A 121,896-nucleotide genomic window follows, 5' to 3' on the forward strand; every position below is an offset into this window, starting at 1 on the left:
AGGAAGCATCGAGTTCCTCACGAGTAAAGATAACATCTATTGCTTAGTAGCGTGATGCAGGAGGAACACGCTGGGAAATAAAGGTAGCCATTGAATTCGCAGTTGTCCTGCAGTTGTCAGCTGCTACACGAATCTGGTGACGGTATTGATGTAGAGCTAACCCATCGAAGGGCTGTCTGCTGTGGAAGCTGTGGAATGAGGGTCACGGGCTTTTGCGGATGCAGACTGGCAAGAGGACTTTCTGCGCTGCTCCGCCAGCGTGTCCATTCGTCGCTTGATTTTTCTCTTCGTCCGTATGTAAGGTCTTCCTGCAGAGCGCTGAATAGCACGTAGGTGGCCGCATTCTACATCAGTCAGTGCGCATTCTGGTTGACGTAAGGTAGCGTCTAGCAGCCTTCATTGCAATTGCTATAATGTCTTCAACAAACTAGAAGTGAGGCTTCTGGCATCCCTCTTCCAAATGTCTTTTAATGCCTCCAATAGATGTGCGCGTGTTTAGCTTCGAATCTTGAAATAGGTGGGCATGTGGTCACTCCCATCGGACTGCACATCGCAAACACGCAGGTGCAGATACCGCGAAACTAGCGTCAGGTCCAGGCAACTGCTGTAGGAGCTGCCTCGCAGGCGCATCGGACTACCGTCGTTCATTATGTAACGTTCATTATCTCAGGCAAATAAGGAAAGATTCCTTCGTCTGGCTTTGATTGTACCCACAACCTTCCCAGGAGTAGGTGGTGGGTACTGAATTCGCGGCTAGTGATCCAAGGAGCCTGGGTTGTTTCCATGATGGCCTTCAGCCTCTTGCAGTCCAGTTGAGAGGAGGGGAGACATACACAGCAATCAGTGTGAGCTCTATATAGGGTCCCTTCTTTTACGATCAAACACGCGTACTGATTGTCATTGTGGGGGTAACTGGGAGTAAATGTACGTCATGTCGGTGGGGATGTAGACCAGAACTTTTCTGCGCTGCCCACATGTGGGGGCGAAGATGGGCTCGTACCCAGAAAGCCTGATGGCTTGGGATACGTTAGGCATACAGGTTACCAGTATTGGGTAGTAGGTGTTGAAACATATTGCCGAAACTTGAGATTCGTGACTTCACGCCTCTCGCGTTCCCCTGTAAGAGAGGAGGGCCTGACTTTGTCATCAAACGTGATAGGGTGGCCAGCCATTGTGCTCGAAAGAGCTTAAAGCGCTGGACCCAGGTACCACTTAAGTACCTGGAATGTCCTGTCCTAGAAATTCCAGTCCAGTACCATTAAGATGCTGCGAGCGGTTGAATTTTACAGCGCCTGTAGAAGAGGGCAAATAGCTTGACTTACTTTTAAGGATCACGATGGCTGCGTGATAGCCCCCCCATGTAACTGCAATTTAGCTCGACGATGGAAGCTTACGCTGACGAGGCTCAGCAGGACATAGCAGCGGCAGCGCTTGCCAGCATCCGCACAGGACGAGGTCTGACAATCCGTGTAAATAGTGGACAGACAACACACACTTCGACGTTGTTGCACGGTAGGGGGTTGGAAAGAGCTGCCGTGGGCGTGGCGGTGTGGCTGCTTTGGACAGACAACACACACTTCGACGTTGTTGCACGGTAGGGGGTTGGAAAGAGCTGCCGTGGGCGTGGCGGTGTGGCTGCTTTAACAGCAGTCTTTCTGGAATTCCTTTTGCGGCGAGACCACCTTTTCCGAATAGTCACAGGATCTTCGCGGTGTACAGAGTTGTCGCGAATAATTTGCTTTACGACGGCGCGCTCACATTTTATACACAGGCAATCATTAGCGACGCGTCATGAGGCCCGTTGAAGTTAGAACACCTAAGAACATGTGCATTACAGCACTCGACGCTGTGAGCACCCGCACAACGGGAGCACTCTTTTCAGTTGCCGCTGACCCCGCTAACAGGCTGCACATTACGAGCAGACAGCAGGGCATCTCAGGTTTATTCGGACCTTCCGCCGCATTCAAGACGAGTATTAATGGTCCCGACTTTCTTCTGATGTCCCCCGTTACGGGAAAACCTGTCGTGATTGCCAACGACGAAAGACGCCTCCCACCCAACCAGCAATATCCATGAGCATTACTAAACACCCATCAATATCCAGCAGATCGGCCTGCTTGCCCCCTCCCCGAATTCAACACCTGTAAATAAGTGGATCACCGTAGAGACCGACGACCGACTACCTAAACCGCTACGCCGAGGCAAAAGCCCTGCCGATTGGAACATCAGCAAAAGTCGTCCAACATTACGTGCATCCTACTGCGACACGGCGTACCCGAAATGCTCATCACGGATAGAGGAACGTCGTTCATGGCGGAGCTGACACGAGCTATCTTGCGCTAAACTCAAACTCTTAGCACTCTTAGTAATGTCCTGGTTAACATCACGGATAGAAGAAGCACACTCCAGTGGGCTGCCTAGAGCCCAGCTTAGAAGCGGCTCCGAGCGAGAAACAGGCGCGAATATAGTCCGACGTAACGCAAGCGAGCGCGCGCGCGCTCTGCGTTGGTAAAAACAGCTCCGTCTATAGCTCGACGCACTGCAGCGGCCAACGTGACCGGCGGCTGCCAGCGTGCCCCGACAAGCCCGACGCAGATTTGGCTCCTACCTCAATTGTGCTCCGGCGCCGCCGGCCGCGTCGACCCACAATTCATCGCGCGGAGAAAAATGGAGGATGCCAGTGCGAGCGGAGTGAGTGGCGCGAGCTGCCTAAATATTGAAATTGCGACGGATATCGTTGTGGGACGGTTTATCGAAGCCATCAAACAACACCCTTGTGTATACGACACCAAACGGCTGGGTTTCAGAGACCATCAGCGCAAGGAGAATGCTTGGGAACAGATACGGCGATGAACCGGACTCTCCACGGGTAAGTTGTCCCCGACTGCTGTGCTCGGCTTCATTTTTACCCTTCTCAGCCGAAGCATTCCACTTGCTCCATGTACCGTAATGTTTGTTCGGTTTTTCCCGTTCCTCCTTTTCGTTAGTTGAAGAATGCCACAAGTTGTGGGATAAGCCCCGCGACCGCTACACCCGGGAGCTAAAAGCCATCGAGCTCGCAACGAGGAGCGGCAGCGCCTACGTTGCGAGACAGACATGGCAGTTTCTCAAAGCAATAAGTTTCTACAAGAACTGTGGTCGTCCAAAATAGTGAGTGTCTTTGATTTGTTTTGGAGTGTTTGTTTTAGCGGATCGACGTACGCGGCATTACGAGTGTCAAACGCGTTCAATGCACGGCATGAACTGGGTGCAACGTTCACGCACAGGGTGTTCACTGAGCCGCCTCCGTTATTTTTTTTTTACCGTGATTTTTACATTCTGTGCGGGGACGCATCTTGATAAGACTGAGCATCCTTCGTTAGTTCATGATGTTCTTACCATGGCTTTCCCCGTCTGCGAGACAAGATTTAGTATCAGTTCTTTTTTTCATAAAACTACCTATGAACTGCTGCAGTTTATCTCGTTAGCAAGGCTTCAGGAGAAGACCCTGGAGCAGCCTGTAGAATATTGCTGGTGTTCTTGAAATGTTTCACGGCTTTCGTGCGGCTATAAAATCAGGCGACCCAATCCGTAACAAAATGAGATTAACTTTTTACCAACTTCACAATGTACAGCAATATCAAACATGCAATAAAAAGTTGGCTGGTGGTCATACATCTGTAACAAAAATTCTGTGGATTCTTATGCATCCACTTGTGCGTTGGCGTTGTGTTTTAGCGTTTGTGGTCTCATGGGTTTGACTGAAGCTGCATTCTTAGAACTCGCGTATATTTTGTTTTAGGCTTGTATGCGTGTTGGCTTTTTGTCGTTTTGTGATGTTGTGGCTTTGCTGTTTGTGCTGAGGGTGCGTTGAGGGCTGGGAACGGTTAGTGGGCAGCCCCCTGCCTAGGATATAGGTCGTGGGTGTAGCTCCTGCTTTTGAAACGTAGAAGATTTGCTCACCGAAACTTCCCGACTGCATCAGCTTCACTGCCACCCAAGGAACACACTAAGGCAAAAAAAATCTCTAGGACTCCCTTGGCTTTAAAGATGGCGCCGTGTCCTATATATGGGACACCAGCGCTTAGTGGCTGCAAGAACAAAAAAAAAAAGAGTTTGGCGTTACCCTTTAATATCAAGATTTTACAAAAATTCAAATATTGAAAACAAACATGCTGCTTGCCTTGAGGTGTAATTAATACTGGACATTAATTAATGCGTGTGAAAAGTTTTGAAACAGTTCACTGTGCTTGATTTGCACAGGTGGCTGTTCCACTTTTCACTCTGGGATGTTGGCTTTCCTTGGAATCCTTACAACTTGCATCGCTTTAAGTCTTCGGCCATGAGCGGCCAGTGCCCAACTTGATCGTATCTTGCGCCGTGCACTAGTCGCTGGGCCGTGCGAGTTTGCCTTTTGAGTGGCTGCAGGGAAGAGGAGGATGGTCTTCCAAGTTTCCGTGGCAGATCAGCGGAATCAGCTTTTGCTAGAATTTACATGACAAAGTCAATGCGAGGAAATCCATCTTTTATCTTCTTAGCTCTTGAAATTCAGAGCCACGCGTGTACTGGAGCCATGAGTTAGTCACGGAGAGGTTTAAAATGTGTGATAACTGGCAGTGTCCATTTACGGCTGGGAATGAACGTTTGGTACAGGCTTGTCAGAAAGTCTGTCTTGTCAACGCCTTCCATACTTCGGTTGTACTCGCGGAGAACTGCAGTACGTTTCACATTTACGTATTTCCCATCTGGTGTACTCCATTGAGACACTTCATCCTCATCAATTCAAACGAAATTTCAGGCTAGGGTCACCGCCCTGCTGTCAAGCCATCTCGTGATGATTTTCTGCTCGCTGCTTACCATGCAGTCAGAGGACCCTCTTCCCTCTTTTTTTCATATGGCCTTCTGGCCTCAGCAGGTATTTCTCGGTCCTCTTTGATCGGATTATTCCAGCAGCGTATATAGTCTTCTTATGAAGCACCCGCAAAACTGGCAAAGATGTAAAATAATTGTCAAAAAAGCACTATGCATTATTCGCCTTGCAAGATGGACAAATGCTCTGGTCGCTCCAAAGTCCTTGTCTACTGGAATAAGTTCAGTGCTTGAATCTTGATAAACGAGGAAGTCGTAGATAATCCCCGAGAAGCCGCACAACATGAAAACTTTCACTCCCCACGTATTTGGTTTCCGTTTGATGTATTGGTTTGTCTAGCTGTCCTTTAAATGGAATGATTTGTTCATCGATGCAAAGATCCTCTTCCAAAGAGAGGTTTAGACATCTTTCACGAAATGTCTCCAAAACTCTTCTGACCTTCCAGATAGGATCATTGCTGGTGTCGTCTCCATTCACGCCAACAATGTGCAAGCAGTTTCTGAGCTTCTTGAACCGGTTTCATGACATTTTTCAGAGTCGAGAAAAGCTCAGTTTTGAGCGACGGCTTCCAGTACATGCGCAGCCGTGGCTAGCAAAAGGCACCCGTACCTAAATGCAGTGAAACCAGGTTTTTGATTTCTTCGTTTGTCACAACGGATTTTCCCTCTTGATAAACAGAATACGTTTGTTTCCTCGGCAAAATCAGCAAAAACAATCTTCGGCAGGTGCCGAGAAAAATAGCATACGGGGCCGGTAGACCATCAAGATGATTCTCATTCTCGTCACCAGATGATTGAGGGTGATACGTGGCTGCTAGCTTATCGAAAGCTCTCCTGCACCACGGCCTGTCCTCCGGTGTTGCTTTGTCAACTTCATCATCGCTGGAGGAAGCCGAGAGCTCACATCCACGTTGTCGTCAGCGTCTTCGGCAATTTACTCGCTGGCAATAAAACAAATAAAAGAAATTTAAATATCAATAAACAAAATAATAAATTAAACTACAAAACACGAAAAACATTTAAGAAGACAGACCACGTGGTCCAGAAGACGCGCAGAATCGCGGTTTTGCACGAAAGAACCACAAGAAAACGCGGCGGCGGGGCGCGGAGCCAGGCCACGTGCGACAAAGGGCGCACAAAATGGCGCCCAGTGCGGCGCGCTTGCGTTAAAATGGCCAGCCCGCCCTCCCCGGCCGCTCGCAAGAGGAACACGAAGAGTGGAACAGCCGTCAAAGAAAAAAGAGGAGAACGGAGAAACGGGTGAGAGACTCGCCGGAGGAATAGAGCAAAGAGCGCAGCAGCCGCGAAAGAAAAAAAAGAGGAGAAGGGAAAAGAGAGAACGAAGAGAGCGGTTCTGGGACGCCAGCTAGGAAATTGCCGTAGCAGCAATGCCGTGGATGGAGCGAAACGGATCAGGCGACGCAGAAAAAGGCGCGAACAGAATGCAAACTGCCCGGTCGTTCTACGCGTGCTCCGAAATGAGCGGTTAGCAGAGCGCGGCGTCTGTAGGCTCCGGCGGGCACGGCGCAACCGGCGTAGCGCGAATGAATGCGAGCGACGCTCGCCCGCGCGCTGAACACGTCGGACTACAAACGTATATAGTTCCAAACGAAGCGCTGCCTGACGCCGTTCTGTCGACCCGCTGCGCTCCGCCAGCCAGCCTTGAGGAGGCACGGCGCCCCACTGGCGGCCGGACACCTGCTTCGCGATAGGCGCCGACGCTCTTTCCTTTTCTCTCTTCCTCTCGACACACTGGAAGACTTTTTTTGTTGTTGTTTTACTGGGAACTCGGCGGTCACCAAGGCAACCTCTGCCCGGGCTCAGCTCCGTTTCTCAAGTTCACGCGAGCGCATGAATACACTTCGGGTGCCGTAGCGACGCTGCGGGTAGTTGCACGAAAGCTGACCCGGCTGTGCTTAAGACTTTGTCAAGCATGGCAATACTAACGCGCCGTTTTATTGCTGGCTGTTCTTTGTGTTCCTATCTTGACACCAAAATGGTAGTGTGTGGCACGTAGAATTTCTAGAGAAAGCGAGACTAGGCGACGCTGTGGGACCGTCGTCGTGTCGGCCAACAAAACTGGGTGTATTGTGAACAGCTGTCTACAGCACAGACGCGCTTATGAGTGTTTTTAACAGCGATGCTGTTTAAGCCGGCGGTTGCTTCGTAAGCAGCGATGGCTGTGTTCGCAGTAATGAGGTCACCCACGGACGCCTGACGCCCCCTGCCGGAGCAAACGGCAACTAATACGAAAAAACAGCCGCCCTCGGGGGCGTTGCGTAACCACGTGGTATAATAAAAGGACCTGCGCTCATCGCTCAGGTCTCTCCTCAATTCCACGTACGTACTAATCTGGCGCCGGACGAGATAGCTACCGTCTCTCCGACGAAGATGCAAGGGGGCAGCGGAAAAAGGATATATCTCCCGAAGAAGAGGAACTGCGGCGCGAAAGCCGGCGTGCCGCTTCTGGAGAACGGATGCGACCACTTCGGTTAAAACTAGAATATCGAGCAAGTGAAGCGGCGCCGAAACGTCATAGTTGCAGAAGGTCCCGAGATAGAGGTCGCCTTAACGAGCAAAGTCGTGTGCGGAACCAGACGCGTCGTCAAAACGCGTCGTGTACGCAGTAAGATGCGTCAACATTGTCAAGTCAGGCAGGTGCAGCATGATCGAGTTCCCATTGACCTAGAAAGGAGCGATGGCTCATTGAGCACATGATGAACAGCTTTGGTATGCAGTGCTACTTACATAGAGGGGTTGCGTTACCCACTACCGTTCGAGGAACGTGTATAAACATCATGAGGCTAGTGTGTTTGATTTCACTTTCAAGAACGTACCTGTATGCTTGCAGGAGTCAAAGCGCGTTCATAGAAAACTGCTTCTGGGAGCCACATGTACCAGTGAAAGTCAACGCTTCTATTTCGCAGAAAGCCGCGCTCAGGTTTCGTAATCTGCCGGGATCTAGGTTTGCCACCTCTGCGCATGCACGAAACCGAGCGACGTCACGCACGGCGCAGCCGGCCGCCTTCGCCGCCGCTGACTCCGTCGCTTGACCCTTCGCCGCCGCCGCCGCTTCTCCTCTTCGCCACCGTTTCTCCTTTAGCCGCAGCCGTGCGCAGTGCACATTTGAAAGGAGGGGTATATAAGGCGAGCTTGCCCATAGAACAGGCGCAGACACTCGCCATGGAAGGAGAAGAAAAAGCAACAGTCGGACGGCGCAGAAACACCGATCCAGAAGTGGCAGTTTGGGAGTTGGCTGAAAAGCAGCGAATGCTTTTTCGCTTCCAGATATCCAGGCTTAACCTTGGCTAAGCCACAGCCAATTTTTTTTCGTGTGTTTGATTTCACTTTCAAGCATGTACCTGTATGCTTGCAGGAGTCAAAGCTATTCATAGAAAACTGCTTCTGGGAGCTACATATGGCAGTGAAAGTCAACGCTTCTATTTCGCGGAAAGCCGCGCTAAGGTTTCGTTGTCTGCAGGGATGGCCAACTGTATGCGCGACAAGTGGAGAGCGTTCTGAAAGCAACAAGCACACAGGGGAACGTGTTACTGCGTTTTCATCATCGCGCAAGAGAAGACAATTGTTACTTCTACTATTGTTATATATAGAATATCAGGGAACGCCGCTGGCTTCTCGCCTCCACTCCTCTTTATTTACTCTACACTTTTGCACTTACAGCAAGGTGTTCGTGCGTTTCTGGGCTATGCGCGTTGAAAGCTTGCCCGTGCCGTTCCGATATGCGATGTTGGTGCGTGGGCATGTGGTTTTAATGCAACCATACGTCTTAGCAAGCCGCGATAGTGAGCTCACACCACATAAACATATTCTTTCAGTGCGTGATCATACCTTTTTGAATATGTCACCGATAAGGTCAGATAAATCAAGGCGCAAAAATTTGTGCTTGTGGCGCATTTTGGCAAAGTGAGCAAGCGATATTTTTCTACTACCTACAGTCACATCGCCTCTAAAGAAGCTGCAGTAATCGAAATTTTGGTCATAACTTGGTCCATACCTCGTCGTAATTCACTTACTGATGATATTATATTTTATGTGCGTTTTAGTCTTCACGTTGCTGCGCTAGGAGAGGCTTTGTCTGTTTATTCTCGACAGCGAGAACTCCGTCGTTCAGATGCTCAGCACAGATGACTGTTTTGAACATGAAACGTTTTGTGATGTGGCCGTGAGCTATGTGGGACATCCGGGTCGAGCGGTAGCACTTTCGAGTATGTGTTACCTTTGTTCACATAGTCCAGGTGAGCTTTGAGCACGTGCAGTCTCGTATTAGCCGTGGGGAAGGTGAACTACCCGCCACTTTTATTAATGCAACACATTTTTTGCTCATATGTACATAGATCTGATCGAAAGCAAGGCTAAACTTACCCTATAATAGATATAAGCTTTCCCTACCATGGGGAAAATCACCTAAAGGGTGTCCCAGTAGTTTCTTTTTTTGTGCAAAAGCTATTGGAGCTAAAATTCAGCACAATACACGAAAAGAAAGCAGAATGAATGCTCTTCTTAGACACACAATTTTTAACAACGAGTTCTGGCTTGGAACACAAAAATTTATTTGGCCAAAAATGACAATTTTGAAAAAAATTTAACAAAACTCGTAAATATACACTTGTACCTGGGTGACATATACAAACATATACTAACTGGGTGACATTCCACTGGCCACCACCAGTAAAGAAAATTAAAGATCTCAGTTGAAATGTAGTCTTCTTTAAAAGGATAACTAGAAGCCCTACAGTTGGGCATGTCATGCAGGAACGCAGTTCCTGGTGGGAAAGCACAAAGGAACGTTACAAGTTTTGCAGAACACTCTTGTTTTCTGCTGGATTTTGGCCTCATTATAACATTTCTTGCAGGTTTTGTACGTTTGCATTTTTTTCTGGCTGGTGCTGAATGCTTTGAGGTATTGGTGGAGCCCCAACTCTTGGTACATCTTCACTCAAGTTCGAGAAGCTGCTTCACTAGTTCATTTCTGAATGCCAGCTGATCATAGCGGGCGATTCTGGCAAGCTCTGCGATCTCGGGATGCATCCGCCTATGTTCTTGAAAAATTATTGAATTGTTTACACAAGCTATGTCTAAGCAGTGAAAAAATAGTCTTCCACCACCGCACGCACTTTTGGAGAACATTCTAAGATGCAATCAACTGGTCAGATTTTCGAGCCCGAGCATGCCCACGTTGTAGGCGTCTATAAGGTGTGGTTTTTTTATTGAAATCTGCTGCCATCTGCTGTCTTTTTTTCCCTTCTTTTGGCAAGGACATGCTTGTTTGCCGTGTGCGCGGTTGACATCATGTGGACGATTCGTCGATCTTTCCACTGAAGGTAGAGAACTTCCTTGTCCCGGAGCCAGCGCACATCACCTCGCTTCGCCTTTCTTTCACAGCTGGTTTCTTTTAATTCCTTCGGAAATCCCCGGCGGTCTTTTCGGGTTGTGCCACAAGCTAGTGTCGCCCTTTCAAGCAAGCTCCGAAATAGGTTGGTCGATGTGTAAAAATTATCCATATAAATACAGTAGCCCTGGTCCAGATAGTGACCGCACAGGGGGGTTACAACATCATACGCTAAGTGTGGGCCCTTGACCTTTCACGCTTGCCTCTTTAAACTATGAACTGTACGGTGTAGCCCGTTCGTGAGTGCGAGAACCGATAATTTGTATCCCCATTTGGTAAACTTATCTCGAATGTGTCGCCGAAATCCGGAGCGCCCTTTCGATTTTACCCTTCTTTCATCAACTGACAGTTCGCGGTGTGGTTGAAGAAAACTGTAACCGCGTCAGTGTTATCGTTGTTCTCGACTATGGTAGGAACAGCCTGTCTTTCGTTCTCTGCTACCTTTTCTTGATCTTCCTTCGGCACCTGCACGCCCATGTTGTTCAAATCTTGGCAGTAGGCAAGTAACTCAGCGGTGGTTGCGTCACTTGTGTATCTGCTCTTCACCTCCATGATTCTTTCGCGGTTCTCGTCTAAGAGCCTCTCAAACGCGTTGCCGTCCAGAATGTCGATCTCTTTCCTAAACGGAAGATAGAGCATAACGTGTTCTCTCGTATCTTAGAGTCGTCCGGCCCATCGACTTCCTATATGGCGCGGTTGGAGCGTTCAAGGAGATATGTGAGACAGTTACTGCGTATTCTCTTTCCTCAAAAACCAATCAATTTTACGAAGGAACGCCTTCGTCCGTTCGGTGCAACGCCTTGCCCGTTGGACAAGTTGGTGGTTTCACGGCTCAGCGAGCAGCCAGGCTGACCTCGCGAAGCGGCTGCCATAGTGTAGTTTTCGCTACAAAAGCTTACACACTTACAAAAGGCCCGTTATACATGGACAAAATAATGCATGCAGCACTGCATGCACATACTGTTTGTGGCTTTTATGGTTAGCTATATATCCTGACTGGTAATGTTCCATGTTATTAGCTCCGAAACTAAGAACTCCACTTTGTATTCACCGGCATTACCGACTTAACAGTGCAATTTAATGATATGTAAAGCTTCGGTAGGAATATTATGCTTCAATGTGCTGTCGCTTGTAATTTTTAAGCAAACCCCTCAGTGTAGAAACACTTTCCTTCTTTTTAAACTGCTGACATACTTCTGGACATCGTGGGTGCAGCCATATAAAAATGGTTTAATGCTGCATTTGAATTTTTATCTCTGTTGTAAGAATGTGCACGCAATCTCATAGAACACTCCCCAAGTTCACAGCGAAATGTTACTGGTGTCGCAGGTGCACACGTATGGGAGTGCATTTGGGATAGGAGGCACTGTAGGCTTCAGTAAATATATATAATGAGTGCATGATAAAGGTAGTTGCAGGAGATGGCACAGTTTATTTCAGGTAGTCCTTGGAGCAAAGGTGGACGTGGACAGTGTTTTACAACAGGCTTCTAATATGTGGAAAGCACAAATCCGCAAAGTCAAAAAGAAAAATAAAGAGGCTTATTGAATAAAGCGGTTCATCTGGCTATAGAATAATGGTAAATATACTAAATTAACAAAAAGAAGAAAAAAATGAAAAAGAAATCCTGGAAAGAACATCTCAGACGCTTGCTGAAACACACATTAGAAAAACTCTTAAAGCGGTATCATGCAAAAATCGCATATGGAACAGAATAAAACTAAGCACCATCCAGCTGTTGTTGATACCTCAGACAGCACGAACGTGAAGAAATAAGTATTCGAGGAATACTGTCTTTCTATACCGCAGTGCGCCTTATAGCTGAACGGTTAATGTGTACCTCTGACAACCACATAGACACACACAATCAATGCAACTCTGCTGTCTAATACGATATCATATTTATTTGTAAATGAAAACTCTGGCAGTTTGTTCTGTGGCAGTTTGTTTTCCTCAGAACAGCAGAGACTTGAGTGTGCCACCTATGTTTGCATCTTCTTTCAGTTAAAATACTTGCATATGAAGGGAAGAAAAACAGTTTGTGTGTAGGTACTAGGTGTCTCGCTGAGGCGTCAGCTGGTCGCTGCTTATCCGAACTGCACCAGAAAGTTCGTTTTATGTTTTATGGGGTTTAACGTCCCAAAGCGACTAAGGCTATGAGAGACGCCGTAGTGGAGGGCTCCGGAAATTTCGGCCACCTGGGGTTCTTTAACGTGCACTGACATCGCACAGTACACGGGCCTCTAGAATTTCTCCTCCAAAGAAATTCTAGCCGCCGCGGCCGGGATCGAAGCCGCGTCTTTTGGGCCAGCAGCCGAGCACCATAGCCAGCACCAGAAAGTGAATCAGCTGTTCCATGAGGATGTTGCGCACGAGAAACACAAAGCACCTCTGAAGCTGCTATTGCTGCAATTTGAGAAGACAAAATACAAATGAGCACAATTACGTCTACAGCGCAGCAGGGGATCGTCATGACAAAAACAACGGGCATTAATTAACTCTTTCCCTACCGCATCGTTAGCCCACTAACAATGAATGCATGCGCCGAATTCAGACCGCTGTGCCAGTTGTCTTATTTCCTAACAACTAAAGTTTCGTTTTCAATGACGTTGTTTTTTTTACCACGAGGCGGCTATTTTTAAACACGCTCTAAAGACCAGGGAGCGTCTGTGTCGAATGCGAGAATGGTCGCCTCCGCAGCAAGCGCATCGCGCGCACCAAAACGTCGCAAGTCTCGCGACGCCGCTTTGTACGAGATTGATTGATTTTATTGACGACACAAGTAGCAGTGGGTCGGAAGATGCTGCATTTTCGTCATTATGTAGTTCTGGCAGCGATGATGACGCAAACCGGCCTAGAACATCGGCAGCTTCGCTCCGGTTAGTTTCGGTTTGCTTCGTGTGGCCCGTTTTCCGTGTCTCCCCATTTTCTCCGGATGTATTTTTTCTGTTGCCGGTGTCACGTATGTAGTCCCCAGGGTGTCCACGTCATTTGGTCAAGATTCATTGCCTCCTGCGCAGCAGAGAGTGACGTTCTGCCCAAGAAAAGCACCAGGCATTCACTTTGGCTTGACGCTCCGCAGCGGACCTCGTCGACTGCTCCGGGATATTGATGTTTCCGCGTCTTTTTTACTGCGGAAGTGATTGGAAAGATATGTGAAAACACCGACAAATACGCCTGGGGCATTATCCTAGAGAAGCCAACCTACAGTGAAGCGGATGGGTCCAGGAAAGAGGTCACCCCAGCAGAGATGACGACGTTCATTGGTCTCCTCCTCAACATGGGGATTGTTGAATTACCGCGGCTCCATCTTTATTGGCACACATCAAGACTTCTTGCTGGAATGGTTCCACCACAGCTCATGCCCCGAAAGCGTTTCCGGCTCTGTTGGGAATGCTGCACGTGTCCGACCCTGATTTGGAAATCGCATCAAAATTGGACAGATTCGTGGCTGCCGCAGCACATCGATGAACGATCGGCCAGTTTTCTTCAACCACACCGCGAACTGTCAGTTGATGAAAGAAGGGTAAAATCGAAAGGGCGCTCCGGATTTCGGCGACACATTCGAGATAAGTTTACCAAATGGGGATACAAATTATCGGTTCTCGCACTCACGAACGGGCTACACCGTACAGTTCATAGTTTAAAGAGGCAAGCGTGAAAGGTCAAGGGCCCACACTTAGCGTATGATGTTGTAACCCCCCTGTGCGATCACTATCTGGACCAGGGCTACTGTATTTATATGGATAATTTTTACACATCGACCAACCTATTTCGGAGCTTGCTTGAAAGGGCGACACTAGCTTGTGGCACAACCCGAAAAGACCGCCGGGGATTTCCGAAGGAATTAAAAGAAACCAGCTGTGAAAGAAAGGCGAAGCGAGGTGATGTGCGCTGGCTCCGGGACAAGGAAGTTCTCTACCTTCAGTGGAAAGATCGACGCATCGTCCACATGATGTCAACCGCGCACACGGCAAACAAGCATGTCCTTGCCAAAAGAAGGGAAAAAAAGACAGCAGATGGCAGCAGATTTCAATAAAAAAACCACACCTTATAGACGCCTACAACGTGGGCATGCTCGGGCTCGAAAATCTGACCAGTTGATTGCATCTTAGAATGTTCTCCAAAAGTGCGTGCGGTGGTGGAAGACTATTTTTTCACTGCTTAGACATAGCTTGTGTAAACAATTCAATAATTTTTCAAGAACATAGGCGGATGCATCCCGAGATCGCAGAGCTTGCCAGAATCGCCCGCTATGATCAGCTGGCATTCAGAAATGAACTAGTGAAGCAGCTTCTCGAACTTGAGTGAAGATGTACCAAGAGTTGGGGCTCCACCAATACCTCAAAGCATTCAGCACCAGCCAGAAAAAAATGCAAACGTACAAAACCTGCAAGAAATGTTATAATGAGGCCAAAATCCAGCAGAAAACAAGAGTGTTCTGCAAAACTTGTAACGTTCCTTTGTGCTTTCCCACCAGGAACTGCGTTCCTGCATGACATGCCCAACTGTAGGGCTTCTAGTTATCCTTTTAAAGAAGACTACATTTCAACTGAGATCTTTAATTTTCTTTACTGGTGGTGGCCAGTGGAATGTCACCCAGTTAGTATATGTTTGTATATGTCACCCAGGTACAAGTGTATATTTACGAGTTTTGTTAAATTTTTTTCAAAATTGTCATTTTTGGCCAAATAAATTTTTGTGTTCCAAGCCAGAACTCGTTGTTAAAAATTGTGTGTCTAAGAAGAGCATTCATTCTGCTTTCTTTTCGTGTATTGTGCTGAATTTTAGCTCCAATAGCTTTTGCACAAAAAAAGAAACTACTGGGACACCCTTTAGGTGATTTTCCCCATGGTAGGGAACTCCTTAACGCTGTGCCGTGAAAACAGCTGAGCGCACACCGGAACCACTAAAGAGAGTGCACAATGCACAGTCATCCTCAGGATGTAAGCACACATTTTAAGCGCAGCGGACCGCACGCAAAGTGTGACCTTCCGCCGCTTCAGCGTCAAGCCTCCTTGCGCGGAGATCTTTAAAATGCACCCTAAATGAAAAATGAAATATATAATAAGGAATTAATGCAGGAAAATGCACGGCCCTGCCAAATGGCTCGAGTTGAGCCACAATCGGTGCCACGTGCAGAAAAAGGAGTTTTTTAAGGGATCGGAGAAGCAGATGAAAGAGCAGCTGATGAAGATTTGTTTTTGTCCAAGTTGTAATCCCCTGCTTCTTCGCCTTTTGGCAAAGCGGGGTATCTCTGAATAAAAAAAAAACAGTGCCCTCGGTTTGACACCCCGACATCGAGAGGAAGGGGAAGTGCATCGGTGTATGTTTGTTGTTCAGCGAGCTTGTGCGTGTTTCCGACAATGTATATTCCGTATTCAATGTTGGTGTGTGTGTAATGCATTTTCATTTAGTGTATCTTTGTTTTATTTTCTAGATTGGAGGAAGTACATGTTGCATATGTGACTTTAGTTCTTGTTTCGGTTTAGTGGATCATCTTTTGTCTTGTCTTTGTAGATGTGTAGTTTTTAATTGGCTATAAGTGTCCAGGGATTTAACTGTATACATATACCGCCGTCCTCGTTTAACAAAGTGTCTTTGGTCTGTAGTCTACCGCTGGACCTGGAGCCTCGTCGTGATCTCCATCGGGGGTCCATCGCTCCCACCTCATGTCTTCTTCTTCCTCTTAAAACATGGCCACCACACATCCGCTAGCAACGTTTTCGTCGACACGCGCCTAATGTTCTTTGTTTTCTCCTTCAGTCGCATCAATGTATTGCAGCCCTCCTGCATTGTTTGCATTTTTTAGTCGCTACTTAATCGTCATTCGCAGTTTTATATTGCTCTTAATTTTAACGACTTATTAGTGGGAATTAGCGACTTCATATTCGAATCATCCCTCAGCGTAGGTATCTTTCAACAAATGCACTCACCGCAGTAGAAGAGATAGAAGAAGTGAGGAAATACCGCCGGACGACACGTATGTTCCTTCTCTTAGCATTTTAGTATTGTTGCCAATGCGGTCGCTACACATGTGCATGCCAATGGCCAAGGATATTTCCTGGCACTGGCATATTTGTTTAAAGGTTATGGCTGCTGATGTATTTAAGCTCTTTTAGTCTATAGGAGTTACTTACCAAGCCTGCAGTGGGGAATGCCGGACGGAGTTCTGCTCAAAGTTTTATTTAATAGAGTGAAATGTCTGCCAGTCGCCTCTGGCCAATGCAATCGGAGATAGTAGTTTACATATCATCTAGATTTCTTTTTTAATTGCCCACACAGTTCAGTTTTCCCTGTCACTCCATCTCTTTGATCCATCAGCGGACATTCTCAAAGCAACTTTTAATGACGCTGCGATCGGAGTTCCCATCGCATTCGGCTTCCCAGTGGCTGAGAGCAGGACCACAATCCGCTTCGTGTTGCCGACATTCTTATGATTTTGACTTTCCTGCTCCTCTTTTCCAACTCCCCTACTCGGCTTTAAGCGCTCTTCGATTAGTTTCATGTGGAACGACCACCGAGGCCTACGACGTAGTCGGTGCCGTTGTCACTGTGCCGTAACCCGTGGGGTACTTGCTTCTGCTCAGGCCAACACCAATAGCATTCGGTGGCTTACCGTAATTTCCAGCTCACGATCATTGTTGCTCACGCCGCACAAAAGACAGGACGAAAGACGACGGTATGACACGAACATCTTTAAACCCGGTCTGTGTTGTGCTGCAAACAAAAATGAACACATACCAACTAGCCCAAATTTCTAAAAACGTCAAACTTTGATGGTAAAAGATGCAGCCGCTTCTGTCGTGGAGTGCTTTCTCACATATTCCAATGCTGACAGTCAGAGTTCAGCTCTTTTACTCCGAATGTGTGAAAATGTACTGATGTGGGCATATTATTCCTAGTATGTTTTCTTTTTGTTGCTCAACCTTAGCCTCAACGCACATGCTAACAGTAGTTAGGCAGCATTGCTCCCTTCAAGCTTAGTCATGTCTCTTTCCTCCGGCGTGCACATTTTGCTAGGAGCCCCGCCCTTTCCCTTCTATAGCTGTCGTCTCTTCAAACATAGACGAGGTTTCTCCTGTCCGTTACGCCGAGCTTGCATCTATGCTCAAAATCATTAAGGTAAAACCTCGTAAACAGACCTCGACAGATGCCATAGAAATTCAAATATCACATCACTTGTTGAGAATAGATTCCTCAACGTTAAAGCTTTTCAGTTTACATAAGCGCACCCCCAGAAAACATCTACGGACGGAAGTCGATTCCCCCACAATCCCAGTCGAGAACCGCGGCGAGTTCCTTGACGTTATTTATGGAAGAAAAAAGCAGAGTTCTGTCCCATCATGCAGCTGACATACGATAGCCAGCGAAGAGGCCGCTGTGTTTTGCGTGCGTAGCGAAATTTACGCAAGGCAAAATGTTGAGTTAGGAAACTGTATGTGACAGGCTTTTTGTAAGCACTTCCGAAAATTACTAAAAATATAGCATAAATATAGACGCCGTGGATTTCAGTTGCCTAATAAGCAGTAACAATTACTTAGTCCTCTGTTTGCTAATAATTTCGATTTAGGAAAATCAGGTGGTTAGGCGACTGTCCACTTCGAGCGGACGGAATAGACAAAAACATATTCCTTTTTGGAACGAAGAGTAAGTTCTCTTAAGCCCTGCAGCACGAGGAATTCCGGCACATTTTGCGCACCAGGCCGAAACTGGGAGCATGAGGAGCACAGCAATGCCAGTGCAAACGCAACGTCCGCTGCGGATGTGTTCTGGCGTCTATGGCACCAAATCCGAACTTTATGCGCTATTCCACTACGTAATCAACGTTATTTCGCTGTGTCAAGAGGTGCAACAAGGACAGCTATCGCCAATTATGTGGCTCCTGTTTTGAGGGCAACGAACTAGTATAAGGTATATGCCCTGGTAGCTTAAATCAGGTACTTCGAATCACGCCACCACCTTACGGTGCGTTTGCAATTACCTTCCTGCGTGGCTCATGCGATCAGTTTAGGCTTTGTGCCCAATTAAACACTGGATTTCCGCGCAGTGCAGTTCCTTAGAAATTACATTTGTTTCCTTTCACATGCTCCTTTGCCTTCATCTTCTCCGAGGTTTTGAACTCGCCATTGGAATTATGCTCCAGTGTACTATTTAAATAAAAATTATTTAGTAAATATTTGCTTCTGATGTAGCTGAACTTCTTTAATTTTTCAGCAACTGACTATCAGCACAGCTGATAGTTTTTATTTTAAACTTTTTTTCTATTGCAGCTTCTCTGCATTAGGAATTTGGAAATTGTTCGCTAAAGGATCCGGTATTCAGAGACCGCAGAATTCACACGACGCCTGCAGTGACTGGTTGGTGCCTTACGCTTTCAGTTTGAGTTCATAGATCCTTTTAGACACTTTAAATTCATGCGCTTAATATGAGAAGGAGGACCCCGGGGTCAAAAAATGATGGGGAGTGCGTATCATTGAATTCAGCTTATAGTAGTAGTTAAAAGGAAAATAACTAAACCGTACCAGAATGCTAGAATAAATCAAATAAAAATTGTTATGAAGCGCATACTAAAAAGCTGAACAATATAATGTTACCAATTAACACGGAAAAAGTTAACAAAATTCGCCAATTTTACACAGATTATTGCCGAACTGAGAAAATAAACAGCTATATTCATCCATATAGAGTGAACCAACTGAAAGCGAACAGAGACAACAGAACAGAATAAACAAACAACACGGGCGCTCTTCGCAATTGAAGCATGCAATTACGAAACTAAATTGGGCTCAAAAAGGAAACCGTGATAAGTTCTTGCAGAGAAAAAAAACGGCAAGGAATGTAAAACAAAACGGTTTTACGTAAACCCTTGCAGACACCGTCGCATGCTGTCCACGTCTTACTTCTTCCTCGTCTTAGTACGAATAATGATAGGATTTATTTCCGTCAAAGCGGTAGGGGCTTGAACAAAAGTGAAAAATAGTTCACTTGACGAGGTTCAAGCCCCTCTTTACAAGGCATACAACGGTTGCGCAACGTAGTGATTAATTATCCAAACACACTCAACACACACAAAAAAAAATGAATGTGCAAAGCCACTGCACTAACTGAAGCAAAATAGCAAAATAAGAATATTGCATTTTCATGTCGGAAGATAGCATAGGCACAATACATATATAAAAGTAGGAAAAAAAAAAATACATCATCATTATACAATTCTTAGTGAAGGTACCATCTCTATTATGACGAAAAAAAAGTCTTCAACATTGACATGCTAATATTTTCTAAATGGATGTTATGACTGTGAAGATAGTTAAGTAACGATGGAAGGGAATACTCTAACATTTGACGGCTAAAATTTGTACGCAAAAAAGGAACCTTCCAAATTTCTGGAGACCGAGACGTCAACCTGCCTTCTCTTAATTTTAAGTTTGCTATGGATAGAATAAGAGCCTCCTCGCTATGAAGATCTTGCTTATATCTTCTGGCCAAGGTGAAATAATAAAGGCTATGTATGGAAAGTATTTTGAATTTCGTGAAAAGGCTTCTGGTGTGTGTATTTGCCTCCACACCTGCGATTAGTCGAACGGCTTTCTTTTGTAGAATTTGAATTTGATTTAAGTTTGTAAATGTAGTGTTACCCCAAACAAGAAAACAGTAGTTCACATTAGACATAAATAACGCATTAAACAAATGAAGTTTAACAGCAGGAGGTAAGAAATTTTTGAATTTAGCTAGTATACCCACAGTCCTTGAAATTCGAGAAACGACGTTATTTACATGCACATCCCAGAGCATATGTTTATGAAAATATACACCAAGAGTTTTAATAGTATCGACAAGTTCTATTGCTGTGTGACCAATAGATAAATTGATACTTTTTGTAAATGTAGACTGTCTTGGGGTGAAAATTACTGCCTTTGTTTTTTTCCCATTTAGTTGTAATGAATTTAACGAGCTCCATAAACTTAAGTCCTTGAGAGTTCTGTTCATGTCTCTTTCTAGGCAATCATAACTTTGACTACAAAACAACAAGGTTGCATCATCTGCATATATGATAAACTTGGCATCCGAGGTGATATTTATGATATCATTAATGTAAAAATTAAATAGTAAGGGTCCTAGGATGCTTCCTTGAGGTACACCTGTCAAAACTCTTTTATAGGTCGATAAATGTTTGCCTATTGCTACACATTGGTTTCGATTTTGCAAATATGATGTCATTAATGATAATGAGATTCCCCGTATCCCATATAATTCCAATTTCTTTAATAGTGTTAGGTGATTGAGACTGTCGAATGCCTTAGAAAAGTCAATGTAGAGGCCCGCTGCAATTTTCCTATCCTCAAATGCTTTCAGGATTATTTCTTTTTGTGTTAAAAGTGCCAGTTCTGCAGATCTCCCCTTACGGAATCCAAACTGGGATGCACTGATAAGATCATATTTATTTGCAAATTTTGTTATTCTCAAGTGTATTATTTTTTCTAAGCCTTTAGAAAACACCGGCAAAATCGAAATGGGCCGGTAATTATGGAATGAATTTTTGTCACCTGATTTAAATATTGCTATAACTTTGGATATTTGCATTCTCTCCGGGAAGATACCGGTTGAGAGGGCAAGATTGTAGATATGTGTAAGCTGCGGTAATATTAAGTCAAGAACATTTTTGACAGGAATTATTTGAATATTGTCAATGTCAGTAGCATGGCTATTTCTTAGCGATAAGAACACTGTGCTGAGTTCGCTCTCACTTGTTGGTTCTAAGAAAAGTGTGTTTGAGTTTCTACTCACACCAATTTGAGCTTCAGGATAATAAGAACTTGAAACTAAATTACAAAAAAAGTGGTTAAATGCTTCGGCTAGATCCTTATCACGCAGAATTTCGTTGTTCACTGTTATCTCACTGAGGTCTCTGTTGGTGGGAAAACGATTTAATAATACATTTATTTTGTTCCACATTAGTTCCGGTTTCTTGCTGCTACCGAGTTCAAATACATTATGCAAGTAATTACGCTTTTGATTTCTTAGTAAAGCATTTGTTCTGTTTCTATGTTTCTTAAACTTATTCCAGTCACTTGGATCACGTGTGGTTAGGAAATGTTTAAATAGTTTGTCCTTCTTTTTTATCATATTAATGCATTCTTTCGTGATCCAAGGCTTGCGAGACTTCTTAGCTTTTTTAATCTGGACGAAAGGGAAAGATTGAGTATACGCAAGCGCAAAGAGGTTGATAAACTCGTTATAGGCGTCATTGGCAGAGTTTAATCTATAAACGTTATCCCAGCTTGTCTCCATTATATTCTTCCTGAAGTTATTTAATGTTCGTTCATTGATGTTTTGCTTTACGCAACAGCCTTCGGCTTCCGCATCAGAGTGTGGTAACGGCAGTTTCGTGAACATGAATATGGGTAGGTGATCACTTAAGGTTGCAGCGCACACGCCGGCGGAAGTCTCATGAGTAGGTAAATTTGTAATGAAGAGGTCTATTAATGTATTTGTACTTATTGTAATGCGGGTTGCTGTTTCTATTAAATTGCTGAAACCATTTGAAGAGAGTATAGTTTGCAATTGACGTTGAGCTGTTGACTGACTTAAAAGATCAATATTGAAGTCACCTCCTAAATAGAGCGTTAGACCATTTTCGTTTGTAAACCATAGCAGCCTTTCCAGGTTAGCAAAAAAGCTTTCTATATTGCCATCAGGTGGGCGATAAACGACCACGAAAAGATGTTTGCAGCTGATAGCCGCTAGACATTCAGTGTGTTCGCTGATAAAAGAGAACTCTTCCAGTAAATCGCAATTTAAATTCTTCTTCACATTTAACAATATGCCACCACCTCGCTTTTTATGTCTGTTTAAAAAAAAGGTGTTATAGCTTTTGTCCGTCATGACGTCACCATCGCAGGAATACCAAGTCTCCGTCAACATGAGGACATCGAAACTAAAGGAAAAACTGTTTAGAAGAATTTGCAACTGATCTTCCTTGTTTACTGCAGATCTTATATTTAAATGGAAGCACTTAAGGGAATTTATCTGTTCAGAAACAAAAATGTTATTGATATCCCACGGTAGTAGCGCCATTCTTGACAAAAAAAAAATGAAACGGTACAATTAGTTCAGTGCGGATTTAGGCAATCAACTGAACGTCACGCTCACTTCGTACATTGATAACGTTAGCTGTTTCATCTTTTCGAGCGAAAATCTTGCCATCCCTGGTCCACACGAACTTCCATTGGCATTCCTTCTTTTTTGCTACAGTCATTCCCAACAGTCGTTTCATTGCAGGACATAAATGCTCATTAATGTAAATGGGTGTGCTGACGCATTCTTCTTCGAGGTCTTTCATGGAAACACGCGTTTTCCGTGCTTTTAGAAGCAAGGCATCTCTCTTGGATCTGTTCTTGAATTGAACAATAATGTTCTCTGACGACTCATTGCGAGTTTTCACCCTGTGACACACTTCAATGTCCTCTTGTGCCACGGGTTCATTCAGGACATTTCCAATTTTACTAACAACCTGTATCAGGTCCTCACTCTCAACCTTTTCAACTCCCTTGATTTCAACGTTGCGGTTTCTTGCATATTGCTCACTGGCAGTGATTCTAGTTTCATGCTCTTCTAGTTGCCTTTTTGTCTTTCTACACTCGTCTGCAAGTGCTTCATTTGCCTCCTTTAGTGCTTCGTTTTCCTTTTTGAGCTGCTCGTTGTTACGTTTAGCAGTCTCGTACTCTTGGTTAATAAAGTCTAGGCTATCCTTGAGTTCCCTCATTTCATGCCTTAGATCACGTTCGATCTTGCTTTTAAACTCTTTCATTTCCCTTTTTATTTCCTCTTTGAACTCATCCCATGCTTTGGTTGACATAATGCAGCAGTTGCAAAATCAATAGGAAACACAAGAAATGCACTGTTGGCAGCAGCAAGGCAGAATAAAGAGAAGAATGTGTGAAGTACAAAGCTCTAACCTGCAGCAACAAGTAAAATGTGCTTAGGTGCTGTCCGTCGCCGCCCGCTGCTGCCAAGTGGTTCCAGTCAGGGACTGTGCCGAACTTTTATAGCGTCGGAATCCTCCTAGCGGTAGATGCTGCCGGGGGGCGGTGGCCTGGTAGAGCCGCTTTGTAGTTCCGCCAGCGCCGGTTTCCTGTCCACGTGTAGATCAGCGGAGAGCGGTCAGACTGTGCTGATTTCGTGGCTTATCTGCAGCAACAAGTAAAATGTGCTTAGGTGCTGTCCGTCGCCGCCCGCTGCTGCCAAGTGGTTCCAGTCAGGGACTGTGCCGAACTTTTATAGCGTCGGAATCCTCCTAGCGGTAGATGCTGCCGGGGGGCGGTGGCCTGGTAGAGCCGCTTTGTAGTTCCGCCAGCGCCGGTTTCCTGTCCACGTGTAGATCAGCGGAGAGCGGTCAGACTGTGCTGATTTCGTGGCTTATCTGCAGCAACAAGTAAAATGTGCTTAGGTGCTGTCCGTCGCCGCCCGCTGCTGCCAAGTCAATGGTTTGCAGATGTAAATGATGTTAATTCTTACTTTGTGGAAAGCTTTAATGATGCCTCTTTGGAACCTGACTTCGATGTCGGGAAAATATAATTGTATTTGTTACGTCGGGCGCACACCGTTTACAACTGTTCCAATAAGCTACTCTTCGGTCGGAATAATTATAACAGGATAAGGAACTTTCAGGCGCATGGTAATGAAGCGCCAAAGGAAACCGATAAATGACAGCGGTGTTGCACGTCTTCAGCCGATTTTTGCTTTATTCCGCTGTCAGTCCTACGCTCGTGGCCCGGATTTTTTTTTAAACATACATTTTGGCAATGTATTGCAAAGTGATGTGCTGAAGATTTAACTCTAAGCTCCTGGTATTGGTCCCAAGAAGCAAGCAATCTTGTCCTTTGTCTCGAAAATGTCTGACCGCGGGTCCACATGGCAGGAGCCTCTCACTGTGCTTGCCACCAAAGCTCTAATAGGCTCGGGATTGTTCCTTGTTTTCGCGACTTGCGTGCAGGTGCAATGCCCGACGAAGAGAAAAACCTCGTGGGTTCAGCACCCGCCACGCCTGGGTCTACGTCGGCCCAGGCCCAAGCGCCACCTGCACCCAGCCGCTCGCGGGAACATACGACCGAAAGCTCGCGCTCGGGATCATCTGGCAGTTACACCAGGAGGGCATCCGTGTACCGAGAGTGAGGAATTCGCTTAGCACTTTTCTCTCATTGTCACCAGCCCCTCACTCCGCCAGAGTAGAACCTTGCTTAGCTTGCCAAGTCCTAATTCGAGAACTTCTCTGCGCATTTTTGGCCATACCAGACTACTCCCATGAGCGAAGCAACAGTTCCCTCATGAGTCTGAGGTCACGACACAGCTCAAAGGCACTGACTCATGACTCACTGGCTCACAGCTCGCACACAAGTAATGTGTTCATTCAGGTGCTGCGATCTCGTACTAGCCACCTTTCATATACAACCTACACAATATGAAGGGTGCGGGGTTCCACCCTTGCCGTGCGCATGGTTTTCTTTCGAAATATAAGCTTCGTTATGCAAAAAAGGGGCTGACGATTATGTAGACATACAACCACTCGATATCTCCTTTGTTCATTACCCATCAAATAGTAGGGTCGACCCGATAATGTTTGCATGCAGCGATCGGCTTGTTTCTTGGCTTTGTTGGCAACAGGCGGCGAACTCAGTCGGATCAGACTGAACTGCGACTGCCGATAACTAACGACAAGTTTCTCGGTACCACCTGAAGTGAACCGTGAACCATTGATTTGTGAGCGGTGCGGTTCTTCGAGCTGTGTCTTCGTCTGAAAGCCTTATATTCCAAAGAATTGGCCTTCAGTACATCAATATCAATGCTTTCGTGCTAAAAAAGAGAGGCATGTAGCTTAACGATGCAACCGTCCCATGTTGTTTGCAAGCAGCACCGCGTAATGCATCGTTTCCAAATAGTTGCATAGCTGGGAACCTGTTGTAACAAATTCTGTTCGAAAGACTGCAGTGTGAAAGATCTGGCCTTTTGTGGTGGCCGAGGAATATGAAATGCATGTAGTGCGTTATGCCCTTGCAGGGGCTACCATGTCATATTAAGTGCATACGCGCATTCCGGCGAGTTTAAAACTTGGTGCGAGTTTTTAAGCCCGACGTTATCCGCAGTACTTATCACGAAATTGCATACCCACAGTTTAATAAAGCGAACTTCCTTGAGCTGGCCCTTTTGGCAGCATGCATGCGGGCTTTCCATTGAAACATCACATTATTTTTAGACCTTTCAATGTAAATACAGCGTCTGAGCTATTAAATTAGGTTTGCCTTGTAACATCACTCGCGGTTTATATTGCAGTGAAGCTGTTCTACCTGCTCTCCTGCGGATAATCCAGAAGAAGTTAGGAAAACGCTTGTAAGTGACTGCTTCCTGTATACCAGTTTGTTCCGTAACAAATGCATGTTTGAACCAAACTGGAGTTGAGCCAATAAAGGGAGTATGCCATTAAACCCGATTTCGAAAATCTTCGGAGTGCCTTCGAGCCACGCCTATTTGCTAGAAAAGGAAAAAGTTACTTTACGAGCACAAAGCAAACACAAAGCTCTGTACGGGTGTACGAAAGCAGCATCTATTCCACGGCGTCCCGATAATGAGAATAGAAAGTTGTCATAAAGGAAACTTCCTGGAATAAGCCATTCACTGCGCTTAAAGTGGCAGGATATATTTAACACATCCGGTTGGTAATAGTAATTTTATCTTTTCCGTGCATTAATTCTACCCCGTACATATCAGCGCATGAATGCTAGAAAGGTACAGGATGAAACTGAGAGTCGCAAACGTAAAAACTAGAACTTCAATAAACTAGTACGGAAAAGGTGAAATAGATTCATGCATTGCAACATCAATCGCTGGGATTCCAAAGGAATCCGTTAGTTACTTGCCGTCCATTGTGTTACGTATATTATTGTCTACATCATGGGCCGCTAATAAACAAATATATTTTCAGCAGACCATGGCTCTATAGAAGCCAAATTACCGCACAAGTCAGCCGGTTCTTTTGCGAATTGTCATCTTTTCAGCCAGGAAACACGTGACATTGTCATCTTTGTCGCCCTGGTCACTTTGGCCGCCATCTATCTCATCGTCTCTTCCAAGCTCATTCTGGACTATTTGGAGATTCCAGGTGAGGGCGCCTTTTACTTTTTTTCAAAGCGCTGAGTACCTACTCGGTAATTTTTCTTGGCCGTCCAGTTACGCATACAACGTAACAGTCACTGTACTCTGCAGTTCCGAAATTCGCAGCACATAATTGCTGCCAAGAACTTATGCAGTTGTCTTGGTACTTGTCACCTGGGGTCGGAAGTACTGGAATTTCTTCTGTACCCATAGTTTTTAACGCAAATGATTACAGCTGTTATCTTCAGCACTTTAAACCTAACGCCGCCTCGGTACAACGACGGAATTACCTCCGACATTGGGAACAAAACGAATGCCTAAATCAACATATATCCGTTACAATAGCTTTTATGTGCCAGACAAAAAACGTTTCTTCCAGCCGGATTCGAACACAAGCTGGCGCGGAGCTAGTTGCGCGGTTCTCGAACGCCCTTGTCCATTTTGTCAGCACTTCGTGGCATAAACCTAGATTTTTATACTGGGATCAGACTCGCAAGATCATTATTAGCGACAACAATGATACGTTGCAAGTTTTGGGAACGCTTCTAGTCACTGCAGTGATGAACATCATACTGAGGTTCTTATAAAGTAAAGGGGGAAGGATGAGAAAAGTGGGGAATTACGCAGGCCTATATCTGTCTACAACTGTAGGGCGGTCGGAAACGGGGCCGCGTATGGGGTTTCAATAGAACAGAGGAGAAGAGGCGGGTGGTCAGTCGTCCTCACTGCTACCGAAAAGAAGGGGAGTGGATGCATCGTTCGCACCGATGCACAGCCGGAGATGCGCTCAGGAATCTGCGCACGCAGACGCTGAAGGGAGCGCGCACCGCACACGCACGAACTCACGAACGCTTCCGCACAGAACGCAAGGAGCGAGCTCACAGTGAACAGCGCATAGAGTTACGGCGCCCACACACAGCCGTTGGGCACAGAGCAGGCTGGCATAGAGCGCGCGAATGCAGGAGAAAGCGGCGTTGAAGCTGGCTGGCTCTGAAAGCTGCGTATACGAGTAGAAGCTACACGGGTTGCGCCCGCTGGGCGGCACGCGCAAGAACTAGAGTAGCGGGGCTAAGGAGATGGTTTTGCAGTGCCCGCCTAAAGCCGCGATCTAAGTCGACTCGCCCTTGAGTCGATGAGGAGCAGTTTGAGGGCACGAGCAAGTTTTCAGGACGGGCCCTGTGGGTATAGTGCCTCTATTGAGCTAGCCCAGAGAAAAGCCAGTTTGCGGTAGCCCTCCGGAAGTGGAAATCGCTGCTGTGGGCTGGTACGACACTCACACAGAGCTTGTTGCATTGTCTCTGCATCCCCGCAAGATGCGCATGAGACACTAGTGTCACCGCGTAGGCGATTTGCGCGGTCGTTCGTCCACACACACCAATGCGAAGGCATTGTGTCAAGAAGGAATTGTGGTGCCAGGTCGAGGGGAGCGGTTTCGTCGAGCTGTGAGGAGGAGGGGTAGTGAACTCTGCATGCCTTGGAGACGCCGAGTTCGGGAGCAACGCAATCAGCTACCGCTGATTCAGCTGCGGAGATGTCTGAATGAACATTGCCGACACTTATAGCATTCACACAAAGGGGAGAGGGATAAATATAGAGGTATGCGAATATTCGAAAGCTTCAAATGGCAAATCGAATATATTACTCTATTCCCTGAGCGAATAAAATAGAGGATGTTCAAGATAATTCGAAATGGATCCATTAAGCATCTCAGTTCTGGAACAGATTTTTGATAATTCTCACGATATTCGAATGGGGGAGTCGTGGTTCTCCACGACGACTGCTTCAAAAGTACGCTCCACTCCGACGTTGCAGAACATGATCCCGCAATTGGCATGTGCGGTAAGGTGGGTCCAGCTCTCCGAGCAGTTCCATTCATGTGGTGGCCTTTATATTGTTCATGGATGGCCTCCAAGATTAGGCGCCCTGGCAATGCTCAGGCATGTTTAGCAAACCGTTCCGTGTCGCCCGGGCTCAGAGGCCGTGGTTCAAACGTAGCTCTCGCTCCTCTCATTTACTGATGTTCAGCGCGATTTTACTGCCATTGTAACGACATGCCGGTCTTAGAGGTAATTAGTTATAGTTGCGTTGTGCAGCCCCTAGTCGTGAACACTGCTGTGGCTTGTGACAGCTATTAGTACAACTCCATGTGATATACCTCCTCACCGCAGCTCTGCCGCTAGCTTCACACGACTATTCATCTCGTAGGAATATTCTTAAAAATACTCTATTTCATTCTGCTCTATACACTATAGTAATCATATACGACTCGATTGTGAAAAAGCACTGTTCGCAAACCTTCCTCCGGTTCCATCCTCTGTGCGTTGCATGCTTGAGCTGCTAGTTTGTCACTGAGCAGTAAAAGTGCTATAGACGGCTGCTAGAGATTCACAATTCTAGAGGCACCAATGTTATTCAGTATCTGGAATGCCGTGCTACTTGGGCAGTGCAGCAGACAAGAGCTCATCTGATTGGCTACAGTAGAAATACGCGGCCGCGTGTAATCAGGCAAGTATGGCCCCAGGTGGCTGTGCTAGAAAGCGGGTAAACGGCACTGTAAACTACCTGGCCGATAGAGGTTCGAATGCGGCCAGACACACCTGCGCGCTGCCCTAAAATGTGCAGCTGTGGTCCTCTGAAGCATTTCATGCTGGCAGCTACTCTTGGCAGCGAGACAGACCGCAACTTTTTCATGCCGCATTTTTCACCAGCGGATAGGAGGAATTGTCCACTACCATGCGGGGTTGCACTACATGCGATATACCAGAACCGTACGTAAATTACGACGGCATTCACAAAGCTCCGCTTCCAAACGGCAATGTGTGGCAAGTGCACCTAACAGCGGCGGGTGCTTTCATTATGCATTTAGAAAAACAAGAGAACAGGTTGGCTCTTGCGTACTCGGCAGGCGAGACACGATATCCTTGTTAGATGTGCACGAACCACTAAAAAGCTTGTACGCGAAGAGGCATTAGTGAAATCGCATTTGCACTCCAGGCAATTCATACACTTCGTAACTGAACAGTGCAGTGTGACGTTTCTTGTGCATTCACGGAAGGGCATCTTGAATGAACTGATGCCAGTTGAGCCCTCCTGAAAGCTAATTTCGTACTCGCCGTTCATGCCTAGCAGTGTTTTGTAATATAAATGAGAACAAATCGTTTCAGCTAGATATGTAAAACTGAGGTAGATGCATACTGAGCCAGTTACTTTCCCAAAGGAGCCCAACTTATTAGAGCAGCAGGCATGTTCCAAGTTCCCTACCAAAATGTGATGATTTAAATTCACTGCGATACGAACAATAAAAGTGTTTTAAATATTGCTGCTACGCTTGCAATCATAAAAAAATCAGCACGTGTCCGTTACTGGGAATCTAATGATCGGAACATCAGTCATTGACATCGTCCATTCCTTCAAAAGTCTTGGGGTCATATTCGAGGAGCATTTATCTTGGAATTCACATGTCGACATGGTGGCTAACAAAATTGCCAAAGTAGTTGGAGTACTAACCAAATTACGTTCCTTTTTTTACCGCGCAGAATAAAATTAGTTATTTATAACTCACTCATCCTTTCGCACATTAGCTATTGCCATCTGATTTGGGGGACTACCACTGCCACTAACATGAACAAGCTATTGTTGCTCCAGAAAAAGTCAGTGCGCGTCATTTCGGACTCCTCATATGATGCTCATACAGAACCCCTCTTTGAAAATCTGAAAATCCGTCCAGTTCACTTTCTGTATAATGACACATTACTCAACCGATACTTTAAAACAAGAAACCAAGGAAATAATTTTATTGCAACATTATCGAACCTCATGAGAAATGATAATGTTTATGAAACACGTCACCATGAAACCTGGCACATTCCATCAGTGCGTACCAACTATGGAACTCAGTCGTTGCGCGTGAGATTGCCGTCCCTATTGAATATTCGCAATCCATAAAAAAAAAAATTCAGTTAGCTAAAAGCAAACCTAGAAGAAAGTCTACGTCTTTTCCTACATATTTTAAACTTTGATCAACGTGTCACTTTCTCTTGTTTTTCCTAACGTTCTTATTGCTCGCTTTGTTACCCTGTACTCACCAGTGCTTTCGTGCTTTCGTCCTCTGTTTGTTTTGCTTAGCTATTATTCATGTATCTGCCTTGTATCATTACCGAGAATGTTTTTACTAGTACATTGTGAACTGTTCGTCTTATTAATAACAGAATTGTTCATTTAGTTTTCAGTCATGACTTTTTTATGTTCTGAATTACAAATTTGCAACTGACGATGCCAAATATCATTTCTATATGTCCGTACGCACATGAATTGTTAAGGGGCACAGACCCCGTCAAGCTGTCTTCTTCAGCTTTTTGTCTGTGCTCCAGACCTCTGTAAAGATGTCGAATAAAGATGAATGAATGAATGAATGAATGAATGTGTGCGCATTTGGTATTAGTGTCCTACCTAGTGGACTGTTTAGCAGAAGCACATGCCGTGACACAAATGCAGGTTGTTGTTTTTTTTCATTGATCAAAAGATTTACACATTAAGGTGCAAACTTTGCATTGCATTGGCATACGTGTGCTAAAGCCACTTGATAGAATTCGCTGTCGATCAGGTTAAAGAAATGCCTACGTCCACCTCCCCCACATCGCTTTCCAGCTTCCATGAAAGGAAGCACTGACTGCCATAAAAACATTGACTGCCATGTTGTATTCGCAGGGCGAGTTTGTCTGCGGCTGCGTTCCAGAACTGTTGTTTTCTTCTATAGCCTACCGAGCGGGAAACACGTCCCTTAGACTGCTAGCGGCCGATTAATATCGTACCAGCGCGATGAAAGAAGGTCTGCCCGAACGTTGAAGTAGTACATTGCGCCGGGGCGAGCCGAGGCTCGGGTACGAGTTGATACAAAATGGATGCCGACTACCGGGGCATGGCGGAAGTTGAAACCGGAAAAGAAAAACGTGGGTGCGGAAAGAAGGCAGCGACGTTGTTTAATAATCAGGGATAGTCAAAAAAGCATCAGCAACCATGTGTATGTAGCATACGATGCCTTATCCTTAACCAGCGTATGCCTTAACCTAGGCATACGCTGGCTGTTCTTTGTTCACATGTATTTTTTTTATTAATCTTCACTTTTGTTGTAACCGCTGGCTTCACGATTTCGAACTACCCTGCAGACCGTGGAGGTATCCTTGAAAAGCTGGTTTCAGAGATTGTTTCATTGCAAACTTAATTGCTTACTCTTTGGGCCCTACCAAAGAAGGTGCATTTGTAGTTACCATGAGACGGTTTGCGCACCGCGAGAAAACCTTGAACTGATTTTAGCTCTTTCGCGCTGTCGTGCAACGCGCATAACATCCACTCGACTGGTTTCACACTTCGTCTTTATTTTTTAGCGCATATGAAATGATCTATGCCAATTTGCTACTTTGAGCGGAACTCTTCTTTTTTTGCACCACTCTCCGTTTCACACAGAACTAATTTTTTTGCTGTACGTACAGTCGGTGACAAAAGTCTCTGGACCACGTGTTCCTCAAACGAAACCGATAACTCTGCTATTAGCTGACTGCTGGAGACCACGCTTATGCAGATAAAAGTCAAAATTTTCTCCTTTCTTCTCGACAAGTGTGGTCTGTAGCCGCCGCCTAATAGTACAGCTATCGGCTTCGTTTGAGGAACACGTGGTCCAGAGACTTTCGTCCCCGACTGTACACAGTTTTATACGGCGCAGCCGTTAATACCTCTAAACACGAATACACCTATATGGGAGTAAAAAAGGGTGTAAAGTTATCCTCTAGCACACACCCTTCACAAGGGAGTGCGCTAGAGGATAACTTTACTCCCTTTTTTACTCCCTTCTGTTTGAGTGTAGGAGCGTTCCCTGAGCCGCCGCCTAAGTGAAGCCCATTGTAGTGCTTCTTCCTTGCTTTGGCTTGGTGTCCCAGTAGATCAGCGCCAATCAAAGGCAATCCAATAGAGGGAGACAAGAGAAGCAAGAGAAAAAAAAAGAAAGAAGGAGAAGAGAAAGAAGACGAACAAAGGAAAGAAAATGAAGAGACGCCGTCGGGGAGAAAGGAATGTACAGCTGCAGCCAAAATATTACGGGGTTTCAAATGTCTCATGTCTTCAGTAGATAAGCTATTGTCGTTTATTGGGTTCATGCGAGAGCGCAACAGCAGCATGTGCTGCGATATGGTCTTCATAACTTTCGTTAAGTAAGGTGTGACAAGAGTTTGATCGCCGAAGCGTGCTCTCTAATATCATGGGTCGGGCACAATATGATGGCTCTCGCTTAATGCTTTTAGCTAAGCCGTAGCTTAGTTTAGTCACGTACTTATTTTGCATTATTTTCTTTCCCGTTCGCAAAACCACGAGTTTATGGCAGATTTTGCTTCGTCTTCTAGCAGTAGGCGTATCTTTAGGCATCTTACTGGGTATTGTAGGCCCCGTTCTCTTTTTTCAAGCAGAGTGGGACCAACATTTTCTGATCCCTGGCTAGAAGTGAACGTGCCTTAAATAGGAAAAAACGTAGCGAACCAAGACCCTTGGGGCTCAGCGGGACTGCATGCGGCGGTGGCAGAGCGACTAGGGGCGCCGCAGTGACCAGGCCCAGCTTGTGATTGGGCATTCCCACCTCTTGTAGTTTTCGTAACAGTTTACGTCACAGGCAAGTGAGACAGAGAATGAACATTTATTATGCAAAAGGAGAGCGGAGCGGATTAAAGGTGGGGTCCTCAGTCCAGTATTCTAGTGGCTTCCGGCGACGCTTTGGCGAAACCAAAATGAAAAAATTGGAAAAGACGTCCCTAAAAGTTGCTGTAAGATTGCTCATCATGTTACGCGCCGAGCAGAGTAAACCGAAAGGGTTACTTGTATTGCTTACTATGATATCCCGCGTTCGATCGTCTACTCTCATGTCTTTCTTCTGATCTCTAAGGGGCAATGAGCTATAACGGAGGAAGAACTGCCCTAAGAAAAATTTTTGTCTGGGAAGATAGTTGTGCACATTGCAGCAAAACAAACTTTCTCGGTTTTGGTTCAAGGACCTCTCTACAAATGAATAGACCCTCTGGTGGCATTATGTTAACTTGCCTCTGTAGCTGGAGAGAAAAATTTACCACGTGACTAAACACACACTTTTGTTCTCCCCTTAGGAGCCAAGGATCTGTCAAACGTGACTGCTGGTGGTAAGGTCTATCTTCGTATATGCGGCGTGCGTCTATTCTGAGAAAGTCGTTACTTCATGTATTTTTAAACCACCCGGCACTGGCATTTTCGATAGCCCAAATATTTCGAGCAAAGTGTCTTATACGGTTTTTTTATTGGCAAACCTAATAGCATCACGGAGCAATAAATTCATGCTGCACAAAATAACAAATTCCTTTCGTTTACGCTGGCGCATTGTGTGTTCGATATAAAAATCTTGCGAGGGCACGAAGGACAGCAGTTATAAAGAAATACAAGTCCGGCAAAATCCATCGCTTTTCGTTATAGCGCATGCGCTCCCGTGTACAATGGAGATCGGAAAGGAGCGGTCCCTGAAGGAGATAGGAATCACATGTCCAAAACAGATCGATACATTCCATTTGATTAATTGTTCTGCAGTAAACGGATGAGAACATTGTACTACAAAGACATGAAATTGCGCTCAAACTTTTCCTTGGGACATGGATGAAATGCCTATATGAAGTGTTTTGAAATCTCTACCCCCTTTTGTGAAAGTGTTAAATAAACTGAGCAATGACTGCGTTCTCCGGCTACGCCACTCGTACTCTCGAAGTTTGAGTGTTTCGCTCCACACTTCGAGATTACGGAGAAGCAAGTGCAGCAAGTTCAAAGAACTAAACTGGCGCTAACGAAGCAAGCTGCTACTCTTGAAAATAGATTTAATGAGAGTTGTGGTAACGCAAAATTCGTATTACGTGCTACAAGTCAATGTGGTATGAGCGTCGAGTGGAACGCAATTAGGCCGCTGAAATGACAGCACAGAAAGATAAAATTTATATGAGACGGAATATTCTTTACTGCAATTAATTTCTGCTTGATGGCCCGAAGTCTGTTGCGTGCAATTGTTAATATTGTCACCGACAAACACAGCTGAAAAGCGGGAAGCACAGCGTTTCCTAGGACAAAGCCCGCCGAACCGCCGAGCTCATGCAGAACGAAGACGACGCTCGGCCACGCGCTGGGAGCCAAGGTTCGGCCACCAGGTGGCGCCGGCAGAGTGCCAGCAGTGTGGCATTGCCCCCCTCTTTCAAGAGGCATCGACCCGATGCCGCACGGGCGGAAAGTGAACGGCGCGAGTGTCTGCGTGAAAAGGGGCTAACAGGAGTAATAAGGCTTCAGTCGCGCCACGTGGACTACTCGGACGTCAGTTGTCGTGAGGACCGGACAGTTCCTTGAGGGAGCACCGTGTAGGTCACCGCGCTTAGGCGGCGTAACACCTGGTAGGGACAAAAGTAACGGCGAAGAAGCTTCTCAGAGCGCCCGCGCAAGCGGATCGGGCTCCACACCCAGACTTGGTCACCGGGTGTGTAAATCACTTCCCTGCGGCGGAGGTTGTAACGCACGGCGTCGCGTTGCTGTTGGTGCCGGATTCGCTGTCGAGCAACATGGCGAGCGGCTTCGGCGTCACGAGGAAATTGGTTCGCTACGAAAGAAGAGGGTGCAGGATCCGGAAGCAGCACGGCGTCCAGCATGGCCAAGGCTTCGCGACGGTGCACCAAATGGAACGGAGTGAAGCGTGTCGTTTCGTGTAGAGCAGTGTTGTAAGCGAACGTAATATAAGGTAGCATCCGGTCGCAGTTCCCATGGTCATCGTATACATACATCGAAATCATGTCGGCAATTGTCTTGTTAAGCCGCTCAGTCAGTCCGTTCGTTTGCGGATGGTAAGCTGTAGTCCTTCGATGGCTGGTGCCACTGAGTCGAAGTACCTCGCTCGTAAGTGCCGACGTGAACGCGGTGCCCCTGTCAGTTAATACGACTGTAGGGGCTCCGTGACGAAGCACAATGTTGTGAATGAAGAAATGTGCAACTTCGGCTGCGGTACCACGGGGAAGGGCCTTGGTCTCACAGTAGCGGCTAAGATAGTCAGTGGCAACAGCAATACAGGGTCTGTTCTGGAAGTAGTAGGACTGGTTTTTTCCTGGGCGAACAGGCGGACGAGAGGTGGTCTGCGCGTGCAGGATCGTTGAAGGGGGATATTGGGAATGCTGGGGAAAATCGGCAGTCGGCTCTCGGCCGTTGAAGAGAGGAGGTCGCTTCTACTGTGAACCCCTGTCGAAACGTCTCGTCACGCAGAATCATCGAGCGTTTACTCGATCAGCGATACGCGATCAAATTTTGAGTAAATCTTGGTAAAACGGGCAAAGAGACTCACAACATGATTAAGGAAGCCTACGGTGACGCTTCCATGGGTAGATCAGGTGGATTTTGAGTGGCACAAGCTGTTCCGAGAAGGTAAGGAAAGAGTGGAGGAAGACGACCGTTCCAGACGCCTTTCGACCAGCAAGACCAACGAAAATGTGTATCGAGTGAAACATTTACCTAACAGTGATCGTAGAATCAATATCAGAATGATTGCTGATGACTTTAGCATTCCTCAAACCCAAGTTTTTGAGATTGTGACAGAAAACTTGTACATGAGGAAAGCGTGGGCGAAGTTGGTGCCGGGAGTGTTGTCAGAGGAGGAAAAGGCCAACCGGTAGGATCATCTTCATCATGTGAATGAGGACCCCGATTTTTTGCCCAGCACAAGGCAGCAACGCTTCCTCAGACCCCTTACAGCCTCGACTTGGCCCCGCCAGACTTTTTTCTATTCCCGAGAATAAAATCGACGCTCAAGGGGGAACATCACGGATCGGCAGAGGTGGTTCAACAGGCCGTGACGAGGGAGCTAAACAGCATTCCGGTCCAGGCGTTCCTGGAGGCGTACGAAAACTGTAAAACTCATTGGCAGCGGCGTGTAGGTGCGGAAGGGTGTACCTTGAAAAATTGTAATCGTTTGTACTATTCTCTTGAATAAATTTTGTTTAAAATAATGAGTTCTACTACTTTCAGAACAGACCATGTATACCGGTTACCCATGGAAGACGCTGGAAATGGGCTGAGTAAGTCCATGCCGACCTGTTGAAATGGGAGGCACGGGGGATCAATCGGCTGCAGGAGCCCGGCTGGTTTAGTCGGCGGCGTCTTCCGGCGCTGGCACTCACGACAGCTTCGGACGTAGCGGTGGACAACCGCAGCAAGCCTGGGCCAGTAGTGCTTGTGACGTATGCGCGCCAACGTGCGGGAAAACCCGAGCTGGCCCGAAGGAAGGTCGTCGTGGCACGCACGCAGAACTTCGTCACGAAGCGCTGTAGGTACGGCAAGCAGATAGGCAGTGTCCGCTGGGCCGTAATTCTTTTTATAGAGGACACCATCGCGCAAGCAAAACGATGACAGCCCGCGCTTGAAGATTCGAGGAGGAGATGGAGCGGTTCCTTCGAGATAATCGATGAGAGGAAGCCGTTCGGCGTCGGCCCTCTGTTGGCGGGCAAGGGTGGACGCGGTGACAGCACCGAGAAAAGCGGAATCGTCGTTGGACTCGCCTGTGGGGCAGGGAATAGGAGCGCGGGATAGACAGTCAGCATCGCTGTGTTTCTGGCCGGACTTGTACACGATGGTGACATAAAATTCTTGTAGCCGAAGGCTCCATCGAGCAAGCCGCCCCGAGGGATCTTTCAGATTCGCCAGACAACACAGTGAATGATGATCGCTCACAACACGAAATGGGCGGCCATACAGGTACGGACGAAATTTCGTAATGGCCCACAGCACAGCCAGACATTCCTTCTCCGTGGTGAAATAGTTGACTTCGGAACGGGACAAAGTGCGACTGGCGTAAGCAATCACGCGTTCTAGACCATCCTGCCACTGAACAAGGACCGCACCCAGACCAACGTTACTGGCATCAGTATATAGTTCCGTGTCGGCTTCCTCGTCGAATTGGCCAAGCACAGGCGTACATTGGAGACGGGACTTGAGTTCCGTGAAGGCTCTTTCCTGGTCCTGCCCCCATAAGAAGGGTTCAGCGTCTTTCGTCAGGCTGGTCAGAGGCTCAGCTAGCTTGGAGAAATTATGAACGAACCGGCGATAGTACGCGCAGAGGCCCAAGAAACGACGTAGGCTCCGTTTGTCTGTGGGCTTGGGGAAGGCAGCTACGGCGGCCGTCTTTTCGGGGTCTGGACTAACGCCTCGAGCGCTGACAATCGAGCGCTGACCAAGAAACTTCAGCTGATGAAACGCGAAGTGACATTTCTCTGGCTTAAGAGAGAGACCAGCGGAACATGTGGCCTCGAAAACAGCACGCAAACGTTTCAGGTGCTCATCGAACGTGTCGGAGAAGATCACGACATCGTCGAGATATACGAGGCACGACTGCCACTTCAGTCCAGATAGCACGGTGTCCATCATTCGTTGGAATGTGGCAGGGGCCGAGCACAAGCCAAAAGGGAGCACCTTGAACTCGTATAAACCGTCAGGGGTAATAAAGGCGGTCTTCGCTCGGTCGCGTTCGTCGACCTCTATTTGCCAATACCCACTACGGAGGTCAAGAGACGAAAAATAGGTGGCATGGCGCAGGCGGTCTAGAGAGTCATCAATGTGTGGCAGAGGGTACACATCCTTTTTCGTGACGTTACTGAGGCGCCTGTAATCCACGCAGAACCTGAGGGTGCCATCTTTCTTCGTGACGAGGACAACAGGTGATGCCCAGGGGCTCGTCGACGGTTGTATGACGTCGTCCTGGAGCATTTGTGTAACTTGGCGGCGGATGGCGTCACGTTTTTTTGAAGATACCCGATAAGGGCGCTGACATATTGGTCTTTGGTCGGCAGCAACGATAATTCGGTGCTTTGTAAGCGGCGTCTGTCGCACCTTGGAAGTTGACGCAAAAAAATCGTGCAAGGAATAGATGAGGTTTTCTACGCAGCGTTTCTGACTGGCCAAGAGGTGCGGGTTGACGTTGGTCGGGATGGCTGTAGCTGTCGCCTCGTCGTGGTCTGACGTCGTGGACAAAGAGCACTGCCTGGTATACTCTCCGAGGTCGTCAAAATAAGCGACGACCTCTGTTTTCGTGAGATGTTGCGGTTCACGGGTAAAGTTCGTAACTAAGATGTCGGTGCGACCGTTGGTAAGGTCTACTAGGCCTCGAGCTACACAAACTTGCCGAGCGAGTAGCAGCGACATGTTCGCTTCAGCGATGCCAAGGGTGCCGATGCTGCCATTACACTCGACTGTGACGAACTTGCTGGCTCGCGGAGGGATCGTTACATGGTCGTCACATAGGCGCAACATTACTCTGCAGGGCTCGCTGTGGGTGTCAACGGCTCGCTGCGCGGAAAGATACCATAAGTTCCCGAAGGCCGATGACCGCACCATACTCTTGAACAAAATCCATGCCCAGAATGAGGTCTTTAGAACAGTCACGTAAGACGGCAAAGGCGCCAGTGAAAGTAAGACCTCAGATCTGGATGCGGCAGGTGCAGGCGCCGATCGGCGTCACTGCGTGGCCACTGGCGGTGCGAATCACGGGTCCACACCAAGGCGTCAGAACCTTACGGAGAGTCGTGGCGAGTTGACTGCTCATCACAGAAAAATCAGCGCCGGTATCGACGAGTGCGGTCACTTGATAATTGTCGGCGGTTACAAAAATGTCAGATGAAAACTAATCGTTCGCAGCACGTCGGTGAGGTCGTCGGAGAGGTCGTCGGATCGGGTCGCCACCCCCCGGGCAGTCGCGTCGAATCGTCGGGTGGAGGCTGTTGACTCTGTACAGTGGCGGCGGCCCTACCCCCGGAGGACGCCGTCTTCAGTTTTCCCGGCTAGGGGACGTGCGTCTGAACTGACCAGAGGTTGAGGGCCGACTGGGGGAAGTAAAGCGCCTCGGGGATGGCGATCGCGATTGGCGCTGCAGCGAGGCCGTCGGGGGCAGCACGTGAGCGGCGAGGTACTCGTCGATGTCCTGCGGCCTTTCACCATAGCGAGGTCGAGGCGCGTCGGGCGGGAATCCTATCAAACCCATACGCTGGTACGGGCAATGCCGCAGAATATGGCCAGGCTCCCCGCAGTGCTAGCAGAGCGGGCGATCGTTGGGCGTGCGCCACACGTGCGCTTTGCTGATAGGAGGGCGCAGGTTCTGCTGCTGCTCGACGAGACGCAGGTAACGGTGGCATGGTCGAGGTCCGGCAACGGGGCGAAACTCTCGCGGCATGGGGGCAGGTCGGCGCAGGGCATCGCTGTAGGACATGACGTGTGGCTCCGGCAGGGGTGCTGGTGGTGGCTGCACCGCTCGCTGGATTTCGTCACGGATGACGTCCCCTGTAGAAGGTTTGCTTGCCGACGGAGCATCCATGCGGAGGTGTCGCAGTTCTTCGCGGACAATGCTCCGTACAAGCTCTCGCAGTGCCTCATCCCCGGGGCCTGGCAAGGGCGCGAAGTATTGAGTGGCCGCTACATTTGCCTGACGGCCGTATTGGGCGTTCCGTTCCAGCAACGAACGTTCCATGCTCGTAGCTTCCTTGGCGAAGGCGGCGACGGTTAACGGAGGGTCGCGCATGAGGCCAGCAAACAGCTGCTCCTTCACCCCACGCATAAGGTGCCGCACCTTTGTAGCTTCTGGCATGGTAGGATCGGCCCGATTGAAGACGCGTGTCATGTCCTCTATAAACATGGCCACGCTCTCGTTTGACTGCTGTGACCTGGAGCGAAGGGCAATTTCAGCGTTTTCCTTCCGTTGGCTCGAGCTGAATGTGGCGAGCAACTCACGGCGAAAAGCTGCCCAGTTGGAAAACGGCGCCTCGTGGTTCTCAAACCACGTTTTCGCCGATTCGAGCAGTGCGAAATATACATTCAGAAGCTTCCGCTCGTCGTCCCACTGGTTGAATGTGGCCACACGGTCAAAACTGGCCAACCAGTCTTCTACATCCTCAAACCGGTCGCCGTGGAAGGATGGTGGCGGCCGAGGTGCGAGAAGGACGCGCGCGGGGCACTGCCGTAGGAATGACCTGTCTGGCTGCCAGTGGTGGACGTCATAGCTCTCACAGGCCTTGTCCATAGCTTAAACTCGGGTTCAAGGCCTCGCAGGCGACGGCTCGTTTTGTGGACGGGTGTGGCGTCCGCGGGTCGGGGAGAAGGCTTACGCCTGTCGTCGGGGTCAGCGTACATGGGATGGTAACCAGCACGGCTCCACCAAATGTCACCGTCAAACACAGCCGAAAAGCGGGAAGCACAGCGTTTCCTAGGACGAAGCCCGCCGAACCGCCGAGCTCATGCAGAACGAAGACGACGCTCGGCCACGCGCTGGGAGCCAAGGTTCGGCCACCAGGTGGCGCCGGCAGAGTGCCAGCAGTGTGGCAATATGCTCTGCGTGTATTGCTTCTCCAGCGGAAATACAGAAGATTAGTTAACAGATATTGCTGCCACTTATTTTGATTTTACGGTACAAGATTACAATGTTACACTGAAGCCTGTTAACATCCAACGCACGCCTAGATTTTAATTTTTCTTAATGAAAATTACGGTGGCAATATCGAACGTGACAAATGCGTATTTGAAATTCAATCTCATTGAGTTGCCATTCCCGCGTTGTCCATTTATAAAATGCCGACTCTTCGCCTGGTATCGTCACCGAAATCACACTAACTTCTTTGTCGAAAAATGCAAAATGTGTTTACATTTGCTGTGCCCCGTCAAAGTGACTGGTCAGTGCACTTCGCTGCTAAGCCCGAGTACGCGAGTTGGATTCCGGGCACGGTGGCCGCGTATCGCTGGAATTGAATGGAAAAGCGCCCGTATACGGTGCGGTAGATGTGAGTGCGCATTAAAAAATTACTACCGCGTCCCTCATAGCCTATGTCGGTTTGGGCTATTAAACGTCATAAACAAACCAATCATATTTGCTGAAAAAAAAATTCCAGGGACGCCAGTTTCCCAATTTCCAACGCGGGAAGGTCAAGGTTTCGAGGGGCATTTTTCACCTTCGTCATTTCGAACAAGGTTGCTGAAGCAAGAAATTTGGAAGCTGAGCTCGCCTTCGAAGTTGGCTCTCTTCAATCTCGCAGTATAAACTTATTCCCTAAAATCAGGCATTGGGAAATTCGTGGGTAACTTTTTGTTCACTAATGTACCTTAATGCAGTTCTGTCTCGTTCATTAAGGCCTGATTTATTGTATAACCCTGCTGCAGAGCCTGAACCGACGTATCTCTCACGGTTCCTAAACAATGAACCAGCAAAATTAAAAAAAAATTCCCGTTATCCGGCAAGATAAATGGCTCCAGTGCGCATTTCTAATTCCTGCTACCGTCAGAACACAGAGAAAGAAACTGAGCTCGGCTACTAGAAAATGGTTGAACTATGCTACAGCTTTGTTCAAACATTTTGGGAATGCCCGGATGTCGGATCAGTCCTTTACGGGCTGATCCAAACATACCTCCTGCCCCTTCTTAATAAATATTTTTTACCACCACCTCCATTTTCTCCTTCTTGTTTTAATTTTCTCCTTTCTTTCTCTTCCTCCAATTCTGTTTCTAGGCTTAGAGCCTGATTTTTTTTAACTTCTGCTATCTTCTTGTTACTCTTCATCTTTCTTTTTCGTCCTTGTTTTTCTTTCTTTTCGCTTGGCATAGCCTGCTGTAGGTTAACGCGCAAGCCGATCGGCCCGAAGCCAAAGCAAGCCATATAATAGCGAGGCCAAGTAAAAACTCTGGGGGGACACTTAAGCTTTAGTTAACGAATATTTAGAGTAGAATCCCAGTAACGGCCTTGCTATGAAACGAAGAGGCGGAATGTTCACTGCGGGCAACATAACCGACAGTCAAAGTTCGCTGCGAAAAGCTCCGAGGCTAAAAAACGTAACGTAGCGCAACGCTCGCTTTAGAGGATGAAGAGGCTAAGACGGGAAAGAGAAAATGTCTGGCTGCCTACAGCGCTGCCTAGAATAAATTTGTACATAAACCCATCCCATACGCACCAAAAATTTAGGGGGGCACTTTGTAGACCTAAAGTGCGGTGAGGCGAAAGCCTTAAGCGCGGTGTTGCTGCTTGTGTCAGTGATATGTGGTTAAGATGTTAAGCTTCGCCTCTCAGAGCTGAACTCGACAGCGTCTTGCAACGCTGCCAGGGAGTCCATAGGACGCCATCGCCCGTTCGGTTCTACGCCTTGCTCGTCGGTAAATGGGTTTTTGAGGAAAGGAAGTGTATCTCTCATATCTCGGTGGACACCTAAACCTCGCCGTAACGGGATGGGAGGAAGATGGGAGTGACCCGTATTCACTAGACGCGCCTTTGTTCATTCCAAACCATCGAGCTGGCATGGCGGAGTGGTAGCGTGCTCGTCTCGCACTCCGGAGGCCGGGGTTCGATTCCCGAGCTCTGCCAATTTCCGACTCGGTGACTATAAAGGTTAATTAAGCTAATTGGTTAATTAAGCAATTGACTAAACTCAGTTCCACTTACTTGGAGCATCACTATACCATCCATTTAATTGGTTGCATGGTTAGTTGAGTTGCCCTCATGTAATGTCCCGAAAGGGACCTTTGAGGAATAATAAATAAATAAAAGTAGCCAAAGTACAATTGGACCCGTTTGAAATTCGCGCACTGTGACGTCACGACCGTTTCAACCAACTGAAAAACGTGACATTTCGGTCGACAACTCCTGCTTACAACGATGAGGCATTAAAGGCGTCCGCCTTAATATTTGATGGAAATGCGTTAGAAACCGTCCTGGATCCGGTGGACCTTCGTCGCAGCCGGCGCGTAGCTACTTTGCCACCTCTGCCGCTGTCGCGCCCGCTGAAAGTAACGTCCCTCGCCCGTCTTCAGTCTCGACATGCCCTACGCGGCCTTTGCGCGGAGTGACAAAAATCAGCTGTGGTTTAACTAATTGAATTATTTGAGCTGAAACTGCTTTCTTATGTGTTTAACGATTTCAAACATCATCCCACTAAATATGTTCAATTAAACTCTAGTAGTGACGCGCCTTATAAATTATGACACGTCAGTTACAGAGTACCACTCGTAAGGACTAACTATGGAACCGGAATGCTTTCATATTTAATTCCCAGTCTTCTAAATAAACATACACAGGCCATAGAAATTATTCAGAAATCTGTTTCCCAAAAGTCTTTCAATAGAAATGCTAAAGCTTACCTCCTTTCTCGCCCGAATGATTAAAGGGTTGTTCACGCAGAAATTCTTGATGTCTCTGTTTTTCCGTCAACTCTGTGAAATCTCGTGTTTTTCTTGTTGTGATGTGCCTTGTAAATATTTACTTTAATTATGTCATTGCAAAACTATGCACCTTCCTCCTACTTTTACCTTGTATAATTATGTGTTCTTTTTGTAATGAGAATGTATGAAGTTCTTGCTTCTTTTGCCGCTTGTCCTGAGCATTGTGTCGGGTGCTTGGGCCCCGTCAGGCAGAGTGCATCTGCCTTTTGCCCCTGTATCCGAGACCTTGTTGTCTCGGATACAGGGGCAGCGCGACCACCCTGCCACCCTTGCAGGTGATAATTAATGGTTGATTGCGAGAGTTTGCTCACGCAGTGAACGCTGCGGCCTATTGCTGCAGTGCCGCGAGTCTACCGCAACACTGTCATCACTAACACATCCAGCCCACATCTCTCTCACCACCCCACGTACCTGTAAGCGCGATTCAGGCGTCCACTCACCCAGGGGACCAGTTATGCGCACATTTTTCCTAAAACGTTTCAATGCCAATGCCTCGGCGCGAAACAAGTGTACAGAGAGATACGTGAGACAGATACCGCGCCATTTCCTTTCCTCAAAAACCAATTTTACCAACGCCAGTGAACACATTGAACGCTGACCGCCTATGGCTCCAGTGCCGCATTTCTGCCACAACGTTGTCAATGCCAATGCATGCAGCGCACATTATCACTACCGCCCACGTAGCGTAAAACACGACTGAGGTGTCAAGTGTCCCAGGTGGCCAGTTACGCGCCTTTTCATTGCTTTATCTGACGGTAAGATGAAGGTGAAATCTCCAGACACGGTGACCTTGGCTTTATCTAGCGTAGTGAAGCTTCCGCTTCAATATGGTTCTAAAGTGGTCATATTCTCCTCTACTTGTGTGCGCAGATGAGAGCTCTGTCCGGTACACCTTCCCACCTGGATGCGTAACAGCAGACGGCATCGACTGCCTTCCCGAAGGTAAGCAGTGCGTTCGTTAGCGCAAGAGCGAGCGGAGGCAACATAGCTCGATCCTCACTTGTTGCGCAGTGTGTAGGTAAGGTAGATGTGTTATGTATTCTTCTTTTAAGGTATGAGCCTAGGTGATGTAAAACAGTTTCAGAGTAGCATTAGTACAATTAAGTGTGCCACGCATGAGTGCTCTGGATTGGAAAGTCTTGGTTCGGTTCTTTCCTTGGGGTTCCTTTTGCTGTGCTGCCAGCGCCAAATCGAAACGCGAACAGGATATCTGAAAAGAGAAAACTACAAGACGAAAACAGATTGTAAAAAGGAAACTGACATCGGATCTGTTAAGGGGAGACGGGGTTCTTGAAATGATAACAAATGCGACAACTGCGATTGTGCAAAAATGTCATATATATTATCAATACACTCTAATGCTACTGCTGAAATAGTTTCGAGGTCTAAATTCGACCTCCAAGCTGTAAAATATCCACATATTTTGCGCACAGAAGCCTGCAAATGGCAATTTCGGAAAGAAATACGGCAGGACTTCGCGGCCGTCGATTCCCATGATCGCGTCCCTGATGGCCGTCATCTTGGCTTTGTTTGAAAGCCGGGTCCCTTCCCTTCTACCTGGTATTACTGACTACCGTGAAATATTTATGGAACGTCCGCATTTCACTGTTATTTTAGGCTTCTACAGCGACCTGCGAGTGGCTGGTGCGCGCACTTAAAATCCGATCTTCCTAACTTCGTATTTTTTACCAGCATGACTGGACTTACGGAAGCTGTTATTATGTTTTTATGATGCAATATCCAATAATCTTATACCGTTGAATTCAGAAAGCTATAAACTGTGGAGCTATGCTTGGATGAGTTGAGCATACCGCAGAATATAACCGTTAAAACATATAACAGGTGTGTCTAACAAGTAGTTGGTAATGGAGCAGAAACGAGGAGGCTAACGAAAGGGGTTCAACATAACTTTAGGGTAGCGCACCTAACTGTGGAAATAATTGATAAGTGTAACGTTAAGAGCCAAGAAGATCGAGCATCGTAGGTTAGAGAAGCAAACGCGGGTAAATGCGATCCTATTTGAAATCAGGAAGAAGAAATGGGCATGTGCAGGGCTTGTAATGCCAGGGCAAGATAACTGATGGTCATTAACGGTAACGGACCGGATTCCAAGAGAATGCGAGCGTAGCAGGGAGTGGTAGTAAGTTACGTGGGCGGATGCGATTAAGACGTTCGCGGGGATAGGGTGGCCGCAGTTGGCATAGGACTGGCTTAATTGTAGAGATATGGCAGAGGCCCTTGTGCAGTGGCCGTAGCCAAACTGATGACATGATAATTATAGTCTTCCCATGTAAAGAGAGCATTCCACTCAGTCGAAGCCTCAGCTGTCATGCAGACATTGTGTAGGACACTTCATGATGAAGTTAGCGCCAAAAACGAGGACCAAAGTAGGAGAGAAGACACAACACGAGCGCTCGTGTTGTGTCTTCTCTCCTACTTTAGTCCTCGTTTTTGGCGCAAACTTCTTCATGAATAAGAATCAACTCGCCCAACTTTCAACCGTACTATTGCATAGGAGTGTACTCGTTCGTGTGGTTATCGATAATGACAATATAGTACAGTAGTGAGCATAATTAGTAGTAAGCACAAGAATGTCCACATGTAACACATAATTGAAAGAGGAAGTTTAGCCTAATTTTAGCCTAATTAAATAACTCGAACGAGGCAGATCAATCATGTAACTCACCAGACTTAGCATGACGTCGATCGGCGCGTTCAAAAGGCGCATACCGAAGCTGCTCTCACCACAGACGGCGGCGACATTGACGAGCTCCGGTGTTGTGAATTGCCCGGAACGCACTCAACGTTACAGACGCCAAGCCGCGTTTAGATGACCGACAAACCAGAGGTTTCGCTAATAAAGTTTTCATCATCATCATCATCTCTAACCAGGGTGAATAGTAGTTAAACCACATCAATTTTTGTTGTCTCTTTATTCGCGTTGCACTCCCTTTCGAGGATACATTCACCTGTTAATAAAATTGTATTTGATCTCGGGCTTCGTTCAGTATAGTACCACACATGTATCGCAGTGTTGAGGCACAACCGCACGCGACCAACTTTGGTTGTAATTTCACTTTGTGTCCTGTATTCACCCTCAAAATTATAACATCTAACGCCTGCTGCCCGACTACAGCCGACAATCGGCGAGGCGAGATTTCCTCCCTACGCTTAGATCCCCTATTGAAAAATCCGGTATCGCGGCAAACCGGATTTTACCGGAACATATCGGTTTCATACCGGTCCGGTATCACTCTCATACCGGCGAGACCCGTCCGGTTTGATGGCTATACCGGTTCATACCGGTCCGGTATCGATCCCAAACCGGACAGACCGCTCCGGTACGGAGCTCATACCCGAAAGTCCATTCCCGGTTCGAAGCTCAAACTGGACAGACCAGTCCGGTACGGAGCTCAAACCGGACAGACTAGTCCGGTACGGAGCTCAAACCGGACATACCAGCCTGTATTCAGAACGATATGTGCCGCGGTTTTGGTGCTTGGTCGGCAGATTGACTGTTGTACGCCAGCAGATATTTTTTAGGGGAAAGGTGGGGGCAGCGCGCGCATAAGTGCGATAATCAACACATACACGGTTTTGTTGAAAGGGCTAGGAAAAGAAAAGGGCTAAGCGTGAGCTTCGCAGTGGCAAAACATGCAGTTTGTGCATGATTTGGTGATTTGAGGGCAACCGCCATATTGGCTTCCCGTGCAGCACCCTGACAAAGTCAAGGCGGCTGTGTGCGGGCACACGGCTAGTATATATCCGCCAGCAGCCTTCGTAAGTCCTGCGCAGATTACTCTGGATTTCACAGTGCAGAACTTCACGACTGGCTGATAAACATGGCGAGCCTCCGGTGACTGCGCCAGAGGCTCCAAAAGGTTTGTTAGTGTCGCGTTCATTGCAGCAGCTGTTCGCTAGCGGCAGTCTGTAGCGACGCATCGATGAAGAAAGAAAATTCTTGGTTTTCGTGCAGGAATTCTTTGCACTTCTTCTTCGTCAAGTGATTGCCCATTGATAACGCAACTTGTCCAAGTGCCATCCCGAGCGGCCCCACCCTTCACTTTGTCAGGAAGGCATACTAATCACAAATCGCCCAGAACATTTCTATCGACGAACAAGATATCAACGGAGCCGGCAGCTTCCCTTAAGGGCGACGCTTCGTGCTAGCTAGAAGATACAGCGCTCGAGAGAACAAAATAAAAACAAAAATCACCTGTAGAAACCTTACACGAGTAACCCGTCTTTACGCAAATTTTTTAAAGCTTTTTTTTTTTCACTCATCACCGCCTTCTCTGCTTTTCCTGGGTCCGTCGCAACAAAAAAAAACCTGCGCATTCCTGGTCTTTCTATCGGGCTTTGTTCCTTCCCCTTGGGCTCCTCTGTGTCTGTCAACCCACGACCGAACATTTTAAGCCGCCCTCCCGACCACGCTTCCCGCGACTTCCATGAAGTGGCGAGGAGGTTCCGATTCTACTTGTTCACTGTCCCCGGCCGCTTCGCGGTGACTTTTTGCAAAAGTGCCCCCCCCCCCCCCCCCCCCCCCCCCGCCTTTCCTGCGTTTGTTTGGAACAGGTTTTTACTTCTCTCCTGCGGCTGGGTTGAGTGTCAAGCGATGAAGGTAGCTGGGAAAACACGCTGGCACTCGCTCGTTGGCGTTGAATTTGTGTTATACAATTTTTTGCGACTTTCTTCGTGTTGCCTTGATCAATCCATGATCAAAGATGACATCGCCTTTCATGCGTACGTCCAGTGCAAATATGGTGGAACCCTATCATCCTTGTCTCAGTGATGAATGACTTCGCTCCGAAAGACGTGAGTGGTGAACATTTGACCGGTGGAGGCCGGTGGTGAACATTTGACCGGTGGAAGGCGGATTTTATGACGGCGACGTCGTGCTGCTAGGACGTAAGTACGCATTTTAAATCACTCTGTTCTTTAAGTACTACCTCCGTCTCGGTTATATGCTCGGCGTCAACATAAACGTTCTAACTGTTCAGTGTCTTTTTAACTAAAACTTTGTAGACTGCACAGCGTAGAGGGACGAAATAGCGCAAAATTTTCTTTCAGTTACATACCGAAATTGCTTGTCCTTCATGATAGCACGACTAAAATTAGTTTTATAGTTTGTATTATTTCTTTACAGAGGCACATGGTGTATACGTGCGAGAGCAATCATTGATAAGCGTCCTGAGGGGGAGCGGCTCAAGACCTTGAACAAACATCACGCATCGCATCAATGCTGCGGTATGTGCCGTAAATAATGGAGGATGACCACGCAAGCATCGCAATCGTCTGAGCAACCTGTTTACACACCAACAATGTTACGACGCAGATTTGCAATACATTATTGATTCAAATATGGAAGGCGGTAGGTGCATTCACGATACTGAGCATTGCCAATGCTCAGGGCCTGGCGTCTTGAGACGCCTGGCTTGTCTGTGGCTTGTCTGGGCCCACGAGGGCCCGCAATTCAGAGCCCCGTTTGTGCTACTGGGGTATGCATTTGTTATTGCATACAGGTCCACCTCGGGAATGGAATTTTTATTCCTTCGGCAACGTGCGCAGCAGTTATGGTGGCACCCAAAGATTCGCGTTTCTGTAAAGACGCAGCCTTTGGACGACTCCACAACTCCTGGAAAGGGGCGTTACAGGGCAAGCTTGCCATCGGAACCTGAGGTCAGAAGCCTCCACAGTGGGCAGAAAGCCAATGACCCCTGAAAAGCTACAAGCCATTGGCCGTAAGTTGCATGTCACAGTGCTCAATGCATTATGTTGTGTGTCAGTGCGCAATTAAATGATAAGCTGGGGGCATTATGTACTACCAATCATATTTTCTTTTCTGCAGGTGCTTTTGACTACTTCATTGGCCAGCACCCTGTAGAGACCCCAGCGCCGGTAGATCGTCGCAAAGAGTTAAATTATTACCTTAGTGAGCTGGTTCAAGACATGCGGAAAAAATAAACATCTTTTGGAGTTTTTGATGCATTATAATACTCACCAAGCTAACAATACTTTGGTCAAAGGTGGGAGCAAATAACACAATGGCACATCGACTGCAATGCGAGTTGCTGATAATCGCAGATTACCAGTTTCTGAGGCTCTGTATATTTCAGCATTTGGCATGTACACTTATGGCCCCAGTTTTTGGGCAGATTTAGTCCAAGTGGGATATATTTGAAGCATTTTATTCTGCCTTTGTCCTGTGATACAGGGCCCTCCTGTATAATACGGGCCTAGCCTGTTTAATACAGGACTGTCCTGTATTCCGGTATGAATTTTAAACCGGAACCGCATACCGGGTTATTGTACAGGATTTGCGATACCGGAGTATCCTGCACAAAACAGGAGAGTCCTGTATTATACAGGACTGTCCTGTTTTATACAGGATATTCCAGTAATCCGGTATCGCAAATCCTGTACAATAACCCGGTATGCGGTTCCGGTTTAAAATCCATACCGGATTTTTCAGTAGGGTCTTGCCACACGCCCACTCCCGAACACTTTGGCTCTCACTGAAGAAACATCAAATGCTTTCCAGCCATGTACATGGGGCAGCACATAACCAAGGCCACGATGTGCTCCGACCTGTTCGGCTCCGTCTGCAACGACAACTACTTCTTCAGCTCCGAGAGGAAGAACTCGTGGTTGTGGCCCTACCGCTACAGCAGCCTCTTCCTCATGTACAACGCCCTGCAGAGAGCTGTTCGTGGTGAGCTAGACAGTCCTCGCCACCCTTCACATGTACTGCGTCATGTTGTAAACCTTCGCTGTCTTCATTGCTTCCGTATCTCACGCAGCACTGCAGATTTTCTGATAGTTTTTAATGGCAGTAATATATACAAGCCGAGATTCTTTGCACGTCACTTTTAATTGTGAGACAACTGCGGAAGATTTCAAGATTGTGTTATGAACTTATTGATGAGAATGGTTTAACCTTCGTTTGCGTAGAAAGTTTCCGTCTAGAGTTTGTCCTGCACTAATATGAAGTAAAGACTGCAATAGAACACTAATCGTGTGCGCTTTGACAATAAATAGCAGAAAACTACAAGTGTCCCGTCGAGGTATCTGCAGTTATATTGATTTTTATGTTGCAATGTTGAAACTATGTCCCACTGAAAAAATGCCCTTGTCCAGATTTTCTTCGTACGGTTGCCGAAAAGCGATTTTATGTTAAGACTTTTTGGGCCCAGGAAGCACTTGATAAGCCTTTATTTGCATCTTTTTGATGCAAAGCACAGTATTTACACAGAAATCCCAAAATCACGGTTGTTTTTCTAGTCGCGTTGCTTAAAAGCACAAATTAAACTTAGAGATGACATTAAAGACTCCTTAATATTTTATTTTCCATTGCATCTAGTGCTGCAGTACGTTTGGCCTAATCGTTCACACTGCACTGCTTTATGTTCCTCCGTAGTTTAGTTGCTTTCGGGACGACACCGATGTAGCCCGCGTGTAGAATGGGTGCCCGTGAGTTGCACTCGTTAACAGAAGCATTATTTGAATGATAGTGCAGTATGCCTGTGACAAACGCAACTGAATACGTCCTCTCACAAAGAGAAACATATAGAGTAAATTTCCTTCCATATCGCGCCCCTCATGAAGAACTGTATTCGTGGCTAACAGAACTGGTGATTTCAGTTTCCTCAAATGCATCATGCCCAGTTAGACCTCGGTATAAAGAAATAGTTTGTCAAGAAATAATGAATGTAACGAAGGAATGGCTATTCCCCTTGAAAGTTTTATCCAAAGCGATACAACGAACGGCAAGCGAACCTCCTGGCCATTTCGTTCCTAGTATATCGATTTGAAACTGCGCTTAACACATACGTGTTCACTCGACATGGCAAACAAATTAGCGCGTATAACCCGCTCTTTAGAGCTCCACAGAAAACCTACGGAAGGATTTTTCGCGTTTAGCGGGGTCAGCCAAGTTCGCCGCTCCGGATGCCCGCCCCTTTGCTGCGCTCCGAGGGTTGCCACGGTCATTGCGTACTCCCGTTCTCCAACCGCCTCGCTGCAAATGGCCTCCTGCGAGGGCGTTGGACTTCTCAGATGCTCTATGCAGCATAGTTACCGTTGTGTCGCCATGGTCGCATGGTTTGTCCGTTTGGCGTAGTGTTTTTTATCGTCGAGGGTATCGACATACCGGTGGCTTTGCTTGGCCAAAGCTAGGGTCATGAACGGAAAACGACAGCGTAATTTCTCGTGACCAGAAGCCTGCAATAATCGAAGCAGTCGCATCGGCATCGGGTATGGAGGAGCATCATAGTCGAGTAGTTCTGAGTACTCTGGCTGCTATCCTCTGTAACAGACGACGACTCTCTAATTACAAAGGAACTACAAAGAAGAACCTGAGATCCCGCCTCTTCGAAGCATTTGAAATCCTTTTCAAAAGGATTTTAATCTCTCTTCAAGCTGGCATGCCCGTTCGCCGTGACACTGCCATGATTTGGTGAAGATACGCGGCCCCCGGGCTCAGGGTCATGCGAGGCAGGCCACCGAAACAAATAGCCGCACTGAAATAGCCGCCACATGCCCTCTTTCACGGAAGCCCTCATCAGCTTCGTCGCTTAAAAAAAGGGGGCTAAATATTAAGAATCCGTTATTCCAGTGTTTAGACAAATCCACCAAGGTGGAGTACGGTTTTAATAAGTGAGTAATTACTAATTATCATCCATCCAAGCACAGCCACAGGGTTTCAAAGCAAAGCTCCAAAATTCTATCGACCGCAAATCGAAATAGACAAGTTAAAATTTTTGGCATTAGTATACTGCAATTCACGAATACATGCAGGCATCCGCGGAGCGGTTGTGGCAAGATGAACGCATTATATCTGTATCTATTTTTTTCGCTCGAAAGAGCCCCTTCTCTGCGACATGGCGTCGACAAAAGAAGCGCAGCTACTTGCTTTAGTATTTTTTTCATAGGCATACATTCGTATTTTGGACAGCGTTCCCGAGGCGTTGCTCATTTTTTTTTCTGAAAGATTTCAGCCTGTGCCTAGGTAAAAGCTCATTTGTATTTCAGCTGCATAACTTCGGTGCAACGACTGAGCACTGCGGTGTTCTGTTTCAGTCGATAGCAAACCATTCTAACATTTAACAGACTGGCCATTTGATGTTAAGGCCACTAGTGTATGGAAATCATCTGGCATCATGGATACATTTACTTATCTGATGCTTACTGCACTGAGTCGCAAATTTATGCCTGCACCTAACAAACTTTGTTCAAGAACGGCGCTCAGGACAGTAGCTTAAATTTAAGATCGAACCGGCAGTTGAGAATTCTCCTCTAGGGTGCCTCTCATATGCGGTCGGCCTGTTGAAGCAGCAGTGATAGTTTCTACCTGGTGACCGCATACAAAACCTGTTTCTAGCTTAAAATGCAGAGAATGCGAAGAATGGAGAGCGAAGTTGGTTTCTAACAAGAACCAATAGAAGCCATCAAAGACAATCTGCAGCAGGAAACCCTTTCTACAAATGGCAAGAACAAATACACAAGGCACCCGCGTGAGATAGCCACTATAACTTTAATTATATGAAGGAGCTGCAGTGGTTTTATATCGCGTTTAGAAGACAAGCCGACCTCGGGAGAACGATCGGACTTTTGTACCACAGGCGCAAGAAAATTCTGCGGGAAGTGCAACTTCAGGCTTTCACGGCGCCGCTGCAAGTGCCAATTAAATGACTGGCACACTTGTATGCGCCGTTCATGCAGGACAGCCGTCAATCTTATCCCATGGTTGTTCCGTTAATGCGCGTCTGTCGTCACCTACTCTCTTCAAAGGCAGCCAGGCGAATTGTCAAGTTCATCACAGAAGGCGCCACGTCCTGTGAACAGTCCTTATTGCAAGATGATTCTCCAGGGTTCAAAATGTGGCCATTACAAATAGTGCAGCGTTTCTATGCGGTGCTGGGTTGCCGTTATTTTAAATGACCTGATCAACTTGCATGTCTTTCATTTACCTCTCAACTTGGTTTTTCAGCTACTTTTATATGATAGCATAACCCAGTCAGGTTTGATGGCTTATGCCACTGTAAACATAAATTGCACCGATGTGGATGCTATCATTATACACTGTTAAGTTTTGCTCAGCCATGGTCACGCCCATCTATTATCTGTGTATCCACACCTTATTAGAAGGAAAATTAATACGAGTAGCCCACCAAACAAGCCTTCAGAAAAACGAGGAAAAGGACATCTTATCTTTTTTTAAGGCGTTTGTTGTGCTGAACAGGCAGCATAATTTACGATACTATCGGAATCAAACTTGGACGTTTGCTGCAGTTCTAAATTTTTGCTTGCATTGCTTCAGTCACAAGCGCAGGTCCGCCACGAGCGCCTAGATGACTACTCACCAGAGCAGGTCTCCAATGGCTGCCGGATTATTAATTCCCCACAGTTTGAAACCGACCGGCATATTAGCGGCGTATTTTGTGTCATGCATTGCAAAATTCCTTTTGTCACGGCCACAAGGCTTGTGCTCTGAGGTGTCCTGGTACTGCACTATCTCATAGTAACAAGAAACTCCAAAGGTAGGGGCGAAGGAAGAACTCATAGCGTGATGTTCCTGCTGTCTCATCCTTACGCAGCATAACTAAATTCAGGATCCCTCGTGGCTCCCGTCTCCATAGGACCACACATACTGACACAGCTGGCTTGCTTTTGTACAGAAATGTACCTTAGCAGAAAGCACTGATGTTCGGTTTGTAAATTTGATGCTCAAACCACATCAATTTTACCCAAATTCTCTATTTAAAGTCATTTTGTCCAGCAGCATGAAACCGCCGTCATTTTAGAAAAAGTAGGGAATTTCGGATCTTAAAATTCTGTGAAAGGGCGTGAAAATTGCCGCCGCGCCAAATTTCAGCTTCAGATTTTCCGGAAAATACATTTCCCGAAATGAACTGTCACGCTCACAAAAAAATCCCGACCGCGTCAACTCCGGGCTAAAGGTTTTGATGCGGCTCTTCGGTATTTCCTTCAATCATGTCAGAGAAAAGACAAGCTGGCATGCGAACGCTAGTTACCTCCATGAAATGCCCTACAAACCTTACATGTTACAGAATGGTATACGCATTGCGCTTTGGTAGGAGGGCGGATCCTGTTATAAATGCCGCTTGTCGGCGCTTGCGTCCGCCCCTGAGAGCCCGTAAATAGAACACAGAAACCTACATTATAGGTGGAATAAGGCTGTATAACGAAGCAGCATGTGCCTATCAAAGGAGCCCCTCCAGCCAATGGCGTTGAACGATTCTCCCCCATCACCGATCCGCCCGGAACTGCTACAATCAATTCCTAGGGGGTGGGAGGTGCAACAGGAATAACCACCGCTTAGTCGCATTAAACCCAGCGTAATGAAAATCGGTCGACAATGTTCGATAGGCGTGGCCGTTACTGGCTGCACTGAAATAACTTAGACGTTCCTTACACAAAATACTTCCTTCATAAAATTGGTGCATCAAGCAGCCCTCTCTGCGCGACAGGCGGTGTTGGCAAAGATCCTGAACACTTGGTCTGCTGCTGCCAGAGTTTCAGTACACACCGAAAGATATTGCTCAATGCGTTAGGACTCCGCCAGGATGGCGCCTTGTGTCAGGACGCCGTCCTTAGACCCTGGAGGGAAGCGACTTCGGCTGCGCGTGGGACGGAAAGAAGCCCTACTGGCTTATCTTAGGGACACGGATTTGATAGACACTTTTTGATGATCATGTGCGTTTGTAAGTGCGCTAGCGTTGTGAAGGCTTGGCTTCTCCTTTCCACTTTTCTTTTTTTCTTGTTATTTTCCCCCCGTTCCAGCCTCTTCTTTCACCGTCATTTGGGGTAGCATGTCAGCTTAACTACGAGACACAAAATCTCTGTCTCCCTCTCCTTTGAGGGGCGCCTGTCTCTTAGTTATTGAGTTGTATCCTAGCATACTTGATGGAAACTAGTGTTGATCATTGCTATTGACCAATATGAATTATATAATCTTCAATTTTTTTTCAGTGGATTATCACAATTTCGCCAAGCCTGTCGACGCCATCAAGGAGGATGCTCTATACAAGACCCTGTACTTCCTGAAGAATTGCACTACACGTGAGCGCGGTCAAGCACTATGCGCTAACATAATTTGCCAGCTACAGGTATTCAAACACAGTGGCAGTGTAGTAGAAGCGTTAGCAGCGTATAATCCTTACGGAATATAGTCACCTATGATCTAATGCCGAGCTTCTTTGTCAAAAAATGGGAAGCAACGACTATCACTATTTCAAACAGCATGGAAGCTTTTCCTGGACCTTTCTAAGGGTAAAAAAGATGGAGGTTCATGGAGGTTCATGAAAATTGTAAACATGTTTCTTATTACCAAATATATACTTGCCTAATATTCGAAACATATTTTTACAGTGCATTGCAGAGTAATTTTGATTGGAGAGGAACTGAAAATTCGTCCGTCTATTCATGCTTCTAGAGGAGTTTATTGTTTATTATAGATATTTTGAGATCGTCATTGCGAGTGGCTTAACAAAATGTAAAATTTACAATCTCTTCCCAGCTCCATGTTGTTGCAGACCTGAATACGACCGTTCACAATAAAACTTGCTTGGCTTTTTACAATCTAACCCTTTGTTTGGATTTCGAGAGATGGGCTAAAAAATCCACTGACGCTCTTTAATAAAGACTGATTACAATGTCCTCGGCGCAGCACTAAAGAGAATTACGTTCTCTCCCTCATTCTGTGCAGGTGAAGACCGGGCGAAAGTGAATATAGGTGAGCTTTTCCGATGAACAAATGCAAATGAAAGAAGTAGCATCCACCTTGTATACCAGACCAATTTGTAGGTTAAGTTTGACTTGCATTTCTGCCATAATTATGGCTGGGACAGTAGTAGTCTTGAAGTGTTGTTTGTACCATGGTCTACACTGAGGAAATGTGTAAAGAAAGCTCGACGCACACCACGCATTTTTTAGCGCACACCACCCAGTTCTCTAGCGTACACAGATCAACCAACCGTAGAGCATTTGGCCGATACCTTCAGCTAGTTGACCATTTCAAACCGCTTTTAGCGCTTGGTATTAGTGACGCGGCTTAAAATGAGGATAATTCTAAAGCTAATGTTTACGAGCGAGACACCAAAACACTCGTGTCTAGACGACGTCGTGCCGACACAACTGGGTCATCTTCTTCGCTAATCACGTCCTGGTTCAAAGCTTTTTGCACTGAAAATGGTATTCGTGATGCTGAATGTGTGTTTAAGCAGTGTACGAGGAAAGACCTTGCTCGAAGGCGTAAGTGCTGAGCAGGAGATGGCAATATACTTGACGAAATAATTTAATAAATATAAAAACGAAATATGTTAGCTAGTAAACAGTTTGACTGCAGCCGGCTGTTTTTATTTTCTTTATGGACTGAAAAAAAAGCATTTCTTGACCTCACAAAAAACGACCGTTTGAAATAAATTGTCTTTTACTACCAAGATATGAACAAAAAAATGCCAAACTGCCAAACTCATTGCCCCGTAACACGATGTTACCTTAAACTGAGCCGATAAAAAAATAGCCCTTATTTTTAAAACATTAATTTCCGAAAAAAAAAATCGAAACCCAAAACGAATGGATTTAACTATATAATGCCGCTTCCATGATATTTCAGCTTCTTTGTGAACATAAATTTTTTAACCACTGAGTTAAATGTGGGCGAATGTTGTTATTGTGCAGCGTCACATTTGATGTTTGTTCTGAGAATATTGAACGCTGACACTAAAACCTTTATTAAAGACTTCACCCCTTTCCCGCCTGTTGCGAAAAACAAACGGTGCAAGGTTCTGTAAGTGTTAAGGCCTCGTTATACATTTTCATAGACTGCATAAGAAACCTGCGCTGCACCAAGCGCCATCTGGTTTAAAATGAGTCATCACGTAGTAGGAGGGAGCAGACAAGCTGTTAGAGGTTGGCTAGCGCTGTCGCTGGCTCGTTCCCTTTCTCTCGCGTTCGTAGACTTTCTCTATCTGTTTTGCTGTTCTGAATAGAGGGCTTTACGAGGTTACTCAGCAACACGACTTCATCGCCGCTGTTTCCTAGCAACGTCGATACCAGCCGTAGTGTCGCATTACTGCGGGAAAAATGCTACCGTTGATGCTACGCTACAGAGTTCGAAGTAAAATGACTGTTAAGTGTTCCTTTTTTTCGCTCCGGTCTATCTGAGAACGGCGGGAGCATTCGCATAGCACATTAGGTGTACGTACGCCGGTAAGAAAGCGCTGTCAAGAAAACAAGCTCCATTGCTCGAGGGAGCAGCGTGAAAAGACGAGGGCAGACACAAAACCTAAGAGGATAGGCGCCGAACTACGAACATTTTATTGTCAACAACGTGGAGGTTATGGAAGCCAGGTTCCACGTGACACCACAAAACCGTTAACAGCACGCAAAGCAAAGTACGCTTCATATCAAAACACTATCCATGCCCTGCTACTCCTGTGCTTCTCCTCGTCTTATCGCGCTTCTTCCTCTAGCCATGCAAAAAGACCAACAAACCTAGTAAACAAGCTTCGAGTCAATAGATGGAGTCAACATTGAAGTTAATCTCCTTGCACTGTGCGAACCATGCACAGTGTTCGTGTTCAGCATTTAAAAAAAAAAACTACACCAATATCTTAGCCAGGCAAAAATCTGTCCACCTTTTCTGTGCTTCGCGCGTCACGAGTGTATATGAGAGTAATCCAAAGGAAACCTGTCTGGGCGCGCCTCAATATATGTGTAGTACTAGCTTACAACCGCTTGCGACTAGCGTTCTGTGGGTTACGTTGAGGTCCCCACTCTATGTTTTAGAGGTTAATAGCTACGGTTAGTTCCGTACACGCGCCACATATATCACACATCTGCAAGACTTGCTTTGGGGCCACTGGAAATATGGCGCCCGTTAGACGGCGCTAACGTGGCACACGACGGTGGCGAAACGCAGGCGTGTACACGGCACAGTGATCATTTGTAGCAGACTAGTCGGCCTGAAGAAGCTCGCTTTATCTTTGGGAGCGAAAAATCGTTCAGTATTTCACATGTATTCAGTGCCACATATAGGAGTGATTCAGCACGAACTACAAAAACAATTTACTGTTTTACCCTGTGAAGCGTCACGCCAAATCGGTGATGGCCCGACTCCAATAGCGTTATATCTGCGGCTACTACAACACGCTTACCCTTGTCCCGTACGTGCACCTGCAGCGGAAAAAATCAGCGCAGATAATATGCTGAACAAAAAAATATACAATGCAGCCGCGAACGCACACGTACCTTAAGAAAGCGAAATTTTGTTGCGAAAAACAGCCTACAGCAGCACAATTGAATAGGTCAAAATTTTTTAGTTTGCTCTAAAATGAATACAGCAGTGTACTCACTAGAGATTAGCACGTATTCTGAATCAAATACTATAAGAAAATTTTCGTTCTACGTCGCAACTCAACTGCTAACACTGAAGCAACGGAAAAAACAAAACCGCTCATTGTGTGTGTTGAATCAGTACGGACTTTATTTGCTGTGATCACCCTGCAAGTCCTAGCCGGTGATTAGTCATTAAAGCTTACAGCTAACTCATCATGCCTCCCAACCATCCTTAAGGAGTTGCTATAGGAGCCTCGCGAAAATATGATGCGGGGAAAATTGATGACACATGTCGCGTGGTGCGCAACGCCGTTTGGCATTCCAGACAGAACACTTGCTCCATCGGGCGTCGGACGCAGAAGCCACATTCCGTTAAGCAAAATTTCCTGCGGCCATGGCCGAAACAAGTAGATAACGCTCTTACCTTAGCCCTTTTCAATATGCCATTGGAAAACACAGCAGTATTCCGGTGGATTCGGCGTTTTTTCGCTCGCCACGATCACTGGTAGCTGTGGTAGCTGCTGTCGTCCTGCACCCTAGTTCGTGGATGGCCGCTAGACGGCCCCAGTGGCCGTAGGGAAAGCTCCAGCGCAGTCTCCTCTAGTACTTATATGATAGGATATATGCAGACACTGTAAGTTTTTGTTTTGGAATTTGAGCAGTAATGGGAGCTTGATTTTTCAAACGCGCATGTTCAGGCGTACAGAAAGGCGGTTTCTTGCATTTCTTTGCATAGACTTGACGCATTGACCTTGAGCTGCACGTTGGAGGTTCGGTTCTCTCTGGCCCATTTCCTATGTTTCTTTGCTTCATACTCGCAGTTACTTTTGTACTCAATTGTACGTGTTTGCGGGATCTGTCTAATCAAGGAAAAAGAGAGCGAAAGCACTAGGCATGCGCTCCTTATCCGGAGCACTTATGTATTTGGAATGATGCATTTATGAATTAGCTACGGGGCTGGCTACTATTCTAACATTGCTTTTTGAATGAATTTCGCGCAGCGCATCCCATTGATCCGGTGTTGCTGTTAACCTATGTGTGTATATGTGTTGGACATAATAAAACTGCGATCTATTTTCACTCCAAAATGGAGAGTTATCAAATCCAGGACGGACCTATTATTATTGTTTCTGCTTTTTGGAGCTTTACGAAGGAAAAAAATGATGACTTCTGTATCGTCAGCAACGAAAACTGTATTGTTATTGTTTTACACCGTAGAAGTGCAATAATTTATCTGCATTATCTGCCAGTAGCCTGCTGCTAAGGATCCTTATTTTGTAGAAGTAACGTTTATATTACTTTGGCGCAAATTCGATAAACGAATTAACGAAACAAATAAAAAACCTAATGTACAGCACCTCTGAAAGAGAAGTTTTAGCAGTGAACATATATTAAAGAGTCTAATGAAAATCGGTGCTTGGAGCTCGCTCTTTTGGCATTGGACAAGAAGCAGATATGCCTGACCGCTATTATATTGGAAAGACACAACTGGCTCTAGAGAACTCGAAACTGCCTACTGTTTCGTTATTGCGATCGTGAATATTCCCCCTGAGTAATGATGAACTTGGTTTCCGCAGGGCACATCAAGCGCACGCTGGCACTGATCGGACTGCCGAGCAGCCCGTATACTTCGCTAGACGAAAGCATTCTGCCTGAAATCTCCGAAGTCCTTGCCAAAGTGATGAGGAATCTCAACATGAACATATTTTTTATCGTCGACATCGAGATAGAAAACGCAGCAAAAAAGTTTGTGGTAAGCAGTCATTTTTCGACTTATTATTTAGCGAACCATCAGCACCATCAGAACCATCAGATGGCGTCTATCCTGCCATCACACCTGAGCAAGAAGCTCACAGGCATGGCATACTTGTATGCTCCGAAGGCCTTCAGTTCAGTTCAGTTTATTTCCTTAAAGACCCCTATTCATGGGTATTACATAAGGGGTGGGGCTACGGATATAACATGAGGTTTGGTTTGATCAAACATCAGCTGCGTTATCTCTTGGTAGAATATTGATAGGCATGCAATGGCTGCGACTTGGTGGGAAAGGCCGTTGCAGTCAGATGCTGCTCGGGTAAAAAACGAGGCCGAGAATGTAGTAGTACGGGACCGTGGACGAACAACTTGAAGCGGTTGACCAGTGCGCTGGGATATGTGCATGCGGCGTACAATGTAGGGTGCTTCGTGCAATGAACTGTTGAAGAATTCATGAAAAAGGCCGAGACTGGAATGCGCCGACGATGGGAAAGAAGTGACAAGTTAATTTCAGCTTTCAAAGAAGATACACTGATGTCGTATGAGTATGCGGAATGAATAAATCTAACAGCGCGATTTTGAACTCATTCGAGGTTAGGCTTCAGATAGTTTTGATGGGTATCCCAGATGGCTGATGAATATTCAAGTTGAGGTCTTATCAGTGGCCTATGTGGCGTTTGAGGAAACCTAGTTTCTTGTTGACCGATGAAAGCATGTTCACAATGTGCGCATTCTGGGATAGGTAAGTTGATAGTGTGATGCCTAGATACTTAAATGTTCGCACAAATTCTATTGGTAGGTTGTCTATTGTGTAAAAAGAACGAAAAGGTCTAAGACTTCGGGTGAACGACATGAGCTTACATCTGTTAGGGTTGAAAGTCATTAACCACTAGTCCCACCATCTTGTACACTGTTAAGGTCAGTCTGTAGAGCGTTTTTGTCTGAGATGTTAGTTACTGTACGATAAAGAACGCAGTCGTCAGCAAATAAGCGGATTGGGGAAGACACATGCAAGAGTAAATTGTTAATGTATATTAAGAAAAGAAGAGGACCCAAGACTGCCCCTTGTGGGACGCCTGAGGTTACGGGTAGGGGGCTAGACGACTGGCTGTTTATGAGCACAGATTAAGTACGATTCGTAAGAAACTCTCTAACCATCTTAAGACACGCGGGTGTAAATTTAAGAGGGAAAGTTTTAGCAGCAAGCGTCGGTGGGATACTTTATCGAATGCTTTAGCGTAATCTAAAAATACAGCGTCAATCTGGATATTACAGTCAAGATTTGCATGCAGGTCATGTAGAAAAAGTGGCAACTGTGTTTCACATGAAAATCCTTTCCTGAATCCATGTTGTGAAAAATGATAGAAGTTGCCAGTATCTAATAAGTTCATGATTTGCGTGTATATGACATGTTCCATGATCTTGCACGGCAGGCTGTTTAGTGAGATGGGACGATAATTCAAAAGGGAATTTTTATTACCTGATTTATAGACGGGAACGACCTTTCCCACCTTCCAGTCGTGAGGCAAAATACCTGTAAAGAATGAGTGCGAAAATATGAGGCACAAAAATTTTGCAGAGGTATGTTTGGTACTCTTCAACACTTTCGAGTTGATTTCGTCGATGCCGGCTGATGATGAGAGTTTAATATTTTGAATTTGGGAAACGACACCATCAACAGAGAACGTTATGGCCGGCATGTTTCTGGGAAGGGTAGACGCAGAAATTATGCCGGGCACCTTGGTAAACACAGATGAAAATTCGTGAGTAAACATGTGAGCACTGTCAGCATATTCCATTATTTAATCACATTCGTTAGTGAGAATAACTTCACGTGGCTGTTCGAGGTGTATTATTTTCAAAATTTTTTCTGGGCTGTAACGTAGGATGGTAGGCAAATCATTTCGGAAGAAAGTGTGCTTTGCGTCGCGAATAGCTTCTATATAAGCTTTTTCGGCTGCTTAGTATTTATTCCGTGCTGAAGTGCTCGGTCTAAGTTTAGCAGCGCGGAAAAGCCTTTCTTTCTTATTTTCTATTCGTTTTATGGACCTTGTGAGCCATGGTTTGTGGCGATTTTCATGTAAAGTGATTTTGAGAATAAATTTGTTTGTCATTAGCAATTAGACGTTTAATATACCAAGCTTTGGGATATGCTCTGCCTAGGTATGGCATGTGCTGTTTGTTTACCTGTTCTATTACATGGAAAACAAGGATAAATCATATTCTTAATGACATGGCTAAAAGTATTATTTATTCAACACCCAACAATTCACAAAGTTTATTCCTCTCCTCTGGTCTGTTCTTTTGACAGCTTGTTCAAACAAATTACTCTACTGCCTAAATTATGGAAATGTGATTGTACTTTGGAAAGCCTTAAAACAGTTCCATTGCGAAAAATTTCTCTATATGTTGGCCCTAGTGTGCGAACCCGTTTTTTTGAATCCATAACATAATTCTATCTACCAATATATTTAGTAAGCTGCCCGATTATATCTTTGACTGAAACACGTGTAATCTAATAAGTGATGACATTGCTAATTTGGAAGAACTGTGAACATTGTAATATGTCAACATACGCTGTGTGTCACAGCAGCATAGGTTGTTGCTGCTGCCGGACGGCGCCCTTCAAGCCCAATTGTGGCTTTGGCCTGTCTGCGTCCTTTATCACATCCCTACTTTCAATAAAGTATTGTAATTATACTATTATGGGACTTTTGTTAGCTACAAGTGAGAATTGGATGCTGCCCTCTCATGGAAACCTGTGTATACGTGACAGTGATTGACTAAATGATTGATTGTTTGAAAGTCCTTTTTTGAGGGAAGGCGCAAAGCCACTGTGAGGGGAAATGGGGAAAGCGCGTTAGTCACACACGAGGTCCCAGTCCGTATATTGTACATTTTGCTATATATGGCTGGAGCTTATCAGACTGGACCCATCTTTCCGGTGCAGATTTCGTATCCGTTGAAGTCGCGTCCACGGTAAGCAACGGGCAACGCTCCGGAGGGCGGGTCGTCGAGCAGGCAGGCTGGCTGGATATAATGCGGCTGTGTCGGAGCGACGTGGCTGCAGCCGATGAAAGCCGTGATATAGCAAAGGCTCCGTCACCTCGATTAGACTTAGAAAAGCAAAGGTTTGGCTTGGTTTATGGGCTTTAACGTCCCAAAGCGACTCAGGCTAGGAGAGACGCCGTAGTGGAGGGCTGAAGGAAATTTCGACCACCTGGGGTTCTTTAACGTGGACTGACATCGCACAGTACACGGGCCCCTAGAATTTCTCCTCCAAAGAAATTCAGCCGCCAGGGCCGGGATCCAACCAGCGTCTTTCGGGTAAGCAGCCGAGCACTATAACCACTGAGCCACCACGGCGGCAGAAAAGCAGAGGTACAAAAGCGGACAAAAAGTCCCCAAAAGACTGAAAGAGCCCGGTTTCGGTGCGGGAGGCGCACCGTGGAGGCGAAACGCTGTTGTTCATCGAAAAAACAAGCACTAGGAACAGGCTGACTGACATAATCAGGCAAGAGAGCGGCAGCCGACTTAGGCACGTCTCAACTTAACGGATTCTCAATTTCTAGGCAGAAATATGAGAAAAAAATAAAACAGACCAAGCGACGAAATCTTAATCCGGCAGCGCTGGCTTGTGCAATCTGCCTGTTGCTTCATTAGGCGGTCACTGTCACTGGTATCGAATTGCACTGATTCTCACTTCGCACACTTCGTCCCCTTCAGCTACGGAAGCTACCTGCCAATCACATGACCATCGAACGGCATCGATCTAACTTTGCGACCGAAACCAGCGAGTATATCTACTACTTCCTCAAGACCAGGAATCTCGTCGAACCCCACGGCAAGCTGTATGAGTACATCAGCAAGGATTTCTACCACTTTTCGCGAGAAATTGCTGAGGTAAACCCACAAGCATCTTTACAATTTTAGCAGACGCTCTCGTCGTACTCCCGTTGTCACTCATGGCCGCTTAGTAGCGGGTCGAGGCTCTCCTGAGCTGCTAGCACTCACTCACAGGCAGCTCATGGCTGCGACTCAGCGGCATGGCCAGAGCTAGCTACTGCGCAACACAATTTGGAATTGTAGTTTCCACGCGAAGACGAACTTTCGAAGAGCAGTAGCCGTAAAAAGGCAGCCTGAACTCGCACAACAATCGCATGTCTGCAAGCAAAGATGCCTTTTATTTAGTGTCCCTAATACTTCTTTCTCTCCTGCGACTTTTCCTCCTCCGAACACTAGTAGTAATCTTTAAAACAGGTTTTCTATAAAAATGTGTTAACCAGCAATTCTACTGCAAGCACTGATGTAGCCGCATTCTTAAGCATTATAGTGTGTCACCAAATGGCAATTAGGGGCTCATAGGTGTACGTTAGATTATAGGTTTGTGAAAATAGGTAGCTTGCGCTCCAACGTGAAACCTGTCGCCCTCCAGAAGCGCCAAACCGAAACGGCGAGGCTGCTAAACGCCCGCGGCTCAACTACAACAGTGAGTCACACTGCTGGCTCGTGTTAAATGGATATTGAAGCTCCGGAAAGAGCATAAAACGCGACTCGCGAAAGGGCTTTAAATTCCAGCGACGAAAGCGCAGTTACATGTGTAAAGGAAAGTTAACCGCGGAAAGCTAACCGAAACTGACTTACCACAGTCAGTGAGCGAACAAACAGGAGTTATCGATATCCTAGCCGTAATAACGAAGATTAAACGAGTGTGGGCCGTAGATAACCGTTGAACGCATAGATAGCCGAGTAGATAACCGATAACTGAAGAGTAGATAACCCATGGGCGCCTAAAATTATGAACTGGATATTAATTGTAAGCAAGTGTAGGAGCGGCAGCATTAGGTGGTGTGAGTAGATGTCATTAGGCAGCATGGGCAGGACACTTAATCAGGGACCAGTGGGAGAATGCCTTTGTCCTGCAGGCGACTTAGGGCTGAAAGTTTAAAGCGACACTAAGGAGGGCTGCATAAAATTATTATTCTGTGAAAAAAGTCGATTCGTTGACACTTCTTGGCGGCGTTAACGTGTTGTCCGGCAGCAACATACACAGTTATCGCAAATGAATGTACATTTAAAAAAGATACGCGAAAGAACGGTTTGCCACCGTTTACCAGTAAATGGCGGTGTCTTTTAGCCTCCGAGATTCGCGCCCAAAAATCGATATCGACGATGCATTTTACTTGCGACGTCGAATGGGGACTGCGACACCTGTATTTCGTTCATTTGTCTCTTCTAGCTTATAAGTTCTCAGTTTTCAGTGAAAGTAGTGTCTTTGTGATTAGAACGTGGCGCGCTTTCGGTACACAACGACTTCAACTTGTCTACAGAAAAGGTTGAATCTAAACTGAGATCCACATTGATAGCTATCACTCTGGGAAGCAGGAAGAAAAGAGCCTCACTTGGAAGGAAAGCACTTTCGCACTGCCGAAAAGCAGCCGCGGACAGGCCGACTATTTTGTAAGCCAATTTAGGCCATTAAAACGAGTTTATAATGCGAATTTCTTAACGCGTTTCTTCACAGAGTAGAACTTTTTCCCCTGGTTTCGGAAGTAGGTGTTTCTGCGTTCCTTCCCGTAACATTATTTTGAGCCCTTCCGCCACCAGCTTGTGCGTCCGTGCTATTTTTAGATTTTATAGTTTCACATTTGAGCACCTTTGCCTTTCATAAATCTTTCATAAACTGGTGTCGCATACATGGTGCGTAAACAGTCTTAAAGTAAGGATGCGCAGCCCATGCATAATCGCAGAAACCATCTCCCCGTTGCTGCACATTTACAGCGCTTACGCCTCAGTGGCTTGAAGCCGTCTGCTTTGTCAGTTTTTCGCATGTAGGTAATTAACGGACTGTTGAAGGTATGCGCTTAAGTGGTAAGGTTGATTACACTGAACCTAAAAAGTATTTATCTGTGGAGTGCATTATATGCAAATTCAAATGTAATGTTGGCATTAATGTTTTGTGATGCATCGAGGAAAAGTTTACTTGTGCGACAAGATTTTAGAAACTCCGTTACTAATACAAAAACATCTTGCACTTTCAGTGCCACACTAGAGCCAGCTATTTATTTCTATTTTAGTAAATTTGTCATCTGAAACCTAAAAAAGAGCAACTGACATTTCACTCTGTGCAGGTCGCGTATGGACAGTGATGTGCATTGAAACGCTTATAAAGACGGCAGAAACGAACCTTTATATATAGTAGAGTACACCTCATGTGTTTTTACGTGTTTCACGGTAAATGGAACAGGTACCGCGAGGTGCCTATCGAAGTGGGCACTCCAAAAATAAATAACAATGTCTTAGTCCTGGACGTGCTACAATGTATTGTGTGCGTGCGTCTTTCAGGAGCGAGGGAAAATGACCGGCACTGAGGCTGACATCATGCTCGATGTTAGTCAACTACCGACAGGAATTGCAGCTGGAGCGCAGGCAACTCAAAAGGTACCAACCATTCTAATAACTACAGCTGACCGCCGGGAGGGCAACATGGCCACTAAGGTGTTGTGGCTGGGGTTTATTAAATTTATTGTTTCGAAGGACAGCGTCAATAGCCATGCATGAGGTGGGCGGATTCTCAAAAGTGGCGGTAACAAACATGAACATGGGCGACTATGGTCGTTTCCGATGGTGGGTTTTACACAAGAGCGGTATGTTATCGCAGCAGTTCGTGCAAGGCTCTCATTGTAACTGTTAAGTGTACAAAGAATACTGCAAACGCAGATTTGGCGCACCATATTGTATGGTCGACTGTCCATTGTTTACTGAGATGTTTACTTGATTTAATTCTTGAATTCAACGTATGAAAATTTGAACTATCATTAAATTTACTGCGTTGCCTTTCGTTTGTTGGGACATGACGCTTCGAAGCGGTTTCTTCGGAAATGTTTGTTTTGAAACACCTTTAATAAAAATATAACTATCATTTTCAATATTAAGCACCGTTCCCCCGGCCCTAATATATATATATAATCGTCTACATAAATTGTGACTATAAATCCGACTCAAGCGGCAGTGTATGCATTAGCATTACTAATCCACCAATCGCAGCATGACACGCCGAAGCCCCATCTCCACTCCGCTGTCTACAAATGCGCCACTGGTCCCAGGAAGTGATAAGCCACATTCCTTTAATATGTGCCAAGGGTTCTGCTGTGCGTTGTTTCGTTTGTCATGAACGAAGTGCTGCGGTGGCTGACTGGCTTTGGCTGCTAATGATAAGGTCCCGGGGTTGAATCCTGACCACCCTGGCCGTATTTTATGCAAGGTACCTGGAAAAATTCATGTGTTCTGTGCGAAGTCAATGCTCTTTAAAAACCTCGCGGGGTCTATATTAATCCGGAGCCGTTCATTACGGGGTCCCTCAATGTACAGTGGTGAGCAGCCTTGTCTAGAGCGCTCGGGCGGTGCACTTCCTGGCAAACAAATACAGATTTTGTGGCAGCCTCTAGGGTCCAGCTGCAACGCTTGCACGGAAGTAGCGCCAGATAGCCTCGTAAACAAAGCAGGCACGAAAACTTTGCCCTGTAATGAGGGGCTGCTCTCTAATTTCGGTTTTTGTTACCAAGTGCGCACCACTGTACATGTGTCAATTCGGACCATCAAATTCACAATTCATTGTTTAGAGCCATGGACAAAAACCATCAAATAAGTTTCGGCCGACCGGCTGCATATCCAGCCGTTTTCTTGTAGGTTAAGTCGCAAAGGCGACCTGAAATATCATGAATGGCCCCTATATGAACATAATCGTTGTCAGCATCGCCTGCAGCGGAACACTTAATCCTTGAGAGTGCGCTCCAAAAGCTTCACGACAGCGAATTGCAGTGTGTGTCGGTAACTGTCGCATTCATCATTTCTTTTCCAGGTCTTCAAGTGGCTACTGTTCTTTCAAACACTGTTCCCTAACAACGCAGGATTTACCTTTACCGATAACACCAAAATTACTGTGCGAGACCACGCAATCCTCACCAATGTTATCACCTTCATCCAAACCAAACCACGGTGAGAAATACCCACGCTAACGACCACATCCATCACTTCTTGTCGTCAACGCTGTCTTAGTTTAGGTGTTGTGTAAAAACCTTGTAGGTGTAGTAAAAACGGTCTCTAAAAGAGGCTGTGTCCTTGGTGGTGTGGTATTGATCCACTTCGACCCACAGTCAGCAGACGTGGCATCAGTGCTCCGCCATTTCCGGCGAAATGCGATGCACTAAGTATGCATTAAGCTTTACGGACGGACCCCACTGCCTTACCATGTCCAGAAGTGCAGGGAGTTCGCCACAGTGCGGGAACCGGCCTGGTGCAGAGGAAGGATTTCTTCTTTGCTATTTCACATTTACAATCTTGCAATTGATTGTGGGCTTTTTTTGGCAGAATCAAGCTCCAAAAGTGCCTGTATTTTGTAAAGGGGCGACTGCAACTTGCCATAATATTATAGGCCGATTTCAGTACACCTCGCGCTTTGCAAGACTGCAAAAAGGCCATTTATTCAGGAATAAGAAAGTTTGACCAACTTACGGCCATTGACGTAACATGAGTCGCAATTCGGTTGCAGGACTGGTAAATCCTGAGAACAGCCTTATTAACGATGAAATAAACTATGCTGAACAATATTAATGAGAGCCTTTATACAGTTTAAACTTAGATCATAATATTCTTTTTAACAAACTCCGAAAGCACTGGTTTGGTTTGGTTTATGGGGTTTAACGTCCCAAAGCGACTAAGGCTATGAGAGACGCCGTAGTGGAGGGCTCCGGAAATTTCGACCACCTGGGGTTCTTTTACGTGCACTGACATCGCACAGTACACGGGCCTCTAGAATTTCTCCTCCAAAGAAATTCTAGCCGCCGCGGCGAAAGCACTGAATCCGTGGTAAACCACTCAGACTGTTTGACGGCTACCACCAAAACATAAGTCGGTCGGTGGCCTTGGATGATGAGCTTTCATCACTTTTCCCTATCACTGGTGGTATCCTTGAAGGGAGAGTAGCAGGACTTCTTTAATATATTGCATACATGTACGGCATCGTAAGTATAGACCCTTGCATTCATTTCGTATACAGGCTGATGAGAGCACATTATTTTTTTTCAGGCCCCGATCTGAACGATTTATTAGTCAAATGAAATGACCTCCTCACATTATTATTAAGGTTGTCAATGATGAATTGAAAATAAATCCTACGAAGACCAAGGCTATAGTATTTAGCAGGAAAATAAACCTGTATTTTCAAACTGCATCCTCAACATCCAAGTCCAACAAATAGAAATTGTTGAAGAGCAGCTGACACTCGGACTAAATTTTTTGTTATTTGAACTCCGATGTCCAAGGTCACAATCGGTGCAAAAACTTTCTTCCATCTGCAGGGCCCTGTCAGGATAAAGTTCAACTCTACCGTTCCAATGGAAATTACAAATTTATTATGTATTTTTTTCTCAACTTAAATGGAACTGTTTAGTATGGGCGAGAATGACTGTAACAGACAAAAATGAGTTCCTATAATGCAAAATAAAATCGCTGGAATAGATTCCAAAGTTAATTCGTCGTTATCATCATCATCATCAGCCTGACTACGTCCACTGCACGGCAAAGGCCTCTCCCATGCATCTCCAATTAACCTTGTCATTTGCCACTTGCGGCCACCGAATCCCAGCAAACAATCTCACCCGCCCACCTAACTTTCTGCCGCCCCCTGCTACGTTCGCCTTCTCTTGGAATCCACTCCGTTAACCTTAGGGACTACCGGTTATCTTGACTTCGCATTACATGTCCTGCCCAAGCCCATTTCTTCGTCTTGACTTCAACTAGGATATAATTAAACCGCGTTTGTTACCTCACCCATTCCGCCCGCTTACGATCTCTTAACCTTACACCTATCATCTTTTTTCTGGAAGTAGTTGTGATTGCTCAACTACTTCCAAATGACGAACGCAGTGAAAGGACACGACACACACAGAGCGCTCCGTGTGTGACGTTTCGTTTCTCTGTGTTCGTCTTTTGCGCTGAACCAAGTTTCAAGTATGACCTACCAACTAGCCAAGCACAAGGTTTTGTTTAAGTACATATACTTCCAAATCCGACTTGCAATCGAATAACTTCGTCATTTCAGGATACGTCACAATTTTAATACGACAATTGCTCTTTGAGGAAATGAAGGGGCAGTAGCTCTCGCATCTCCACATCTCGGTGGACACTTCAACCGCGCCTAAAGGGAAAGTAGCGACGGACAATCGGGCGGATGCATGGATGGATGGATGGAAGATAGGAGCTTCCCCTTTGAAACTGAACGTTGCAGTTGCCACCATCCTCGGCTTTTTATTCATTATTTTTGTTTAACACTGCTTAAATTGTTATTGAAATTCGCCATTTTATTTAAATACATTTTCTTAGACTTCTAACCTTATGTCACCTCTCTGCATGTGAGCCACGAATCTTCTAGTTTCTTTTAGCTAACTTCCACCGTAGATTTATTAGGTTTATTGGTTTGTTAGTGTTTAACGTCCCAAAGCGACTCAGGCTATGAAGGACGCCGTAGTGAAGGGCTCTGGAAATCTCGACCACCTGGGGTTCTTTACCGTGCACTGACATCGGACAATATACGGGCATCTAGTATTTCGCCTTAATCGTTATTCAGCCACCGCGGCCGGGATCGAACCCGAGTCTTAGGTGTCAGCAGCCGAGAGCCGTAATCACTGAGCCACGGCGGCGGGGCCCGCAGATTTATTTATATGACCATTGCTATCTTTAAATCCTAGGGCCTCAGAAGAGTGACTGCGCTTGCATCGACGTCTGTATGGATACCATCACATTTTAGTATGAGGTTTTCAACTGTTTCTACAGGTTTGCCACATACAGCACCTGTGTCATCATCTTCGTTGTATTTCATTTTGTAGCAGCCCGTTCTAAGACACCCTGACCTAGCTTCAAAGAGTAGGGCACTGCCTCTTGAGCTACCATAGAAAAATTCTTTCCTGATGTGCCTTTTCCAGTATCGATATAGTTCTACACTCTGCTTCTTTTCCATTGAATTAATCCAATTTTTACCCTCCGCGTTTTTAACGTGTCGTATAATGCTCCTCCTTTCTCCGCCCTGGTGTCCGGGATACTTACTGGTTAGTTTCCTAGTTCTTTTCTGCCACTGTCAGTTAGCGATGTTTCTAACGATGTTAAGTATTTAGATACCTTAGCTGCCCACCTGTTATCATCCATGTTCCTGAGGCGTTCTTCATATAGTATTTTACTCTTAGCTTCCCGTGCTTCGAACGATGCCCAGCCCATATCCTCTTGTACTGCCTCGTTTGTGGTTTGGCCGTGGGCACCTAGTGGTAATCTTGCAACAGCTCTCTGATTTACGTCTAATGTCGACTGAACTTCTGCTCTTAAGCACAGAACCGCATTGCCGAAAGTAAGTTTTCCGGCACCATTATTCCTTTCCAAATACCTCTCAATACTTCATATTTGTTGTACCCCGATAATGCCCTATATTTCATTATCCCGGCACCTCTTCGCCTTTTTCCCTAAAAGTCTGTTCGTGCTTCTACTTGTATATCTCCCCTTCGTATACCTACTGTATATTCCGAGATGTTTGTATTCGACCACTCTAGGTATTTGATGGCTCTGTATTGTGAGCACCTGGTCAGTTGTATCCTTAAAAATCATCACAACTAATTAGTTGCGCTAAAGCTGAACCCTAGAGCGTCTCCTTCGCCTCCACAACAATTAACTAGATTTTGCAAATCTTCCTGGCTATCTGATAACAATACAATATCGTCTGCACACATTAAAAACGGGAGCCCTTGCTCAAAGGCCTTTCCGCCTAATCTGTGCAGCAGATTATAAACTACATTACTTCCTTTTAGCGTTTTTTTTTCATATTTATCATATAAAGCATTAAGAGCAGTGGTTTTAACAGATAGCCTCCACAGTTGTCGTACTCTTTTCCTTTAATATGTAATTTCAACTTTCATTATCTCAGTTTATTTCCTGCAGGAAATCAATTACCTAATAACCGATACCTTGATCTTTAATATGTTCCAGAGGAGTTCCCTGTTCACGTTGTCGTATGCAACGCTTATGTCCAGTAAGACTAAATACACGTCTCTTTTCCGCCTCAGCTATTTCTGTGTATTGGGTAACAACAAACAGACTCTCATCTAGGCGCCTACCCCTTTCGAACCCGGTGTGAAGTTCTCCGATTACCCTATTACTTTCCCACGACTTCATTTTTAATTTCATTTCCTGCATTGCCAGCCATATATAACAGATGTCATCGTAATCGGTCAGAAGGATTTTATGTTCATCTTATCTCGTTTTCCTTTTTAAGTCAAATTTATTCTACTCTGTCTCCAGCTGTGCGAAATTTGCTTATCTGCTATGACTTTCTCCAATGCTATTGTCAGCGTTTCCTTGTTTATTGGGCCAAGTGGATTAATCAGCTTGATTGGAATTTCTTCTATCGCTGCGGATGTGGATTTAGGTGCATTTGCTTCCGCCTTTTTCCAGTGAAGACTAGTCAGATCTAAGCTGTTCTCTATTGTATTGCCCTGTGTTGCTGCCTCATATAGGGAGATTACCCTATCGTCTCTCCTAAATGACTCATCTATAACTGATATAATGTGGCTCTGACCGCCTTCTACCTGTAAACATTTTCCCTCAGCATCTTGAATCTGCTCCTGCTATCTTTGATTCGTTTTCCAGAGCCAGCTTATATGGTTCCAGAATTTTCTTGGTCCGCCCTTTAGTAGCATCGTGAACTTCAGCCATCCAGTGATCAGCGGACTGCTTTATTTTAGCCTGCACGAGAACCTGCACTTGCTGTTTCTTTCGTCGATAAGATTCCAATTTCGGCCTATTTCCTCTTGGATAACTGCTCCCTCTGTGCTTTTCTGTGTTCCTTTAAAGCCACCCGTCGATGTTCGATGGCCGCCTTAATTTCCATATTCCACCATCTTCGTGGCTTCCTCTTTTCTCTCCAGCGGTTTACTCCTTTTACTTGTTTCATTTTTGTAGTCATGAGTAGTTCTGAATGACGCACAACTGCATTGCAATGCCATCTACAGGCGGCATCTGGGATCGAGAAGCCAATGGGAATGAATCATTTATTACCGGCAGGCATGTCGCTTGGCTCGTTTCAATGCAAAGTGCTTCAGCTCGCCAAAATGCTCAGCGACGCCGGCTCGCATGCCGTATCTCGAACGCCCATGGAAAAAAAGAACATACAAAATGAAAAGAGCGCTACCCGATCGCTTCTGCTGCGGCGCCGCTCGGCATTTTGGCAAGTTGAAGTACGTTGCATTGAAACGACCCAAGGAACATGCCTGCAGATAATAAAGGGCTCCCATTGACTGCCTCTATCCCAGATGCCGCCTGTAAATGGCCGTTGTGATGCATTTTTGCGCTGCTTCGGCTCTCGCTGCTTGCAGTATACCACTTTTGCTCTCGACAGTGCATAGGAGCTGTATCGTACCGTTAATAACCTATGGGACAAAAACGTGGGAGCTAATAAAAATGGTTTAACCTGCTTAATGACAACGCGGCGAACTGTTAAATCAAAATGAGGGATGCAATCTTAAATGACAGGAAGTGAGCAGAGTGGATGTACAGACACAGGTTCATGGTAGCCTACCGAGAATCAAGAATAAATGAGTGTGGGCAGGGAATGTAACACGAAGGGAAGATACGGGTGGTCGTTAAGGATAACAAGATTGCAAAAGAAGGAGAGCGTAGCTGAAGGAGGCAGAAAGTACGGATGAGATTAGGATAAGGAGGCCGCGCTGTCACAGGACAGGGTAATTGGAGAGATGTGGGAGAGGCCTTTGTCCTTTAGTGAACGTAGTTAGGCCGTTGATGCTGATGACGAGTTGCCTCTTGGCGCAGCAATAGAGAATACCGACATTGTTGTGTTTCAATTGTGGTCGGCCTTTGGTATTTACGGGAATGTGTACATGCCTTCAGAATGTCTTTTTTTTAAATAAGCCAATCTAGGAATGGGAATGTTGCACCACCAAACACAGACAAATTTCTTCCGTTCTAGGAGCTAAAAAGAAATATTTCGCAGATAGTATCGCGTTACGCGGAATGTGTGTTAACGCCACCTTGAGAAAATGGTGTGGTGTGATATGATATATATGGTATGTATGGTACGGTACGGCATGGTACGGTGTGGTATGGTATGGTATGGTATGGTATGGTATGGTATGGTATGGTATGGTATGGTATGGTATGGTATGGTATGGTATATGGCATGGCATAAGGCGCTCAACGTACCAAAGCGACATGAGCTTCGAGGCACACCGTAGTGAACGGCTCCGTATCAATTTCGACCTCCTGTGGTTCTTATGGGCGCACTACACAGGTACCTTGCGTTTTGCCTGCGTGGAAACACGGGCGCCGCGGCCTGGTCCGAACCAGTGTCCTTGGACTCGGCAGCCGAGCGCTCCAATCACTGAGCAATCGCGGCAGGGCCTTTCTGTGGCTCTGGTACAAATCAACTTCATGGAAACGCTCACAAATTAGAGTAATGCTCGAACATTCTAGCCAATAATTAACACTTCTCCGTCAGTGAAAGGCTTTGGATTTGATCCCTTCCGCAATGGCTACATTTCCGTGAAGGTGAAATGCAACAAAACAATGACGCGTGCTGATATTTCTGTTCCGGCCCACTAAGATCAGGCTGTCTAAATGAATCCACAGCACTACAATATGGCGTGTCTAAAAGCCCACGACGTTCCTTGGCCGTCCGTAAATTACAAATTTGCATCGTAGACCACATGCGCCCTCCTCAGTCACTTCTTATTCACCCCAAAAGCACCATCTGCTTCTGAACGTGCTCTTTGGTGCTTTACTTCCTACCTCAGGCACATCGTTCTCAATTATATCGTGCTGCTGGCATGGTCCTTCATTGCTCCGCTGCTGCCTGAAGTCTATCTGCCAAGCATGCGACATCTCCCCAACGACAACTACATCTTAATGGGGGACGAAATGTTTCTGCCGTCGTGCGTAAAACTGGCCGAAAAATTCTGTCCAGCTGGCATGGCCGTCGCATTGCTGTGAGTGCAAAACCAGCCTTTTCCTCACACTCTTTGAGAACTATAGTTAGCTGAAACGATCTGTCCTTTATGTGCCAGAATTGTGAATATGTCTGAACCGTGTAGTTCTTGCAAAGACCACTGCAGATGTTTCAGACAGTTTTACTTGCCTGATTATGGATCCCTGTCTTCAAAGCTCTGGATAGCAGCGCTTCTGGTCGGACGTAAATTTGTTCGCTCGTCTGGGTGCTCTCCAGCTCAAAGCGCCGACGCACTTCATAAGTAGTTCATAAATAAAGAGCGTAAGGTGTCGCCTGTTCAGTAGGTGCGGTATTCGTACGTGTTAGATATGTTAAACATGACCTTCAGTAAAGCTTGCACGCAAGCAGCGCAAGAAGGATTGTTCTTTAGCAAACCTTTAGCACATTATAACAAAAAAATACTCCATTCGTCGCGTGGTTCCGAAAAGTCTTCTAAATATAGTCGCTTTATATAGCCATTGAGGCGCTACAAAAGTGCTATCGCCGCGAAACCAAAGCGGGGGTATGAAAATTATAAATGTGGTAATTCTGTGAGCGGCAAAGGCCACTAAGAAAAAAAGCACCGCTGTCAAACTAGGGCCACAGAAGACATTCGATCCATATTAAATTTTAATTTTAATCTTGCTTTGGCCTTCGGCAGGTTTCCATGCTTCCGCACGAGTATCGCCAACGTATTACTTGTAACGCGTATAATTTTCACTGCCGTCTGCTGTTGTGAGGTGCGGTATTCAAGTGCCAATTCATCAGTGATAAAGCATGATGCATAAATATTCTAGACAAGTTGTACCTCAGTCGTTTAGAAATTCTTGTAAGCACAATACAGCGTAAGTAGCTGGCACAGTAAAAAAAATGACGATCATTTAATGAAAAGTACAAAAGTTAACAGAGCTTGCACGCATTAGCATCTGCACTTTTTGTCTTCTTAACTTGAAGCAATTGTAGAACGTTCTGTTTGCCCAGTTATTGCAATATTATGAAACTTTTAGCCAATAAAAACATGCTCCCGAAAAAGTGCAACTCATGTATGTTCGCTCTGCAGGCTTTAGCAGGTGCTAGAAAAAAGAAAGTCTCTTCCCCTTAAGCGGTCTTTTCTTGCGCTGTTTCTAAGCATGTATTCACGTTCACCTTCAAAATTTCGGAATAAAACAAGGACAGCTTTGAATATTAACGATGCAAACCAACTAGCCAACCACTAACACTCCAAGAAAATAACCTCTGCTGCGCGTTAAAGTGGAGAAGTTAAGTTTCTATATAGTGGGAGCACAACTACGCTTTCATGTTTTCTTAACATTCATGAAGTAATTCGGTCAGTACAAGATCAACCGCCAGAAATTACAGCAGCAGACAAGGTTGTCTCCATTGCTTCGCAATCCAGCTGCGGGAACACACATAAATATTTCTCGCTTCTTCAAGCTATTAACTTCCTGAACGGGCTGCCTCCGTGTACTGCGGTACCGCTACACTTCTGATAAAATGTTTTCCTTTTACAGCATCGCGACGCGCTGTATAATGCTACCTCTGCCAGTAAAGCTATATAAACTGCCCGATGTTCAGTATCGGTAACAAAGCCACCTTGCTGTTGTGTGTTCTATTGTAAATCGGTTGTGTTTTACTTGATTAATCCCTTCCCACTCCCTATCTACTCCCGGCATGGGCACTTAGGGCACCGGTATATATACGTAAAGTTACATTTCCCATCTTGGCGAAGCGCATATGCCACAAGAGCACTCAAGACATTCGAGTGGTGTATGCGCTCAGATACCTTCCGTTTTGAATCATCGACAATCTAAGTGCGCTAATGCTAAGCAGTAAGCGCAACAAAGGGCTAAACTGGTACGTGTACTCCCTCGTAATCGTCTCCCTGGTAGTTGAAAAACGTTATCTCGGAAAGCATGCTGAAGGTAGCTATTTTGAATTGCCGCGTTCAGCTCCGTGCTTTGACCAATTTTTAGCTGGAAATTCACTGTAACGGCGTTGCCTGTTCTTAATCATTAGTGAAGCCGGAAGGAAAATTTATAGCAGCCGGATATCTTGATTTTTTAACAAAGAAAAGCGAAGCTTCTCGCAACACTTACGCAACCCTCGTCCTTCTGGCCTTATTACAGCACCAAGGTTATGCGATTCAAAGATTTCCAGACAGCTTCCAACTGGGTAAGTTCAAATGGAAAAAAAAACTACTTTATTTTTCTGTATACTTAGCAATGGTTTAGACAAAGAGTCGGAATAGAAGCTACAAAACAAAGCGTACATTGACACTTTACATAAAAATACCGATTATTATGTCTACGCTTTTCACGGATAATTGGGTTTCTACCCCAGCGGTCTTAAGAAATCAGCCATACTTCTTGCGACAGGGCTTAGGAGCACCTCAAGAGACCTGCCGCAGGTCGAACTATGCCTGCTGAACCCTCTGTGCCAAATTTGATAAGCTTCCCTTTATGGGCGCAATGCTCACTCAGACTGCGGAAGTGTACCCTTGAAAATTTCGTAACCCATTATGGACTCCCTGAAGAAGGTCCAGAAATGGCAGAATTTTTTTTGACGCGGAAAGCTTCAATAATAACTTTATAAAACGAAAATAGCTGTGAATACATTTTAATGCGCAGAATGTTTTTATGAACCAGTATCTATTGTGCACGCTTGGGACTTCAGAAAGAAAAGGTTGATTTTGAATAGCACTGTAGAAAATGCACTGTTCTTCACGGCACTCCGCACAAGGCCTTCTCGCACCAGCTACATCTCATCCTCGTTTTCTTGCGGATGTTCTTACCGCTGCTGTTTCTGTTCAGAGTCTCGTCACTATCTTCACTAGAGAAAAAATTTGATGCCGACATCCCGATTACTCGCGCTATCATACGACGGATAACATTCTTCCACTATACAGCACTGCACGGTTTATATGTTAGTTCGAAGAAGCACGAAAATCTCATGCTTAGAGGGTGAGCCTTACACACAAGGATCGCCTTCTGCCATCTAGAGTGAAAACACTCATTCAATAAAGGCACGGATGCAAGAACAAGTGCTGCCGTCTATGTTTTAATTGGAAAAACACGAATGTCAGAAACCATTTTGAACGCAGCGAAACGCACATGACGGGAAAGCTGCGATCGCTCGTGACGACCTGAGGTCGTCATGAAGCCTTCAGTGGTTGAGCTTTATAAGAGGGGGTGGGCCAAAGTTGTCCACTCTTTTAAAGTAGGAGTGCTACTGAGAGAGGGACATGATAATCTAGTGTAGATAACTGTGCCGATAACCTGGTGACCACCCATGAATACTCTCTGAATGTAACCGTTCCTTGGTTCTTTGGAAACCTCACCGGAAGTACAGTCTTTGTCAAAAGTAACCAGGCTGCATGGTTTGCTTCTCATTCGTATAACAGAGCCCTCACGGCTTCCCTAAAGATTAAAAAGTGCTTTGAAGGTGAGAACAGGGGTTCTTCTTACCACACAGGGATTTATAGCTTGAGGGCTGGCATAATAACTTTAATATACGACTGAGAAGAAAAACGTGCAGCCTGGTTACTTTCGACAAAGACTGTACATCAGAACATTTCACCAGGAGAACCAAAGAGCGATAAAATTATTTAATACACTTTATAGCGCTCAACGTTATTAAAATCTATCTGAGTACTTGCTTTACAAAAGCGGAAACAAACTGAGCAATGATAGCCGGATAGCATCAGTCCGCTAGCATACATTTCGACAAGAGGACTTGTTTTCTTCTCTGTAATGCGGTCTTTTTGGAAATTGGGTCCGAGGTCCAATTTTTTTTCTTTTTCTCGCACTCTTATGTCAACTCGACTTCCTCTTTGCCATACCACCTTTCGCAGTCCCGGCTCACTTAACAACAGCTTTATCAACTTTACTTTCGCCACCTCGCCGCTCTCTTCTCCTCACGCCTTCAACCCCCTCACGCGCCTGCGAAGGCCCTATTAAACCCCTTTCAATGATGGACAGATATTTGTGTCGAAACGTTGGCTAGCGGAGAGTGACCGTCCCTAGATCGTCCTTCACTTTATTTGGAGTCTTCAATAATCCCATCATCGTGCCATCACTCTTCCGTGTGTACATAAGAAGGTCCTAGTTTTCGCGGAGCCATGATTCCGCCACACAAACAGCGAAACACTCTGCAGAAGAATATTGCCAATAATAGCAGCGCTTTGCTGTCCAAAGGAGCCGGTGTAAAATCGTGGCGTTAGTTTGCACCGCGTGCCAGTGCTGAAAAGATGACGGGAAAATGTACGCCGATGCTGAAATGCTGAGGAAGAGGACGCGGAGCAAAGGTGTGATCGGAGGCGGACGGCACCTAATGTACATAAACAGCATGCTGACAGCTATGAGTCTTCAAAAAATAAACCAGTCAAAGGAAGGAGGACAGAGAAGAGACGAGGAACATACTGCGACTATCTCAGTGTGCGCCTCGTTCCTTCTCTGTCCGTCGTTTGTTTAGTTTATTTGTTCAAGACCGTGTACGAACTGATCTAGATGACAACTGTTCAGCCGATAAGTTTTGTGGCCATTCGGCCGCCCAGGTGTTTGGTCCCGCCTCAGTTCCGACCGCAACAAAATGCGTTTTTTGCCCTGAATTCAAATGCCTTTCCTGTTTTTCTTTGATTCTCAGCACATTCACTTTTGGTTCACTTAAATGTATCAGTCGCAAGCAAAAACGTCCGTTCTAGTCCCTTCATCGAAGCTGTTGGAGTGTCGGGAAAACTGCTCAAACGTTAAAGCCCGAATAATATTGCTGATTATCGCTTTAGTGTGCTGGTTGTCGCACACATAAGCCAAGTGAACATCCGCACGCAACATGAGGGCATGCTATGAGGAATATCGCAAGGCTTTCGGATTTATACTGCTGAAGGCAATCTTACCCGTACTTCTCGTACTTACGCCAACCTTATTCCAAGTGCAAAGCTTGAGATCGATGGCCAAAGAGCTGATGCATTTGCATGCATTTCGAAGCTGAGTTTGATGGGAAAAGTGAAAAGAAAGCCATCGAAATTCGGCGCGTTTCTATTCGCCTCGATTGAGTGTGCTATTCAGTGGTTCATTAAGGTGCAAGCCTTCCTTTTAGCCTCAGCTCGCGTTGGCATAAGAGTGGTAGAAAATTCCCGCTTCCCCAACATGTCGGGGGAGAAAGAAGGCAAAGTTAAACTACGCGCTGTTCCGTCGGGGCGTTGCAACGATACGACAGGCTGCACAACTCTCCGCGCCTTTAGTGACGAGGTCCGCTTCCTTTTATTTTGGTTATATGACTGCGTTTGTAAGTGTTTTCGATTTGTGTGGCATGCGCCTTTGGTGGAAAGTTTCGTGGTCAGTTATCTTGTGCCCCTTCATACTCTCATAGACCGCTGCTTGCTGCTTCCGGCCAGGCACTGCAGAGACACGCCTGTAGTGCCACCCGGTCGGTGGCGTTGTGAGCTTGTACGCCCGCTTCGGGCTAAATTAGTTGAAAGCCGCAGATTACATACCTTATAAATTTAAAATAAGGGAGTAGTTGCTCAGAAGCATTCACTCAGTGTGAGATAAACGGCTAAGGACAGCTTGTGGGGGAGTATATAAATAAAACGAAGAGTTGAGCTAGTTCGTACATACTGCTGGCAAAAAAAACAGCGCTGAGACGAGGGACAAATAAAGAAGAAGACAACAGGACCAGCGCTGACTATCAACTGAAAGTTTATTAGAAACAACACACAATATATACTCAATCGACAACCAACAGCGCATGGCAACACCAAAAGCTATAGTGATACATCAATCACCTGGATCGAGATACTTTAGTTCACAGTCATGAACTGTTAACAGAGGGGGTGCTCATGCATGAGTCACTGTTTTTGTGGATATGAAACGCTTCACTCATTGCCATTATTAGTCTATCTTTGTGCTTGTACAGGATCCTAGGTTCTTTAAAATTGGGGGTACATGATTTTGCATTAGAGGAACTGTCCTCGGAATAACCAACCTGATTTTTCTGAAAAATCATGTACCCCGATTTTTAATGAATCTAGGCTCCTGTAAAAGCACAAAAATAAACTAACAAGGGAAATCAGTGAAGCGTTTCATATCCACAAAAACAGTGACTCGCGCGTGAGCACCCCCTCTGTAGCAGTTCATGACTGTTGTTTCTAATAAACATTCAGTTGATAGTCAGCGCCGGTCCTGTTGTCTTCTTCTTTCCTTGTCCCTCGTCTCAGCGCTGTTTTTTTCCCAACGGGGAGTATATCGTTGAGCTTGTGTGGACACTGATAAAAATCCTCTGCACCTGCGCGGTTCCCTAACAACAATGGAATAACGGCAGTCCCACTTCAAATCATAAATCAATTCGGCCTTGTCCGACCATTTTCTACCATCCTGGTAAGTGTAGATGGCACAGTGACTTCTTTGTATAGACCGTGGTCCCGGGGTTAGATTATTGGACCAGGATGTATGCTACTTCAACTACTAAATTTCTGTGAAATATGAAAATTTTCAGCCGTACCGCCTCTGAACGGTGAATAGTAATGCGTAATTACTCTCGTTTTTTGAACCTACTCAATGTTGGGGATGCCTAAATGCTGGAAATTGCAGCCAACTGCCCTTTCATGACGTTCCGGAGCCATGTTATTTTCGTCACCTGGAATAGCGTTTATGTTGCTACGGCGATGGTGGGCTTTCTTTACATACGTGCATCGCATATTTTGGCATGTGTTGCAAGCATATGCGTTATAGAAAAGCAGCACTTAGCGCTGCGCGTCGAACATGCTACCAGACAGTAAACATCCGTGGGCTTCGATACCTTTAAGTCTTTGTTTTCTGTTATCTGTAAGAACACAGGGACAGGAATTTACACAACGCGAAAATATTCAATTATCAACAAAGGAGGGCAGATTTATTTCAAATGCTAAAGGACGGGATTGAAGCACAATAATGCTGGCACATTCACAGCGGAGGTAACAAGATTCCAAGCAAGGAAGCAATGTATTCTACTTTTTCACGCAGGGGTTTGTGTTTCTTTGTACTGCCAATTTCTGGTTGCAGGGCACCGCTGTGGTGGACATTTACCGAAAGTACATGAAGGCATTCATTGAAGGAATAGAGCCCCTGATACCCGGACAGGCGGCTAAAACTGACTATTTCAAGACCTACGTGCTGACAACATATGTAAGCCATTATCCTTTTGGATATCCTTTGAACACCTCCACGAAAAATGCGTGGTACTATGCACTTGCTATAATTTGACAGGTAGTGAGAGAAAGGAATTAACATCAGATACTGAACTCAGCAACATCCCCCCCCCCTCTCACTAAAATGCCCCTACACTCCTACAGGTTGGGGTTGCGATTAGTAGTTTTTCTAACAGGATAGCTTTGGTACCCAATGAAATAGTGCCGTTAAAAACGGAATAGGATACAAATCGAACGGTGGAGAAGCCGAGCAGAATCCAGATCGCATTTATATCTGCCTATTGGCTACATTTGGAACATTAGAATGGAACGGATATTCGTTCTAAGCAGGGTAGCGGTAGCTGCGGCACGGAAAGTCGTGGAACTAAAGCGGTAGAGCTTTGTCGAAAGACGAATCACTGATCTGCAATACGGGACATGCAGTAAGGAGTCAGTATATTAAGACTGTGACCGCCATGTCATATGGATAGGAAAATTACCTTTTCCTGCTGTTGATGACAGCGAACAAACTAGCGCTAAGTATCAGTTGTTCCCAAGGATGATAGCTTGAACCATGGCTTCCAATGCCTGTCTTGAAGGCGGGGTTTCCAAAACCTGGCTCAAGCCTATTGCATCGCTCAATATTTAAGCCCTTGTGTGCAAACATTATGAACGCTGACACATGTACGGAACACGCCGCGACGCTGGACACTCCTTCATTCACAGACGCAACACGGCAGTGCGCTGTGCGGCGTCGGACGAGGTCCTGTTTTTGAAGCGGTCGTCTCGAGAAAAAAAGGCGGCGTCCCCTATGTGAAGTTCGAGTCAGTTATTAGAAACTTTTTGAACATTTGAGGTACGGATTGTTTCATTTCGAATAAATGATTTTGAACCTACATTATTTGATTCCGAAGAAAATTGGGTTCTCTATTTGGCACACTTCGAATATTCATACACCCTTCATTTTATTTATTTATCACAATGTGCCGCACTGCTAAAGGCATTATAGCAGGGTCGAATTACAAAACCTTATCGTATGCAGGTAAGGCAAAGAAATAAAGTTCAATGACAAGAAACAGATAAGGAAAACAATTGCTGGTAGTTTAGCATTCCTAGCCAAGAAATATTAAGCGAAAGTAGGTTATTGCAGGTGGCAATCAATGCCACACACCTAAAAGTGCGATCGAGAGCGGGTTTCCATTCCTTTCGCGATTGCGCACCGATGGAAGTTGATGAAGACGACGACGTGCTATCCGTATCGCTAGAGGATTTCTTGCAGTTTAACAGGGCACGTAATCGGCTGCGGGGATAGGTTACTGCTCTCGTGCAGTGGCCAGCTTATCAGATCTGTTCGCGTCGCTGCGGGTTCAAAAACCAGTTGCGACAGTAGTTATTTTCTTTCTCCTGGTCGGTCAAGGCAACCCTTATTCAAAGTCTCGTTTTTTCTCTCTCTCTCAATTTCCCTCTTCACGGACTTTCTTCACGGCCTTCACCCCACACTCGCATTTTTGATGTTATGCGGTGAATGGTGCTTTCGCACTAAAAGGACACACATAGAAGACAACTGAGCCTCAGATTACACACCGGATATGAATGCGAGGAACGTACTTACAGTGCAGCTTTCAAGAATTCCACTATGTAACTTGTGCAAATCATCGATCATCATTGGAAAAAAAATGAGCTGTTGAATATTTCTGTCTGGCATTCAATTCCAGGGATTTTTCATTATTATTACGTGGGCTAGATAAAAATTGAGGTTAGAGCACATACTGGTCGCTGCTAATGCGCAGCATTCGAAAATAGACTCAATGCATCATTTCCAACCCGAAGTACTTCCTGGGCTTGGACAAGGGATCGTAAGTAAGATAGTCGTTAAGAAGTGGACACTGGTTAAAAAGTTATACTAAGCAGACGCCAATCTAGCAGCATTGTTTTTGGCCCGATAACTTTATCGCGTAAGTAAGCAAATGCGGGTCTCACAGTATAGAGGCATGTTCAAGAATCGGTTTCACTCCAGTGAAATACATTTTTTTTACATTACACAGTACTTAATTGAATGTTGTGATAAAATTAAGCATTCTGTAACTTCTGGATCTCACGCATTGGGTTACCTCGTCCATTGAAAAGTTAGATGAGAAGCTACGTCACGGTGCATATATTAATGCTTTTTTTTTTTTTGCAAATGACCGCTGTTTAAGAGAATTGGGTCGGAATCGGTGTATGGTGTGAAATGAATGCGACGAAGTGGCATTTTTAATTATTCAAATAGAGTTTGCATTTGGAAAAAGCGCATCCAAGTGGAGCTGTGGGTGTACTGCATGAGATAAACTTTCAATGTCATAATCAATTACAGAATCATTAGAATAGAGCTGAACTTTTCAGGTAATATCAAGAGCAGTACGCCCTGTGACGTTATTTAATGCGTCGAAAAGCAGTTTACATTGAGCACCGAAGCTATGGAAATGGCAAGGGAGTGCAACTGCTTAGCACAGGCAGTGATCACAGGTCGAGACCACGAGCGTGATAAAACCAATAGGATGTGAATGCTTTAGAGTGCAATTGGAAAACACTCTCAGGTGATAGATAGCAGCTTACCAATATCCCTCCGTAGGAAAATGTGTAACAGTGCGCCGTTTTTTAACGGGTCGTTACCAACTAGCCCAACTTTCTGCTTTACAAAACAGTGGTAGCTTACTGGTACTCGCCTGTGTGTAGAAACCTGGAGGCTAACGATAATGGTTCAACTTAGATTGAGGACAACGTCGCGGGCAATGGAAAGGAAAATGTGCAAAGTTAAGAGGCAGAAGAGAGCAGAGCTGGTTAGGGAACCAACACCAGCTAACGACATATGTAGCCGTAATCAAGAAGAAATGGGTTTTCGCATGGCAAGTAATGCGAAGGCAAGATAACCGGTGCTCTAACCGATAGATTCTGAGAGATGTCAAGCGTAGCCGGAGGTGTCAGACGGTCTGGCAAGCGGAGGAGATCAGGAAGTTTGCGAATATCAGGTGCCACGGTTCATTGGAGGAATGTAGGGAGAAACCTTTATTCTGCAGTGGGCGTGGCTAAGCTTATTCTGTTTGTTTTTAGCATAAACAAAGGAAGACCAAGGAAAGAGGATGACACACACACTTCTACTGTCCACTCAAAGCTTTATTGCCGGGACAAAAATTATTACGCCGAATAAAAGACGAGATGATTAATTTCCTTGTCATTAGGTGTTCCCGGGCTGCGAGATGAGATCGACCACTGACCAGTACTGCAGGCGCTTGCGTACTCTCACCTTCTCAAGACACATATTTATGGGCTTTCGTTTGAAACTTTCAGACAAAACACGTATTCGTAGACCCAGTGTAAGAAGATATTCATCCGACAAGCTTGCTTTTGGTTTTTTCCAGGGAGGACGGGCCATGCATATAGGCATTTTGCCAAAGTACAAGGACCCAGTTACAGATTTGAAATGTGACGTAAGTACGCCACCATTTGTTAAGTTTTTTATTATTAGAAAGTGCAACCACTATGATTGACTAGCCATATTGGTAACCAACCACTATGACTAGTCAAAGTCACTATGACCGTATACGTATGCTACAACTAGTATACTATGACCGTGTACGTAGTGGGTGCTGGGAGCATGAGGAGCCGCCAAAACAAGGGCGTCTTCGATGTACTCTATGCGCTCCTGAAAAGCCGTTACTAAGGTTAACGGCTTGTCGTCTCATATAGCATGAGACGACAATGATATCTCAAGTACGTGAAATGTAATGTTGCCGAAATTGTTTTTTTTTTTTGCTGACAGTACTTGGATCCAAGTTACTGTGGCCTTTTCACTGGCTTTTGGCGGCGCACCTAACATTGTCATGATGTCAAATAAACATAATTCTGATTCTGATTTGAAACCCACTACTAGAGGCCTGCACACTGATTCCTGTACCGCAGTGCTCTTTCGATATCTCCAAATGAGGAGTAGCTTCAGCAATGCGTCTTTTTTTTTTTGCAGGTACCAATACGAGTGACTTCTACTGACGCTGAAGACGATGTAGTCCTGCTGTATTTTATTGATGCAATCAAGAAAACATCGAATGAGCTGTGGGATACTCGCTTCAGCAATCCAGCAGCATATGAGTGAGTGCGCATGTATTAAATTAGCTTGCGTTGTACTCAATCACGGGCAAAAAGAGTCGTGGGGTTTTAACCCTTTCGGCCCTGGATTTTTATTTCGGCCGTAGATTTTTTTGCTCCGCGTTTTTACAATGCCTAAGGACCCATAACCACGCAGTAAAACTTTAAAGCTAGTGGTGCGAGTATTAATCGATTTACAGGTATGGTGTCAAAATCGGACATCAGGGCTCAATGGGTGTAAAATGCTAGTGGGACAGTTTTGGTAACCGCAACCGACAAGAAAGAAATTAACGAAAAAATTTCTTATTTTGCAGTGTGGAGACCTCTAAAGAAGCCTTTTTTACTTTGTAAGGGATAGATAAACTTGCAGTTTCCACAAAAGACGCCCCTCGCTCCTGTTTACCATGCGTTTTGTATCATACCTCCGCGTTCTTGTTCCTGCCAGGTTTGTGTTTTAGCTTGTGTACGTCACGTCAACAGCTCACATATTCAAAACTTGCGTAGCGTTCCTGGAAGGCGTCTGTGGTCAAGATAAAGGCTTTCCTCGAATCCATAACGCCCTCCTCTATCGAGCTTCACGAAGCACTTCCGTAACACCCAGCGCGAAGGTCGGCAAATCTCTAAGCTTGCGCGCGGCACACTGCATCTCACTTGCGGTTCTTTTCAAACCAGTTGTTTGCTATAGAAGAATTCATAAAGTGGAACACAATGTTGTCGTGTCTGTGTCTTGACCGAATGCTGTTCCCTACAGGTGACCGGCAATTCCCTCTCATCCATAGGCTTATGAGTTCGGCATATCTCTCGGTCGGGGAGAAAGCAGAAGCTGATTATCAGCACACCAAATACGCTTCCTCAAGAAAACACAGACAAACACGCTGCATTGATCCGAGCGTCGAGGGTGCGCCACACGTGCTGCACGAGCGGCGGTGCGCGAGTTTCAGTGTAACTAACCCGGTCGTTTCTTGCAGCTCAGTGTCGATGCTCACAGCTCACAAGAGGAGGAGAGAGGTACAAAAAAAGAATAAAAGCGTAAGGTCAGGCGAGCATTTCTTCTCGCTATTCGCTTGGTCCGGTTGCTGTTCGCCGACATCCGCATGATCATTTCCAGGCTCGATCTGAATATTCACCATGTATGATAGCAAAAATTTCCATTTTCCAGTTCATCAGAAAGCAAATTTTTAAGATTTTGTCCATTTTCTGTAATGAACATTCATGTCAGCAGCCCAAAAAGTCCGTTATTATAGGCTCCTCTGGTAAAATACTAGCAGATTCTATTCTACAAAGATGACCTATCATCACTCAATGGCTACCGCTGGCAACCGTTGAGCCCTGATGGTGTCAAAATCGCACATGTCAAAAATGCGCTCATACGCAGCGTCTACGCATTCAGTAATATCTACGACGGGGATGTGAGCTTGAATAGGCGTTTCACACAAAATATAAATATCTGAGCGCAGAAGAACGAATGGTTAGTGAGATAAAAATGTACAAATTTGCTACACCTCGGCTTCTTCACTCCATGCCTCCCATGCTGCTACTTCTTCTTCCTTAGACCACACAGCTCAATGGAAGTTCGTGAACAGCGATGTCGATAGCAGCAGGGATCCCTAAGGAATTACTGTATTAAAAATTAATAGTATTTTCTTCTGTCACTGAGGCGTGAGCGTAATATTTGTGTTGTGGTGCTAAACAACTTCATATTTTTACGCATCCCTACTGCGGAGATGCGCCCAAATTGCTACACATATTGCGCGACCAGACTTCCCAATTGGAAACCCCATCTGTATTAAATGCTCCTCGTGCTACATCATCGCAACCGTCCAGTTACAGGCACACACGTCCCTCGTTGCGAGGCCAATGTGGACAGTGTTATTGTTGGCCAAAAATTAGTAGGCGACTCGACGTGTTCCCTGCTCGCTACAAAGGTCTCACCGGCTGCGGGAAACGTACCGAGCGCAGGATTGAAATCTGTTTCTTATTGTACGTATGACATACCTACAAGCGCAAGAATGCGCTTCCAATGATCCTGTTTTTTCTTCAGTAACCCCCCCCCCCCCCCCCTGCTATCGTACGTAATGCCCTCCTGGGCGCTTAGGGTACGCTGTCATCAATGAAATACATATAACGTGGCAGTTTGCTGCTTGGAAACAGATCGCTTGCCCCATGCTTCACGTAAAGCTCCGATAAAGTTTCACATACTTCCAAATATAGTAGCTACAGTGCTGCAGCGAGATCTCCTCCTGGCACGCTTGCATTTGCTAAGTGGTTGCTTGAGTTAGATGTGAAATTTTGGAGCGAAAGTTGTACTTCATGCCCAAACCTGCAAAATCCATTTCACCGATAAAGCCTCGACCTTGAGTAAAGAAGTAAAATAAATAATTATTGCCGCGACCGGGATTCAAACACGTGGCGGCGCGAGCAGATCACATCCGCTTAACCTGAGTCTAATATTGCGGCCAGTCGGGCCGATGGCCCAGCAAGCCAATCAGTTTAAAGACACGCTTTCGCAACGTCTATTTGGTTAACTACGTTAAAACCCTGCCATTTTTATGCCTCTTGTGACGAGTCACAACCTCTACATAAGTGAAAGAGGCTGCAAAGAAGCCATCTAGGAAGTTATTCATGCAGGGCTGCCTTTATTCCAAGCGCGAAAACAAAAGGCAGAACTGTGCGTTTGTAATTCGAAGTGCATGCGGTTTACGCGGCTCTCTTCAACTGCTCACCGTTTTTTTCCGTTGTTCTTGGCTTTTGCCACAAGGAGCCCAAAGTGGCGCAGCTACACGTTTCACAACGGCGTGCATGTGAGTGCAATCTCTGGTGCGACACGGGCTTTTGCACACTTTGGTTTAATACATTGGAACGAAAATGTCACATTATCGATTCCTTCTCAGAAGTCACGCTAACTGTCATGCGTTTCAGTTGCCTAACTTATTTTACGTACTACCAAGGATTTAAATGTATTCAAATTTCAGTAGATGGTTCAGAAAATATCTATCAGTGCACTGCAATTAACACAAGTAAGTGAGAAACGTATGAATTTAAAAGGTAGATATTGCGTACTTTTCTAAGAGCTGTATGATCTGCGTAATAAAGCCTCCACACCGTCCAAAACATCAAGTATCAGCAGCCGCGTACAACTGCTGCACTAAAGCTGAATATTGAAATAGTAAAAATCACATGAACTTCACATTTCATAGCCGCAGGGCCCTGCAAGAGTTATTTCCTTTTTTTTCTGGTAACGTATGACTGAAAAAGTAGCAAACAGCTTTATATGCAGCAGTTTTCGCACCCACGCACATTTCCAATTCAGGTTTGTGACATCTACTAAGATCCCTTAAGATGTGACCAGGTTTCGCATAGGTCTGCACAGCAGCAAATCCCTCTGGTTCCATACTTTTGACAAAAGCTGTACATCACAAATCTTGCCCTAAGCGAATTTTGATGACCATCAATATTTATTTTTTTTTATTTTCGGTTTGTCCAACGGCGTCAACGCATGGTTTTATCACACTTGCTTTGGCCACACGGAGTGAGTTATTTAATGTGCGCCCGTTTAGGTGCTACCAATTTGTGCCTAAACAATCGAGGTCAGGTGTGAGCGTTTGGGACTTTTTCCGCCGCATTGGCAAATACGCCTACTGCTTGTTGCAGTTGTTTTTGCTCATTCTGAAATACAGCGCGGCCGAGGGACGTGGCAGTTCGCAACAGCACGACTTCCTTGTGGAAGGGCAGCTGTTTCTTTCGCCGCCCTTCATTGTTTGCAAGGCACGAGCTTGCCTAATTAAAGCGCTCTATTCGCAAGCTCTATTCTGCCGTTCTGCCACCTGATTTGCTGCATATAACTGTGACATCGGGTGGAGGTCCTGGTTCTGCTACGTTCCTGTAGATTGCCTGCTTTTTCAGTCTCTCAAGTCGCACAACCCAAGCAGCACACCAACAATGAACCGACGCTGGCATAATGCTGGTCAAAACCGGCTCGAAAGTCGTACCGACGTCGGCATTGGGTCAAAAAGTTACTTTTTCCAACCTTGGCCTGATGTTCGGACCAACACTGAACCGACATTCATGCCACTATCAGACCACTGTTCAGCCGCTCTACCAACACTGAACCGACATTCATGCCACTCTCAGACCACTGTTCAGCCGCTCTACCAACACTGAACCGACATTCATGCCACTCTCAGACCACTGTTCAGCCGCTCTACCAACACTGAACCGACATTCACGCCGCTATTGTACCCACTTTCAGCCACTCTACCAACACTGAACCGACATTCATGCCACTATCAGACCACTGTTCAGCCGCTCTACCAACACTGAACCGACATTCATGCCGCTATTGTACCCACTTTCAGCTGCTCTACCAACACCGGCTTGACATACCACAATTAGGCCACTGTTCAGCCTTTCTGCTAACGCTTGCCCGAAGTTTATGCCATTGCATTTCCAGTTCAGCGAATATTCACATTCCAGTTAATGTTCGCATTGGGAAAGCCATGGGTTTTGGCATTGCAAAGCTGCAATCATCTCTTCTATACACATGCACAACAAAATGAGGCAACGAAAGAATCCAACTGAGAAACTATTTATTAAATAATTAGGCACCGTGGCTGGGGACGCGCGGTTGCGCGAGTCCTGCGAGGCAGCGAGGGCCGCGCAGGAGGCGGGACCTTGGGAAGGAGCCAGGGCCGCGCGGGAGGAGGATTTCTGGGAGGTGGGGGCCGCTTGGGGAAGGGAGGGCACTGTGCTGGGGGCTGAAGCACAGGGGCTCGCAGTGGTTGCCAGGCCGGCAGCGGTACTTGGCAGAAACGCTTCGGCAAAACGCCTTTTGCGTCCGCCGCCACGGTCCACCGAACCTGGCAACCACTTCCTAATAAACCCCTGCGCTTCCACCACATCCGCCCCCGTCTTCTCACAGATGGCATCTGCATAAGATAAGCGTTCATTTTAGGCCAGCAGAAAAAGTTTGCTCGTTAACAGAAATCAAGATTATTTCAGCAACAGAGAAAACAGAAAAGGCCACAAGTACATGTTAACTCAAAGTGCGTGCCAAAATGAAAGGACTACAGTATCCAAATACAACTTGAGGAGAAAATCCACCTGAAAGCTCTTCTAACCAACTGTATAAAGCTGCTGCGACATCACGGTCGACCACTTTGCACTACTAACATATGGGAGCACAAATGGCTGGCAGATACAAGGCACGACTACGATCCATGACAAGAGATGGATGTGACTGATGGGAGGGCTTTCTTTGAAAGGCATCTGCTGACTCATATATCTTCAGATGCACATGGAAGAAAACTGCAGATGACTACCCCCATAAAAACAGTAACAAAATATTCACCTGTAATGAAAAAGAAAACTGGTAAAGTATTAACTGAAAAGAAGAAAAGAAAACAAAGCGCAGCAGAACCTGGTGCATGTTCTTCCACTCATCTTCTAAAATTCAGTTAAAAGCTACTGCAACAACATACCTGTTGCCACCTTGCATAACTTCAGGGCAATAAATGACCACTTGCCCTTGCGGCCATGGAGGCTGTACATCCTCTGTACCGCCACCCCCATGATGGCGGTCATTATGTTGGAGCCCACCTCCCTCAGGCCCTTGCCCCCCAGGCGGACCAGCTGCTTTCGCTGAAAAGAAACACCACAGGTGCACAAGCTATTAGGCACAAACATCAATTATAATTTCATTTAGTTTAGCAGAATCGAATAGCTAAGACAATTGTGTGACTACCTGTCAACAGCCCATGCGAGTACCTACAATCATAATGCATAATTTCTGTATGATACAATAGCTTGACTAGTTGCTACCAGCAGAAAGCACCACCACCAATATGGACATTCTTTTTTTTTCCCAGTTTACTAAGAGCAGGGAAACTTTAGCGATTAAGCAAAGGTGGCCAACTCCTACCCATTATGCTTTGCATCTTGGACATTATTATATTATAACTATAATGCTTTTTGCAGATATCTATGTGCTGGATGTGTTTTCTCTGCACAGCCGTTACGCTAAAATTGATTTCGTTTGTAGAACTTAAAGTTCCAAAGTGACTCAGGCTATGATGAGGGACACCATAGTGGAGGGCTCCGGAAGTTTCGACCACGTGGGGTCTTTAACATGCGCCACTGACATCACACTGCACACGGGCGCCTTGCTTTTCGCCTCCATGGAAAACTGGCCATCACGGCTCGGTTTGAACCCGAGTCTTTGGGTTCAGCAGTCGAGTGCCCTAACCACTGAGCCACCATGGCGGGGCTCACTACCCTGAAATTGAGCAGTCTAATTAATGCTATACAAAGGGCGCTTATTTAAATCCCCAAGCACCTGAGTAAAGCTGCGTGCTTAGCAACCACATTTAATTAAACGATGTTGCTTGTTTTTGGCAGCAGATTAAGTAATGAAATGTGCATAATGTGAGCAAAAGACAGGGAAGAGGTGGGTTAAAGCTGCCCCATTATTTGGGAAACCTAGCCGAAATTAAAGACGCACTGAGAGAGGACCAACTTCCAGCTGTGTTCACAGCAGTTCATGCAACAGTATATTAACCGAAAGCTCAGCTTCCTGTAAAACAGACCTTACAACATCCTTAATGTTAGCTACAAAGTCCACTGCTGAACTAAATTAAAACAGCACAACAATAAATGACAAATGTAAGGAAAATGAGGGGCTCGTTATGAGACACATACGAAGAAAGGCAGCCACAGGCAACAAAAGCATAGGGGATTTTTTTTTGCTGTTGATCGATGTAAAACAATAATGTAATCACAGAAATATTTGACTGAGAAAAAAAATTTGTTGGAACCAAGTCTGTTATGCAACGACCGGCCACCGGCAGAGCTCTGGAAAACTACATCGAATGACATTGAGTGACACCATCTGAGAGCAACTGCCCCAAAAAAGCCTGTGACTGCACCGCCAAATACCAAGCTACTACAAGATGTGATAGGTGCAATGCTTCGCACAGAACCAGCATCAGTAGCTTGGTTTGCTGTTTAGCGCTCCTTCTCGCCTAAACGCTCTGATGCGACAGCAGTCTCGCAGGTGGCATTTTCTTTGCATTGCGTGGCTGAAACATGATGTGACAACTGGCACTTGCCGTAAGCAATATATTGCGAGCGCCACATGTTCAGCACTGCTACTGAGCCCAACAAATTGATAGGAGCCAAAGAGCAGATAAAGAGAGTCCCCTAACAGCTGTCCCGACACGTGATGCAGTTTTTGCAAGCTCTGCTACCGGCTGGGCATTGCGTACCACTTTTGCTTCGAACAGTAAATCTCACCACACAAGGAATCGACAGGGCGTTCCAGTGAACACTCTCAAAAATTCCTAAACAAGCGCAAGTTCGATATGGGAAAACAATTTTTTTTTGGAGGAACCATCTCTCAGCAGTGGTGGACATAATTTACTGCATAACTGTGCGTGTGTACCTGCAAATATTTCTTCTATTTTGAACTCTCTATTCTTAGGAATTCCTGAAAATGTTCACTGAAACAGCCAGTGTGTATATCAGCAAGCAACTTTCATGAACAAGACATTTACATTAACAAAACACACTGTGACAGCACACTCCAGCACAACAGTAGGAATTATATCTATGAAGAGCATGTTATTCACAGAGCACGGCATGCAAATACTCTTGGAGCTCAAGATTTCTTCACAAACCTCGGAATTACATTATGCATGCAATTCGTTAGTAGGCATTCATTTTTTCCAGACACGAATTATCAGAAACATTAAATCACCAGTCCAGCAGCCACGCTGTCGTCCTGGACGGCAGCTTCCACAGTGTCCAACTCCTCGGGGGAGAATGCGGGCAGTGCAAGGGTGGGAGGCGGTGGCGAGGGGGACACTGGCCGAGTCCTCTGCTCCAGCTGCCGGTCCGACCGCAGCAGCACGTGATCCTCCAGCCTTTGTAACCGCTGCATTAAGTCGCGCTGCTGCTGTCGGACCTCCAGCACCAGGCACATCAGCTTCAGCAGGGTAGCTGAAACTGAAGCAATCAACAATTTCAGTGAGAGCAGGGTTAACCTGGGCGCAATAATATCATTTGCGCACTGAGGTACAATAAAGAACAGTATGAGGCTAACAGTAGGCAGCAACACACTCTGTACTATGCTCCTAAACTTCCCCCAGTTTTTATCCTCCAGGACACTTCTAATTCATGTTCTATTCCTTGCTAGCCTAATTTAAATGCCATAAATGTCACCATGCACTGACAAACACCTAGGTGAAATGGAGCTGCTCTATGTGTGATAGCTAGCACAGAACCTGCAGCCTTGTTGTGTAAAGGACTTCTCAGTCTATGAGCTTCGCCAATTTTTACATTGCTTCAAGGGCATTTCCACTGCTATTGCACCATGGCAGAGATGGCAGCAGTTAGTCGCAAATGGATTCTTCCAGTGTCATGAGAAGCATGTGCTAATAGAAGCGAGAAAGCAGAGCAGGCCTGTGCCCTTAATATAGCATTGCACCATTTGGAAAGTATTGCTCACGGCAAAACCCACATTGGCCAAAATGCTGGAGGTAGACATCTGTTCTAACTGCAAGTGCTGGCATGGATCAATGCATTAAAACTGCAACAAAGATAGCCCTTATGGAATTATAGCCCTTAGCTGACAAGCGAAATGCAACAAAGAGGTGGACCAAATGTTTCTTGCTAGGCACAGGAGGTCCCAAACCGTTGAGAAATAAAACAAGGTCACATTTATCTCTTACCACGCATCCATTTTCTGCAGGCAAGACAAGACTAGGAGCCAGCTGATGTGCTCCACAAGGCAGTTAGGCTGTTCAGTTCTTTCCTAAGCAAGAGGTCCTCCTTCAGAGCATGCCGCTATTATTGGCTGCTTATCTCCTTCAGCACCCTTTATGGGAGCTTTGTGATAGCGCAATTAATTTTTTTTCAGCACATTTCGCTGCATCCAAGGCACTGCATTGACTTCCAACCAGTAAACTTTTAAAATACTTTGAAAGACAATGAAAAATTACAATATGGGCCTTGCTGACCAACCGCGACCAAGCGACCAAATTATGCTGGTAAGGAAACAAATGCACAGAACATGGGACTACTGTGTAGAGTGCAATTCGTAGGAGTGGCTTCCTGGTGGTGATGTAGGCCGAGAGAGGCAACAGAAATGCCAGGATCCAAAAGAACCCAACAAAAGCACAACATACAGCTCTTGGGAAGGGCACACAACAACCACTCCACTATGAATCACAAGAGGAGAAAGCAATGGAAGTACTAGGTTGTAAATTCCAGTACCACTTCAGTTCAATACAATGGTTTTTGAGAAATACATGTGATGATTTTCAGAGTGACCCCTTTCAAAGCACATAGTTTGAAACTAGAAATGTGCTCCTAGCACCGTTTCAAGAGCCACTGAGGAGAACTCCGTGCAAATATCTTCCTGAATAAGTATATTCTCTAGGTCTTTCTGGGCCTGTTGACTGCTGCTCGGCAGCAGCAGGTACAATGAGAAATTTAAAATTTGGTCTGTTTTTCTTTAAGGCAAAGCAGATCTAGCTTCTATATTTTGTTGTGTCACTTGATACTAGACAAAATAGGAGTGTAATTAAAAGAAAGGAACACAGTGAAAAGACGGGACAAGCAGCATTTGTTCTGTCCTCTCACTGTGTCCCCATGTTTGGCTTGCATTTCTCTTTTTGCACAAAAGTAAACAAAGTGAAAATCTCACCATCAACAGTCCCAGCTGTCGACCCCTCCAGCTTGCTGGGTGGCGCACTGTTTTCGTTCACGCTCTCCCCAGCGTGATTCAGTGGGGCTGGAGATGAACATGCGTCATTGATGGCAATCCAGGAAGTACAGAACACACTACTGTGTACAACCACAATGTCACATTTCTATCCTAATTGAATGCAGAAATGCTACTTCAGGATATTTTTGGAGAAGGGACAGAACAGTTGCATGGCCAGGCTGTTTTTCATACAGGTGATCTTTTTAAAACACAATAGACACAAAATTACGAAGTTCAGAAACAAATTCCTGGTTATATAGAGATGCCCCCCAGGCAATAGTAACACTTCCTTTGGCCGAAAAGATATTTTAATTTGGTTTCAATCACAGGCTGTACAAAGACTTCATAATTCAAAACCCATCAAAACCGACACCTCCATAACAAGTAGTTGACGTGACAAACAATGTCACATCATGCAGATACCTATGACACATAAAAGAACGTTGTGATCCGACTGCGGCGGCGCGTTTCGATGGAGGCGAAACGCAAGAGGTGCCCGTGTGCTGTGCGATGTCAGTGCACGTTAAAGATCCCCAGTCGGCTGAAATTATCCCAGGGCGCTACGGCACCTCCTTCTTCCTTTCTTCTCACACTCCCTCCTTTATCCCTTCTCTTATGAATGTCCACCGAAATGCGAGAGAATTACTGCACCACTTTCTTTCCTGAAAAATCAGTTTTCAATTTTTTAAATATGTGTCTATAGTACTTCAATAATTACATTTCTCATGCACCAGCATGGTGCATTGGTACCGTATTTTCCGGTGTATAAGACGCGGCTTTTTTCAAAAATCTTGCTGGTGCGTCCTATACAAGGGTGCGTCTTATATGCGAATTTTTCGTTTTTTTTTAGAGAGTTCAGAAATTACTCAGGTTCATGTTCAAGCCTTTTTTACCGAAAAATATCACTAGCAATGAAGCGGTTGTAACACGGTTAATACTTCAATACGGGGACCACCGTGCGCAACTTTTTTTAGGTGAACTTTATCATGAAACGACGGGGATGACGACTTCCGGGATCACAAACACACCACCGTTTCGGAGGCCCCAAGCATAATGTGAAATGCCAAAAGATGACGACAATCACGCTTCTCGCCATTGTGAAGACAAGCCAGGACAAGCCGGCGTTCTTTTTTCAGCCACCCTTTGCCACTTTGTTTGCTCCATGTACGTAGTGCGAAGAGAATATTTCAGTCGCGTTGCCACCAGAAATGGGTGAACTTTTTGATAGCGCATCCGAAGGTGAAGACTTCCAAGGTTTTAAGTAGAAATAAAATGTTCTTATGGACATGTGGGAGAGTTTTTTTTGTTTTTCTTTCTTTTTTTCCAAAACGTGGGCAGGAATGGCGTGAGTGTTGCCTTTTTCGACCACTTAGCGTTGCTTAAGAATTTCTCACAAGTACGGTGAATTTCGTGATGGTCGCGCAAGCGTGTTTAATTGATCCTCACTAGCCCAACTGGGAAAACTGGGGTGCGTCTTATATAGCAACTTTTTCAATTACAGCCTGCATATATGGCGGGTGCGTCTTATACACTGGAAAATACGGTACATTTAAGGACACAAAAGAAACTGTCATGGCGAAACCAAACACAGAGAGCAGAATATATGTCATGTGAATAGAAACCTGTTCGCAGTACTGTTAACGTGGGTAAGAGAGTTTGCCACGAAATGGTTACTGGCAGAATCACTGCTGATCTGAGAGCATGGCAAATGTAAAAAGCTGATGCCAAGTCTGAGCACGTTCCATTTCTCTGCAAGTGCAATTAGCTACGGTGAAGTTTTTTTCCCAGATTTTGCAAGCATACTACCATAAATCCCCAATCAAAACTAACACAATGTCGACCTTACATTAAATAGAAATGAGAAATGGTGTTTTAGTTTTAAGGCGGTTAACATCCAAAGGCTCAGGCTATGAGGGACGCCGTAGTGAAGGGCTCCGGAAATTTCGACCACCTGGGGTTCTTCAACGTGCACTGACATCGCACAGCACACGGGCCTCTAGAATTTCGCCTCCATCAAAATTCGACCGCCTTGGCCGGGATCGTACCCGCGTCTTTCGGGTCAGCAGCCGAGCGCCGTAACCACTGAGCCACCGCGGCGGCTTAACAAATGAGAATTCATGTCTTACGTGGTGACGGCAGCTGTACAACATCGTTGTGGCCCTCATTTCATAAAAAAGAATTGCACATGAACGTCTTGTTGAGTATGCAAAATAATTTCTCATCAATAAAGAAATATGAGAATTTCAATTACCAGAAACTGCCGAGCTTTCTAGGGCTGAAGTGAACTCGTAGCGCCGCACCTTTTTTTCGGCGCTCTTGTAGGATCCTGCAAACATTCTCAATATCTCGACAAAAACCATGTCATCTCCAAGCAACAGTACGGATTTCAAAAAAACAAAACAACTGAGGCCGCCTTACTGGAAATCAAAGAAAAGCTAATTGAAAACAGAAAATAAACTGCCAACAGTTGGCATATTCCTTGATATGAGGAAAGCGTTTGACTCGGTTAACCATAAGATATTGCTTGAAAAAATGCATTGTTATGGAATACGCGGTGTTCCTTTAACCTTATTTGCTAGCTACCTTGACAACCGATCTCAAACAACTATCATTAACGGTATTTCATCTGGGATTGGTCAGATTGTGTCTGGTGCGCCACAGGGCTCCGTTCTAGGACCAACGTTGTTCTTATTATATATTAATGATATCGTCAACCTTCATCCAGCAGACAACATTATAATCTATGCAGACGATACTAACGTATTTTTTTCAGGACAAGATAGTAATATTTTGCAAGCAGCCTCCAATAGTTGGTTATCCCAATTGTCTGTTTGGTTAAAATCAAATAGGTTAGAACTTAATGTCAGGAAAACAAAGTACATACTGTTTAGAGCCAAAAATAAGGAAGTTCCGAACAACTTCCAAATTCACTTCGAGCAAGCTCCTATAACTCGTGTCAGCTCTACAATGTTCCTTGGAGTCATTTTTGAAGAACATTTACTCTGGACAGATCGTGTAAACTACGTTTGCACTAAAATGGCTCGCTCTGTTGGTATGCTAAATAAATTTCGCACAATACTGCCTCGAAACTTCAAACTACAAATTTATTTCTCTCTAGTCTTTTCGCATGTACAATATTGTTTGTTGATCTGGGGAACGACTACCTCAACCAATTTTGTGAAAGTACTTACTTTACAAAAAAGAGCTGTACGAGCGATTGATAACTTACATTACAGTGAGAGCACGGGTCCTTCCTTCCTCAACCATAGACTGCTAACCATCACGGCCGCTTACCACAAGAAGCTTGCTGTTTATATCAGAAACCTTATGAAAGGAAACTGGCAGACTTTCGAGAGCACATATTTAATTGCCCAAACAGCATACAGTCTTAGGCACCCTCAATACCATGCACCAAAATCTCGTACAAACTATGGGTTCCAAAAACTAACTCACATAATTCCTCATAATTAAACACGTATCCATACTTAACAGAATTGTCGCTACAAAATATGTCCGAGGGCTGCTTTGCTGACTTGATGCCCGTTCAGCTGCCTGTATAGGAACACTCAGGCCAACAGACTATCAGTTTGAAAGCCTGTGAAACACTCATGTGGCAGAGGCATTGTTTTATTTACAATTAAAAGTGTGATTCTGGTTTCTAGGATTTAACAGCTTTAAGCTATGAAGAATGACGTAGCGGAAGACTCCAGATTAATTTAGACCACATGGGGTTGTTTAACATGCACTGATATTACAGAGCACAAGCGCATTCTGCACTGCTCCATTTCACCACAGACAGAGTGTAACCTGGGCCCTCGGCTCAGCAGCATGGACCACTCAGCTACTGCGACAGGCTAACAATTCAAACTGAACTAAATGTAAACAGCTGGATGAGTTGGTTCTGAATTTGCATTATGAAACACTGTCTCAGTGCACAACAAAAATGGATGAGGAAAGAGCACACAACGCAAAGCATCAATTGATGTCTGGCATTTGTATTGTGTACTCTTTCCTTGTCTGTGCTTTTTGTGTGCCAAAAAATGTTTCATAATGCAAAAAAAAAAATTACCATACTAAACCTTTCTGTACTAAATATTATTAAGCATACTGAGTGCAGCACTAATTCTGGGAACTACAGGTCTTCAAAAACAAGGCACTAATGAGTTTCAGATGTAGTTCATCAGCTTACAAGTGCAATAGCTAACAGTTCATTCTGCTCCTCTTTTTGACAGCTGGCTAAGCGGTGGCTATCAACATGACTTCTTAGTCGTAATTTAGCCATGCAGAGGTGCAGACTCACAGAATCTAGCAAAGAGGCCTTTACAATCGCTGATGAAGCTACCATCAATATGTCTACAATAAGACTACTTATGGCAAGTGGTAACGACGACCACTGGGCAACGCATCCACTCCCCTCCGAGAGCTGGCTCGGCCTCAGCTTTTGCGAGCCGCGTCACCTCCGAGCTCCTGGCCACAAGCCAGTAGCACTCTTCTTTTGTCTCTGTGAGCCATCCGACAGGAATGACTGCAAGGCAGTCGTCCTCAAGAGGAAACTTCACCACAGCGAATGGTTTTGACATGCTGCACAGAGGAAACACAACAAAAGATTAATGGGCAAACAAGGATTTTTACCAGACACTCTCTGTGCCATTCTCTACTGGCACTTGCCTGTTTGGGTGCCGAAAACTTCACACTACCATGACAACTGACAGGTACTCTTACAACCATCTCGTTCTACTTCGCAACGCACTTCTGAACTTTCATGAGTTGAGAGTTACAAGTGTCACGAGCGCCTGCAATTTGGGACTTATTTAAACAATATTTCTGTGCCTGCTGCCATGTGAAACAAATAACAGCCAGCAATAGTGGCGTGCAACTTCACTGCATTGAACATCAAACTGAGTGCAGTCTACCAGGAGCATAGTGATGAAAAAAGAAACCAGTAAAACGCAAGATTGACCAAATGAGGAAGAGAGAAAACAAGCGCGTTCAATTAGCGAGCTCGAAACTAGCACTCGCTATATGTAGAGTCACACTGATCTAGACTTTGTAATACAAGGCTCTGAGTAGCGGGAAGGGACACACATAAATAAAAAGTACTCTCAAATTTTTTTCTGTAACCGATCACTGGCAGGAGCAGCATTACTTCTGGCAGTACAGAATAATTGTGTTCATTCATCCTGTTCTTGTCACATTTCTCTCATCGCACGGAGACTCGCAACGCAACAATGTCAACACTGCCATGGAAGCATTTGTCAATCAAGCACAAGGCCGGAGACTCGCAACGCAACAATGTCAACACTGCCATGGAAGCATTTGTCAATCAAGCACAAGGCATGCAGGCTGCGACTCTATGACGTCTGACATGCATGCCTGAACCAAGCGATTAGCCTCACAAAAGCAAAAATTGGCGATGAAAAACACTCAACTGCATCGCACGTGGCAACTGGTTGGTCATGGGGGGCGCCGCAGAGAACGGCTCCGGAAATTTCGACCACCTGGGGTTCTTTAGAGTGCACCGATATCGCGCACAGTACACGGGCCTCTAGAATTTCGCCTCCATCGAAATTCGACCGCCGCAGCCGGGATCGAACCCGCGTATTTCGAGTCAGCAGCCGAGCGCCGTAACCACGTGACGACTGTCATTGCGATCATGATCATAATATCTATACACGTACATAAATGTACGATGTGCCGAGAAACAAACCCTCTCAGAAGCAATGCGCCAACAAGATTTGCCGGGATAGTGCGTTCACCCTGATGAAGGAACACACAAACACACACGACATTTAGAAGCGCTTCCCTTCGTGTACGTGTGTGTTACTTCATATTACCCCAACCCTTACACGCAGTTACACCTTGCAATGCGCCGCTGAGTTAATCAAAAGACAACTGCTGACAGATGCCTACAGACAAGTTAGATAAAGGGGCGACACACGAGGCGTGCTCATTGTCCTCACTCTTGACAAGTTCACAAGTAAATATTAGCTGACAACTAACATGAAAGGGAAAAAAGGACAGAATGTATACTTACGCAAGCAGTGCCTCCTGGTTCCCCTCGGTGACTCACGCGTGCCGCCACCAAACTTCAAAAAGCTTGAAGAAATAAAAATTCACAAGAGCGCTTTGCTGCCAAACGTCCAAACGAAATGACCACAAGCTATGGATTGGGATTGGCTTGGAACGTTCGTGGGAGCGAGAGCGGATGCCTACGTTTATGCGTAAAGCGGTGTTTAGTTTCGAAAAATTTCTTTGAAGCTTAGTGTTGACAACACCGCCAAGAATAATTTTTATCAATTTTTTTACACTTCAATTTATTAATGAGCAAAAGATCTTATTTTACGCGACAGCTAAGATGAAATGGCATGGCTACTTTTGACTACTTTCAGCTCAAGTTTTGGCTCCTTTTAAAATGTTCCCAACGGCAACCCTGCCCGCGAGTCATGCCGCGAGTGCTCGCGCTTGTTTTTCTTTTGTGGTGTGGAGGTGTTGGTCGTACTGCCTGTCTGCTGTCCCTTTGTGCGGCTGTTGCGGTCCTCGTCTTTCACCGCAAAGCTTCTGCATTCTGATACGCAAAGCTTCTGATACGCAAGTACCGTATCGTTGAAAAAGAATACCGTGAGATCTTGCAAGATCTCGGTATTTCACAACGGCCGGTCGCATCTACGTCTTCAAGCTTGGATCAAGGCGGCAGGAAACGATCGCACTCCGAAACATCAGTCGACGTACGCACCCCCCAACTCTTGCTACCGTCCGAAGCAACCACGCGACGCAGAAGCGAAGTGCGCGCTGAAGACGCGTGATTGAAATCTATGACCGTAATCAATATGAAGACGATTAACCGATAGCGATTAATACGTCCCTATCGAAAAATCTCGTATATATGTGTCATATGTGTCTGGTTCATACGAGATTATGGAATATCTCGTATGATTATGGAATATCTCGTATGTGTCATATGACACATATGACACATATGTGTCATATGTGTCTGGTTTGCAATTTTTGGGAAAGGAAAGGGAAGGGCTGGGGTGGAATTATAAGGCAATTAACAATAAAATAGCTTCCATTGAAGTTAGTAAACTAAAGAAAGTAAAAAAAAAATTCGGACGCGAAAAAAAAAACTACGCGCCGTTCCGGATTCGAACCACCGACCTAGAGATCTCCAGCTCACTACACTACCCAATACACCACTGCTGGCATGGCAAAAACTGCTTTACATTTCGATGACAAGACTTATGCTATGCTTCCCACTATAGAATTCGACGGTTAGGTGCGAGGACAAATGTTTATTTTTAAGGTATAAGGAGCTGAACTACAGCCGATTGCACTTCCACTGATTTTGTGGATCTTGATGTGCTCTGTGATAAGCACTGAAAGATCTGATATTTGTATGTATTTTAATTTTCACAGCGCCTGCACCATTGATTGTAGTACTCTCATTGCGCACATATTGTTAACTACAGTCGGAGCTCTTGCATGAAAATACCTGGCGTTATTAGCTCAACTAAGCCCAGAAGGCAACATTTGCCTTCTGGCTGAACGTTTGTCCAAGCACATTGGAAACGCCTAACGTCATACTGTTTGGATAGGCGCGGTTTACAACAGGAGGGCACAAGCAGAGAATCAAGGAGAAAAATATTTGAAACAGGCCAAGAGTTTTTTTTATGCGTTGGTTGGGCACTTGTTAATCGCTTGTTCATCCCTTCTTTTCCGCGTGTTTCAAACAGCAAGGCCCACTCTATGAGAGGCACTCATCAGCGGCTATGTGTTTCGCTCGAGATTGATGTAAGCTGATACGGTGCATATCGGAGCTCTTGTGTACGCACGAGTGTCGCGTGTCAGTTAAGGTATGCCACATATGTAATCCATACAAGTCACCTTTCCGTAGCGCGTGAACTACTGCATATGCAGCAGATGTGTTCATCTGTGACATTTGTGACGCGTATGAGCTCGTAAGCAGCCTATACGCGTTCATACGAGACACATTAATTTGTGACACACATGAACTCGTATGAAGTATATGTGCTGATACGAGGCGCATTTGTCGACACATGGCTCATATGGTGCCCATATGAGTCAAACGAGGCACATATGAACTCGTAAAAAGCCTATATGTGTTCATATGAGGCACATATACTGACACATATAACTCATATGGGCTGCATACGAGGCAAAGGGAGAGAACGAGTACCGTGGAGGCGCAATGCCTTCGCATTCTTCCAATTCGAGTTCCCGCAGACGATGTAACGTTTTTTTTCTTAAGCTATATGTATCTCTTATATAAGTGCATGGTCAGCGCTGTCCTATCATGGAGCAAACGCACGTTACTCTTTACCCATTCCTGCTTTAATGGAGTGCTCGACACGTTGCGCCATACATATATGTTTTGGTGCTGTTCTGCAGGTATACCGAATTAACTGCGACGCCCAAGCACATCAAGGTACAGCGTATTTAACGTTAGAGTCGAGAAGTTATTTTTATAAAATGCTATTTATAGTTTTTGAAATTCAGGCCTGAAAATCGGTGCTGCATATATGTTTCTCCGACTCGCATTCTTTCATTGCACGACTGGACTTTTTACATTTACACAGAACGAAGACCACAACCTTAAAGGGGGAAATAATCGCACGCATGCATGCAACTTTGCATATTTTAGTTTAAAAAACTGAGATTTAAAAAATCTCACAGGAGGTTATGCGGGTTTTTACGAAGATATCATTATCTACGCCCCGGACTATATATGCTAATAAATAATTAACAATGTGCGAGCTATATATATATATATCGCGCCTATCGCCGCAATTGAGAAAACTAAGAAGTCACAATAGCAACTGCATGATGCTCCATAGCAGTCGGTACTTCAAAGTTGCGTTGCCTATTGCAGGAATTGGCCAGCTTCTAAATATGGCAAAGTCAATGCAGGGGAAACATTCGAGAAAGTGGTCCAATACTGCCAACTTCTAAAAATGGCTGAGCCAAGGCGGGTGAAAAGTCCGAGAAATTGGTCCAATACTACCAACTTCTAAAAATGGCTGAGCCAAGGCGGGGAAAACGTCCGAGAAATTGGTCCAATACTACCAACTTCTAAAAATGGCTGAGCCAAGGCGGGGAAAACGTCCGAGAAACTGGTCCAATACTGCCAACTTCTAAAAATGGCTGAGCCAAGGCTGGGAGAACAGAGGCAACGCGGGGCCTTCACAGGGCTGTCGTTTGCCAACTCAGATCCTACATTGGACCGATGTCATGTGCTGCTTGGGAAGCTCCAAGACTTCTTAAATTAAGATACCGAACATCTTTGAAGCAAGACGGGACTGATGGGGCAACCTGATGAAACTCTTCAATTTGAAAGCGCAGCATGGACGAGGGACTATATTCGCGATACCTCTCTCAGGCGGGGCAGAAATTGAAGACGCAACTAGGAGAACTTGGCTGTGATGTAGTTGATGAGCTCAGGCCCGTTCAGGATCTTGCGTGTCATGATCTTTGCTTTGGCTGTTGCTCCTACGACATGGAAGCGAAAAAGAGTACGTGATGAGGCTACCCATAAGTTACAGTGGACCAACTAGCCCAGCAAGCACCCATTCCCAGACTGCTGAAGCCGGGGATTGCACCGCATGTATACTCCCTTTTCGTCCGGGGAAAACTTCTTCAATGTCACTTACGTCGGCCGTGCGTGCGAACTTTTTGAGGGCCATGGCACTTGTCCAACTCTTGCGGCACCTGACTGCAGCCAGCCTGCCGGAACAAACAATCGCTTCACGCTTCAGGCATGATATCGACGACGAGATGCGAGGGAAGCATGCGTTGCGTTTCTTTCCCGCCCTATCTGTGCTTGTCCTCTTCTCCATGTGAACTTCAATGCATAACCCTCCTGCCCGTACAATCGCTTGTGTTTCCATCGCCACCTCGAGCATATATGAAATGCCGCAACAAAGGAAAAATATGGTTTTATTTAATTTCCACTCCATTTGCTTTATAACGTAACATATTTTGTTGGCTGTTAGAGGCGCTGATTTCGAGCACACGAGATGTTTTAAGAATTCCTTCTCTGGTTGCAGGCCGGATATAACCAACTTTGAATTCGAGGTGCACTTTGGGAAGAACTACATCTGTAAGCATTTTTATTCCTATAATAAAGTCCTACTGTTCTCTCTCTCTTTTCTTTGGATAACGCATGTTGTTTCTTGCAGTCGTTCCACTGGTCTATGCTGCCCCAATTTTAGTCTATCCGAAATTCAGGTGAGAATCAAATGTCGGAAGGTGATTCATAGTATAGTTTATTAATAAGCAGTGGGCAGAAAACCCGTGAAGAACTTTCATTACAATACTCACTTAATTAGTCTTCAACCCAATAAGAGACGAATAACATCTGAATAAGAGACGGATCCTTTAATCACTATTCCACTGCTGCGATACTAATTTGTAGGCAGCCAGAGGTAATAATTAATAATGCGTCATATATTGTCATACTGTCCTTATTTCTTCCAATGACATTGTTTACTGGCCCTGCTTGAAACATAGCACGAAGTGAGCGTAAACAGAAAGAAGAACAGTTTAGTTGAATCAATAATTTTGACTTACTGCTGAGGTTACAACATGATTATTTATATGGAAATTCAGCGGTTCCTTGATGGGTCATCAGCGGCCAATTGAATTTTGCGCGCACGGACATTCCACTAAAGAAATCATGATGTAAAAGTTAATCATAGCATGATTCCTAGCAAAATGAGCACAGAAAGAATGTGCCGTCGGATGTACGCATAACGTTTAGATTAATTCATGGATTAATTTACCCTAAAAGGACAGGAAGGCTGTAAAAAAGCGTCATAGAGAGAGAGCAGCTATTTCTACCTTGCCTGAAATATCCAGTATCCCCGCAGGGACCACGGATCCTTGAGTATCCAAAGTGAATCGTAGATTTCCGTACCTGTGATTCGCTCAGCTATGACTATTTTTGCAAATATCTCTCGTCATAATATGCCCTGTCGCCTCTGATACGGTGTATTTCTATTACATTTCAGGGAGACCTACGTTACCATGTCGCTGGGAGACTTTCTGAAAGCCTTCTTCAGAGCTTTGTTTTATGAAGGTAAGTTTTCACGTGAGCTTCCAATGATGAATACTTCGAAGTGGCGCACATGAAGGCAAGAGCAAAGTGGTGGGGGTTTAACGTTCGTTACTTAGTAACGCAGGCAACGTAGCTAAACCTAGTAGACGGGTGAAAGGATGTGTTCATTCTTCAATTGCAGGGGGCACTTAAGCTCCGCTTTGAAGCTATGACGCGATAGCTTTAGTGGGTTAATTTCCATATATGCGCAATTTGTCATTCTCTACTTAACGTTCATATAGCACTCAGAGATGCCACTCCTGTCGACGTGATGCAGCGGCGCCGCTGCCCTGTGGGGGCAGGTGCTGCCGCCGGCGGTGCTTATTTGTTGCGCCGCAGGTTTCTCTTTCCGAGAATAATCATTAATTTGACTGCCGCCTGCCATGGTGGTCACTTTGCTAAAAATCCGTTGGGCAGGTTGTGACAACGCCACAAGGTCGCGTAACCTAGGTGGCGCTACGGTCCGCGCCCATTGGCACAAGACACAGGAAAAGACATAAGGCACAAGACAACATTGTTGCTCTTGGTTGGTATGTCTGGAGCTATGCTTTACCTTGTTTTTTTATTTGCTTCCCGTAAGCCACTCCAAAATCTCGCCAAAGTAGGCGTTATTTTAACTGTGCTTGTGTACTGCACCTAAGTAAATGTGATTAGTGCTGAACTACATTCTCAAGAGACGCACATCTTTGCCAGATGCGCAAAAAATCCTAGCCTCCTGTAGACACCACAATGGCGTCACAGCTGTCTTGAAGAAACACTTAACCCTCATCTTCGAATCCTTGGTAAAGATAAATGGTGCTAGCCAGAACGTGGCGCCGGCGCTCTTCAATGCTTCAGGGCTGACAGCGACCAAAGCCAGGTCCTTAGCAAGCCCGATACCCTAAAAACTGCAAAGAGTCGAGCTAACAGCCGAGTGCGTTATATTGGATCTCCGCCCTATGGCGCTTCGACGCGACGCTGGTCACAGCGAAGAGCTGTAGGCAAGACTGGTACTGCCTGCATGTGGTCAGCTATGCCAAGAGCTTGCAATACTTATTGCTTTCATAGAGCGCAGAAAAGCACGGCAGGCTCTCTGTCGAAACGGCAAATGTAGTTTGAAGGAGGGGGGGGGGGGTCCAGAAGGAAGATTGCAGCGGCCCCTTTGGGAGATGGAAAGAAAGTGTAGATTAAATTTCAAACAGCTGCAAGATGCACTGATCAGTGTAGAAGCTATCTATGGTTGCCTTCCGCGCAGCACGCTGCATTTCTCTGGGGAGTTAAAATGTAGATCATTTTTGCAAGTCTGAGCGCTTAGCGCAACTCTGTGCAACAAACTCGCGCAATAAAACATATTAAAATATCTGAAACGGGACGCCTTTACAAGGATAAATTCTCGGCTGCAGCTTATTTATTTCTTTAAAAAATTTTTGCCAAACGTAGCTCAGCACCAAAGGATACTGCAGTTGCGACGTGTGCCCTTTGTTGCACGATTTCGTGCTTTTCTTATTCATAAGGCAACTCTCACAATGGGTTGTAGTTTTACTGAGGAGAGAAGAAATAAGATGCCTAAAGAAATAAGATGCCAACAATGAAAATAAGGACGTGGGAACAAAACGAACCGGACAAAAACGACAGCCCCAGGAACAAACCCGCAAAAGTTGTCTCTCTTTTAATAGCAAAATAAAAAGAGGCCCAAGGATGCGGAGTGTCAACTGTTTGTCGTACCTTCGCTTCGAAACACCGCTACGAAGAAGCTGCGGATACGAAATACAATACGCATGTCTCCATTTTCTCAGTCTGCACCGCTTTCGAATTTCTCATCAAAATTTCGTAGCCGTGTAGCCAACTCTTCGGCGGTTACGAATTCTTGGTTTACTCTAGTTACAGCTAGCCGTGAAAATGAAGAGCTCGCTTTACGAGAGTGGACAAAGTCGCCTCCTTCGTGGACGCAGGAGTGGCTGCGCGGTACGACACTAAGAAGAAATTGAAGTTGGCTTCTGTGTACAGAGTAACACCGCCTCGCCACAAAAAGACATTTGTTACTGAAAAGAAATCTCTTGTAAGGTAGAACATAGCAAGAACTAAAATGCATGTATCGTCGCCACAGCCCAATCTCGCAAAAACCAACGTGGTGACGAAATGACAACCGAAAATGACGATGGATTTATGAGGCTAGAAACGTGCATGAAGTTTGAGCGTTTTAGATATTGAAGTATAAAGCTATTTATTATATACTTTTGTTTTGAAACCGCTAGTGCACTTTTTGACGCGGTAACGCTAAGGCTCCCGTTCTGAAGAAACTCCGGCGTCGTCGTCAGTGTCGTGAGTGAAAAATACAGGCTGAAGCAATCTAGGTCGACCACCTAGGTCACGTGACCTTGTGGAGTTATTAAAACCTGCCCACCAGATTGAGAGCAAAGTGGCCACCGTTGCATTTGTCAGTTAAATTTGGATTGATGGCGAGATGTTGGTTGCGAAGGGTAACCTGCGTCAAAACAAGCCCCCCTCACTGGTGGCAGCACCTGCGATCGCAGGGTAGCGGCACATCGCTTGACCCCTACACCACTACGCCAGGAGTGGTATGGGCAGCCCAGGGGTCGATGAATGTAAAGCGACGACTTAACCAATTCAGCATATATGGGCCTTGATCCGTTAAAGCCCTTGCCCTTAACGTCATACACTTAGGGCAGAGCTTTAGTGACCTGTTCTATTTTTTCACATGCAGAAAACAAATAAAAAAAGAGCTCAATGTCGGAAGCCAAAAAAAAAAGGTATTCTTGGCTGCGCAACAGGCGGCCAGCTGAGTTTCTGTGTTTTTGTGCTTCGCGGCTAAGCGCTTTGACGTGCCCGCGTGTTTTTGACGCGCCTCTATTTACAAATGCGTAGCAGCAGAGGAAGTCGTAGTGCTTCTCTAAGAGCTCCTCGACCGAATTTCGTGCTGCGGGACGCACCCGTGAAGAGGAAAACACATGCGCCTAGCTAATGTTGCACGAGCCTCCACGTTAGCAAACGTAGCCTTCGGCGTGTTCCCTTCGTCAACGTACTAAGACGATGGGCTGCCTAACCAATGCTACAATGACTGTTAGTACGGAATTTAAATATGTCCGTACGTACCAGTCTCTACTCACCATTCGTGGCCGTGGCTAGCGGGTGCCAGCTGCCGAACCAGTAGCCTGTTGGCTGGATCTCGACGCTGCCAATTCCTCCAGCCTCGGACTATCCTGCTAGACCGCCGCCTGATCCCTCTAAAGCTAAAGGGGTTGAGGTCGATGAAGTGCAGTCCACAGTGTTTTTGCGAGAACTTCATTGTCGGGATCGAGAACGAGATCCATCGTAACGCTGGTGCAGACATAAACGAAGTTAGTAGCGGCGGCTGATAGAGGCCCTCAAAGTCCGACCGGCGGTAGTTTTCATTATGTCTGCAGCTAGGCTCAAACGCTCACAGCCAGTAATCGCGGGGTACACGTTTATGCCACTTTCAGTCTATTTTTTCATGACTGTCCCGACTTTAAGTGAGGGCGGCGGGAAGAGTTTTCAACTTCGAATGCAAATCTCTTACCGATAATTGCATCTTTCGTAATCTGACAAGCCACAACAAAGCCAGAAAATACCGAACTATGGGGTGTTGCTAAGAAAAACAAATATAGAGAGTTGTCCTCATCATCAGCCTGACTACGCTCACTGCAGGGCAAACGCCTGCCCCATGTCTTTCCAAATAATGCCGTCCTTTGCCTCCTGCGGCCAATGTATCCCCGCAAGCTTAATCTCACCCCCCTCCGTTCAGCCGCCCTCTGCTATGCTTGCTTTCCCTTCGAATACACTCCATTACCCTTAAGGACCAGTGGTTATCTTGCCTTCTCATTGCATGCCCTGCCCAAGCCCACTTCTTCCTAATGATTTCGACAAGGATGTCATTAACCCGCGTTTGTCCCCTCACCCACTTTGCCGCCTTCTGGACTCTTAACGTTACACCAATCATTTTCCTTTGCATAGCTCCCGGCGTTCTTAACTTAACCTGAACCATTTTAGTTTGCCTCCACATGTCTGCCCCATAGCTGAGTACCGGTGAGATACAACTGTTGTATACTTTTCTTTTGAGTGAAATAAGTAAACTGGCATTCATGATCTGAGAGAAAGCGCCATATGCACTCCACACCATTGCTATTCTTCTTATTATTTCCCTCTCATAATCCTGATCAGGGATCACTTCCTGCCCTAAGTAGATGTATTACCACTTCCAGCACCTCGCTACAAATTGCGAACTGCTGTTCCCTTGCAAGACTGTTGAATAACACTTTGGTTTTCTGCATGCTAATCTTTAGGCCCACTGTTCTGCTCTCCCTGTGTAAATCACTGATAACCCTTTGCACTTCATCTCTTGAGTAACTTAGCAAAGCAGTGTTGTCAGCGAATCGCAGATTACTTAGGTATTCCCCATTAACTGTTACCCCCAACTGTTCCCAATCCAGGTCTCGGAACAACTGCTGTATACAGGCGATTAATAGCATAGGTGAGATAGTGACACCCTGCCTGATACCCTGCCTTATTGGAATTTTATTCCTTACTTTGTGGTGGAATATGGCAGCTGTGCAGTCGTTTAGGTATCTTCCAGTATTTTCACATAAGGCTATCCTACACCTTTGTTCCGTAATGCCTGCATGACTGCTGAGGTTTACACTGAGTGATACGGTTTCTTGTAATCAATGAAGGCTATGTGTAGAGGTCAGTTAAATTCTGAGAATTTCTCTATCCCTAACTGATGGTGTGAATATGGTCTATGGTCAAGTATTCTTTATGAAAACCTGCCTGATCATTTGGTTGATTGAAGTCTGATGTTCTCCTTGCTCTGCTAGTGATTACCTTAGGAAATGCTTCGTACGCAACAGACAATAAGCTGATCGGTCTCTAATACTTCAAGTCCTTGACGTCTCCTCTCTGAAGAATTAAGACAATATTAGCGTTCTTCCGAATTTCTGGCACGGTCGAGATCATAATGCATTGTAGATACAGGGTGGCTAGTTTTTCTAGCATGATCGTTACTTCGTCTACTGTTACATGATCTACATCTACTGTTACATGATCCTCGCCAGCTGCTTTCGCCATTTAGATTGCTCTGAATGCTTTCTTTACTCGATCCTTCCTTACTGGCGGGATGTCCCATTGCAGTGAGCTGCTGCCTTTCTCATTAATGTTCTTATTGAGAATCACAATCAGTCTTTATTTTCTTATACATTTCATAGGATTATCATGTCATGCAGAAGGAGGTCCCTCAAATGAAAGCCAGTCCGCCCGCTTCCGATCTCTTAACGTTACACCTATCATTTTTCTTTCCATAGATCGCTGCGTTGTCTTTTACTTAAGCTGAACACACTTTGTTAGCCTCCATGTTTCTGCACCATTATGCAAATAATTTTGTAGCAATAATAACGGGGGGCCACCAAGATCAGTTTCTTCTAGCCTTGTGTACAAAATTGGATGATTAATGGTGTCAAAAGCTTTCGACAAGGATATGAAGACAGCTCCTGCAAAATTTTCTTCATCTATGGCAATTCTTAATTTGTCTGTGATAGTTGTAAGAGTAAGCTCAGTAGTATACCCAGAACGAAAACCATATTGACACATCGATAATATATTAAATTTATCCAAACATCTGCGGCGGTCGAATTTCGACGGAGGCGAAATTCTAGAGGCCCGTGTACTGTGCGATATCAGTGCACGTTAAGGAACCACAGGTGTTCTAAATTTCCAGAGCCCGCCACTATGGCGTCCCTCATAGCCTGAGTCGGTTTGGGACGTAAGACCCCAATCAACCAACCAACCAAGGGACAGTCATAAAGCCGTATTTATGGGAACAGCCAAATGGCAGTGAGCAAACAGTATATTTCGCGGTTACTCATTCTGTTCTTGTGACCCCACAACAGTTCGGCGTAGTTTGGAGTACTACTATCAGGCGTAAGACATTTAGCACGAACACTTACATTTAGAAGCAAGCATTAATTCGTTGAGAAAGGCTCAGTGGAGCGCACTCAGTTATAATAGTGAATAGCTGGTGTGGGGCACAGTTTATGACATGATAGAGCTTATTCTGAAAATATGGATTGATGTAAGAAGCGCGGGAGAAAATATCGTGCTAATTCATATCTTACGCTACCCTTTGACGAGCGGCCGTAGCCTCCTGCAGAGATACCAGACATGCCACTCCCTTGGTCTACAGGTATGGTTGATTGAGAGGACAGAGTGGCAGCGCTAAAAAACAGGGGCTAAGGTAGACGAAGACAACACGGGCGCTAGGTACGGTATATACTTTTTGCGACAGGCTGCCCAGGGACACTGTAGTGGTCGAAACATAGCAAGCACATATATACGCGATATACGCATACCACATTTTGTCTTGTTTAAAAAAGCAGAGAACATGAGCCCTTAGCGCTTCTTTCTAACGGTTGTTTTTGAAAGGAATGCAAGTGCGGGCTTAATGTTCAGGCTACTGAGTGCATGTACGCTGGCTTCAACTGCAGAGTCTGTGGCGGCCGGGCAGATCACACGAGGGCAAACCATACAATCCCATGTCCAGGCATTCGCCCAGGATATATGGAATGAATTTGCGACTTTTGCAGCAGTCAATCGATCGTCTGCAGTGAGCATTGACGCAGTAAGTACGCAAAGGACGACGGTCAAAGGACAGAGCAATCTCGCCTCTTCTTCGACTTGTCGTACTTCAGCCGTGCAAATGTTTTTGGCCCTAATGCATTGAACAAGATAAGGCGAAGTTTAGAGATCGACACTGTTCTAGGATATCGCGACCTACTGTATTCGGCATCATTGCATATCAGACGGTACGAGGCCAATCGGTTTGCTTGTATATTCTTTGTAGTGGTGCTCATGTAAGTGAAGCGATAACTTTTTAATGGGATGGCAGAGTGAGTTAACATCACCTTTAAGAGGTCAAAAGCGTAAGCGACTTAGAACAATCCACACAGCATGCCATCTATGCAGATAATTTTGTCTCTATACTTTTGACAAGGGCTGTACGTAGATAACTTGCCGACTCAGTTTCCCAGCCATTATTGGAGTAGAAATGAACATGCGTTATGTCACTGCGTGTGGTACGGTGTGGTCCGTGGTATTTGATGTCCCAGGGCTGCTTTTGCGGACTTTGATAGAAGCCGCAGTGGCGGCCAGCAAATTAATGTTAGCCACCTGGGGCACTTGGCGTGCACTGACAGTGCGGTGCGCAAGGATGTTTTGGCATTTCCCTCCCAACGAAACGCGGCACGCAAAATTGGCATTCCACTCCGCGACACGTGGTTGAACAGCCGCACAGCACAGGCACTAATCCACCACTCAAGGTCTTGTCATTGTGCACTGTGGGGCTTTAATTGGCGAGATAAATACGTTTTACTCGCTTAACCACTGCCGACACAACTCAATACCGCCGGAACCCCACCCCACGATCGCATACGCTAGCTAGTGCACGCCGAGCACGGCGGCCCTTGCTCTGCGGGAACAAAGAAACGACACTCTGGTTGAGAGAAATAGGAATTTCCTGCTACAATAATAAAGCCAGCTAGCAACGAAATACGCTGAGGAATCGAGAACGTCCGACTCACTAGTACGGTTACGAGCGAATGTTCGCCCACGCTAGGGCAGGGGATACCCCGCTGCCGGATGGGACGAGATGCTGGAAAACGTTCCTCCCCGCTAGGCTTCTCCCACCGGCGAGAGCGGATACCCCGGTCGACACGTTCGTACGCGACAAAGTCCCGAGCCGAAGAGGGCTGTATCCCCCCCCCCCCCCCCCGCGCGCGCAGCAAACACGCCATCCGTGGCGCTTGTGTCGCTGCGACACTGGCGCCCTCCCTTGTTGCTTAACCAACTATGCTAGGCAGCGTGAACCGCGGGGAAGCTAACCACAGGGGGCTAGTGGGGCAAGGTCCCCACAGTAAATACCCTCTTCCAGTTCACATGTGGCATTGGGCACGTAGCCATATCATTGGAATAGCGTTGTCCATTTGGAGAGACAAAGGTAGATCGCAGAAAACCTACAGAGCAAAATTTGCATTGCACCCCAGTAGCGCACATGGTACAATAGATCACGTGCGCGCACCGGTTATCTGAGCCGAAATGGCCGCGTCGTTTCCGAAAACTGCACTAGAACTCATGCTACACTTCAGCGCGACATTATTATTAAGGCGGCACAGAAAAATGGCGCGACTTCTCACTGGCTTGTTTGGCGAAATCTTTTTCACATAGTTTCGGCATATTATACTTGATCGCTCGAAACAACAAGTTTGTCTGCGTTCTAAGGCCGCAAAAGAACTGTCGCAAATTAAAAGTAGCCTTTCTTTTTTCCACCTCGTAGGACCACCCATGGCTTCTAGGAGAACTTCTTGTGGTCAAATACATCTTCCGACTCCTCGACCCGGTAAGAATTCTCCTCGGTGTATGCGCCATTATGACCACACGCTTGTATGTCCATGCGGGTAAAGAGCTCATACGCGAATCTTGGTTTTTTCGCACGTGTTCTATTTCCTGTGAAAATAGTATGCTAAAATAGTTATTTTGGTGACGAAAGGTGAGTGAACGCGGAGACGAAGGTTGCCATTTTCGTGCGTACCCACCGAGCTCAAGATATTCTTCATCGATAGATCACCAAAGTAACCGCGTAATCTATATCGTCCATGCAGCGAGTTTGTTTCAGGAATGCAACGTTAAGTTTAACGAAGGCATTGAAATGCCACGCAGGCTTCGTCGTGCTGGCCGCAGACCACTGCGGCTCGGAAATTTCTACCTTGCTTAAGGTGGCAGAGTCCTTCTTTTACATGGTTCGGAAAGAACTTATGGCATCTGACGGTGACGTTGCTGCATCTGTGGTGAAGAGGAAAGGCACAGTCAGCGGTTCGGTGTCAGCATAATGCTTATCTCGAGCAGCTGCAAGCCAGCGCTAGTGATGACCCAGGAAAAATCAATGAGGACCGTTGCAAAAGAGCTCTAGGTCGCAAAGGGAAATATCAGGCTTCCGGTGCACGACGACTGGAGGTACCATTCCTAAAATATGAGGGTCCAATTCATGCCAGATAAATCTCGGAAGAATCTTCTCCTCCGGTCCAAGCTGTTTCTGGCAAAGCTGAAGAACCTCGAAAGGACAGAGGCATGGAATGTCCGAGCATTTTTCACAGACCAATAGAACTTGCACCAATACCAAACATCTAACCGGCTGAACGCCAGGTGGCTTGCCACAAGCCCTGAATAAATGCCTACAGTGATAAAACTAAATTTCCGCCATCATGATGGTGTTAGCCGTCGTGACCAATGAGGGTGACGCCTGCCACCAGACGTCTTTGAAAAAGGCTTGCTGCTTGCATGAAGGTTTTTTGCACAGTTGTAAGCCCAAGATGGAGGGTGTGTCTAAAGGAGGACCTTATGTCTTTCAACTAGATTCGGCTCCCGTCCACACTATTGGTTGTTCCCGACTTGTGGCCACTTGGCTAGCCAGGCCTGAATCGGTTGGATTCCTATAGTATCTGTAGCGTTGTTGATAGGTAGAGGAGAGGAGATATTGGATGCGGCTTTACGCATACTCACATGATAAAAGCACGGTTTTTAAAAAGGCAGGAAAGAGCGTACTACGGGAACAGACCACCTGCCATGGCGCCGCGCCTGCGATTCCGCTCTTCAATATATTGGCCAAATTTTACATTGCCGGGGCTCAATAGAGCAGAGGCGCACTTTTGCATTATTATCACCACCGGAAATGGACATTCGCAACTCACTTAGGGCGCTAACTAGCAAGTTGTTTGCAATATAACAGTGAATTTTGAGAAATTTGAGAAGTTAGGCCTATTTCGCAAGTCGAACCAAACAACAAGGTCTGAGGAGCCCAGCCAGCCATGCCTACACACGCGTGTCGCCATGCGTCGTATGTCAGTCGCTTTTTTTTGTAGGACGAACCCCCGCGACGTCCAGTGCTACCCTTTAGCGGTGTGAAGCCGGCTATGTTATGCAATTTGATCAATGTTGTGCATTCAAGGAAACAACGACCGCTAGAGCTATGACGTACGCCATAGATGCTGTCGATATAAAATCCGGCTTTACGCTATCAGCAAAGAAGCATCTTCAGGACGTCTTTCTCACGCTTCGAGTCAGATTTACATCGCCTGCTCAGTTGGGCCAAAAGGTGTACCACCAAAGACAAGATCATCACAATTGGTTTTTTAATGGGGCTTAGCGTCCCAAAGCGACTCAGGCTATGAGAGACGGCGTAGTGAACGGCTCCGGAAATTTCGACCACCTGGGGTTCTTGAGCGTGAACTGACATCGCACAGTACACGGGCTTCTAGAATTCCGCCTCCATCGAAATTCGACCGCCGCCGCCGGGATCGAAGCCGCGTGTTTCGGATCAGCAGAGGAGCACCATAACCACTGAATCACCTCGGCGGCAGGTCATCACAAATGAATGCGCACGACACGTACATAGTAGCCTGATAGGTCGTAGCCCCAAGAAAATGAAGAAATTCAAAGTCGCAGAGATGTTTCGCGATGGTATAATTAAACATTCTAACCATACTTTCATTCATGTAAAGATAGAACTACAGAACATTGTTGCTTCATGAAGTCGACGAAGCTTAACTGCAAGAAAAATAATAAAGTTGATCTGGTTCCCACCTGCGATTAATTCCTAGAGAATTAGGTAAACAATTTGCTTTCGTTTTGTGATATAAAAGGCAGTTTTTGAGAGAGAGAACTTTGTGAGATGGCTGAGAAAAGTGCCTGCGTCAATAGTAATGGGCTCCTCGAACTTTGTGAGCGCCTCCTTTGATTCTGCTGCCCTCTAGCAATATTCAAGATAGTGACGTACAGGTAGCCGTATGTGAAAGGGAAAACTTTATGAATAGTGAGCCAATGAATACTCCATAAATACGACTGGCAAGCAAGCTTTTTTTTCTAATTCCTAAGCAGTCTTTCTCCGGTGGTTTATTAGTCAAAACGCACTCTCAATATTGGCGCATAAATGGCATTAGAATCCGTTCCTGTCTGTGAAATGACTGTTCTTTTTAACGTGGAGCTGGCTCACTGTACTCACTACTAACGTCAGTGGGTAACGGCAGGCATATGCAAAGGGTTCAGGTTAAGTTAAGGACAACGCAGCTAACTATTGAAATAAAAATGATAGGTGCAACGTTAAGAGACTGAAAGCGGGCAGAGTGGCTGAAGGAACAAACACGGGTTAATGACATCCTAGTCGAAATCAATACGAACGAATGGGCTTGGGAAGGGCATGTAATACTGTCACGGGTCGTTGAAACGACGCGGGTCGTGGGGACACTGGAGACCACAGGAGCAGCGCCAGGGACAGTCCAAGCGGTCGCGGCCGGGCTCACGAGCGATTTTCCACCGAGCCTCTTCCTCTTTGCCGGCGATCGGCTCCCCGCTCGTTGAAGATGACGTTAAGTGGAAACACACATGACATTGCTCTCCTCCCGAAAGGCGCATCGTCCCGATGCGCAGAGAAGCAAAATTAGCGCTGAAAAACGCGTAAGGCGCGAAGAGTTAGGCCACGTGCTCCGAGCGGTCACAGTACGGTTTGAGGCGAGCGACGTGAACAACCTCGGAGGCAGGCGGGCGGCGGGACGCACGCGTTACTATCGACAACACTTCGTAATTTAACTCGCCTATACGGCGAATCACTTCGTACGGGCCAAAGTATCTTTTGAGCAGCTTTTCGCTAAGGCCACGGCGTCGAATTGGAGTCCACACCCACACGCGATCACCAGGATTGAATTGAACATCCCGATGGCCTTGGTTGTATTGCCGAGCATCGACTTGCTGGCGGGCTTGGATGCGGAGGCGAGCCAGCTGTCGGGCTTCTTCCGCATGTTGGGCGACGAGTTGAGCATCGGCGTGAGTGTAGACGTCAGGCTGGTGGGGCAGCATAGCGTCGAGCATGGTAGTGACTTCCCTGCCGTGCACCAGGCGAAATGGTGAAAATCCGGTAGTTTCTTGAACTGCGGTGTTATACGCAAAAGTGACGTAAGGTAACACTTCGTCCCAGGTTCGGTGCTCGATGTCTACATACATTGAGATCATACCAGCCAAGGTCTTCTTAAGGCGCTCGGTCAGCCCGTTTGTTTGCGGGTGGTATGCGGTAGTTTTGCGGTGAGCGGTATGGCTTAAGCTCAGTATCTGGGAAAGAAGTTCGGACACAAACACGGCACCACGATCAGTGATAAGGACCTCTGGGGCACCTTGCCGAAGAACAACGGACTCGACGAAAAACTTTGCCACATCCGAAGCCGTTGATGACGGCAGAGCACGTGATTCGGCAGACCTCGTAAGGTAGTCCGTCGCAACTGCGATCCAGCGGTTCCCCGATCGCGACTGAGGAAAAGGTCCGAGTAGGTCCATACCAATTTGCTGGAACGGACTGAGCGGTGGCGTGATGGGGTGCAGGAGTCCCGCAGGCTTCATGGGTGGGGTCTTGCGCCGTTGACACTCGCGGCAGGTTCTTGTGTAATGGCGAACTGTCTTGTCGAGTTGTGGCCAATAATACTTCGACCGTATTCGCGCGAGCGTTCGACTGAACCCCAAATGTCCTGAGGAGGGGTCATCATGAGACGCTTCCATAATTTCGTCGCGTAGATCAGTGGGCACAACCAAAAGCCATGACCTCGGGCTCTCGGCAAAGTTCTTCTTATAAAGAATGTTGTCTCGGAGGGATAAATGAGGCAGTACGCGCACAAAAGGACGTGGAACTACGCCTCCTTGACCCTCCAAATGTGAGATCACGGCGCGAAGGTCGAGGTCGAGTCGCTGCCGCGCAGCCATATCTACAGGACCTAGAGTACCTAGGAAGATGTCAAAGTCGTCCGTATCAGTAGGCGCAGATTCGACGGGAGCGCGGGACAGGCAGTCAGCATCAGTGTGTCGGCGACCAGATTTGTAGACGATCGTGACGTCGAATTCTTGCAGCCTGAGAGCCCACCACGCAAGTCGGCCTGCAGGGTCCCTTAGATTGGTCAACCAACACAGGGAGTGATGGTCTGTGACCACCTGGAATGGGCGTCCGTACAGATAGGGTCGGAACTTTGTGATCGCCCAAATTACTGCGAGGCATTCTTTTTCGGTTGTCGAGTAATTGATTTCTGCCTTCGATAAAACACGACTGGCGTATGCGATGACACGCTCGGCGCCATTCTGATGCTGGATCAAGACGGCCCCGAGACCCGTGTTACTACCGTCAGTGTGGACCTCAGTCGCGGCGTCCTGATCAAAATGGCCTAGTACAGGGGAAGCCTGCAGGCGCCGTTTCAGATGGTCAAATGCAATCTGCTCTTCATCAGACCACTGGAAGTGGACGGACTCTTTCGTGAGGCGAGTAAGCGGCGCGGCGATATCTGAAAAGTTGGGAACAAAGCGTCTGTAGTAAGCGCAGAGGCCCAGGAATCTCCGCACGGCGTTCTTGTCTGACGGCGTCGGGAAGGAAGCGACGGCCACAGTTTTATCTGGATCAGGACGGACGCCCTCGTGACTGACGACGTGACCGAGAAACTTCAGTTCGTCATAGCCAAACTGGCACTTCGTAGGCTTCAGGGTGAGGCCGGCGTTTCTGATAGCTTGAAGGACGGCTTTTAGGCGAACCAGATGTTCATGAAACGTGCTTGAAAAAATTACGACGTCATCAAGGTAGACAAGGCATGTTTGCCATTTGAGGCCGGTGAGCACGGTGTCCATAACGCGCTGGAAGGTCGCTGGAGCTGTACAGAGTCTGAAGGGCATCACCTCGAACTCATAAAGTCCATCTGGAGTGACGAAAGCAGTCTTCTCTCTGTCGCGCTCATCCACTTCTATTTGCCAATACCCGCTTTTAAGGTCGATGGACGAAAAGTAACGGGCATGGCGCAGGCGATCAAGAGCGTCATCGATGCGTGGAAGTGGATAT

At 45.9% G+C, this 121,896-nt stretch overlaps 2 protein-coding genes and 2 long non-coding RNA genes across 4 annotated transcripts; 3 read left to right on the forward strand and 1 right to left on the reverse strand.

Moving 5' to 3' along the window:
* The first annotated feature begins 24,262 nt into the window (after positions 1 to 24,262).
* LOC149343971 (uncharacterized) lies at positions 24,263 to 116,872 on the forward strand. The gene is made up of 17 exons (XM_089547116.1): positions 24,263 to 24,432; positions 26,314 to 26,417; positions 44,543 to 44,614; positions 50,214 to 50,384; positions 55,664 to 55,753; positions 56,400 to 56,426; positions 60,610 to 60,785; positions 64,514 to 64,690; positions 67,133 to 67,228; positions 68,649 to 68,785; positions 75,637 to 75,828; positions 77,954 to 77,999; positions 82,865 to 82,987; positions 86,388 to 86,456; positions 86,990 to 87,114; positions 106,933 to 106,985; positions 116,703 to 116,872. Exons 1-17 carry the CDS (start codon positions 24,263 to 24,265, stop codon positions 116,870 to 116,872), a joined length of 1,998 nt encoding a protein of 665 aa, XP_089403242.1.
* LOC149343972 (uncharacterized) lies at positions 48,209 to 49,337 on the forward strand. The gene is made up of 3 exons (XR_016282748.1): positions 48,209 to 48,580; positions 48,819 to 49,043; positions 49,195 to 49,337. It is a non-coding gene; the product is annotated as an uncharacterized LOC149343972 (long non-coding RNA).
* LOC149343973 (uncharacterized) lies at positions 49,358 to 49,653 on the forward strand. Its single transcript, XR_016282749.1, has 2 exons — positions 49,358 to 49,413; positions 49,521 to 49,653. It is a non-coding gene; the product is annotated as an uncharacterized LOC149343973 (long non-coding RNA).
* Positions 91,311 to 100,865, reverse strand: LOC149343974 (uncharacterized). Its single transcript, XM_089546112.1, has 5 exons — positions 99,123 to 100,865; positions 96,812 to 96,898; positions 94,862 to 95,109; positions 92,589 to 92,748; positions 91,311 to 92,036 (listed from the first exon to the last, which is right to left on the reverse strand). Exons 1-5 carry the CDS (start codon positions 99,229 to 99,231, stop codon positions 91,585 to 91,587), a joined length of 1,056 nt encoding a protein of 351 aa, XP_089402238.1. The 5' UTR covers positions 99,232 to 100,865; the 3' UTR covers positions 91,311 to 91,584.
* Positions 116,873 to 121,896: the final 5,024 nt, after the last annotated feature.

This window comes from Amblyomma mixtum, chromosome 5, assembly GCF_055824585.1.
Source record: "Amblyomma mixtum isolate Tamu chromosome 5, ASM5582458v1, whole genome shotgun sequence".
NCBI lineage: Eukaryota > Metazoa > Arthropoda > Arachnida > Ixodida > Ixodidae > Amblyomma > Amblyomma mixtum.

Coding starts and splice junctions, on each gene's coding strand:
- LOC149343971 (XM_089547116.1), top strand. CDS start 24,263: ATGCCCGACGAAGAGAAAAACCTCGTGGGTTCAGCACCCGCCACGCCT. Junction 44,615..50,213: donor CATCGACTGCCTTCCCGAAG/GTAAGCAGTGCG, acceptor AATGCTTTCCAG/CCATGTACATGGGGCAGCAC. Junction 75,829..77,953: donor GGCATGGCCGTCGCATTGCT/GTGAGTGCAAAA, acceptor GCCTTATTACAG/CACCAAGGTTATGCGATTCA.
- LOC149343974 (XM_089546112.1), bottom strand. CDS start 99,231: ATGGTTTTTGTCGAGATATTGAGAATGTTTGCAGGATCCTACAAGAGC. Junction 96,899..99,122: donor AGAAAGCTCGGCAGTTTCTG/GTAATTGAAATT, acceptor GTTCATCTCCAG/CCCCACTGAATCACGCTGGG. Junction 92,037..92,588: donor GTTATGCAAGGTGGCAACAG/GTATGTTGTTGC, acceptor TATCTTATGCAG/ATGCCATCTGTGAGAAGACG.